The sequence below is a fragment of the Pectinophora gossypiella genome, chromosome 25, assembly GCF_024362695.1.
Source record: "Pectinophora gossypiella chromosome 25, ilPecGoss1.1, whole genome shotgun sequence".
Classification (NCBI taxonomy): Eukaryota; Metazoa; Arthropoda; class Insecta; order Lepidoptera; family Gelechiidae; genus Pectinophora; species Pectinophora gossypiella.
The window spans coordinates 2,991,764-3,130,240 of NC_065428.1; the positions used below are offsets into that span (position 1 = coordinate 2,991,764).

Genomic DNA, 138,477 nt, shown 5'->3' on the forward strand with positions numbered 1-138,477 from the left:
TTCTGCCAGTGTTTTTTTCAAGGTGACCTTTCTGTCGGCTTTATGATTTTCTGTTGAGCCGTACCGGGTTCTATGGTTAATAATATTGGAATTTATAATTGTGTGAGTTATTAATAAGGTCTGTGAACTCTAGTAATGGGTCAGGCGGGACGAGCGAGGTTTAAGGGCGCAAGTTAAATATGGTACTTATAGGTTTATATGTCCCATGAGTGAGCCGAGGGCTTTCTTCCGGAGTGAACGTAAGTAGATACCTATTTTCGTGCAAAATGGTAGGTATAAATGTTAAAAGTAAATACATACAGTCATGAGTAATATCATGTACCCACTTTAGAACCCTGTCGCACTATCAATTTGATATTTAATGAGACTTATGGTTTAATTTTTCAAAAAGTTAATGTGACATGGTTTCAAAGTGTAAACATATTAGTACTCGTGATCGTATGTATGCAGTCTCCTTGATGTATATTGACCTAGAGTAGTAGAGAATAAGCATACTATAGTTATATTATTATGTAGGGACCACCGAGTATGAGACGTTAAGTTAAGAAACATCTTGGACAGGATGCGTAGATAATGTACAATTGATTTTATATTTAAATGATCAAATAAGTCTAAATTTAACTATATTTCTAATAAATGTATATTATTATTATTATTATTATTTGAATGTCGTTACCATATCTCGGGCCTACGGAGTCCCGGACTTTTGGAAGGCGTGCCGTGGGGCCGAAGCCAACACGTAGAGGCCCCTTAAGACAGTTTAACCACCAATCAGGCCATATCAGGCGTCAAAAAGCCCTCCGGAAAGCGAGCCCCGCCCGAACGTACCCATTATGCTTGCAGCGTTGCCTCTCTGGACCGCAAGTGAAATACGCTGCGCGAGGAAAAGCCAGCCCGAGGATCTCCGCCTCCAACCCTTATACGGCGACCAACATCACGCACCAAAGCTTACAATAATTAGGCAAACTCAAACTCAACATAACATAACATAAACAGCCTATAAACGTCCCACTGCTGGGCACAGTCCTCCCCAACTAACCGGAGGGGGTATGGAGCATACTCCACCAAGCTGCTCCAGTGCGGGTTGGCGGAGGTGTTTTACGGCTAATAGCCGAGACTGTATTACCAACCCCATCAACCCTGGTGTCAGGGTTACGATTGTGCCGCCAAAGGCCCCTGACATGGCTCATGTAACGACTAGGTTACCTACATCAGTAAGTCGTAACCGAGATCAATGGCTTAACGTGCCTTCCGAAGCACGGATCGTCTTACTTTCGGACAATCAGGTGATCAGCCTGTAATGTCCTAACCAAACTAGAGATCACCACCCCACCGGGATTCGAACCCAGGACCTCCGGATCGTGAGCCCATCGCTCAACCACTGGACCACCGAGGCCGTAAGAAATATAATAAAAACTAAATATCCTTCGTACCTCTTGGTAAAAGGCATAAAATCCGGCGAGTGCTGCCGGTATAAGAAGCACCCGACAAAAATATCATAAATTTACCCTCCTACCTCCTCGCCGCACTGAAAAGTAAAAAAATCCCGTATTTAACATATATCTCACTTTTGTGTCGCGCCGCCCGCGTCGGTAGATTAGTGTGGATGCGACCGATGCCCCGGCCAAGTGACTCGGCCAAGTGAACCATCTGAGGCAAATAATAATTACTGACTTTATACTTCTCTGGAGGTGTTTTTACGACTAATAGCCGGGACCAACGGCTTAACGTGCCCTCCGAAGCACGGAATCAACTTACTTTTTCGGACAATCAGGTGATTCAAGCCTCAAAAGTCCTTAGCAAACAAAGGACAGTCTCACAAAGTGATTTTAGAGTGACCCGCAGTGGAGCAGTGGTGGAGTATGCTCCATACCCTCTCCGGTTGATTGAGAGGAGGCCTGTGCCCAGCAGTGGGACGTATATAGGCTTAACATTAATTAAAAAGGTTTAAGATTTTACCTAAATAAACTTTTTTATTATTATTATTATTATGAGGGTAAAGGTTAAAAGTGATGTAAGTTATAGTAATCTTTACATGAGCCATGTCAGGGGTCTTTGACGGCTGAATAGTAACCCTGACACCAAGGTTGATGGGGGTTGGTAATCCACCTCACAACCCACACGATAGAAGAAGAAAAGGTTATAACATAACATAAACAGCCTATATACATCCCACTACTGGGCACAGACCTCCCCTCAATCAACCGGAGCGGGTATGGAGCATACTCTACCACGCTGCTCCGCTGCGGGTTGGTGGAGGTAAAAAAGGGCAGCAATTGAGTTGCCTCAGTGCCTTCATTGCACGCGTTCTTGCCTTCATGTAAAAAAAAGGAAAATTTGGCAATTTGAATTCTGCGCATATAGTAAATAAATAAATAATAAATTTATTTCACACAACAAGAACAATTTACATATTTTTAAACATTACATTAACAATAAAATATCATTTTGTTGATGGCTATTTAAAAGCAGAAGGTAACCCTGTCTCTCAAACTAGGAGACCTGTATCTTGAGAGGCAGTGTTCAGTTTTTATAGTTTTTTAAAAATAGCATTGAGTGGAACTATATAATTTATATCCGAAATAGTCCAAGTGCTCGAACAACAAAAATATGCATATACCTAAACTAATTTACGTGAATGATGTATGTGTGTAGGTGTGTATGATGTTATATGTGTGAGAGTGCGTGTACGCGTGTGAAAACCGGCTGCGTTGGTATGGGCATGTTAAAAGAAGACCGCCTGAGTACATTGGCAACGTGGCACTCGACTTCAATATTACTGGTCAGCGACGTAGAGGAAGACCTAAGCTGAGATGGTTGAGTGTCGTGGAGAAAGACATGGAGAGTTGCGGGTTATCCGAAGATGATGTCCAGGATAGGGCAAAGTGGAGGAAGAACAGTAGGAAAGCGGACCCCGGCGCAAGACGGCGGGATTCACGCTAGGAAGAAGAAGTTGTTGATTGATTATGATTAAAGATAATTGATGTATTTCATTTACGTTTGTATACGAATAATATCCTCCGTTTTGTCGTAATTAAGTCTTAATAACCAGGTTGTTAGTTTTTTCTTAATATCATATCATATAGTAAGTGCGCAATGTCAACAAAATAGCATTAGGTATATTGCTTTTTAGGTGAATTGTTTCAATGTGACCTTTTAAAGCCCCCTGGGTTTGGTCTAGTTCCTTCTGTAAAAAAACGGACCTGTCGTATTTCCAGGTTAGGTATAAAGTAAGATTATCCGTACTTCGGAGGGCACGTTAAGCAGTCACGTATGTTCCCACTTGGAGAATGTTCCTGGCAGTAGAAGGCGTAAATTTTATGCAAAAAGTGCTTTATTACCTAACCTTTAGGCAGATAAAATCAGAGTACAAGAAAGAACAATTTGAAAAAGGAAAGCAGCCAGCGTCCTTACTCATCCTTATCATCATCAGCCCATTAACGTCCCCACTGCTGGGGCACGGGCCTTCCCTATGGATGGATAGGGAGATCGGGCCTTAAACCATCACGCGGGCCCAGTGCGGATTGATGGTTATTAACGACTGCTAATGCAGCCGGGACCAACGGCTTAACGTGCCTTCCGAAGCACGGAGGAGCTCGAGATGAAAACTTTCTTTTTTGTGGTTACCCATCCTATGACCGGCGTTTGCGAAAGTTGCTTAACTTCAACAAAGCGAACGCGTTTACCGCTGCGCCACCGAGCTCCTCAGTGTCCTTACTATTGAAGAGTTTTTTACAACGGCAACATTCCCACTTTGGGAACATTCTCGGGAACGGCACTTTTTTTTTTTTGACGTGACTTATTGTAGATTTGCCGCAGATGGCATTAACTACTTGGCCGGACAAAAGGGAACGGCACTGGTCATAAGGCCTATCCACCATATTCTCTCGCCGCCATACAGCACCTACTTCATTAGCCGAACAAAACCAACGACATTTACCATGTCCCGACGCGAGCCAAAACGACGTAACTCAAAAATTGATCACTTTACAACACACTTTACACCACCCCGTTCCAAAGTGCACTTTGAAATTTTTTATTTTTTCCCAATAATGCCCTTTCCGTAGGTGTCAAACGGGTGACATTCATAAAAGTACCTACGCGGGTTCAATTTCTTTTCCATACGGTTTTTTTAAATGGTCTTTGTATGGTACCATCGTTAGGTGTCATTGATTGTGGTCTAAAACTTTATTATTTAGGATTTAGTTCAAGACTGAGTATTTAAAACATAACATAAGCTTATGACTATATCCCAATGGGGTAGACAGAGGTACATCCATTGTAACATGATCTTAGTACCTTCACCTCACCGAGTTTTCTGTTAGACCAATGTAAGAGGTGGCGAGCCGTATCTCCGTCTATAATTATCGAGCCAATTTTGTTAGTGAGAACTGCATCATCATCATCATCAGCCCATTAACGTCCCCACAGCTGGGGCACGGGCCTTCCCTATGGATGGATAGGGAGATCGGGCCTTAAACCATCACGCGGGCCCAGTGCGGATTGATGGTTATTAACGACTGCTAATGCAGCCGGTACCACCAGCTTAACGTGCCTTCCGAAGCACGGAGGAGCTCGAGATGAAAACTTTTTTTTTGTGGTCACCCATCCTATGACCGGCCTTTGCGAAAGTTGCTTAACTTCAACAATCGCAGACCGAGCGCGTTTACCGCTGCGCCACCGAGCTCCTCCGAACTGCATACACTTACATAAACTCACGCCTATTTCCCACCGGGGTAAGCAGAGACTATGGAATTTGGGGTTGGTCCCGGTTACTACTTACTGATGTAAGTAAATAGTCGTTACGTGAGCCATGTCAGGGGCCTTTGGCGGCTCAATAGTAACCCTGACACCAGGGTTCATGAGGTTGATACTCTACCTCACAACCCACATGATAGAAGAAGAAGAAGTAATAATTTATATGTCCTCCTATTTTGACGGTTAAAGAGGCCACATCCGAAGCAATTCATCTAAAAATGCAATATTGCAGTTTGACATTTGCGCATATAAAAGTAAGTGCGCAATGCAAACAAATGTCAAATAGCAATGTTTTAGATGTATTGGTTTGATGTGGCCTTCTCTCCTATCATACCATCAATTGTTTACTGTTTACTCCAGTCGAAAATACAGGCAAAATTAAAAAAAATACGTAAAACCTTAATACGACTCGACTAATTTATGATAGTTATTCAGAAAATGAATTAAAATAAAGTAGTAGTGAAGTATTTATTGTTTTATAATCTGTGCAGTATTGTTCGATGGAGTCCGGTAGCGGGTAATGGCGGCAGTATCAATTAGTTATCTGTGGTTGGAGCCACTAAGATGGCGGGCAACGATGTTGAGTAAATATGCTATATTCCTAAAAGAACATTGCTTTTTTTCATTATTGTTCCTAGACAGCGAAAAATATAAATATATTGGTATATATTGTATATTGGTTTAGATATATTATTGTTTTATGTGTGAGAGGATAGTTAGAAATTTAACTATTACCGATTATTTTACTGCCACTGTCAGTTTATTTATTCTATTTGACCCGAATAGTCCTAAATATGAGACAGCTGGTAAACGAAAGGGAAACGACTGGGAGCCAAAAGCAAATAAATAATACAAGTATGCTATGGCATACTAAAGTCTCTGCCCAGCCTGTCCAGACACCATTTTTTTTGGCCTGACTTATTGTAGATTTGCTGCAGATGGCATTAACTACTTGGCAGGACAAATGGGGAGCGCTGAAGGCTCTCACCCGGTACAACGTTTAAGACAACAGGCCTGAAGGCGCCCAGTTGGGCTCGAACCTCGGCTCAGGGCGTCGTCTGGGAGGAAAAATGTTTGAAGGAATTAATCGACCCTAGTGGGTCGATAGCAATAAGAGTCCAAACAGCACAGACAAACAGGTTGCATCTGTCTATCTGGTTAGCTTGCGCAGTGAGATGTTATGCTAGCTTATCGCCTGCGAACAATATTGCACGCTGATCTGGCAGGTTGTCGTGAAACTTATTTATTCATTCGTACACTAACTGAATGTAATAATTACCTATGATGCCTGTGACTAATGCAATAAGTGATTTGATTGATTGATTGATCGTGCCATCTCGTTAGATATAACGTAACCCGCTGTTTTCGGGGCTCCAAAAGCTTTACAACGGCTGCAACCGTTTCTAACGCGGACCGTTCGGTATTTTACAATAATGTTTATTGTAAATGCTACTGCTACCAGATACCGGTGCTTCGGTGGGGTAAGGCCGATTAGCATAAGTCAAAAAAGAAATTTAAAATAGTTTACCTTCCTTCAAAGTATAGTAAATGGGTTTTAAGAGAATACTTTTTGATTCTATTTTAGTTGTATTGCTTGCGTTGTGTTGCGTGCTTCTATGCTGTTCTGGGAGCAAATAAAAAACATAGAACACGTTCAGCTGCTTGTCTTCCCGGGCATGTCGTAAAAACCGACAGAGGGATTGTGTCCTCTAACATGATGGACTAATGTTATGGGCGATAGGCTGATCCCTTATCACCATAAGGTTTATCATATCCAGCTTACGACATCATATCAACAGTGGCTGCAAGTTGTCTTTGATTTCTTGTGGCTCTGCCCACCCCATTAGGGATTACGGGCGTGAGTTTATGTATGTATGTATGTATGTATGTTTAGTTGTATTCTTCGCTACACTTTGAACACTTCATACGAATATCTTACCCAAATCTTACTTCACTATCATTCAATTTCAATTTCAAAGCCTTTTATTTAACTAAACATAAGATAGGTTTACAATGATAAAATAAATAAATATAACTTAAGTACTAACAGTCCCCTGTGTAGTGCGTCTTTTCGACACAAAGCCCTCCTCTTGCGATTTTTATGTATCTCTATTTCTTCCTCTTCTTAGGTTCAAAGATTCTTTATTCTCATTAAGACATGAAATAAGTCACTTACATGAGAACAGATTACAATAAAATAAACACTAATGTTCGCTCGTACAGAAAATAGCCATAGTGGGCCCGTTATTTTATTCACACTATCATAATATCACCTCACTATCATAATATCACTTAAATGTGAACGAGACAGACAACCTGCGCGCGCTCTCCCTTACTCCTTAGCCGGCTTACAGCAATTGGGACTAAAAGAATACCCAACAGGGGAGGGGTAAATCTAACTCGGCGGCCGATACCAATTGGTGCGGGGCGAAGTTCTACCGTTCTATATGTAGTACATAAACATAAACTGTACCTATATACGTCCCACTGCTGGGCACTGGCCTTCCCTCAATCAATCGGAGGGGGTATGGAGCATACTCCACCACGCTGCTCCAATGCGGGTTCGTGGAGGTGCTTTTACGGCTAATAGCCGGGACCAACGGCTTAACGTGCCCTCCGAAGCACGGAATCATCTTACTTTTTCGGAGAATCAGGTGATTCAAGCCTGAAAAGTCTTTACCAAACAAAGGACAGTCTCACAAAGTGATTTCGACAATGTCCCCATCGGGAATTGAACCCGGACCTCCAGATCGTGAGCCTTAGCTCAGAAAAAAAAAAGATAACAGTAATGTCACGTCCCACTGACGGCGAATATAGTTGACACCAGAGTTGATGATGGTGGTCATCGACCTCTTAAGCTATTCGATAGAAGAAGACTGATAAACTTTAATCGATAAAGGTAAATCTCATTAGTTCATCCTAGATAAATAAGTTTTTTTAAAGTATAATGTCTGAAGACAAGTGACAAAAAACTTTACACCATTTATGAATAGAAAGTAGTTTTAAATGATACCAGCTACCAATACTACGTATACTCAATACACTTTAATCTTTTTAAAACACGCCATTTTGTTTATGGTAGCAAAACTATTTAAAAAGTGCAATAATCCGATACCCAGACAAGAAAAAATTAAGTCAATTTCACAAGAAATTGCAAACAAGTCTTTTATTAAAATAATACTTTTTTAATCGTTCAAAAGCTTTGGATGAATAGAAAGATTATAGCTATTGACTATTATAACATTTTTAAAGGTTTTCTAGTATTCCAGTTTTGCCCTTTGTTAAGAAAACAATAGAAAAATGGCAATCATGATTAACAATTGTCACTTTGAATACTGTTTTAAAGGTTTTTTTATTTTACCTGATCTGTCTGGGAAAGTAATTAAAAAAATAAACTTTTGCGTTGTTTTTGAGCCTCCGTGGTCTAGTGGTTAGAGCGTTAGGCTCACGATCTGAAGGTGCGGGTTCGATTCCCGATGGGGACATTGTCGAAATAACTTTGTGAGACTGTCCTTTGTTTGGTAAGGACTTTTCAGGCTTGAATCACCTGATTGTCCGGAAAAGTAAGTTGATTCCGTGCTTCGGAGGGTACGTTAAGCCGTTGTTCCGGGCTATTAGCCGTAAAAACACCTCCATCAACCCGCATTGGAGCTGCGTGGTGGAGTATGCTCCATACCCCCTCCGGTTGAATGAGGAGAGGCCTGTGCCCAGCAGTGGGACGTATATAGGCTGTTTATGTTGTTTTTGAGAGTGTTTTCTACTTATAATAATAGGTTGAACAGGGGTCGTTTAGTATCGCTATGAATGAGAAACTGTGTAGGTATCTAAGGAAAATATGTATTCCGTAGGTAAAATTATTCATGAGCTGTTTTTAAATATACATAAAATATAAAATATTTCTTTTTCATAGCTGGTAAGGAGTGGGTCTACTATACACACCGGGTGAGAGCCTTCAGCGCTCCCCATTTGTCCGGCCAAGTAGTTAATGCCATCTGCGGCAAATCTACAATAAGTCACGTCAAAAAAAAAAAAGTCTACTATACACCTCTGCCTATCCCTTCGGGGATACAGGCGTGAAGCTATGATTTATTAAAATTACTTTTTAAAATAAAATTTGTTATATTGTGACGTAATCAATCTTTCTTGTGTATGTTTTAAAGTAAAGTAAGTACTTACCTAGATTATAATTTTATTTGATTTATTATTATAATAATAAAAATAATGCATTTTTATTTTATTAACTCTTTAGAAATCATCATAAAGTTAAAGAACATAGGTGTACCTAAATACTTAAAAGTGAAACACATGTGCCTTCGAGCCGGACCGCACGTGCTTGATGGCTCAACGCAACAAACCCCTGAAACAAAGGCCCACTAAATCCCTTTTAATACCGTAGACCACCTATAATCACTCCTTTGTCACACAACTACTGATTTCCCTCGAACATTACTATGAATCGACATAATGACGTTCGAAAACTGTCGCCAAATAGATTGTAAATAGATAATAAACACTGACTGTTTTTTTTCTTTTTACTTACCTGAAAAATGGCGCGCGGTGGGGCGCGGGGGAGGGGACGCGGCGCGCGGCAGTCGGGTCTCGACACGCGACCGCTCGCGTACACCGCATCGCGCTAGGACACTCGAATTTCGAACCCCAATTTCAAACAGTGCTGTGTTACAATCCAAAACGAGGCCTAAACACAACGAATTGTCAAAAATAAAACTTTATTTTTTAATTTTTATTTCTTTTAAAGACTTTCAAGGACGTGCAATTAGGATATTGGGCGCTGATTAAATAGTGTTTTTTTTTTGTATAGATAAGATAGTAACGTCGTAGTCTTTTCGTGCCAAGTGATTGATCGACGCGAGCAATTAACGTTTTAACGTTTTTTAAGTGAAATTTCTAAGTTCTAGTGTTGAGTTCATTAACACGCGAAAGTTTGGATTTTGACGTTGAACGGTAAGTCTTCTTTTTTTGAACAAAACATTCATCACGCATTTATTAAGTCATTAAATTCATAAAGGACCATTCCATACATGTTTTTGAATATATACAAATGATGCAACTTTGTCTTCATCAAGAAATGTCAAAAATTACATAATCATAGTTATAAGTGTCATTGACCCTATGTTTATTAAAAAATACCTACATATACAAACTTTTTGAGTTACTTATTTTTTACTGACCGACAAATAACTTAAAAACTAAACAATGTTTCCATTATTTTTAAGGAAACAATCGTGAAAAAGTGAGATAACTTAAAAAATATAATAAAGGAGTGAATTTGAACAAAAACAATATTTTTAATATAAGTTATGTAAAGTTTAAGTTACAATTGATGAGAAAAACGGCACTCACTTTAGGCCTAACTTAACTAGGTACCTACATACTTAAGTAGCTTACACTTACAAACCGGTATTAATAGATATCAAAACTTGAATTAATGATTAATGTGACCCATTAAATTATTAAAAAATACACGAGAATCGTTGTTCTCTCATAAATTATTATTACCGACTACAAAAATAAACAGAATAGTAAATAAATTAAATATTTATTTTAATAGTAGGCTTTTAAGTTTGTAATGTTATAATGTTAAATTAAATAAAAATAGGTAGTGTTTGCTTTCTTTTGATATTAAAAGATACGCTGTAGTAAAAATTATTTATTTATTATATTATTAAATATAATGCTTATACCTACTGATTTTGAAAAAGTTTTTGGTATTTATTCTTTTTGGAAATTGCTAAATGTTACCAAGTGAATCAACCTAGCTTTATTATTTGGTCAGAAAAAATTACTTCGTAAACCATAAAACTGATAAATTCAAAACTTGCGTTACTTTATCAATGCTGTCATATAATTTGATAGATAGTTTGTTAGATTCCACGTCCTGATTAAGCAAAGATAAGTATTTTTATTAATTACACAGATTATCTGATTTTGTGTCAATAGCAAGTTTTATTTATGAATTTAGCAATAGAGGATAAGGCCTGATATACCTATTTTACATGAAAAAAATATTCAGCATAATCATAAAGTTACCTTAATTACATAAGCAGAGTCAGACATCTTATTAAATATCATAAATATTTAAACCATAGATTACAATCGTTATACTATTATATTCCTTCGAAATTGCTTTTGTATTTAACAAAATACAGAGTACAATGATTATTGTGACATTCACCGGGAAGAGAGAGCACAGATAAAATTATGTAAAATGGCGCAAATTTACCATAGACTAATATAACAATGTTTTAATAACAATGACCGGGCTTTTTTCCGAGATCGAATCTATAGTCCATTGATCCCGTAATTGAAAATGACCGGGATAAAAGCAGCATGGATTTTGTGAATTTTCTGGGCGTGCAAAAAACCATTGCATTCTGTTTTTCTTCTTGGAGTCGATGACACATTATTTGTAATCGCAATTAAAATTGGTACATGCCTGAATAGATTGAAACCTTGAGATGGATATAGGGTACTTTCCAAGAATGGACTTAAAGTACGTTCCAGTGACGGAGTGCTTTAAACGCGGACGAAACCGACGGAAAGCTAATAGCTGATATACAGACAGACAGACACACCAAATTAATTAAAACCACTTGCATGCTAGTTATCTTCTATTATTTTACTTTTTAATTAAGGCACTTATAAACTTTTAGTCGACTTTTGACAAATTTTACGTTTGACAGATCCTATTTTTAGCAAATTTAGGAAAGAGTTTGATGTGTCGGATGAAAATAAAGCTGTTATATTTAATCATAAATAAACACTTGAATAGAACAGTCAATGTAATAATACTATTTAATATATACGAAATACGCGAAAAGGCAGACCTCTAAAAATATCAAACAACAAATTGGCAGAATACATAGCATACAGCAACAATAGTAATAGTCACCAACAGCATCCACCCCTCGCAATTCAATAATAATTTATTTTCCTGCGGCAACACTGGGGTTGGAACGCCCAATGTATCCGCGCAGCACAATGATATCATAATTCGGGGGGTGTATTTCTATGATATGTACCTATTGTAAAAATATTTTATTGCTTTTTATACAGATAAAGAAGATTAGCAACTATGATAACTTTTTTCTGCGCCATTTTGTTTTATTTACGGCCATGAAAAAAAAATATACGATATTATATTATATATTATTATATTAAGTATATATAATTCATAGTTACTTTTAAATTAAAATTATTTTAGCACAAACCTAATTTATTACACGAAAATGTTAAACAGATAATATTTTGTTTCAAACGGGCTAGTAATAATACATATTATAATTTATAACTTAAATTAAAATACTCTTTCTCTCTCTTTATTTTTAAAATACCCTTTAGCGGCTCAATAATAACCCTGATACCAGGGTTGATGAGGTTGGTACTCCACCTTACAACCCACACGATAGAATATTATATTATAATGTTACCCTATTGTACGCTAGTTTCATATTCATCGCTAAATATCTAAATTACATACTCAATTATACATTAACATAACCAATCTCAAAAATTCATAGTAGTTAATTTACTTACCTATTTTATACTTACTTATCTATTATGACTTTAGAGCCAGAAGACTTCTCTTACAATACGGATACACAAGGAACTAGGTACCAAAAAAATACCGAAATAATCGTCAGATTATTCGCTTATCCTTAACAGTAAATAATGCATTGGTATAAGACATCAATGAGTACTACACTAAACGGCCTCCGTGGTGCAGTGGTTTGAGCGTTCGCCTCACGATCCGGAGGTCCCGGATTCAAATCCCCGGTGGGGACATATCACAAAACCACTACGTAATCCCTAGTTTGGTTACGACATTACAGGCTGATCACCTGATTGTCCGAAACTAAGATCATCCGTGCTTCGGAAGGCAAGTTAAGTCGTTAATCCCGGTTACTACTTACTGATGCAAGTTAGTAGTCGTTACACGAGTCATGTCACCTCACAACCCACACGATAGAAGAAGAAGTACTACACTAAAAAACTTGGAATAAAAAACAATTGGCCAACAATTGGTAACAGAATCTCTATAATACCTCAAGCGATAAAAAACCTAGTGCATCTACCAGTATCATTATTAAATAAAATATATTTTTATTCTTCAGAAAATACAGTAATCAATTTTTTTCTTTTTTAATAATAGTGTTTTAATTTTTTTCTGAAAAGCTACATTGATTATACTATGAGTCTAACTGTATAACAGAGTAGAGTCGCGACCAACCCCTGGGCGTGACGCTCCGCCCCACAACCCATAATTTACGCATTTTTTGGGTTACGACATTTTACCTCACCCCTGTTGGTTTTTCGGAAATTGCGTTCGGTCGTTTTGATTTAATTTTTTTGGGTATTTTTATGTGCAGAGATCTTTTTTGTTATGTTTATGTAGAATTATTTTTAGTATATTATTTACGAACTAAAATTTTATTTATCCTATTCGGACTCCGTACAAACAATAATATATCTGAACAGTGCCATTTTTTTTTTTGGGAATGCAGCCTGTGACATCCCTTTTTAAAGTATCAGTGTAGTGTGCATCTCTCTTTATTTAATAGCTACGCTCTTGTCGGTAGAGTAATCGCCATTCCTCTCTTCTTCCCGCCAAATCCTTCACCTCCTGATACGACACGACCTGCACCTTCTCTTTTATTTGTTTCATAAATGTTATCCTAGGTCTACCCCTTCCTCTCTTCCCTTCAAGTTTTCCTTCTATGATGTTTTTTATAAACAAATCGTGTCGTATCAGGTGGCCAATGATATGTCCTCTCTGGTTTTCTATAGTCTTTATTATGCGAGGTTTTCACTAAGCGACGGAATGCCCCTTTCAAAAGACAGGGTATTCTAGGACCATCAATTGCCCAGAGATCTCATCACCCATAAAGTACCTATTTACTCCTCATTTCCTCTATCTATTTTTTTGACGTGACTTATTGTAGATTTGCCGCAGGCATTACTTACTTGGCCGGATCATTTCCTCTATCGAACGATCTAGAATCTTATCTTAAATAAAAATCAACTGCCAATTACATATTTTGTTTGTCTGTTCTAAAGGATGTCTTTGAAATCCATTTAAGTAGTAAAAAGGTGTTTAATGGTACTGATTCCTGCAGACACCATCTAATTTTATTTTAAGTTAAGAAATGGAAACAGACGGATGCTTGACAGCTGTCAATATTAAAACGAATGAGGGAAGGAATGAATAACGCGGGCCAATCAAATAGGTCTCGCTGTTATGCAAACCGGTTGTCGTGTACTGTCAACTTAATTCTGACGGGTTATTGGCCATTGTAATTTTTTTAGATTTGTGCCTAAAATTGACGTGTGTTCCATAAATTTTATCCCTGTCGATTACCTGTCCCTTTCCTTTTCAGCGGATAAGAAAATGACGGGTATAACTTAAAATAAAATTTAGAAGTAGCACCAATGGTGCTGATTCCTGTAAATACCAACTTAATTTTAATTTAGTTTGATAGTTCTATAACTTACTTTATCTCTGTCTTGTTCACGTCGTAAGTGAAGGACGTCGCTATTGTTAGAGGTGTCAGTCTAAAATGAAATAAAGTTTTGGCTGTCAGAATCGCCACTAATAAGTATTTTAATTGACGATTGATTATCGATTGTAATTTTTTTTTTGAAGCTTCTGCGGGTTTATTATGTATGATTTGAATATGCTTTCCCTTATTATCTTTTTTTTAATATGAATGTTGGTACTGACGAAGCCTGTGGTGGATTTACATTCTGTTTATTATTATTATTATTATTATTATTTCTGAATAAATTATAATAAAAAACAATCGAAATATTCCCTATTATAAAAGTTTGAGGTTAACCAGGTTTCTGTAGCATTACAGAAATTAATTAATCTGCATAGATTATTGAAAAGTTATTTTATTTTGTATTTAAATTAAAAAATAAACAACTCACAGAAAGCTCGAATATTGAGTACTATATTACTTACCGATAAGTCTACAATTATACATGTAGATTTTAACTAATGGTAAAAATAACACTTTAGCAATTTTTAAATCATTCCGGCTTCGCAACAGAAACGTTACTAGGGGTTTACGGGTTCAAGTCCCATCCGAGTCAGGAATATTATTCGATTTTTAATTTTCTTTTTGTGAGTTTCCTAAGGGGTGTGAAAAAAAAATCAGTAATGACATAACCAAACTAGGGATCACAAAGTGATTTTTGAGCCCTACCGGAATTCGAAGTCGTACCTTACCTCCGGACTGCGCTCAACCACTGGACTTCTGAAGCCCTATATTTGTTTATAAAGAGGGACTTTAAACAATATAGATGGCGCTGTACAGATTTTCCTTCGTGTAACCTTCTTATATCATGGATAACAGACATGTGCATCTTTCATCTTTGTTTTTGGGTATAAATGATGCCCCTTTTTAGAAAGAAAGAAAGAAAGAAACATTCATTATGTAGGACACCACAGACACGGATTACATATATATACATTATATTATAATGACATCACATCAGAAGTCAACGCACACACGAAATATTTTCTATATAGAAACATGGATAACGAACACAGAAACTTATACCTAAATTAAAATGTGACGTCATGTCGGCTTACCCATGTGTAGTGGGTGGTGTCCCGTATAAAAGGTCCTCACTCAGCTTATGCCGCGGCGTGAGCCGCGACGCTGGTATTCTGTGAGACCTGAGTAATGAGTGAAGTACGGACATCGCGCCACCATATGTACATATACTTACTTACTATTATAGGTTACTTAGATATTATCATAATATAATTACTACATTATATAATTACAAATAAAATAAAATATAGATGTAAATAAGTATAATATATATTAATTATATATTGTGCAAACTCATAAAGAAAAACAAGTAAATACAATCGTGAGCAGGTTTACACAAAGGCACAATTACATCTTCCACCCATTATTATTCTGATTAAAATAAAGAGAAGCAATATAGGTAGCAACATAATTGTGATGTAAATATCTGCTTCTGCCATTATATTGTACGTATATTTTGGAATAATTATGTGTTATGAGAAAATAGGTAATTATCACGTTAAAGCTATAGCTTTGTGTAATAAAAAGGGACATCATTTATACCCAAAAACAAAGATAAAAGATGCATATGTCCGTTATCCGTGATACTAGAAGGTTAAACGAAGGAAAGTCTGTACAACGCCATCTATATTGTTTTGGTGAACGTAGCCTGGAAAGTCCTCGCTGGCTTTTTTAATTGCTATTAGTTAGGAAGACCCTACGTTAAACGCGTGTCCCTAATTAGCATGGATAAATCAGTTATCTGCACTGTGCACGTTATTTGTGCAATGAATTAATTAATATAAAGGGGTTAGATAAACTGCATGTCGAGGGCTCGAATTGAGATGTAAACTTATATGGATTCCTAATGGGGTGGGCAGAGCCAGGAGTAATCAGAAGACCACTGAAACAGACTTAAAGTAATGTAAAAGCGAATGGTCAACTGACAGACTCATTCATTATATTAGGCTTAAAGTACAGGGGTTCCTTTTAGGACTAAGTGTTCACTAAGACGGGCTGTTTGAAAATTCATTCCCTAAGGGGAAAAATGGGGCTGAAAGATTGTTTAAAACTTAGTCATTTTTGAAATTAAAAGCATCCGCACTTACGTACCGTAAGTGATAGTAAAGTTAGTAAGTAAACACTAAGGTGTATTTTTAATAATTCAAAAAAAAAATCAAAATATTTATTTCGGAAACTAGTCCATATTTAGTTAGAAACAAAAGGCTTAACCTAGTATTAGTAACAGATTCGAAAGACGAACAACATAAAAATAAAACACAAGAGACCGGCCCGAATCACCGAAGCCGCGGACAGCTATGTAACAGCGTGCAATCGCACCCAGCGGTTCAGCAGCGGCGAGTCGTACCGGTCCACCAATGCGCTCATGATGGTGTTGGGGCTGGCACGCACACGGCGCAACAGAGACGCACAGCGCTTACGCATGATCGCGTGGAAGTCGTCTACGCGCGCCTCGCAGAACATACCGGAGGCGCTACAGCGTCGCGACAGCCCCAGCAGCGCTCTGAACGCATTGTTGTATTGCACTCTCAGGTCACTGTATATACGCTTCGTAAAGCTGGTCCACAAACCGCACCTAAAACCGCAATAGGTACCTGGTACATCTTTTAAAGAGTTAAAAGAAGGCTTGAAAGTTTGTCATCATAATCATAAACAGCCTATATACGTTCCACTGCTGGGCACAGGCCTCCGCTCAATCAACCGGAGGGGGGAGCATACTCCACCACGCTGCTCCACTGCGGATTGGTGTAGGTGATTTTACGGCTAATAGCCGGGACCAACGGCTTAACGTGCCCTCCGAGCCCGGCCTTTTCTTGAATCACCTGATTGTCTGTAAAGTAATATGAAAGTTTGTATGAAACATTTTTTAAGTTTTAGAAGCATGTTTGGTACAAACGTTTCCTATGTTACGTGAGTCAGCAGTAAGAGGTTTTTGCAAATTAAACCCCTAAAGGGTTAAAAAATGGATGACAGTTTTTATGGAACTTTGTGATTTTGAATCCTAAAAGCAAAAGCATAAAACTCCCATGCGGGCGGACAGCTGGTAAAAAAATAAATGTAAACATTTAGGAATCAGTCAGATAATCTGCATTATACTTTCTACAAGCTTGTTAATATAAACCAAAAATGCATATAATAATCTAAAGTCTTCAAAATTACTATTAATCTGACAATTGTAGTGTATTAAGCTTGTACATTCTGTTAAAACGCGAATCTGTTCACAATATCGGAGCATTAACGGAAAAAATATCGATAAAGAATTGATAATTGTACGATAATTTGTTGATAATTTTACAGTAACATTATTGATAAATTCCGGTTGTCAGGATATACCATTATTATCTCGATTGATGAGTTTTTTCAGTGTAATCTAATTTCGAAATCTTGGTAAATAGCCGTGCTATCTTTAGAGTTCATTTTATCGAGTTACCATCGAAAAATACCATAGTATTCCGTGTCAAATGATTTGATTTATAATTAATCGATTCACGACTTGCTTAATCGGTAATCTACATAGGTTAGGTACTTTGCCAGTGATATATATATAAAAAAAAGAAAAAAACATTTAACAACAGCAATTTCATTTCTTTTGAGTTATAATGTCGTTTACTTTATTTTATCTTTTGTATCGATTCAGTACGATCTACTCTGAACCGGCGTGCGTGTATGAAACGATTGATGAATGTGGAGGAAGCAAGATAAGTATGTCAGGATCGAAGCAAATGGAATTCCATAGTCTCTGCTTACCCCGATGGGAAATAGACGTGAGTTAGGAAATAGAAGTATGTCATCAACCCCCTTGCATTACCCCGTTTTTCACAGTACTTACCTAACCTGAAGATTATGAGTTATGTATGTATGTATTGTAATGTATTTCTTTTTGTGTAGGTATGTTAAAAATGATTTATATGCGATAACTAATATATGATTTGATTAAGAAATAGATTTATAATCTTCTTCTTCTATCGTGTGGGTTGTGAGGTGGATTACCAACCTCAACAATCCTGGTGTCAGGGTATATTGAGCCGCCAAAGGCCCCTGACATGGCTCAAGTAACGATTACTCACTTAAATCAGTAAGTGGTCAGTAACCGGGACCAACGGCTTAACGTGCCTTCCGAAGCACGGACCATCTTACTAATCAAACTAGGGACCACAAAGTATTTTTTGTGATATGTCCCCACCGGGAATCGAACCCGGGACCTCCGGATCGTGAGCCCAACGCTAATAATTATTATTATTAGTACCTATAACTAACAGGTTAGTCCACGCTTCATGCGGCAGCGTATTTCGGTAGCTGTATACTGGTGCTACAACAAAGGTAGTGCCTCGTCAGCCCGCGTCTGCGCAGTCATGTCCAATTAGAGCCGCGTGAGCTGTGGCTTACCTGTACTCACGCGCACACAAGTTGTCAAGTTGTGATATGATTATTTCTATAGTAGAACTTGACAACAGTAATTTAGGCTGTGGTCTACTGTGGCCTCTAGGATTTGTGCCTGGTTTATTTATTTATTTAAAAAAGTACAACCACATCACACATATTGAGCTTATTCCATAACTTAACTAGGTATTCTGACTGATATGTGTAACAATAACGGTGTACATAGCACTCACAATGCATTTAAACTAATTTACAAATTTAACAGTAGCAGAAAGGTAATTAAACTTAATGAAACTAAACTAAATCAAAACATACAAATAAACTTTGGTGGTAGACTTAAAATATTAACTCAAAAAGTGTCGAATAATTTTAGACCTGAAACTGTGTAACTTGTCATGAAATATGTCCACATCAATTCCAGCATTCTTCTTCTTCTATCGTGTGGGTTGTGTGGGGTGTGGGTGGATTCCAGCATTAATATTATTATACTCCTTAAGCATCCTGACAGTTGGTGACTGTTGGCTCAAATTTGGTTAATGGCAATAGGCATCCCCCCCCCCATGTAATCATAGAAGTAAGTAGTAAAATATTTATTTCCTCTACAAATAACATTGTTCTTATACTAGTTTACAATCATTTTATAACATGAATATTAATAATATTTGTAGAGGCTGGAGCCTAAACTAGGGTACCCTGTGTTATAGGTCTCCAGGCCTCCACCTCCAGGAATACGGTCATTAATAATGTTATCAATAGAGCAGTACAAAGAGAGAAAATAAAAATAAATATGTAAGAAATATGAGAAAAGTAACTTTTTTTTTATTTTATTTATCATAGATACAATTTAATGCTACATTTTAAATAGTTAACATCGGAAAAAACTGTTCTCCTCAGCCACAACACCTTGCGAAATGACGTAGATTCAAAAATGTTAAATAGGTTAGTTTCCAACTAACTTAAAAATACTGTTACAAAAAGGTAGTGTGTGTGTGTGTGTGTGTTCGTATTACTGTGTGTTCCACTATTCGCATGGAATAAGGAAAATACTACGTATAGAACGGCCACTCTCCGCTCGCCTCGATCGGTTTACCTCACCCCCCCTCGGTCTTACTTTAGTCTTCAATCGTATTGGACGTCAGAAACCACACACACAGATGCGCATGTACAATAACCTCAATGTAGTGTCTGTGTGTGTTTTTTGTATCTTCTACTCTTCTTCTATCAAAAATATGCTATATTATGCCATATAAAAAAAAAAAAATATGCCATACTACGTATGCTTTATTATTATTATTTTTTATGCTTTTTTTGACCACCAACCCGCAGTGGAGCAGCGTGGTGGAGTATGCTCCATACCCCCTCCGGTTGATTGAGAGGAGGCCTGTGCCCAGCAGTGGGACGTATATAAGCAGTTTATGTATGCTTTTTTTGCATCTTCTTTTTTTTGTATGAAGTGTCCGGGGTGTGATTACACCTAACGAGCGAGTAATGGTAGTATAGATATACTATACCTGTCATTTTCTCATCCGCTGAAAAAGAAAGGGACAGGCAATCGACAGGCATAATATTTATGGAACACACAAGAGTTTTAGGTAGAAATTTAAAAAACCCTCCCAAAGTTTTATATTGGTCAATAACCCGACAGAATTAAGTTGTCAGCATACGTTACGTGGTCTAACAGTAAGCTCGGTGAGGTGTGGGTACTTAGTTCATCTTGCGATAGATGTATCTCTGTCCACCTCATTGGGAACATAATCGTGAACTTATGTTATGTTAACCCTGACACCAGGGTTGATGAGGTTAGTAGTCCACCTCATAACCCACATTAGAAGAAGTCATGTTACTGATTTTTGATACCAACTGTACTTTCTCAGAAATATTCATAGTTAGTTTTGATATTCGTCTGTTTCATGCAAGTTGTATGTCAGCAGAGAGAAACTAATTTTACATACATACATAAACTCACGCCTATTTCCCACCGGGGTAAGCAGAGACTATGGAATTCCATTTGCGTCGGTCCTGACACTTCTCTTGCTTCCTCTACATAACCTAATATTAAAACGATTTACTTATAACATAACTCAACAACTACACAGCATCACGCTCACATCCCGGAAGGGGTAGGCAGAGGTGTATTGGTGCACCCACCCACTGCTCACCAGTTATGTTTTGTCATTTGTTCTCCTCAGCCACAACACCTTGCGAAATGACGTAGATACAAAAATGTTAAATAGGCTAGTTTCCAACTAGTCAAATCAGTTACTTTTTACTAAACGTCAAAACACGAAATTACTATGGAATTTGTATGAAAAAGCACACTGTGACGTCACAGAAAAACGTGATAAAATGTCGGACTTATTATTACGATTTTCTTGATTAAAATTCATAAATAGGTTAAATAGAAAAAAGAAAATGTTTTTCGTTAGTTTTAGATCTGTCTTTATTTAGTAATCTGAATTTCATGATTTATCTGGAACCTAGTTCACGACTCAATTGACCTTCAACAAGTTGAAATCCATTTACTGGGTCAAAGATAAATTTTAAATGCTAATCTAGAAATAGAAGCCAGTCTAAGATGACCAAAATCCAATTTCATTTTACTTCATCATCAGCCCATTAACGTCCCCACTGCTGGGGCACGGGCCTTCCCTATGGATGGATAGGGATAACGGGCCTTAAACCATCACGCGGGCCCAGTGCGGATTGATGGTTATTAACGACTGCTAATGCAGCCGGGACCAACAGCTTAACGTTCCGAAGCACGGAGGAGCTCGAGATGAAAAGTAATTTTCTTTTTTTTTTATGGTCACCCATCCTATGACCGGCCTTTGCGAACGTTGCTTAACTTCAACAATCGCAGACCGAGCGCGTTTACCGCTGCGCCACCGAGCTCCTCAACCTCATTTTACTTACCTATTGCCTTATTTTCGAATTTTATTTATGGATTAAGTAACAACGAGTATGACATTTGACAGCTTTCATTGATGACGTCACAGGACAGTATTTCCCTCAGAACAATAACTAAAGCATAGAAGGAAGGCTAAAATAAGAATTCAGAAACTATAAACCGGCTCTCTTCTAGCTTACGACACAAACTATGAGTGAGAAAAGGACAAATGATTCGCTCTTTGCTTCATTTTTTCCGAGGTTGTCACAACATGAAATGTCATTTGGACCTATTGGACTCATTTTAACTCGGCCAAATACATAGTAACATACATAAGAAGATTTTACTTATATTTACCGAACTATTTGACACGGTCGCGTCAACTTTGTTTACGAGTGTCTTGTGTTCAGATTGTTTTAAGTGATAATTTAACAATATTTTTCCAAATAAATGGAAAGAAACTTTTATTTATATCAAATAATTGAGTGTCTCGACTCTGTGACATTATGTCTTGTGTGGTATGGGGCTGCAGCTCACATTCAGGAAGAAAAGAAAATAGCCAACAACTTCCGTCGTTTCATCGGTAAGTTTTTTGTAATTTTCTAGTGAAATGTGAACTGCTGAACAATTTTAGGAAAGTAATATGTTTTGCTGAATAGATTTGTAGCATAAAATATTTGAGATATCCATTATATTATACGTTTCATCGATGAATACGGAATTGATTTGAGGTTATGTTGATTGTCCATAGTGATGTACTAAAATTATCGATACTTTTAATTTTTAGATTTCCTGTAGACGATAACAAAGAGAAAGAATGGATAATTCGCATTAATAGACGAAATTGGATTCCAAATAAGTACAGCCGTATTTGCTCGAAACATTTTACTGCGGATTCATTTATGTGTGTTCCTAATTCGAAGTGGAGACGTCTTCGAGACGATGCTATTCCTACATTGAACATTATAGATCAGACAGATGAAATGGTAATTACGGCCGAGCACCACACACCCGAAGTCTCGACGGCAAAAGGGACAAAATTGTGGGTCCGCGTTAAATTCCCATATTTCGCCAGTTTTTGGCTAGCGGCCCACTCGGCAGCCGGCCCTGCGGTTCGAGTAGTACGGGGCAGGTGCGTTGCTGCAAACCTGCAAGCGCAGGTCGCGTCCCACAATAAAGCACGCCCCCTCTCCTAGGGTATGAGCGTGAGCCCATCGGGCCTCTTACCGTCTGTGCGGCTTAGACCCGGCGGTTCCAATTTGCACGGCACGTCGATCAACACCAGTGCACGGCGGATGACATCATAAATAAAATCGAATATTACAAAATACTTACCGATGAAACGATAACAGTTGGCTATTTTCTTTCCTTCCTGAATGTGAGCTGCAGCTCCAAACTAATATAAACCAGACAATATAATCCAAAAATGGTTAGATACTTACCTATCAGAGACAGAGTCTCCTTTCATCAAGAAGAAGATTATTGCGTCCTACAAAAAGAAATCTTGTAAAAAAAATGATCGAGATTAATTGTAAGTAAATTTAATTTTATCGACATATTACTAAAGTGAAACCCAACACTAGGCAATGAAAAACTTGTGACAACCTACGAAATTACGAAACAATTTTTGTATATGCGTCTTTGTCTAACATTACGCCGGTTCCGTAAGATAAAGTAGAGCAGAATTATAGAGTTCTGTTGCTATTTTAGCCTTCCTTCTATGCTTTAGTTATTGTTCTGAGGTATTTCCATACGAACTCCGAAGAAAACTTTCGTTTTGACGTTTCGTAATAAGTATCTCATTAGACTAGGATGTCGAGTAGCCTATTACGATGTTGAATAAATGATTTTGATTTCTAATTTCGTGTAATAAGCGACACTATTGCCATTAACCGGGCAAAAATCCTTGAAACCAATTATCATATCATATAGTGATATCAATTATCTACGATCATTTTTTTTTTCATTTTGACGTGACTTATTGTAGATTTGCCGCAGATGGCATTACCTGATCCTATCTATTATTTATCCTGAAGACATTAGCTGATCGATACACATCGCCGCTTTGGAGATGTTTTGTGCGTAGGGTGACGATCACGGGAACTTACCCGTTCACGTGATGGTCATGAATGCGTGCAAAATATAATTTTCATTACTAACAATAGTTTTCATAAGTCACTTCTTACTAACATAATATGGATGTAATTTTTTGATCCGAAATAAACAATTTTATTTATTTATTTATTACCTACTTGGCCGGACAAATGGGGAGCGCTGAAGGCTCTCACCCGGTAATATCTATGATCCAAACATGATTTCAAACTAATAAAGTCGAATTCAGTGGTTTAGAGCCCGAATCGGACTTCGAACTCGCGATACTATGATGTAGTCACGCGTTCCCCGAACTGGGCCATCACGGATTTTCAACAACAATTTATCTTCTACTTCTTCTATCGTGTGGGTTGTGAGGTGAATCACCAACCTCATCAACCCTGGTGTCAGGGTTATTATTGAGCCGCCTAAGGCCCCTGGCGTGACTCAAGTAACGACTACATACTTACATCTGTAAGTATCTGTAAACTTTATAATTATGACAACTAATGGTACATAATTTCAGCACTGTTTACAAATAATTCGCTGGGCTCAGTGACTGAACTTTTGCTCTTTGATTGTACCTCTGACTACCAATTGGGACATGGTCGTGATCTTGTATCATTATAATAATAACAGACTTAATACGGCCTTTGTCGTCCAGAGGCTGAGCGAAGGGCTCATCATCCGGAGGTCTTGGGTTCCATCTTCTTCTTAACGTGTCGATGGCAAACTAAATAGTATCGGCCCAAAACTTGGCAACAAATATGGCGCTATCTTCAGCGCTCATCAGATCCTCCTGCGTGCAGGTGTTCGGGCACGCAGGACACGATGTAAGATGTTCCATCGTTTGGGGAACAGTGTCGCACTTGCACTTTAAGTCTGAGCCATCCGAGAAACCCCACCTGAACAAATTGTCCTTACTTCGGCCCACCTGAGTCCGAAGTCTATTTAGAGACTTCCAGGTAAGCCAAGGCAAATCAAGACCTGGCGGAGGTCTCTCGGACGGCGAAGCAAAAGGTTTTGGGAGGTGTACCCGTTCCTGCCAGATCCTGCATCTTTCCTTAGAGCGGTCATCATCATGTAGAGGCGACACACACTTGGGTTCCATAAACCTTTGACTGATCAGCTAAGCTCGTCATAGAGTATAAATACTCTACATACAAATTGGAGTTTAATCACAATATCTCGCATAATAAAATATTTACCATTACGGTATAGAGGTTGTTAGGAGATGACGAAGCGAATCACAGAGTGTGTGCTATGGGAAAATAACTTGTTTTATGTAGCTTGTAAGCAAAACGCACTTATATATACTACTTTACTATTCTATCGCATTAGGTCCTACCTGTAATGATAGTGTATTGAAGTTGAAATAAATAAAATAAATAATAAATAAATGTGTGTCGTAGATTTTACCTGAATAAACATTTTTATTATTACGTATATTATTATAACTTAATGACCTGACCCCGCCGGTGTGGTCGACGATTTCCCTCAATCAGCGCTTATCGCTATCGACCCACTAGAGTCGATTAATTCTTTCAAATATTTTTCCTCTCAGACGACACCCTGAGTCGAGGTTCGCGCCCAACTGGGCACCCTCAGGCCTGTTGTCTTAAACGTTTTATCGGGTGAGAGCCTTCAGCGCTTCCCATTTGTCTGGCAAGTAGTTAATGCCATCTGCGGCAAATCTACAATAAGAAGTAGTAGTATAAAAAGCACTTAACGACCAGGGGGATTAAAATGGCCACATCGAAGCAATTCATGCAATTTTGCAATATTGCAATTTGACACTTGCGCATATAAAAGTAAACAATGCAAGCAAATGTCAAATAGCAATATTGCTTTCTTAGATGAAAGCAAAATTGCTTCGATGTGGCCATTTTAACCCTCCCAGCGCTTCATCTGTAAGGTATTTGCACCGATTAAGGGCCGGCTCCTAATAAGGACCATGGGCAAAAACTCACACTTCTCAATTTCAAAACTGCATCAAATTTCCAAGTTATCCACGAAATTAGAAGATTAAACGAAGGCCGCCAACAGCCTCCGTGGTCTAGTGGTTAGAGCGTTAGGCTCACGATCTGGAGGTCCGGGTTCGGTTCCCGATGGGGACATTGTCGAAATCACTTTGTGAGACTGTCCTTTGTTTGGTATGGACTTTTCAGGCTTGAATCACCTAATTATCCGAAAAAGTAAGATGATTCCGTGCTTCGGAGGGCACGTTAAGCCGTTGGGCCCGGCTATTAGTCGTAAAAACACCTCCACCAACCCGCAGTGGAGCAGCGTGGTGGAGTATGCTCCATACCCCCTCCGGTTAATTGAGGGGAGGCCTGTGCCCAGCAGTGGGACGTTTATAGGCTGTTTATGTTTTTATGTTAAACGAAGGCACCTCTATACAGCGCCATCTATTATTTTTGGAACGTAACCTAGAAGGTCGATCATTGACAATTCGTCATCATAGTGATCATAATTTCGGCGTCGATTGTCCAGCACTGGCGCCACACGTTCAAACACAATTCAAATCTACAATTCATATGTTCCATGACCATACCATATTTAATCTTCGTCCGTGACTGCGCTAATCCCTGTTTAACTCGAGATTAACGACTCTTTGATTAGCTAACCGCGGTTCAAAAATAGTTACATTGTGCAACTGGCGTCGTGAGTATACTGGCTGTGGTTTGTTTGTTTATATTTATTAACCGACTTCGAAAAAGGAGGTTACTTTTTCAATTTATTTTGTCTATGGTTGTCGGTCTATTGCGTGATTAGATGAGTTTTTAAACGTGTGAACACTCGCTTGTAATCCAAAATGGGTTGGGAAGGCTACAGGTAATATTGAGTTATTGAGGACAGAAGAGGCAAGATTGGACACTTAATAAGACACGAGGAATTTTATTAAAAATATCATATAAGGAGAGCTCCTAGGAAACGGTTCACGAGTTAATTCCGCCCACTCCATTCCATCTACGGACAACTAGACGTCGGCAGGCATTTCATCCTTATGTTGTGGATATACCACCAATCCGCACTAAACGTTTTGCCTCTTCCTTTTTGATGCGAACAGCGAAGGACTGGAACTGTCTGCCGTCGTCTGCTTTTCCAACTCGTTATAATTTGGGAGTCATCAAAGCTAGAGTGAATAGGCATTTGCTAGGTACGTGTGATTCACCTACCACATTGTCACTTACCATCAGGTGAGTGAGATTGTACTCAAACGCGAGCCTATTTTATTAAAAAAAAGAAAGAAAGGAAGGGGAAGACCAAGAAGAACTTACATGGCATAGATTAGAGAAAGATTAAAAAGGATCATAATTATGTTCATACATACATACATAAACTCACGCCCGTAATCCCAAATGAGGTGGGCAGAGCCACAAGTAATCAAAGACAACTTGCAGCCACTGTAATTATGTTCCTATTACTTTTTTAATTAAACCACCACCGGACTTTGTATTCTTAATCTTTAAGCAAAAATTGTTTTATCATAGGGCTACAGGGGAAACTCTAGTGCAGGGCCCGCTATTAACTTGTGTTAATTTTACTTTATTTGGTAAATAAATCATTTTTACTTTTTTTAATTCAAAAACGTATTTTGTATATAAATAGTATCCATTATTCCGACATGTCAACGCATTCAGAAACCGGTTTGCCGACTATAATTACTTTTATTACGCCAAACAAAGTGAGTGGCGTCGAAACTATTATTTTTTTACGCAAAGGGCGTCATTCAGTAGTCTCTGCCCTACCCCAGGGGGTAGCATACTAATTATTGTTATTGTACACAGATAGGACGTATATACGCGAACATCTGCCTGCGGGAAAAAAAGAATACTTATATTGTCTATGGTTATCAAAATGGCGGCAGTTTTTCCAGCTGTTTTTGGTTTTTGAAGGGGTTATTTTATTTGGTTGTTTTATTCTTTTTTGTGCTATTTTATTACGGATTTACTTGGAATAGGTTCGATAAAGTGATTAAATATGCAATTAGTATTTAGTGTAAACAAGTATTATCATGGGCACGTTAAGCCGTTGGTCCCGGCTATTAGCCGTAAAAACACCTCCACCAACCCGCATTGGATCAGCGTGGTGGAGTATGCTCCATACCCCTCCGGTTGATTGAGGGGGAGGCCTGTGCCCAGCAGTGGGACGTATATAGGCTGATTATGTATGTATGTATGTGTAAGTATTTCTCGTGAGGCCGATATGATAGGAATTATCGGAGTGGATAGCCACAATTACATTACACATTAACACTTGGTATTTCAGTATTTCATTCTTAATAAATAATCCATCTTTAAATAATGGTAGGTAATAAAATAAATATTTTATAAAAAGTAATAAGTACATAAATTAATTTGAATTTAACTTGATCTATTTTTATTATTAAATTTTAAATATGTTCTAAGAGTATTTTTTGTAATTGTATGTTAAGTACTTAGTAATACACAGGTCTATAGTCATCCTGTTTTGTAAACAAAGAGTGGAACCAAAGTTAAGTTATTTTTTTTAATTCTATCTAGCACCTTCCAACTTAGCGACATGCCTAATGCGATAATGCATTATACCTATTTTTACCGGAAAATCATGGAAAACGGTTTCTAGATATAAAAAATCTCTTAGGATGACAAAAAGTAGAGGTATATTTTCATGCCAGTTATACACCCTATTGTAAGTTACGCCTTTAAACCATTATAATATTTAACAACAGAACATAGGTAAGCTCACGACTATATCGATGTGTGCGTGATTGATGAGCTACAGCAAAATATTCAGTCTAGAAATAGCCGCTTAAATTGAGATTAAAAAGAAAAGAATACAAGCAATTTAATAAATTACAACTGTAAATTACTTTCAACAACTACCGGAAGTAGCGAATCACTTTCCCGCCGCACACGAAGCAACTTTTTAAATTGAAAAAAAAATGAAGTCTTTTATAGTGCCACAATCGCGGCGCACGTTTGTCGCTATCACGTACTATGCAGATGCAAAACTTGCACTGTAAAACACCTTTTGTTTGATTCGTTCAAAATGTCACGTATAGGAAACATTAATTTAATTTGTGACATGCATTGATTTTTTTATTTACGTTTTGTATTCAATTAAAATGCCATTTTATGGTACCTAATCATTTAAAGTTTGACAAGAATTATAGTTAATAAGTAAGTAGATACACGCGTATATTTAATTTTACAAATAAAATGCAGGAAAAAAGTACTTAGATAAAAAATAATAAAATTAGCGTTAAGTAGCTAACGTCTATTGACAAGACAACCCATTGAATATATTTTGTTATACTTACGATCAAAAATTTGTAAGTAAGTATTTATTTTTAAACATAGGTACTTATGTTTGAAAGTTCTGTGAAATGTAAGTAGTTTCAAATCCACTAAATTAAAGCGCTTCCATGACACAGCGCAAGGTGCGCTGGATTAATTGACTGCATATTCATTGAGATATCTCGATTAGTAATTACTAATGACCATATCTCGAGACATCTTCATAATCGAATTATTCCATTAATATATCCTCATAATCGCCCAACTCAAGAACGTTAACATCCATATTCTAGGATGTTAACTCGAACCTTCCTGGCGACCTTAAGGAACTCGAACTGAGCTAAAAATTGGTATTCTTAGACGTCGCCTCAACCTTCTCTCGAGTTTACTCCAGTGAGAGGAGCTCGGTGGCGCAGCGGTAAACGCGCACGGTCTGCGATTGTTGAAGTTAAGCAACTTTCGCAAGGGCCGGTCATAGGATGGGTGACCACAAAAAAGTTTTCATCTCGAGCTCCTCCGTGCTTCGGAAGGCACGTTAAGCCGTTGTTCCCGGCTGCATTAGCAGTCGTTAATAACCACTAATCCGCACTGGGCCCGCGTGGTGGTTTAAGGCCCAGTCTCCCTATCCATCCATAGGGAAGGCCCGTGCCCCAGCAGTGGGGACGTTAATGGGCTGGTGATGATGATGATGAACTTCAAATTTTCAAACTATATCTCATACTATTTTCAACGCTGCCTGTACGCTAAGTAGGTACACAGTGGTTCATTTATTGGTCAAAAATATAATTGTCTATGGATCATTTATTTAGTTAGTAGGAATAACTAATTATTACTGTGGAGAATAGTATTTAAATTAAATGTGCAAACATTTTATATGCCTGCAAACCCTGGCGAATGGGTTAGCTACTAACCCAAATGTTTTGACTAATCCGCAATGGACCAGCATGTTGGTGAAATAGATATTTATGTTCCATACTTATTCCTTCCGGTTAATTCAGGGAAGGCAGATGCCCACAGTTCAGAAAATAGCATTCATAAATAAAAACCTCCAATGATACTACCAAACTTTTTAACACACTATTACAAAACATCCCGAAACATAAATCTGTTGAATTATTTACAGATGTCTTACCGGAGTCTAGATTTCGTCCTAACTAGACATACCTATTGAAAACTTAATGGGAGCTATCAAAACTATAGCCGTCTTACTCGCACTTACAGGTTTAAACCGGGTTCAATATCCCCTTCTCTTCCGTCCGCAAGTTTACCAGGCGGGCGTATAAGCCACGCCTTGTAACGTCCCCCGGTAAATCCGTCCTTTTCTTACTTACACAAACTTGTTTTACTGTCCCTCTCGCACTTGAACTATCGATTTTCTTCGTTTGTTTACTCGGCCGAATTCCGACAGTGGCATTTTATATGAGTTGTGGTAATAACGCGAGTTGACTCTAAATGGCTAGGTTATATGTAGCTGAATTTATGTTGGATATTATAGTTACGTTTTACTTACCTCTTCTATATAAATACCTATTTCTTTTGGTTGAAATTTATCGCTAATTGTATAAACATAATCATTTGCGGTAATAAATAATTGTAAATAAAAACGTGCTGACAAATACACGATCATTATAAAGTAGATACATTATTCATAAAGATGGTTACATGAATTATTAAAATAGTAAATTAATTTATTACGCACTCTGACTTTATAATTAATCAATAAATACGCATGAAATGTAAAAATTAAACCTCTTTAATTTTAAATTACTTCTGTTTCCTCATTATTGTATAGGCATCTATCTATTAATTGAGGCTAAAACAATAGGATATCCAACCAATTTGTATTTTTGAATGTTAAATAGTAACCCTATGATTATGTAGCATTAAAAAAAGAGTTCTAAAATAGTAATTATGACAAAATATTTTAATTACTTACCTAAAATATTGTTAATTTCTTTTTTATATTCGACTCGACACATTTCTCAAACCAATTCCCAAAGCACTCCTCACAAAATCGGAAACCATACCGAACAAATTCTCCAACATATCACAAAAGCAATCTCAAATGCGAACTATCAATTTGCAACATTAATTTTGACTAACAATGCTTGCACGTGCCCATTGTGCGGGAGTCGTATCAAATGAAAATATGAAATAAATTGATAACTGTCTCAATGGGAACTCTTACTGGTAATTATTGAGATTGAAATTGAATTGTGGTCTCTAAGTAAATTATGGGTTCGTGTGGGAACGGTGAAAAATCAACATTACGAATAAACCTACATAATAGGTATTTTGCAGAAAGTTTTAGTGCCATCTGAGGCAAGTCTTATTGCAGACTTGCCGGAAATGGTACTAAATGACGATTTCGGCCATGGCGACCACTTCGACTCTATCAGAGTCCAGTAAACGGAAGCGGTTACGCGCGTACGCAGGATATATTAAGATGCGCAGACGTTCGCGCAAAACGCAGGCGCACGCACTCGTCTTACCCCTCCTTGCTTCAGTGGAACGGAAAACTGCTACGACTGAAGGTGACGTCAAATGATGTGCATAATTTACTTGGCCGGACAAATGAGGAGCGCTGTGGTTTCTCACCCAGTACAACATTTAAGCAAATAGGTCTGATCGTGCTCAGTTGGTGGCAAACAATACCTAAGTCACATCGAAATCTAATCAAAAAGTAGGCATTCAGCTACAGACTTGTGAAGAACATTTTCCAAATAAATTATTTGGTTATTGAAAAAATATAGAGTTCCTCCCAACCTTTTAGACAATATGAATAGATACAGTCATGAGCAATATCATGTACTCACTTTCGAACCTTGTCGTACTATTATAATTTAACATTTAATGAGACTTACGGTTTAATTTGTCAAAAAAGTTAATGTGACATGGTTTCAAAGTGTATACATATTAGTACTCGTGACCGTACCTTGATAAGTTAGATTTTACTCTTTCGGAAAATAACCATCAATTTACGGTTTTATGTATAATATATATATATATATATATATAATAATGTTATATTACTTTTAAATGTAGAACTTCTCTGTTTTTCATTTTACACAGATATTTTCTAAAAATCTTTCATTATTAGTATTTGTGATCATAAAATAATGAGTAACTAAAGAGGAAAACGTGTTCATGTGAATATAAATTATATTCACATAAAATTCACGTCGTTTTAAGTTTTAATTAGTCTCGTTTTAATAATACACGCTTTGCATTCGTATTCTATGTAGTCATTAATTATTATACAAATGCACTAAAAGTTTTGCGGTTTTACGCAGAAACCGATTGTTATAATGGTTCATATAATTGAATACATTGTTGACAAAATAGTTTAAGGACATTTCATTATTATTTTACTCCCTCCGGATGATTGAGGCCTGTGACCAGCAGTGGGACTGAAATAGGCTCATTATAAATATTATGTTAGTTATTTCTTGTGCATGATTCTCTATGTAACCTCTAACCTTCTAAAAAAGGTTATTATAAGGTTAGTAATTATTAGGGTTAACTGTCTGGGAACTACTATTAGGCAGCCAAATTGCTAAAATGTATAATATATTTTTTTAATAATATCTACGGCCCTACCCTAGTAGGAGCTATACAGGTTGTGACATGCTGTAGTAGTTGTAGGCGGATGGGACGTTCCTTATATATGACGATTCAAAGTGTAACTGTGCTACCTACTGAATAAAGATAGTTTTGAATTTGAATTTTCCCTTCCCGGATTGGAAGGTCAGAAGCAACTCCCTGCTTCTGAAAAGCCGGACCTGGCACATCTTGAGGTTAGATAAATCCCGTCAAATACAGCATAATGCTAGGAAGATAATGAGTAACAGGTAATCAGCCAATCGCTTCAAATTGTACATTCATTTCCTGGATTGAAACTAGCTTATCTATTACGAATTTCGTGAGTTTGTGTGAGAATCTGCACACCTGCTTTCCGATTGAATACATGCACTGTTTACTTAGAATAACATGTTTAACTTTGTGTTCTTGCAATTATGAAGGCTTATTATGATAATGAAGACGTTATATAATCTTTATTCGCTCTTAGGCCAGCATAGAAGCGTTACCAACCAACATATTATGTTATCAACCAACAAACTTTCAGACTAAAGTTACATCAGCATTACAACGTGTGCATAAAACAAATCATTCACTCCCACGGTCTGTTGACCGCATCTGCACTCATGTTTGGTAAGCACCATTAGCGCCTCCCAGGGGACTCCGCCCCCGGCGCTACGAGGGCGTGAGCGTGGGCCAACCTGGAGACCTATTAGTGGTTCAGTGATCGATCCAAGATATATTAGGTAAGTACACAATATTTCTCGAAAATTTAGAATGAACAGGATGTGAATCCTACACCATGATAGCAGGTCAAATTCTAAAAATATTATGGAAAACATCTGGCCAAAAAATAATGTATACCATCCGAATAAATTTACTAGTAAAATAAGTCAGATAAAGCAAGATGACAAGAAAAATAAATGTATAGGCAGATACTAACAAATATTTTAAAATCTGTTCACTTTTTCCTTCAAGAAAGGGGTAAACGTGAAATTAAACTAACGATGAAAAAACTAATCTTAAGCGAAAAAAAAAATACTGAGAAATTACTCGAACGCATTACTTTTTTTTATTTTATACGCCACCGCTCAATCCCCACGCCCCATCATTTATGCAATCATTGAACCAGTAACGACTGTATCAGGTTACCCGCCGGGAGTCAAATCATTTGCTCCTGTTTGCGAGACGCGGCCCACTGTGCAACCTAATTGTTCTTATTCTTTGGGGACACTCTCATTTTGCGTGATGAATTTTTTATTATACTTAATATTTAATCAATTTTTTGCTTTTATTCGTCGGTTAGGGATTATAATTACATTTAGCACACATCTTAGATTTTGTGATTTGATTTTTGAATGTTAGGTATTTTATATCTATTTTTCTACCAATAGTACAACCACTGGGCAACCTAAGTACCTAATATGTACTTATTTTTTCTAAAATAAAATGGTTCTTTTTTCAATATCGCTTCGAGGCAGCTTATTAGTGTCACTATTTAAAAACCCAGCGTTCGAAATAGAGACATTCCAATTTCGAATTTTAAAAGGATGCCACGGACAATGTTTGTAAAACTGTCATGGAGCACAAAGGCTGTTTCCTGTTACCTGGTATGTTGGCTACATTGGACATGCGTGTCCGATAACAAATCATTATTTTTTGTATGTTTGGGAATCGAATTATAAATATTTTAGACTACCGTTTACATGGTTTCGGGTTGTGTTGATGTTCTTACTGTTCTGACTCCCATAATACAGATTCACTCTAGTTTGGGAGTTCAGAGGTCATTTCCTCGTGTAAATTTGAAACAGCCACACATTGTAAAATTTATTTTTTTAGCTACCTGTGTATTAGGCTATTTGAAATAAATAAATATTATATAAATATTATTATATATATACTGTATCATTAAGTTAGCGTAAGGTTTCTGTTTTAGATTCGCAAGTATTTCGTTATAAATAAATGCCTGTAGTTTTATAGGGGTTTATTAAGTTCATTTCTTTCTATACGTGTGGTAGGTACGTTATTTATTCCTCATTAATTAAAGATGGTTAGTTCTTGCTTGTTGTCTCCTAGCAAGAAGTGTAATTAATATATAAATTAGTAGTATTGTTTTTTGTTTTGGTCAGACAGGCAGTCGCTTCTGTAAAAAGCCGGACCTGTCAAATCTTCAGATCTTCAGAAGCGGACCCTAAATAAGGAAAAACGGGATAATGCTAGGGAGATGATGATGATGATGAATAGTATTGGTTTTTCGAATTAAATCTAAAAATGTACAAAATTAGTTATTGAGGATTTAAATTGTTGATACGCCTCTGTACTGCGTCTGTGCCATTTACCTGATTTTTTTCTGATGTTACATTACTTAATTAAATATATTTTTACTTTATAAATCCCAATTTCAGCCACATCTACTGACGAAAAACATATTACCAATTTCCCCCATAGGCTACCATTCACTCTCCAGCCACAGACCGACAAAAAGTGCCGACAGGCCCTTTGTGGCCACGACAAATGGTTACTAGGAAATTTTACAGAAAAAAAAGTTGCCATTGAAATAGTTAATAGTGTGTTCCGATGCGAGAAATCCTACACAATGCCAACCCAGTGGACAATTATCACGCCCGAAATTAACGTCTTTGTCATAACATCAGCTTTCAGTTTCTATAGAGTGACGTAATAGTAAATGGAAGTAAAGGATTGGAAATATTGCGATGAAGTAAATAGGAGTTTTGGAAAGTTGGGAATTATGTATTTTCATTCAGACAACTTTATAGACGGAAATGAGGATAATAACTGCCTATTTCTCCCATCAGGTACCGCTACTGTTGAGTGTACTTTTTAGACAGTTCCCCATACTACCTATTTGAGTAAACAAACATATTTTTTTGTTATATTTTTACACCATAACCCTTTGCGCAGCGTTTAGCTGCAAAATCATTGTGTTATATTTATCCCCTAAAGATCGGAAAGAAGAAAACTTGGAAAGACTTATTTTCAAACAAAACTCCCTTTTTCCAACTGGCTGCTTTTCTTTTTCGTAACTTATTCTTCAGACGGGATACACTCGACGTTACGCCATATTTAATAGCAATTTATCACGAATTTGAACTGGACAATATGGAGAACTCTCAAAATTTAGGAACACTCAACAGTGCTTCACATACACATGCATGCAGTGCTACATTTGAGCTTCTAGTTTTTATCCTCATTGTTATTACGCTAGTTACATTTTTTATATACACATACAGCATAACAGCACGTTTTTACTCACTGTCGCACACGCATAAGAAAAATCAACTTGTATATTTTTTTTTATTTACTTTCGTTGCATTGCTTTATTTATAACATTATTAATGACCGTATTCCTGGAGGTGGAGGCCTGGAGACCTATAACACAGAGTACCCTAGTTTAGGCTCCAGCATCTACAAAAATTATTAATGTTCATGTTATAAAATCAAATCAAATATACTTTATTGCACACAACATACAAAACAAATAAAAAAAAAAAACAAAAACAAAAAAAATAAAATGATTGTAAACTAGTATAAGGACAATGTTATTTGTAGAGGAAATAAATATATTACTTACTTGCTTACTATAAACGCATGCCAAAAGAAAACCGTCACTAAAAACAAAACACGAACCGATCGTACATGTACTTCGGAAGAGGGGAACGCTTGCGCTTGGCAACTCCTCCGGTGTATAATTTCTGTAAGCTTTTTCAGTCTTAAAAGCTAACCTAGAGTGATGAGGCTACAACTTCTCTTACCATTTGCGGCGTGAAAAACGTCACATTGAAAAAATTCTTCTAAAACAAGCAATATTATAATATATTTTTTTTATTGATAATTTTTGAAAATTTATTTGTTATTATGTTGTCTAAATTGTCTTATATGCAATGATATCGATTTGGGATTGAATCCTGTAATGATACCATTTATTTTATAATGTAAATATTAATAAATAAATATTGCATTTTGATACCTGCGCATATAACAGTAAGTGCGCAATATAAACAAATGTCAAACACCAATACTTATTGCTTGTTTAGATGAATTTTCCTGGTGTGATTGTATTGTAAGTTATCTAAGGCGAACATGTTATTGTTCAAAAACGAATTACCCAGCTCAAGTTTTGTAGAGAAAGGAAGTTGAAAGATAGTTTGTTTTGAGAGTATATTACGGACAGGCTTAGGTATGATTTTAATGAGAAAAGTTAAATTGTACTCTAGGATAGATTGAGTGTTGAAGAAATGTATGTAATACTTATCTATAAACAAGAGAAGTTATATAAAATCGATGACTGTACCTAATGTAAAAGGCCTAAAGTTATTTTAAAATCCAAACCCTATTGTTTAACTATTGTGTCTGGAAATCTGGGCCGCAGGAGGATATAATGGAAAATGGCCGATGCCGCATAGCATGATGCGAATCGCTAATGGTTTATTTACTGAAACGGATAGGTAGCGTTGCAATAGCTAGGTTTTATTAATGTTCAATTAGTTAATAAGGAAAATGATTCATGAGAATCTGAAAAATTATATATTTTAAGCACAATTTCACACCAAAATTCAATCCGTTCCGTAAGTCATTGATTTAAAAAACGGCATTCATCAATCACACTAAAAAGTAAAAAGACATTGAGAAAAAAATACAAAAATCATGATTTTGAATTTGGAACGGTCGCCCCGCGATTTGTCACTGACATCCAGTGCTGCCAACTGATCAAACAGAAGGAATAATTACATCGCGAGGGCGCGAAATCGCGCGAATGTTTGTTTTGCCGCGCTCGGCACAATGTGATGTTTGCTTACCGATATTATTTATGGCGTTGACAAATAGATTTTTGGCGTTATTGACACCAAGGGGACTGCTCTTTTTGAAAGGTCACGCCGCGTCTGAGAGAAATTATGTGTTAAAAGGTCGGGATGAAAAGATATTTTTTTTGTACGCGGTTATGCTACACATAAAAGGCAAAGTAAATGGGCTTGTTTCAGTAATCGGTGATAAACTGTCTGATAGTCTACCTGGTGGTTAAGTGTCTGATAATGGTACCTGCTATTTGCCAGATACATTCTAGACATTAGACGCTTTATCATCTCAGTAAGTCGTGATTCGAAACAGTAAAGCTTAAAGTAAGTATTTGAATATTTTGGTTACGGACGCCACATTTTTTTTTATTTGGTTACGTTGAAAGTACTTACGTGCTTATTGCATGAAATATAACCTACCTAATTACACCCAGATAATTACTAGTCTATTAAGGAGCGTTCAAACAAAATGGCTTTTACAAGTTTCGCAAAATATGAGGTAGGTATCTACGGTTATAAAGATATTCTAATTGTTCACAAAATCATTGACGTGAAAACACTTCAATCCGACCGACTCTACTTTGGTTTCTTTATACAATTGAACACCTTTCGAGACTTTTGCCGCCAAAAACGCAGAATTTCTTTCGAGCATAAATCCTTTCTACTTTTAGTTAAGTTTGAGTTTTAAAATAAGGAGTTCGAACATTGATTTTTGAGTGTAAACTTTTGGGTTCTGTACAAGGGACAGATCTTATCCGTGGGTTTTGGGATAATCTTTTGTTGACAGATTGGAGGTGCGTTAAGGGAACTACAGTGGTTTCCCGGAATGAGGATTATTAGGCGACGCCGAAAGTGACAATGTGTTTTTTAACGCAAAAAAAAACGAGACTTACCCACGACGAAAGTCTTTGTAAGACTTAATATGAATTCTATGAATGTTACTAGGTAGTTACAATTTCTATGTCTAGGGTATGAAAGAGAAAATAGAGCGTAGACATAAAGTTGCATACACGTTAATCCTCATGAGTTCATGCTAGTCACACTCATAAAATGATAAAGAGTCAAACGTTTTTTTAACTCAAGCACAACTATTTTCGGTTCAATAATTCTTTCATTATTATCAACAGAAATACCTCAAAGAGTTCGTTACGTATCATATCTTACAAAACCTTCCATCTCACATGTCATCACTTTGATACAGCTCGTCAATTTTTTTTCCAACACAATAGCCTCACAAGCGCGATCATAGCCCCCTCAATTTGGCAAAGGAACCTCAGGTAACAACCAGAGAAAAAATAAACGTGACAAAATGTCGGTAAACATGTACCTACAACGTACCTTTGCCTAAAAAAACGCCTTAGAATTTTGCAATTCGAATCCTCACATTGTGACGAATGGAACGTTCATTCATTCATACACATTTCAAATTTGGAAGGCGTTCCACGTGTTTGACTTTTGTATTTTTTTCGTAAATTGCAATAGCGCAGAAAATTTTCTATACAGCCAAGTTGATTGTGAATTTAAAAATACTTTATGATTGTTGCAAAAAATGAAATCAACATTGCATTAACAATTGATGTGCGTGTAATTGTATGAGCAATTGAAATGTATATGAAAATATGAGGCGTGTATAATTGCTCTTCAATTTCTTCAATGCGCATTGATTTGCGGGCGGTAGACGAACAATTTTTTATCGCCTCATTATCTGCTTGTTACGAGCGAGTTATTTCAATTTTATACCAGCTTTTATCTAGTTACTTGCATATTTCCATAATAATGAGGCGTCAGCGTCAATGGCTGTCTTAGAAGCCTAATTGGATGTTGGCTTGAAGTGTGATAATTGTATCGTACTTAATACGCTTCATTTGTTTCTCATTCATATTACATAATTATTGGCGATCTATTTTAGAACTGGCCTAGGAGCGACTAGAAAACTTATAACACGTTTAGCTACATCACTAACTCACTATCATGAATAACCTGCCATCACATGGTTCATCGACTTAATACTCCAAAACTAAGTGTGACTGGGAATTATCTTCTAATAACTATTGGTTCTACCCCGATGGGGATTTCAGACGAATAGGGCGTTGAGAATCGGCCATGTTTTAGGAACCGTTTTTTTCGGTTCCAAACGCATGTCAGTACCGGGTACTCGGCTATCTTCCGGTTCTTTTGAAAATCATAACTTAGAATAGAATAGTGTGTATTTGCTCTAACATGGTGAATAAGTTGACAAAATCAGTTATATAACAGGACATTAGGCATATGTTTCGTAATAACAACGTAAGCAAAAATAAACTTAAGTACTATTATTAAAACAATAAAGTAGGTACATGTTTACGACTGTATGGCTGTCTAACCTCAAACCTTTGTTTCAGACTCTCCAAAAATGTCTCATGCACTCGCTCCGACCACGCGCCATAGATTATAAAACGCCCTCAAAATGAGCACCCACACTCGCAAACGGTCGACGCGGTGACTGTCCACTACCATAAGATGGCGCTGTTGACCAACTCGGCCTCTGCCACCGGACCCACGGCCACCGGGCCCGCGGCGCCACAGGTAAAGACAATATTCCATCTTAACACTTTTTTATAACACCTAAAAGTTCTCTTTGGTCCAAAGGTCTCTTTGCGCCTCACACGTCAATTAAAGACAACAAGGATCCTCCGCTGAACATTTTTCTAAACCGGGAGAATCAGTTATAGGAACTTACAATACATCATCATCTCCATAGTGTTATCCCGTTTTGACGGGGTCCACTTACCTAATCTCCACTGCTGAGCACATGATACCTAATCATTTATGATAATTGAATGATCCAAATACGAATACGGAAATAATTGGGACCGGTGCTGCATTCGAACCTGCGACCTCACAGTGAGAGTCAAGCATTCTTGCAATTGGGCTACCATGGCTCTAGGATTTATAATACAAGCCTCTTTTTTACTGACAATTTAAGCAAGTTTGAGCCCTCCAGATACTTTGCCAATGATGGAACTTACACCACACACATACCGGGTAAGTCTAGGTGATAGTATTATACTCCACACTTGTCCAATCCCTGAAATGATAAACTCAGATTCCAGTTCCTAACTAAGAAAATTGATTTTCTAAAATTCAGATGACCCAGTTCCTCTGCTTTGGAGACCGAAGTGCATAGGCACAATTCACACACCCCTCACACACGCGCTTACACACAATCGCTCTTATTTTTGGCGACAGCGCCTTTGCACCACAAGAAACTGTTAAGTAAACAATTGCTTGTTCTCAGGCCCACTCCGCCACGCCGCTGCATCACTACTTCCACTACCTGAAGCAGCCGTCCCCACTGGCCCAAAACCCGTACGCGCACCACTCGAGCGCCCACCACATGGGCATGGGCCCAGGCCCACTGGGCGGGCTGGGCCCGTTTGGGCTCACACACCACGGACTCGAAGCTGTTGGGTTCCCGCAAGGTTAGTTGGCTTCGTTTTTGGTGTCGTTGTGTTTTTCGGCCAAAGAACTAGTTTTGGATAAATTTTGATAAATTTAAAAATCCATCCAGAAGTTACAAATGGAATATAGCATCGAAAGACCGTGGCTCAAGTTGAAGAGAGATCCGAAAAAGATTTCAGATTTGATATTTTCTACTATCACGTAGAGGGTAGTATGCTTTTTATCTCAGAATTCAGTTATTTGAGGATGCGCAGTATTTACTTGATCTGTCGCATTTTCTTTACAATGTATTATGAAACTAGAGTCTTGAAAATACAAGATCTTGTTTTAAATATGGTATTTGCGATAATCCGAGACAAAATACTAAAATGTTACAGGTAGGGTCTTTTTCAAATTGATCCCGGAGATCAAAAAACAAATCAACATCGCGAATGTTCCTTTTTCTTAAAATATGAACGTATCATCCTACCAACATAACATAACTACTAAACAATACTGCCAACCTGCCAGCCCAAATCGCCGACATCAAAACAACGAGCGCCGAAAAGCATTGCATAATTTACGTACCAAGAAGACATCCTTGGAAATAATCAAAACAGCCCGTACCCCCGTTAAGCGGCTTATAGACCCCCTAGCCCCCCGGGACCCAGTATGCCAGTGTTGCCACGCTACCCCAAAATGTGGAAACGGAAGTCCCGCTTGTTAGTTGCTTTAATTAGTACTAAACTTGAGTTTTGATGTTTTGTTATGTTGGTAGCGTGTGGTTTTTGAACGGAAACGATTTAAGAATGGGTTAGGTGAATTTGACCTGGATTTCGAATTTAGACACGCGTAAAATCCTTCTTGTTTTGCGTAGGTACATTGCGTAATTCTTATGCTTTATCACTAATTTTATTTACTTACCTACTTATGTGCAGGAAGTAATTATTCATAATATTGTAGGAATAATATTAAGTATACCCCGTACCTACTTTGGACAATATCAGTTACTCTACTCTCGTCGGCTTTGAAATCACTCAATTCTTATATTTATTTTTCAAGCCACCGTAAGAATTGTATATTTAGTATCGATCACATGGTATTTAGATCAAAGTTAGGTACTTGTTTTAATAAATATTTTTAGAGAATGAACGGGAATAAAATATCGTTTTCAAAATTGTCAACCGACGCACGGATTACTTTCATATTCCGAACGCTTAAAAAATAAAAAAACAAAGCGGCCAGTGTATTCAATTGTTTATTTTTTATCCGCTCTTTATGTTAGGATTTGAATTTTCAAAACGGAGTTCGATGACGTTCGCAATTCAAACGCTCCGAGAAGGACGGATTAGCCCCCTCCCTTCCCGGAACGGAGTGCGTTCGGAAACCACGGTGCGTCTATTTAAGTTTGAATGAGCATCATAGGCAAACTTTTTCGATTTTCATTTCAAGCGTAAAGCTTGCCTGATAATGTACCTTGTTGCTTCTGTGAGGTATTCGATACAACATGCTATAAAAATTACAAAAATATTTCTTTATCATACTGTCCTCTAGAAATTCAAATTAATGTGAAATAATAAATATCTAATTAAAGATTTAAGTACTGTGATAAAAAATACTGTGGAGACTGATATCCATGCTGATTGGTCATGTCCTTAAAAAACCTGTGGAACACCCGTCCCGACGAGCACTGACCTGGTGTGCGCCTGGAAAAGCAAAAGGCAAAAGGCGGTGGCCCAAAGAGACCTGGCGATGCTCGGTTGACAAAGAGCTCTTCTATCGTGTGGGTTGTGAGGTGCATGACCAACCTCATCAGGTGGTAGAGTGAGAGCTGAAAACAGACTGTCGGGTTGTCATCAAGCTACAGAGGCTGCAAAAGATCGCGAGGCATGTCTGTTTAGCTAGGGGATGTAGGCATACCAAAAGGGGTTAAGGATTAGACGAAGAAGAAGAATTATAATAGAATTGAAGACCTTATGAATATCTTCGTTAGTTGATTCTTCTTCTTCTATCGTATGGATTGTGAGGTGATTACCAACCCCATCAACCCTAGTGTCAGGGTTATTATTGAGCCGCCATAGGCCCCTGACATGACTCGTGTAACGACTACGTACTTACATCAGTAAGAAGTAACCGGGACCAACGGCTTAACGTGCCTTCCGAAGCACGGATCATCTTACTTAATTTTTGGACAATCAGGTGATCAGCTTGTAATGTCCTAACCAAACTAGGGATCACAAAGTGATTTTTGTGATTTGTCCCCACCGGGAATCGTACCCGAGCCCTCCGGGATCGTGAGCACATCGCTCAACCACCAGACCACAGAGGCCGTCCGTTAGTTGATAAAGATGTATGAAAACAATAATCATGTTTTGACAGATTTCTTCCAGTATATAGATAGCTACTCAAATGAAGAAGGTGTGAAATAAGGCCTCAGTACTACCTCCCTTCCCTACCTCTCTTCTCTGTGTATACTATACCATAGAATAAACTATACACCTCTTCTTACCCCTCTATGTACAGTAATGAGCAATATCATGTACCCACATTAGAACCCTGTCGCACTATCATATTTGTCATTTAATGAGACTTACGGTTTAATTTGTCAAAAAAGTTACTGTGACATGGTATCAAAGTGTACAGGTACATATTAGTACTCGTACCGTACTGTAGTATGAAATATTTTTTTTTAAAACCTTATCTGTCAGACAACTAACTTTTGTAAAAATAAAACCTTTTTTACTTATTTTATGTTTGCGTCAGATGGCATTAACTACTTGGCCGGACAAATGGGAAGCTTGCAAACCATCAATCGTTAGTTATATACACTTATACCAAGATTTATTGCACTTAAACTTTAAAAAGTCCGAAAAAAGGATTTTAATCCTAAAAAGGGTTGCCATAAGAAAAAACAGATTATGTCTAAAAAAAATTGCAATTTTTAGCTTCTTTTTGTGTGACATTTATTGTTTCGTTAAAATTTGAAACGGTAGAGAAAATCAAGATAATCTGTCATTTTTTTTGACTTGTGCCTAATGTTGGAATTTTATGAAATTCAGCTACTTATAGAGTAAGTACTTTAAATATAACATACCTAAGGTCACGATTATATTTCCAATTGGGGTAGGCAGAAGTACATTCATCGCATAATGAACTTAACCCACGCTTACTGTTAGACCAACGTCATAGGTGGTGAGCCGTGTCACCACCTACAATGATCGAGCTAAATAAGTTAGTAAAAATTGCACCTAAGATAAATTAACTCATTCGTTCAACTCCGACACCGAGAATCGAATCGGCGCACTCCCCAAATGAAAACTAAGCCGGTGGCACACAAGACTATAGTGACGTACCTATTTTTAAAGTTAAACATAAGTCCTCAGGAGATATTTTGTAGCCAATCTTGGATTTAATTGACGTCCTATACCCACACAAACGTAACAAGATTAGAGTCACATATCTCTCGTAACGTAGAGAATAATACCTCAGAACGCAACTAATACGAAAGAAAATACGACTTTACTTTACTAACTCATATCATAAGACTACTGTAAATCTATAAACAAAATTAACGACTTGCGACCTATTAGATTTAAAACCCAATACACCATTTAATACGAAAATAAAATTAATCCCGCCGAGACCGTTTTAATCCGTATATCTTTCCCGTTCTCCCTCACACAATGACGTATAATTCCATCTCCCTCGCACACTAGACGGTCCTTCGCGTAACGATGGCAGCTGTCCGTTCCTTTTTTGAAATTATTTTTTTTCGTTTGTATATTTTTCCTTTTTTCTGGCATCCCTTAGAATTTTATGCGGCCAGTTTTTTAATCTTTCGTCGCTATAATTTCATTGACTTTTTCTAGCTCTATTTAGAATTTTATCAGGCTTGGAATACGGTGGTGGACCAAATTGAAATTTTAACGAAATAAAAGTTTATTGGTGGAAATGTGCCTGATTACGAACCATCAGATTTATTTCAAACTGAATTAAGAAATTAGAATTACCTACTTCATTGCTATAAAAATAACAACAGCACAAATATTAGATTTGAACAACAACATAGCTCAGGAATAAATTCCCGATGGGAGTGATCAGGGATACATCCAAAATAAAACAACAAATCAAGTACCTACTACAAAAATAACACCACTAACTACTAAACTACTATAAAAATATCATGTGGCGTTCTTCTAGTTTGGAATGGCTACGATTACCTCAATGACGATTTATCGCTCTGCCCACCCTCGTAAGGATTGCAAGCATGTCTTTATGTAAGTACCTACGTAAAAAACAGGCTACCTAAAACTATCATTATATTATACCACACGTAAACTTAAGCAGTTTATACTTAAACAACATTGCCTAAGCTTAAATTCTTAAACATGTTTAAGTACCTAATTATAAAATGTCGTTTACTTAATCTTTTTACGTAATGCACTAAAATTAACTATGAATACTTGCGCGTGAAAGCACGACAATCTCCTTATAGTTAGTATGGCTTCTAAGCTGTGCCCTCCTTATCGATTTTGGGTTCGATTCCCAACTACGTAACGTACAGATGGTTGGTTATACAGTGTACCTATTGTATGGTAGCTCAGTTCGGAATAGGTACACTGGTGTAGAAAGCTGAAGGTAGTGAGTTCTAATCTCCGATAATTTGAATATTACTGAGGGGGGAGGGTTTATATCGCAAAAAAGTATAGTTAGGCCACTGAACTCTCAATGTGTGGTCGCAAGTTCGAACCAATAAATAAACCAATGGTTATGGTTTATCACATACTCAGCAGTGAAGGAAAACATCGTAATGAAACCCATCTGAGAAATGTATTTCCGGTATGTGACCTAACCTGTATTGGGCTAGTTTTCCCTTCGGGGGTTGGAAGGTCAGGCAGGCAGCTTCTGTTAAAAATTTCGGACCTATCAAATCTTCAGGTTAGGTTAACAGACCCTGTGAAAACCGGGATAATGCTAGAGAGATGATGATCCTTGAGGGTAGATCTATCTGCATTCGCATTCCTCGGGAATGTGGGTTTCCTCACGACGTTTTCCTTCACCGCTGAGCACGTGATATTAATTTATTATCCAAACATGAATTCGTAAACAAATTAGCTTAGGCTTGTGCTGGATTCGAACCTGCGACCTCAAAGTGAGAGGCAAGCGTTCTACCAACTGGGCCACCACGGCTCCTCACCACGGCCACGGCTATCTACCCTCAAGGATAGTTAAAGGACAGTGTAGAAGCAAGTGACCAAAGAACACCAGTCCACTAGGGAAGGTATCGATTAACGAAGCCCGCGCGGTGACCCTCGAGTGACGTCGGTGTCTGCTTTCTGTGCGTCTCTAGCGACTATCCGACCGTTTATTCTGTTTGTCTATTATTTTTTCTATACATTATAAGCTCTTTCTCTTATTTTATTTTACTTTTTTGCGCGCTACACTGCAGCTGTACAAGTGTACTATATCCTCTGCCGAAGGTTGTCTGGAAGAGATCGCTCTTAGCGATAAGGCCGCCTTTGCCCACCTTAGAATAAGTTTATCCTGTAAATGTTTTGTGAATTTGTGTGCAATAAAGTGTTTATTATTATTATTATTATAAGCTCATATAATCACATATTATAAGTCTCGATAAATATCGTCTGGGTATTAATAATAATAATAAAAACACTTTATTGCACACAAATTCACAAAACATTTACAGGATAAACTTATTCTAAGGTGGGCAAAGGCGGCCTTATCGCTAAGAGCGATCTCTTCCAGACAACCTTCGGCAAAGGATATGGTACATTTGTACAGCTGCAGTGTAGCGCGCAGATACGTAAAATAAAACAATAGACACATTTTATATATACATACACAATCTTATATACTAAATATATATATTATACACATACTATAGATATATACATACAATGATACATATAAGTAAAAATAAAATATTAGTTACAAGACGATGATTTAGCCAAGAAAAAATGGTGAAGTTGAGTTGAGTTGAAGAATGATGAGTTGGGTATTATTGGTGTCCTTAGCTCAGTTTTCGAACTTTTAAAGCTGACTCATAATTCAGCTCACAACAGCAACTACATACTTGTTTCTTCAGTAGGTAAATAAGTAAATAAAGATAAGAAGTAAGAAACATTATAGACGGCGATACGGCTCACCACCTATCATGTCGGTCTAACAGAAAGCTCAGGTGGTGGCGTGAGTACTCAGTTCATCTTGCAATGGATAAAAATAAATCTATATATAGTCACTTACCATGAGAACTAAATATATTAACAAAGGATAGTACCTCTGATTATTAGACAGCCAAATTACTAAAAATGTATTTAGCACATTCTTAAGAGCGTCTAGAGCTCTGTGCTGATATCGAAATAATAAAACATGTGTATTTTAAAAAAATAATAAAAATTGCTTTATTTCGGATTACAATGATCCGTAATTAACATAATAAAACATTTAATTTAATTAAAATAATAAATAATTAAAATCATAATCATAAAATAATAATACATATAAAACAATGATGGAAAAATTGGTTAGTAAGTACTTAATTTATTTTATATATTCTTAAAATATATTTTAGCACATCTACTTACTTGTCTTACAAGTTGAATCAAAACAGAATCACTTTCTATGTTTCTTTCAAGTGATTGTGGCATCGAAGTGATACTCTACTGGAAGAAATGTAAACGACCACTCACAGCGCAATAGCACTAAAGAACTTGACATTCAAGTTATGCTTAAATACTCACCTGAACACTAAAATAATGTACCTAAATCGGCCTTAATACCTAATTTAGTTTATCTTAAAGTGCAATTTTCACTACCTCATTAGCGCCTTCTCGAAAAATCATATTATTATAAGAATGTGTTTACATAGTTACTTGTCACTTACATAAACAGCCTATATACGTCCCACTGCTGAGCACAGGCCTCCCCTCAATCAACCGGTGGGGGTATGGAGCATATTCCACCACGCTGCTCCACTGCGGGTTGGTGGAGGTGTTTTACAGCTAATAGCCGGGACCAACGGCTTAACGTGCCCTCCGAAGCACGAAATCATGTTACTTTTTCGGACAATCAGGTGATTCAAGCCTGAAAAGTCCTTACCAAACAAAGAACAGTCTCACAAAGTGATTTCGATAATGTCCCGATCGGAAATCGAACCCGGACCTCCAAATCGTGGGCCTAACGCTCTAACCACTAGACCACGGAGGCTGTCACACACACTTGTCACTTACGTGGTCCTTAGTCACTATAAAACATAAATATTCCGCTTCTTGTGGCTATTTTGATGTTGCCACAGTAAAAATCTTATTTTGAACCTCAACCTACATCGGTAGTTCAACAACCTTAAACAAAAAGGGGTCATTTTTCGAAATCCCATAAAAAATAAGACACATTTAATATAAATAAGGGACCGAACGCGTGAAATCGGTACCAATGTCGTGGTAATTTAAATTAACCATCATATTTTATCGTGCAGTAGCTTTTGGATCTATCTAGAGATGTTAATACCGCACCGGACCGGCGCGCTTATATGTTGAATCTCCTCCTTCTAATCGCTCTCACTCTCTTTCCCTTTATGTTGAATGTCAAAGATATATTAAGGTAAGAAAGCCAGGTTTTTATACCGGTACCGATTTTACGGACCGAGAGGAAATTGGTATCGTAATTTCATACCGGTATGATAACGGAAGCGTTGCTTAACCGCTTTAAACCGCCTGATCGAAGCAATGCAACTACAGTTTCTGTTTACCCCGCCAGGAAATAGGCAGCTGGTTATGTGTATGTGTGATAATACTGCGCTTTCACAATAAAGTTTACAGCTAGCTGTTAGCTTTTTATAGAGGGCTGTGTCGTTTACGTGGGTCGTAAACCCCAGAGTTGAGTTTGAGAGAAAATTGTTTAATAGACCATTTTGTTTTATAGTAAATATTAATACTCATTTGGAAATATTACTTTTGGGAAATAAGTTTGGTTTTCATTTTTGTTTTAATCTTTTATTATGTTTTGTCGTTTATATATTGTTGATTTCGGTTAGCTCGACGAATGGATTCGTGAATATGTTGGTTAAAACTGTAGCTAGATTAAGTTGAAATATTTTTTAGTTTAGTTAGCTTAGTAAAAAGCCTTTTTACATAATATCACAGTCGTTTACCTATTTCGTTTTTAGTTAATCGAGTATAGTTATAATTTACAATACAAAAACGCTTTATTGCACATATAAACACAACACTAAAAACAATTACAAATGTGACAAGAGAAGTACAATAGGCGGCCTTATTGCTAAATAGCAATTTTTTCCAGGCAACCTTAGGGTGAATGAACTACCGCAATTTACTACCGCATAACTATTCCATTGCGCTCCATTAGGCCAACCTTTCAAACCGACTGATCCGATCCAATTGCCATTATCATTAATTAATATTACAAAGGCTACCGAACTTTAAATCCGGGCGACAGTCACAATAAATTAAAATCAAAAATTTTTGACACACCAAAATGATACTTAATCTCAGTAAAGCAACTCTTATTGAGTACTGATCGTCATAAATAATATTAAAATTTATCATTTATGAATCCAACAGAATGCCGCTACCGTCGGCCGCCTTTGACGTGCCGCCATCTTGTGGCAGCCATGTTTGTTTTATTTTTTTAAGAAACTTTAATGCAATGCCCGTGTCTCGATCATCCGTTATCGGTATACGTCAGCTGATATGGAATTTTAGTTTTGCTACTGATAAACAGTCTTCGGTCACTAATAGATAACGCCCTTTCAATATGAGTACTTTTTGTAAAATGTAGAATCCATTTTCTGTAATCATGATCCAATCTGATACACTTTAATATGAAGATTACAATAAAATTACTGTTGAACTGTTTTTATCAGGTATTAAGTATATTGCGAAAAGCTTAATTATAATGAGGTTTAATACTTTAATTTGGAGTTGTACGCTAATGGAGAATAAGCGATGTCAGTTTTTAAACGATAACATTTATTTTCGTGTTAGTTTTTTGGCTTTGACAATGGAAATATGTATAATAACGATTATTTTTTTAAATAATAATCCTTTCGACAATATTATTATGATTCAAAATAATATATTATTTTATATACTTAACAGATATATTAACATAACAGATTTTCTGTCAGAAATACAAAGAAGTTCTTATTGAAAAGGAATATGTTTCGCTTCTTGTCAATGTTTAATAGGCTGTATGACTATGTTCTTTTGCCCGCCCCTCGGGGTAAAAACCAAAAAGAAATGTCAATGTTTAACATGATATTAAGTGGTAAGCCGTATTATAAAATAGTTGGAATCTAAACCAATCATAGATGATCAAAGATATCATAGAAATATATCATGCTAGGTTCATTTAAAAAAAATAGACGAAAAGATTACATCCCTTCTAAGTTAATGGAGTATCTAGGTTTATTTATTAGTCTGGCAAACTATCACAACTGTCATCATTACGGATTACCGTACACTGTGGTCCTGTTTTGAGTTTTTAATTTATCTTTAAGTGCAATTTTCATTAACACAGTTGGCTCGACCATTTTATACGGCGATACGGTTTACCACCTATCACGTCTAACAGAAAGCTCGGTGAGGTGTGGGCTAACTTAAGAAAGAAAGAAAGAAAAAACATTTATCTCCATAATGGACGCCACATTAACAAACTTAAATTTACTTAATAATAAGACAATTAAAAATATACATTGTTTTTGTTACAAAAAGCAATAAAACAAACTGTTTTATAGAAATAAATAATCTAGAAGTATAATTGAAGTTTCTATAGCTTCTAATGTCGCCGTTTCCCTAAAAACAATATAGACCGAGTAGGAAAAAGCGCTTCGCTAACTATTTCAACGCGTTCAACTAATTCTCACATGTGATTGAAATCATAATTGTGTTCATTGACATGTGAATTTTATTAAAAAAGTAGTCAAGCGTGAAGTTGATAGAATAGGAATTGTTCCGTACATATTTATTGTAAAAAAAAAATCAAAGTTAAAGTATTTATTGCACACCTCAAAAAAGTAAGAAGCTTTCGCATTTTTCTTTATTAAAATTCACAAATAAGTTTAATAGAGAAAATGAAACGTTTTTTTGTCACCTTTAAATCTATCTTTATTTAGTAATTAATATATCATAATTTATCTTTGACCTAGGAAACTACCCAATTCTTTAAGTGTTTCACAGGTATTAACAAAAAAAGAAGTACCTAACAGAAGGAGAGGTTTATACAATACAAAACAAATATACTTAATTGCACCAAAATAAAAATAAATTACAAAAAGACTTAACAAGAATAAATAGTTCATTTTCGTATTATTTATTCATAAATAATAAAAAAACAGAATGTAAATCCACCACAGGCTTCGTCAGTACCAACATTCATATTAAAAAAAAAATAAAAAATAAAAAAAAAATAAGGGAAAGCATATTCAATTCATACATAATAAAATCCGCACAAGCTTCGTCAAAATACAAAAACAAAACCACAATTGGCTTCGTCCAAAACTGCCTACTCCAGTAGCCCACCCCGGACCGCTTCCGGCTCAAAGCTACCCATTAAACTGGCCGCATTTCCACGTTGAAAGACTTAACTAAAAAAAAACGAAAGGAGATCAATGTTCTCGTAGAAAATCGAAACCGGACCTTCAGATCGTGAACCGAACGCTATAACTACTAAACCATGTTACGTTACGTCCTATAAGTACAGGAAGTCTACAATTGACAGTTACGGAAAGACAAACCAGTTAACTGTCAACTAGAATAACCACGGGACCCTAATGCAATAACAGTTACTTGTCAGGTATCAGATATCACAGATATCGTATTAATTGCTAATTACGTTACTTTGTATCGCTAATACCCTATTACTGTTACTCACACAGTCTCATTCGGTTTTTGTATGGATATAATGAGTGAGTTTGGTTCATTCACTCCTGAACTAAAGCTATTGTTTTAATTATTAGTGGAAAATGTTTTTTGTTGACAATGATTTTAATTTACAGCTAAAATTTTAAATATTATTCGAATAAACGCGTTGATGTCTTTTCTAAGAAGACATCTAACTCTGAATAAGTCGTTTATTTGTACTTATAAACGAAGAACTAGACTTAAAAATATTAAAATTAAAAAAGAAAAATAATTTGAATTTAGAATTAAGTAAGTACTTACTTTATTATTGTTTTGTTCACGCGGGAATGTAACAAGCAAGGCAACAATAAAGTACAGAGTTCTGAATTCAAATTGTGATACACGATAAATCTAATAATTCAGGAACATGGAATTGGGTCGTGTACTAGGTTCAAGATAAATTATAAAATTTTGATTACTAAATAAAGACAGATCTAAAATCTAAGATCTTATTTATAAATTTGAATAAAGAATAACGTAAGAATAAGTCCGACATTTTATCACGTTTTTCTATGACGTCACCGTGTGCTTTTTCATACAAATTCCATAGTAATTTCGTTTTTGACGTTTAATAAAAAGTAACTGATTTGACTAGTTGGAAACTAGCCTATTATAAATTCTATAATAAATAAAGGTACCTACTTAATACGATTTATATCAATTAATTTTAATCTGGGTAAAATTGAAACTATATTTTTTTACTTAGATTGAAATTAGCGTGTCTATGTCGAGGTTTTGTTAACAAAAATCACATCCGAAAGCGAATTTTCAAAATGGCGCGTGGTTGTATATATACAGTTTCATTTGTTGTCGTTTCGTCACCATCAAACAACCCCTGTGAACACAATCACAGCTCAAATGTAGACGTGGAGAGACGTGTGAACTAACACGTGTCCAGCCGCTGAGAGGCGACGCAAGACGGATTGTGTACGGTACATTTAAAGTTACACTTGTTTCAGATAACGAGAAAAGTGTTTAAAATGTGGCACTTTCCAGGTTACGTTCGCCAAAAATAATACAGATGGCGCTATCGAGATTTAACGTGATAATTACCTATTTTCTCATTACTCGGGTACATATCCTCCTAAGACCGAATGTTCTTTATAAATCCAAACCCCATTGTTTAACTATTGTGTCTAGAAATCTCGGTCTTAAGATGATAATTATTCAAAAAAATACAATGTACTTAATGGTCATCATCATCAGCCGTATGACGCCCACTGCTGGGCATAGGCCTCCCCCAAGGATCTCCACGACGATCGGTCCTGCGCTGCCCGCATCCAGCGGCTTCCCGCGACCTTCACCAGATCGTCGCGCGTCGGTCCACCTTGTAGCGGGCCTACCCACTGAGCGTCGTCCGACACGTGGTCACCATTCTAGAACCTTTCCGCCCCAAGTACTTAATGGTAGAAGCAGATATTTAGATCATATTATGTATATATGTGTGTGTATGTTGCTACCCATATTGCTTCTCTTTATTTTGATCAGAATAATAATGGGTGTAATAAAGAGGGTCATCATTTATACTCAAAAACAAAGATAAAAGATGCATATGTCTGTTATCCATGAAATTAGAAGGAAATCTTAACGCGCAATTTATATTGTGTCTAAGGAACGTAGCCAGGAAAGTCTATCATTTGATTAGTAAACAGAAACTGAACAAAAATGTTGATAAAAATCTTGTCATACGCTACAATATTTTTGAATCTACGTCATTTCTCAAGCTGTTATGGCTGAGGAGAAGAAATAACAAGAAACTGCATCCAGCGTTACTTTTTATCGTGTGGATTGTGAGGTGGATTACCAACCTCAGCAACCCTGGTGTCAGGGTTATTATTGCGCCGTCATAGGCCCCTGACATGGCTCATGTAACGACTACTTACTTATAACAGACCAATGGCTTAACGTGCCTTCCGAAGCACGGATCTTCTACTGTGATTGTTAGACGTTTGATTACGATAACCTGATTGAGAGATTCCAATGATGTTATGACTTAATATCGGACAAGATTAAAAAAACTAAGGCTCAAACGAAGGTCATTTACGCCATGAAGTCGTAAATGTGAACTTAAAATACCAAAATGCTTTAATGTGTAATATATAGGGTGTTAGTGACAAGGAATACTGAGGGGGATGTATTCTTGGAAAATTCCACTTGATATCAACTCAAAATCATGATCTGAATCATCCTTCAAAGTTTTCGTTAGGATATCACTAACAACCTGTATAATATGACAAAATACTCAGTAAATTTAGTTTACAGACAGCCTCTGTGGTTAGACGTCCAAGTTCGGTTACCGATGGAGACATTGTCGAAATCGCTTTGTAAGACTGTCCTTTATTTCAGGACATTCCAGGCTGATCACCTGATTGTCCGAAAAGTAAGATGTTCCGTGATTCGGAAGGCACGTTAAGCCGTCGGTCCCGGTTACTACTTACCGATGTAAGTATGTAGTTACATGAGCCATGTCAGGGGCCTTTGGCAGCTCAATAGTAACCCTGACACCAAAGTTGATGAAGCTGGTATTCCACCTCACAATCCACACGATGAGAAGTAACGCTGGATGCGGGTAGCAGAGTATCGGTCATTGTGGCGTGCCGTGGGAGAGGCCTACGTCCAGCAGTGGACGATTTCTGGCTGATGATGATGACTACAGTTCAAAGATACACCTTCTAAATTGGCATAGGAAATCTAATAGTATGGAACATTAACTGCAACCCACTTGAAACATTTTCCCTCTAAAAAAACAATGGCCGACACCCGAGGCGAGCCATAAAACACAAGCAGTCTCAACAATCCGTATAAACAAACAGATAAATGTTTGTTTTACAATTAGTCCTGCTTGGAGGGTTGATGCAAGTTGGTTTTTTATAGCATGTAGGTTAAAATATATGTTTTTTTTATATGAGGACAGCGACATAACAATTACCTATCTATGATCTGTAACGTAAAGTCAAACTCGAAGCACCCACCGGACACAACATACAAAAAACTTCTGTGCCTCTGTGTCACAGTGTGCTTTTTCATACAAATTCCGTAGTAATTTGGGTTGTAGGGTTAGGTTTATGCCATAGAGGCAGCCAATCAGCTCGCGACACCAAATACTTCAGGACCCCGATACCGACCCCGCCGGCGTGATCGACAATTTCCCTCAATCAGCGCTTATCGCTATCGACCCACTTGGGTCGATTAATCCTTTCAAATATTTTTCCTCTCAGACGACGCCCTGAGCCGAGGTTCGCACCCAACTGGGCACCCTCAGGCCTGTTGTCTTAAACGTTGTACCGGATGAGAGCCTTCAGCGCTCCCCATTTGTCCGGCCAAGTAGTTAATGCCATCTGCCGCAAATCTACAATAAGTCACGTTAAAAATAAGGTTGGGTTTATATTTTGTTTTATATTAGTATAAGTAATTTCTAAATAATTTGTACGCGTATGTATGACTATCTATTTTTCTTGTGTCTGTTTTATTGTGTACAAATAATAATAATAATTATTATTAGCCTGTATGATCCCACTGCTGAGCAAAGGCCTCCCCATATCTTTCCAAGTATCCCGGTTCTGTGCGAGCTCTATCCAGTCTTTTCGATAACTGTCGAGATCATCGCGCCATCGTTTCCGGGGTCTATCACGTCTACGGTGTCCATCCTGTGGTACAAATAAATAATAAATAATTTCGTGTTTTGACGTTTAGTAAAAATAAACGCTAATAATTATTTATTAAATAAAAATACATAAACAAGTACATTCCATCCAACTACAATTGTAACAGCACACATATTATTAAAAACAAAACATAAAAAATTGAATAAAAAGCTAAAAAAACAACAACAAAAAGAACTGATTAAAAAAAAACAAAAAAAAGTAACTGATTTGACTAGTTGGAAACTTTCCTATTCCACTTTGGGAACATTTTCGGGCGCGGCACGTAACTGGTACAAATACCTGTTCAAACAAAACCTATCATAAAACTACCATCTTCAAACCGTTCAAACTACACAAGTGCAATCTTAAGTTAAGTGTTTCCACTAGACCGTAATTGATGGTAGTCGAGCACATTATACAGTCACTAGCCGGCACGTGCCTCCCACGGCAATAAACGGGGAATCGAACCCGCACGCTGTTGAGTGTTGTTTTAACCAATGGAGGCGCGTTTGGGTTCGTACCTTTAGGGTGGTTTGACGTATGATGGACTTTTCAGGCTCTCTCTCTCTCTTTATTTAAGAGCTGCGCTCTTGTCGGTGGAGTAATCGCCTTCATTACTCCATAGATAGGGCGTGTAGAACGGTGGTTGCCCCAATCGCCTTCCGTTCCGCAGTACACCGACCAATTTCTCAATCGGTGATGTTCTAGCTAGAGCCCTACCAGAATCCATTTCCTCGGCCTCCAACCAGTACTGATACCGCTACGCTACCGCGTTTCAGGCTACGTTTCCAAAAAGAAACATAGATGGCTCTGTCCATATTTAACGTGATAACTACCTATTTTCTCATTGCTCGGGTATATGATTATTCAAAAATATATTGTAATGGCAGAGGCATAATTATATAAAAATATTTTGTGCTCGATATTTGGTAAGAGTAAGGGAAAAGAGGCAAATATTGAGAGTTATTGAGGACAGGAGAGTCAAAAGAAAGAAAGAAAGAAAGAAACATTTATTATTTAGGACACCACAGACACGGATTACATATATATACATTATAATGACATCACATCAGAAGTCAACGCACACACGAAATATATTCTATATCATGGAAAACGAACACAGAAACTTATACCTAAATTAAAATGTGACGTCATGTCGGCTTACCCATGTGTAGTGGATGGTGTCCCGTATAAAAGGTAAAGGTTAAGATGATTGGACACTTAATAAGACACGACGAATTTATTAAACACATCATTTAGAAGGGAAGCTACAAGGAAAGAGAGGAAGGGGAAGACCAAGAAGAGCTTACATGGAACAGATTAAAGAGAAGGCGAACGTCGTGTCTTATAGGGAAGTGAAGGAATTGGTCTTTGATAGACCAGAATTGAGAATGCTACACCGAAAAGAGCGTGGCTCTTAAATTAGTGATGTGATTTGGATCATATATTATTATTGTATTTCCATACAATAATAATATATGATCCAAATCACATCAGTTTATGTTGCTACTTTTATTGATTCTCTTTATTTTGATCAGAATAATAATGGGTGGAAGATGTGTTGTGTCTGAGTTATGTCCACATGACATGCTTTAGATACAATAACGCCTGTAAGTATTTTATGCGCAATAATGACTATCAAAACCGCTTTAGACACTTACAATTTTCGATAATACTTATCATCACGCCCCTCCCTCTGCAGGGTAGGCAGCAGTGAGCAATAAAGTCATCAGTTATCATAGCACGTGTCGCGTGCGCGCCGCGTGGCTTCATATCTGTTTGCTCACAAATTCACACCCAAAGTGTTTGAGCGTGAATAAATATTAGCTAGAGGGTGTTAACTACTTTATATGTTATGGTGTTTTTGTTCTGTGATCATTGATAGCCCGGAGCGTGACTTTCATCTGAATGTCGCAGGTTCAAATTCGCTCGAGCCTAAACCTTAACCACCTTACAAATAAAAAATAAGCCAGGGATGAACGTGGGTTTAAGTATTTGACAGCTAAACAAAGTTCATTAGAATTGTATGATAATTGGATTCAATTTTGCTTGACTGTCAGTCTATAGCCTAGGATGTAGTTTTCGAATCGATCATAAATCGGAGGAGCTCGGTGGCGCAGCGGTAAACGCGCTCGGTCTGCGATTGTTGAAGTTAAGCAACTTTCGCAAAGGCCGGTCATAGGATGGGTGACCACAAAAAAAAAGTTTTCACCTCGAGCTCCTCCGTGCTTCGGAAGGCACGTTAAGCCGTTGGTCCCGGCTGCATTAGCAGTCGTTAATAACCATCAATCCGCACTGGGCCCGCGTGATGGTTTAAGGCCCGGTCTCCCCATCCATAGGGAAGGGCCGTGCCCCAGCAGTGAGGACGTTAATGGTCTGGTGATGATGATCATAAATCGTCGTCACATTGTAATTTTCCTCAACAAAACCTCGTTTTCATTCAATGAGGGACCTGGCTACGTTCCTCAAACATAATAATAGATGCCTTTGTATATATTTAACCTGATCGTTACCTATAGACGTAGGGCTATACCTGGGGCCTGTTTAATAAAACTTACAATTGTAAATTACAACAATTTGTTGTTCATTACGTAGCTAATATGAAACTGCAAAATACTCGTGATCACACACTCCGCAATGTACATCAAATTGTCATTGTAATTTACAATTGTAAGTTTTATTAAACAGGCCCCTGGTGGTTTTTATTCTCTCACACTTGCACAGGCACACACTCTCAAGTACGCACGCTCACACACACACACACACACAGCCTCTACAAATATTATTAATGTTCATACATACATAACATAAACTCACGCCTATTTCCCACCGGGGTAAGCAGAGAATATAGAATTCCATTAGCTTCGATCCTGACACACTTCTCTTGCTTCCTCCACATTCATCAATCGCTTCTACGCACGCCGGTTCAGAGTAGATCGTATTAAACCTTTTCTAAGGACATCTCCAATTTGGTCAATGTAAGTCCTTCTCGGTCTTCCTCTGCCAGCCCTACTATCAACTTTCGCTTTATATACCGCTTATTAATGTTCATGTTATAAAATAATTGTAAATTAGTATAAGAACAATGTTATTTGTAGAGGAAATAAATATTTTACTTACTTACTTACCTATTTTCTCTTTATTCAAAAATATAATGTTAATGCAGAATTATATATAAAAATAATTTATGCTTGATATTTGGATCTGAAACGTAACCTGGAAAAAAACCCTCATTGAAGTAAATAATGTAGTTATAATATATAGTTATGTTTAGTTATATGTGTTGTAGTTGTAATATTGTAGTTATTAATAATGAAGTTAATTTAAGTATTTCCAACGCGCAGGCCCTAATATGATTGAAAAAAATGTCCCATATTTAACCGACTTCAAAAAAGAAGGAACAATATCTAACTGTTACGTTGTAAGTTATTTCTCAGAAACAAATCGTCACCCCCCCAATTTTCAACCACTTACTTCAAAAAAAAACTGTAACAATCTCCCCAAGCGTCGAACCCCAGACCCTTTATCTGCGCCACTCAGCCCGCAAGTTTACGCTACTGCACTCTGATAAGTTAATCCTGGAAAGAGACGGAGATATTCAACTTCTCTGTTGCGCTTTTTAAAGGGCTTTTGAGTAAAAAGTTTAATTGAGAATTTGAAACTATAAGGTGTTGATAGAAAAGTGAATGCTGAAGTCACTTGTAACAGAACATCGCGCATTCGCCGTTTTTATATTTGTCGAACTGAACAACGATTGTTGTTGTTGTTTAAATTCGCCTTATATAAGGCAGGCAAAAATCTGAGGACCATACAGCCTTGACTTTAGTAATTTCATATTCGAAAATCACGATCAAAATAGGCCTAAGCCTTATCTTCAGTTTTCAATATCCAATTTAGGCCAGTGCCTTGTCTTCAGTTTTCAATCGCTCTCATTTAATATTCTTATTAGGCCAATTGTCGAGACAAGCATAGTGTGGTGTCCGGGAGTAATAAATGTTTCTTTCTTTCTTTCTTTCATAGAGCCAAACATTGCTATGAACGTTATTACGAGCAAGAACACTCGATAGAATGCTCGCTAAAATGTTCTCGTATTGTAACATTCGCACAAATGCTCTTATTATTACATTTTACTTTATTAAAATTCATAAATAAGTTAAAAAGAAAAATAAAACGTTGTTTGTCACCTTTAGATCTGCCTTTGTTTAGTAATTAGAATTTCATAATTTATCTTCAACCTAGGAAACTACCCAATTATAGAACCCATCACATAAGCCCATCGCGTCGTGAAGGACATTTCAGCCATACTTATCTTAATTCATAATTCATTTATGCGCCTTAAAATGGTAGGTACAGTTTGCAGATGGTCAGCATTTAGCATTAAGTCAACATTTTTAGTTATGAAAATTATAACATGCAAATAATAATGACAAGAAGATATTAAATTATTATTATTATTATTAAAAAAAAATATTAAACTAAAATAAATTAACGAAAATAACAATTATTCTTTCCAAATCAAAAAGTCATTCATTACAAAACAATACAGAAAAACAATGTTATAGAATAAAATCCATAAAATAATAATAATTGAGCCTATTTTTTATTGAGCCTTATTTAGCCTATTCGATCCCACTGCTGGGCAAAGGCCTCCCCTTTATTTTTTTTCCACTCCTCTCGATTTTGCGCAATCTCCGGCCGATCCCTCCGATAAGCATTGAGGTCTTCACACCATCTTTTACGCGGTCTTCTAACAAAATATTGATTTACTTACCTAAATAAAGATTTTATCTATCTATCTATCTGTTTTATAAGACTAACGCCCGCCCGCGACAGTCTAGTGATATAAACCACCTCAGTTTAATCCGACATTAAGCCGTAACATGGTGAAAGTATCTTCAAATCCATCCAGTGACTTTTTATTTTAAACTAGTTACAACATTTTTTTTGTTGTTGTGTTTAGATAATATCAGTGCAATGTTTAATTTTGAAGTAACATTGTTGTAATTGAATTGTTTTCGAATTCGTGTTTTGTTAAATGATTATCCGTGTTCACGGGTAAAGGAAAATGTCGAGAGAAAACTAATATCCCTGAGAAATAAATTAATACTTTGACTTTCTGAATATGCGATGCGACCTAACCATCAAACTTGAATTGGGCTATGTTCCCTTCGCGGGTTGGAAAGTCAAACAGGTAGTATGGTCACGAGCATTAATAGGTATAGGTACACTTTGGTACCATTTCACATTAACTTTTTTGACAAATTGAACTGTAAGTCGCACTAAATGTCAAATAAGTTAGTGCGACAGAGTCCTACAGTGGGAACATTATATTGCTCATGACTGTACATACCTACGCTTCACGCCTATTTCCCATTTGGGTACGCAGAGGCCACGAAATTCCACTTACTACGATCCTACAGGTACAGATTACAGGTAGTGGCTTCTGTAAAAAGCCGGTCAAATCATCAGGTTAGTTAAGTGGACCCTGAAAAAGAAGAAGTGAAATCCGATAAAGAAATGTTTATTGTAGCAGATAGACAAAAGTACAACTCACTCGCAAAGGTTATAGGTTAAAAAGGGTTAAAGGTTAAAAATTGTATATCGCACGACATGTGACTAATATTACAGACGTCAAATACAGTCGAACGCGACATTTATCTAAAACATTCGACTTTATTTTCGTCGAAATCCGCGGTATCTATCGCGCTGCGCATTATAACACAACCCGTGCAGTAACCGTAGTATGCACGTATATCGCGCATGTTAGTATATTAAATTTTAACCAATAGAATTGTTTATTTATCGTATCCAATATTATCAGCATTCGTTCATATCTAGAATGTTACGCGCGATAGGCTGGCTCCATGCTATGACTACTGAACTCGCAGCAAGCATATTCGTACCCCCGCCCCTATAGTTTTCACAGTGACAAATAAACCATAATTTATCAGATAACTTTCAATTTGCGACAATTTCTCGACCCCCATTCAACTAGGGTTGGACATTATACTAATATAAGGGATAGAGTATATTATGGCCGACCCTATGGTGTGGATTTATTTTAATAGAATAACTGAATAGCCAGGAGCTTCGTCTGAAGGGGTAACGTGTAAACGCGTGAGTTGGAACGTTTGAAAAAAGAATCTGTAAAATGTGAAAAAGACATTTTTTTTCTGCGAATCGATGCGTCAGGCCAAAAACAAAAATAAATTCTATCTTTCTTGAATGGCTTCGCCTTAGCCAGTCATCAACAATAAATAAAAATACTTATATAAAATCTATGCATACTTATTTATTTTTTAAATAATAACCAATAAATTCAGCCAGACATTTCTCCCCAACGTTAGAACCCTACAATAGACGTTGGCAACACCGCCTAGCGGTGATCTGTCATAACTTGTCGTACGAAGTTACAATTTATGTGTTAACTTGATTTACGACTCTCCTAGGGTACATAATAATTTGGGTAATACATTGTGAAATCACGCAATATATTGTGTTAGGTGGCAACTGAGTTATTGCGTCGCTTCTACCTATTTAGTTTAGGTATTTGCTGGGGAAAGGAATTGCTTTAGGGTTTTGTATCTAAATTAATAATTTTGTTGAATAGATAGACTTATTACTATTACTACGTTTTTTTATAGAATTTACGACGTCTAATAATGAGGTTCTTTCTCTAACTTCCTGACAGGTAAAGAAGCACCATGAACAAGACAAACAAACGACTCTACGTTATTTCAGCCTCCATCTCAATATCATCCAAACATCTCTTCGCAAAATCTAGCAAATAGCGACCATCTGCAAACCCAAAAGAACCCCTTGTGAAAACCTAAAACCACGGTAGAACAACAACTAGGTTTAAAATCCGAACGCGCCCATTACCGCTCCCTCGCGAATTGTCAACTTGACAGTTGACGCGCCGCCATTTTCTACCGCCATCTTAAATTTCGCCTCTAGCAGCAGTACCATAGAGTTTTTATTCCGCTTTTTCCTTTTATTTTAATGGTTGCGTGCGTTGCAGCTGTAGGGAGCCCCAAACAGTATTTTACACATCATTAACAGAGTACACCGTAGGGACGGAGGGTCAAACACCGTGAAAAACGGGAAAATAATAAGTTTGTTCCCGTGTTGTGGTTCGTCGATGATTTTGGCGCGTGCTGTTTATTTTTATAGCTAATTTGTTACGTATCTCTTCGTTTCTTTGAACTGGTTTTATGTTAGGGATTATAACTTTTTATTTTATGCATGGAATCGGGCTTAATAATCCGTAACGATATTTTTAGACATTCATTATTTGTATACTTATGGCACAGATGTAAAAAAATGCCAGATGTTTCTTATAATAAAATTATAAGTTGCCCAATAAAGTTTTGCGCATTTGTTTTTGTATAGAAACCTTACATTTCGACTGCTAATTATTTGAACTTACTAATTAGGTAGGTACCTACTTACTTGCTTGATTTAATGTTTAGGTACACTGGCAAAAAACCTTTTCTTTAGTTAGTTCAAACGCTCTGCATTATATAAACATAAAGAGTATTACTTTCAAGGCGTTGTTTGCCCATTAATACTTGACTACATTAAAACTACCTCCCAACGCTTTCTCCGGCCCATCTTTTCCAATAAAAAAATCGATCACTCATAACAGCTTAACCTTATCAACCGCATCTAAACCGAAGCACATTTTCGGAATTATCGATTCGGCCGTAACGAGATCTCTACACGACTATACCATTAGCACCATAGACAAACCAGACCATAGACAAACCGAACCATAAACATGCAGTAGCCCTATCAGAAATCAGCCGGCGAGATAAAAATCGAAGCTCGAAAAAACGTCGCCATGTCACGAGGATTAGCTCAGGCCCCCATTGTCAGCGATGACAATTGAAATACATCCGTCCCCTTCTAACTTACAACTCTCGAGCACAATAGAGAGAGACAGATGTCTGTTTTATTTTCACTTTTCTATAATGTGACAGTTTTCGTATGAAATGTTTGTTTGTAATAGTTGAATGGACGAGTTTCGAATGGATGTGTCATTATTTTTATTTTTAATCCGTATGCGAGCGATTGAAGGGTCTAATAACGATTTTGATACAGAGCGGATCCGTTTCGGAGTCGCTTTTTCATATGACGTCTGTTTGGAATAAAAGTTATTGTAAGATAAAAATTGGTTGGGTTATGTGACCTTATACGTAGTGGTCATGGAGCGAATTAAAGCGAGAAAGAAATCTTCATTTCACACGACGATGATACTTACATCTTATTATATAAACCTACCTTGAAATCTGACAAAACAATGAAGTACTTATTAGGTAAATAAACAGTTGCAAAAAATATTAAACTTACAAAAACAGAAATGTACGTAAGAACATTTCCTGAGAATTTGGTTTATCTGGTATAAGTAATCCAAACCTGAGTTATGAGTGTTCAAAAAAACGACGAAACGTTTCGAGAAAAGGTAGGTAGTGCCCTGCCTTGCGCTTCGCTTTGCTCGACTTAGCGAGGGCACTCCCGTGTTCCCAGATACATGATAGTTTTATACTTACCTACATATTTCAAAATACAAAAAGGGATGTAACATATCACATGTTACCAAAAGAGCCATTTCCATTTAAAAATTCAATTTTATAGCAATCGAAATTAAAAAAATACAAATATTTCATCAAGGGAAGCCATTGATGTATAAAAAAATTGCTATTATATTACTCAACTTATTATTTGAAAAATTATGTACCTTATGACAACTCATTATCTCATCCATCACGGTCATCCTTTCGCTTTTTGGAGCTACATTTAATTCTATAACAATTTTGACCTGTCCTTACATCAGCAGATAACAAACGAGATGGTACAAAATACAAATATGACATTTACAAACCAAAACCAATTTACTTTCAACATTAGGAGCACGGTCAAAAGCTAAAGCGTAAGTCTCAAGCCACGATTCATTTAAACCATTCACTCTCTTAAACTAAACTAAACAAATACGAGCATTGGACAAACAGCTACCAAATCTTTTCAAAAGATACCTTGTAATCCCGAACAAAAACATAACGCATTCCATAAATGAAAATAAAACTCACTCTTGACTATGTCACGTCTATTGTCTCTGGTAAAGTTTATTGTGTATGCTATATTATTTTAGTCTGTGATTTTGTCTATGGCTGACAAAAGCGCGGGCAGACATGCAGTCTGTCTTGAGTTGGATGTTCTAAATTTGAATGAAGGAGTACGTCGTGTACTATGGGGAGCAAAGGGGTTGGTTCCAAAAAATAAGTAAGTAACAAAATATAAGATTACGCGATACAATCCAATATTTACAAAAGTACTTTTGTCCCCGTTTTCTTATATTTATTTTAGTAATTTTAATCTCGAGAGAAATTCATTTCGACAATTTTAAGACTCATAGTAAACTGAAGCCAGTATGGAAAATCAAACCTTATAACTAGATAAATAGGTAAAGTTAACACGTCAAAAACATGTTTTTTTCGTGAGTTTTACATTAATTTTAAAACGTAGTTAATGTAATACCCACTAAACAAGCATAACTTATATATAGATAAGTAACAATTACTCTTAAAAGAAATACGCTCACATGACGGCTAAACATATATTATAATTACACTTGAAAAATGGCTTCCACTTAATGATTTTTAATTTCTATGAGGATTACAACTCTAAGCCTGCGTTCTGTCTCTTTGTATGCTTCTTTGACTGATGAGTCTTTAAGGTCAAAGATAGGTAAGGTTTGGGTTGAAAGAATTTGTGATGGAAACTGGGTTGTCTAGTTGAAACGAAAAAAAATTATGAGATATATTGCATACATTGTAATCGTCCGCTACCCCGCCGGCGGCGTGGTCGATGTGTTCCCTCTTGCATCGCTTATCGCTATCGACCCACTAAGGTTGATTGATTCTTTCAAATATAATTAATTCCTCTCAGACGATGCCGTGAGCTGGTGGCCACAGATCACATAATACTAACCTGAGGTACATTAGTATTATATGATCTGTGGCCGAGGTTTACACCTAACTGCCTGGGCATTCATGCTTTAAATTTTATACCAGGTGAGAGTCCTCCGCGCTCCCCATTAGTCCAGCCAAGTAGTTAAGGTACACTAGTTACAATCAAACGCCTTGTGTTTTTGTAGTACTTTCCGTTTACTAGCATACAAAACAATTCTATAATTCTACAACAGCCAAAACTTCATCAACGTATTTTTCATATCCTCGAAAACACAGATATCCCGGAAAACAATCTCCCGCCTCCAAACATTTTTTTTTACATACATACATACATAAACTCACGCCCGTAATCCCAAATGGGGTGGGCAGAGCCACAAGTAATCAAAGACAACTTGCAGCCACTGTTGATACGAAGTCCTAAGATTTTACACATTTTTGACATTTTTTTTTCTATCCTATATTCATCACCACTGATTTAAGAGCTACGCTCTTGTCGGTGTAGCATTCTCCATTCTTGTCTATCAAAGACCAATTCTTTCGCTTCCTTATAAGACACGACGTTCGCCTTCTCTGTAATCTGTTCCATGTAAGCTCTTCTTGGTCTTCCCCTTCCTCTCTTTCCTTGTAGCTGCCCTTCTATGATGTTTTTAATAAATTCCCATATTATACACGGTGTTAGTGACAACGTAACGAAAACTTTGAGGGATGATTCCATGCATAAAGATGAAAGTATACAATCGAAAATAATTTTATAAAACTATAAAAAAAAATTGAATTTTACGACGGAAAATTCCACTTGATATTAACTCAGAATCATGGTCCGAATCATCCCCCTCAGTATTCGTTACGATGTCACTAACACCTTGTATAGCCTATAATGATCGAGCCAACTATGTTAGCGAAAACTCTGCTGTGCAAATTTACTCAATTGGTAGTATGTAATATTTACCTTTTCCGTCTTATCAAATTACAAATTCAAGTGACATAATAATTAAACAGTAACATAAAAAACATAACGTTTACAAATCGCTACAGTATAAATTAGCATATAAATTATAGTTCCCACATCTAGGATTCAAACGATTCAAATAATTTAACTTGTCAAGGTTGTTAATAACGTCTGACACGCTACTGGTATGCCATCTAATGTTATTTATAAGTGACGACGAGAAAGTTCCCTGAGCCGAGGTTCGCGCCCAACTGGGCACCCTCAGGTCTGTTGTCTTTTAAGACGACACGTTGTACCGGGTGAGAGCCTTCAGCGCTCCCATTTGTCCGGCCAAGTAGTTAATGCCATCTGCGGCAAATCTACAATAAGTCACGTCAAAAAAAAAAGACGAGTAAGTAGTCGTTATATGAGCCGTGTCAGGGGCCTTTGGCGGTTCAATAGTAACCCTGTCACCAGGGTTGTTGAGGCTGGTATTCCACCTCACAACCCACACGATAACGAGAAGAGTAACGACTTCTGTGGTCCAGTAGTTGAGCGTAAGGCACGTGACGAAGCAAACAGCGCTGTGTCGCAGGTTCTAAGTTGGTTTACAGTCTAGTTATAACAATACAAATATGTACTTAGATACATAAATTGTAAGTTTTTGACACCAATTTTACTAGTGATGTTAAGATTATTTCTCTTAAAGTTATTTGTAAAATATTCAGAGGCTACCCATTTGGGGATACAGGCGTGATGCTTTGTTATGTCTGTTAAAGCTAAAAGTACGTTTATTATGAGGTTATGTCACTGCAATCGGGTTTATGTTCAACTGATCAAGTTAATCGAATCACTTGCCTACCTGGTTGCCGTGTGAATATAAATATTAATATGCTAATCATAGCTACCTGTTATACTAACAGAGGACAGAGGAAACTGTGGAGTCGACATTTAGCTTGCAGATCACCCGATTTTACAAAAGTAAGATGATCCCTGCTTCGGATACGGGAGCTATTTACCTAAGTATAAAAAGTATGTGTGCGTTTGGTGGCTCAATACTAACCCTGAAACCAAGGTGATAGGGACGGTCATTGACCTCAGAACAAGAGAGAAAAAGAGAAGTATAGCATATTTTAGAAATTAACGAATTTTTTTTTTTTATTTGGCTTTCTGTTTTTTCGGAGCTGGCGAGGAGTGGTTGTGCATACTCTATCTGCCTACCCCTTCGGGGATGCAGGCGTAATGCTATATGTGACTTTTTTAATCTCAAAGCTTATCTGAATATTTTTCAAATAAACTTTAATAGAAATAGTCTTAACATCACCAGTAAAATTGGTGTCAAAAACTTACAATTTATGTATCTACATATTTGTATTCTAAAAACTAGTTAGTCATCGCATTCCTACATCTCAAGCTATTTATGATTTCATATTAATATAATGTAATTATGTTAATATGCGAGTCGACTTCTGTGTTACGTTATTCTTTTAATTTAGTTCCAAAACTGGTCTTTTGGTGTCATAAACAGTGATGTGCATTGTTTTTTGTTTTGGTTTTTACCCGAAGGGCAAGGTAAAGGGAACTATGGTCATATACAGCCATGTCTTATGTATTTTTTTTATAGCCATGTCTTAATGATGAAAGGTGATGACGATGAATAATGAAACCTAAGCCCCTACCCTCGGAGCAGACTCCTACTCCGATCCCCAAACGAATTAACTCAAAAGTCCGCATAAACCTTCGAGTTATAAAGCGGCTTGTTGGCACGAAGCGAATATAGATAGGTACACTTTGATTATTGAATATATATATCGCGAATGTTTTCCGACTAACTTAATGCGATAATTAACCACAAAACACCACTTCGTATTAATTATTTAGATTATTCAATGAAGAAAGCAACTGTCCCGTTCCCGTTCCCGCCAAAAAGCCGTGTCCTTACTATTAAAGAGTTATTTTTTTGAATGAAAAAAAAAAGAAAATGCTATATTGCAAGATATAAAAAAATGACAATTACATAATTGTTCTTCCTTGTACCTACTCTGGTTGCTATAAACTCGTTTTACATAAGTTCCCAATGGGAACATTCCCTAGTTATAAAGTATGAATTAACTGCCTATTATCGATCTGTGAATGGTCATCTGCTTATAACTCCGAGTAACGACCTCCGTGGTCCAGTGGTTGAGCGTTGGGTTCCCGGGTTCGAATCCCGATGAGTACATAATCACAATAATCACTTTGTGATCAGTTACGACATTATAGGCTGATCACCCGAGTGTCCGAAAGTAAGATAAGTGCTTCGGAAGGCACGGGGATACAGGTCTGATGCTATCTTATGTCACTGAGGTCTTGTAAGTCACCGGCTTGCTTCTGAAACGGGGGCACCGGTTCAAACCCCAGTACTGGACATGCACCCATGCAGATTGTAAGACGCTGCAGTAGTTTTAGGCGGATGAAACGTTCGTTATTTAAAAAATGACGATTCAAAGTGTAACTATGTTACCTACTGAATATAGATATTTTTTAATTTGGATTTGAATATTATTTCTTACTTTTATTTTAGCGGATTATTAATTCGGTTTAATTTTTTTAAATTACTTTTTTGTTCTATTTTCTTGTCGATCTGTGCGTGTCATAAGAACTAAATATAATTGTTTTTTTGAAGACTATTACTTGTCGCCAGGTGTGAACCCGCGGAAGCAGCGCCGGGAACGAACCACGTTCACGAGGGCCCAGCTGGACGTCCTAGAGGCTCTATTCGGCAAGACTCGGTACCCTGACATCTTCATGCGGGAAGAGGTTGCGCTGAAGATCAATCTACCTGAAAGTCGAGTGCAGGTAAGAATTAGATAAATAATCTGCATATTTGGGCGGAGGGACTGTAGTCTAGTCCCTATCCGTTACCTTTTTTTTTATATACGTTGGGAAATGCGTTACGCATACCACGCCGCCCGGTGGGGGGGACTTGGTTATGTGGGACTCCCCAGGTGTCGCCACCCGGTATAGGTATACCCACTGAAACCCTACGGTGTTCCTCCTTGCCGCCGTGTGGCGGGGATACGGGAACGCAATTGCACACAACCGTGTCCCCGCCGGCGGATGCCCTTTGGGGCCCAGCGCCCATGGGAGCGCGTCAAGCGCCTCCCCCTCTCCCTATCCGTTACCTAGGTCATGGTATAAGAAAACCAGGTATGCTCAAAACTGACAGCTAGCATTTCAAGGTTAGCCCAGCTGACGTCATCCCGCCCTGCGTTGCCATTTCGTAAAAAAATTATTACCCACGTCCAATGCAAGGAAATTTTGAACTTTTAGTAAAAGATTTACTTACAGTTTAAATGATTTTTATTTTTGTGACAAGTAATAGTAATTAAATAGAATTATTACTCCTCGCTGATGACTATCTATCATCTCCCATCAAACAGCACTGACAGATCTCTTCAGATTTAATTGGCATCAGCCCATCAGATATGATCGGTATACTAATTGCTAGGGTGGCGCAAACTGGACGATCTAATGAGTCGCGATCAAGCTTTGATCGTAAACAACGCTTTAGGGTTCCCTCGGGTTATTCATTTATTTAAATAGGTATAGACTCGGATTCCTATAGACAGCACTTAAATTTATTTTAATTTATACAAAATTAAAAGCAAAGTGACGGACGATTGACAACTACTTTTTAATATGATGAGTGAATTAATAAATAACCCGGGTGAATAAAAGAAACATCGCTGGTATGGATACCTTTTGACGTGTGCTGTCAACTTAATTCTGTCGGGTTATTGGCCAATATAAAATTTTGGCAGGTTTTTTTTCTGCCTAAAATTAACGTGTGTTTCGTAAATATTATGCCTGTCGCCGTCCCTTTCCTTTTCGGCGGATAAGAAAATCACAGGTATCTGTAACTTAAATAAAATTATATGATGTATAATGGGGGGTTAAAAAGGCCCCATCGAAGCAATTCACTTAAAAAAGCGATATTGCTGTTTGATATTTGTTTGCCTTGCGCACTTAGTTTTATAGGCGCAAATGTCAAATTGCAATATTGCTTTTTGAGATTAATTGCTTCGTTGAATGCTGAATGTTGATGAATTGCTTTTTTAACCCATCTGGAATCAGCATCATTATAAATGTATAGCAAGATATTAATTATAAGTTTGTATTTATAAAACGATTTTAATTTGGCTGAACAACTGGAAGCTGTCTGGTAGGACGAAATAAGAGTGAGTACCGAACATAGTCATACTCCACCACACTACTCCAATGGACTGGACGGTTTTGGTGCCAATTTTGACACAAAATTAATATACCTAGTAGCCTAGCACACACAAAAATAAAATTATAGTGCTTATATCGTACACTCACAGCCTCCGTGGTCTGGTGGTTAGAGCGTTAGGCTCACGATCTGGAGGTCCGGGTCCGATTCCCGATGGGGACATAGTCGAAATCACTTTGTGAGACTGTCCTTTGTTTGGTAAGGACTTTTTAGCCTTGAATCACCTGATTGTCCGAAAAAGTAAGATGACTCCGTGCTTTGAAGGGCACGCTAAGCCGTTGGTCCCGGCTATTAGCCGTAAAAACACCTCCACCAACTCGCAGTGGACCAGTGTGGTGGAGTATGCTCCATAGCCCCTCCGGTTGATTAAGGGGAGGCCTGTGCCCATCAGTGGGACGTATCTAGGCTGTTTATGTATATCGTACGCCACTATAAAAGAGTTGTCATATTAAAATAAAATGTAACCACTATCTTCTAGAATGCATACGGCATACCCGTCCCAAAAGCATCCTAATAAATATTCCCCCTCGAGTTTAAAATCATACTCAAAGCGAATCTTTTGAGAAGGGCGCCATAACCTTGTTACGTCGTTAATGTACTGTCAAACAATACGATTCGATTTTCAAATCACGTAATTTGATTGGTGCTAATGCTGCAGTCGTGTAAGGAAGTGAGATTTGAACGAATTATGTCATTCAACCGTTAGCGTTCGATGGGAGATGTTTGGTTTTTGGGATTCGTCTTTATTTGAGAAGTAAATAAAAAGGTGATATTTCTTATGTGTTTGTGATGCTGCTTTCTTGGTTTATAAGTAATATTTAAGTACCTATATGTGTCATCAATAGTTGAAAACTTTACAGTCTCATAGCGTCCCTATAACTTAATATCTACTGCAGAAAGTAGCAGGTAGGTACTAGGCTAAGACTCCAGTTCATAAAGTTATTTTATTAGTGAATATTATGAGACATTCGAAATCAAGAGCAACATAGACAATTTACAAGTAAAAAAATTAGTTAAGCTAGTATAAAAAAATAATAAAAACATTAATTTACGGAACCCTTAAAATCTACTAACAACCCTATCTTCACACTCACTTAATTGATACTGGGTGGCTCAGCATTACTAAGGATTATTTTAAACCATATTATCTAACTGTTAACAGGCATTTTTAATCTGTGGATTTCGACTCCATAGTGATAACGTTATCTCAAGATTATGATAATAATCGTCATGCTTAGCGTTGATTTATAATAACTAACTGCTACTTATATTAGTTTTTTTATTATCACTTACTGATAAACCTGCTTGCTGAGCGGTCAAGGAAAACATCGTGAGGAAACCCACATTCCCGAGAAAAACGTTTTAGAGATATGTGATTAGGTTGGTTTTCCCTTCCCGGGTTGGAAGGTCTGCCTAGTCGCTTCTGTAAAAAACCGGACCTGACAAATCTTCGTAAATGAACTATACTAGCTCTCCTTAAATAATTACCTACCTTCCGAAAGTTCATTATGAAAAGCGAATGTTATTTTCCTTGACAACTATTTCGATATTTTTTTACTGAATTAAAAATTTCAATGAGTAACTTTCTAGTCGACGTTCCCCAAACACACGATAGATGGCGTTGTTCACTTTTAACTTAATAATTACCTATTTTCTCATTGCTGGGGTACATAATTATTCAAAAACGTAATGTAATGGCAGAAGCATATTATTATATAAAACAAATTGTTGCTTGATATTTGGATCATATTATGTATAGAATGATGTTGCTGCCTATTATGCTTCTTTTTATTTTGATCGGAATAATAATTGGCCTCTGTGGTCCAGTGGTTGAGCGTTGGACTCACGATCCGGAGGCCCCGGGTTCGAATCCCGGTAGGGGCATATCACAAAAATCACTTTGTGATCCCTAGTTTGGTTAGGACATTACAGGCTGATCACCTGATTGTCCGAAAGTAAGATGATCCGTGCTTCGGTAGGCACGTTAAGCCGTTCGTCCCGGTTACTATTTACTGATGTAAGTGAGTAATCGTTACATGAGCCATGTCAGGGGCCTTTGGCGGCTCAATTATAACCCTGACAACAGGGTTGATGAGGTTGGTATTCTACCTCACGACCCACACGATAAGAAGAAGAAGAAGATAATGGGTGGATGTTGTAATTGTACCTTGGTGTAATAAAAAGGGTCATCATTTATACCCAAAATCAAAGATAAAAGATGCATATGTCTGTTATCCATGAAAGAAGTTTTAACGAAGAAAAAACTTAACAACGCCATCTATCGTGTTTTTGGGGAACGCCGATTGGAAAATCCCTCATTCATTGCAAACAAAGTCGCAAAATAATAGGTCAAAAAGTTGCATTGGTCGTATAACGACAACGTCATTGCAAACACCCCGCGTTGAGAAGGGTCGCTACGTGCCAACTCATACGCACTCCAGATTATACTCAGTGTACCCAGTTGTAGCCGGTTAAATCCAGTTACGGCTAGTTATAGAGTTAGCTAGTGTTACTGGCTGGAAAAATAGCTATGGCTGTGATAGGTAGGTATTCATTATGTTTAGGTGAAAAAAAGGTATATAAGTGAGCTTTTGAAAGTGTCTGGTATATTTAAAAGTACTTACCTACTTAGATAAGAAACGGGTCTATATAATAAAACAAAAAACATGATTTACTTCAAATCAAATGTTTTTAATCTGTGTCAAAATTAAAAACTCGAACTTTTACGTATTTACAGCACTATTTAACCCTCCAATCGAAGGCATCGTTTACTTACAAATAATGCATTCTAAAATCAAAACCGAAATATTTTTTTTTACATGAACAAACACTTAATGCAGCCAAACCATAATTTCGCGCCATCCATCCTCCCTAACTATACCCATTGCATACAAATTCCGAACATTTGTTCCCTATTGTATCAAGCTTATAATGGGTTAATAAGTTTTATAGAAAAGAGCATTCTACCCATGAATACAACATACAATATTACTTGCAACAGATGGGATGTATTAATACGCTACATGTGGTATACCTAGTGATGATGCATGGTAATTAGGATGGAGTTCATTGACTGGTTCAGTATATATTGGTGCTGACTCCAGTACAGTCATAAGCAATATAATGTACCCACTTTAGGACTCTGTCGCACTAACACATTTGACGTTTAGTGAGAATTACAGTTCAATTTGTCAAAAAAGTTAATGTGACATGGTACCAAAGTGTATACATATTAATGCTCGTGACCGTACACACCATCTTATTTTATTTTAAGTTATACCTGTCATTTTCTTATCCGCCGAAAGGAAAAGGGAAGATCGACAGGCATACAATTCATGGAACACACGTCAATTTTAGGCAGAAATTTAAAAAACTCTTCCAAAATTTTATATTGGCTAATAACCCGACAGAATTAAGTTGACACACGTGAAACGGGTTGCGTAATAGCGAGATGCCTTATAATTACCCCAGGCTATTCATTCATTTTAAAAGTAACAGTTGCCAATCTCCCGTCCCTTTCCTTTTCAGTGGGTAACAAAATGTCTTAAAATAAAATTAAGAGGTGTCTGCAGGAATCGGGGCCTATCATTATAATAATGTCTTTATTTCTGAAAAGCCTTAATTATGTACTTTGTATTAATACCACTGGAGGAAGGTCACGATATTATGAAAAGCTGCCCATCCATAATCTATTCTATTTTTTTTTTCAGTTATAACTGGGAAACTAAAAAGGCCACATTGAAGCAATTCATCTAAAACAATATATATATATATATTGCAATTTGACATTGGCGCACATGAATGCGCAGTGTCAACAAATGTAAAATAGCAATATTCCTTTTTTAGATGAATTGTGTTAATTTGGCCTTTTTCGATAGAGGATGTCAACCAATAAGGTTGTTACAATAGAGTTGCAATTTCGATCCTTTTTTCTCATTATAAGGATTTCAGTTTAAACAAGGTACTTATAGTGTCCTTCCTTTCACGCATGATGATTGATTATATGGACGATAGTTTGATCATCTACCGCCCAGTCAAACAGAGACTCTTTGAAAACATTTCCGGGGCAATATTTTTAACACTTTTAATTGCCAATTCTGGCAACCCCAACGAACAATTATGATAACTCACGAAATTCTCGCCTCGCACCACTCGCTTTCCCGCCATAAATCACAAATAAGCCAATAGACAAATAGAGGATGTAATTGAACCGTACTAGTTGCTAGTGTTGCCACTGTAATTTAATTTGTTACATTTAGGGTTGATATACAGTGGGGTGTGAAATGTATTGAGACAATATGGTTACCTAGTAATAATGCAATATGGTTTTATATTTAGCTGGTTTATTTCATACTTATATAAAGTGTTCAGAGTTGCAAGTGAACTTACATATACTATTAATATACGCTTCATTTTTATTATCTATATATTTCTGTAAGTACCTATAGATCATCGTGGCATAACCATCTAGAAAATTCAATTTATTGTCATTGATCAAAATTTGGTAATTGCTAACCCTATTTCGAAAGTTATTAACATAATGCCTATAAGTAGTTTCAAATTAGGTCCAATGAGCAGATTTGTATCACTTTGTTTTGCTAAACATAATTTTAGGACAATAAAGCTATAACAATGAAAGATAATCCTAACGTTGGCCACTGAATGTACTGCCATTCATCTTTGCGAGTAGACGGCGATCGATACTATATGCCATTGATTGATATAATTTCTGTTTGTCCACAGGTTTGGTTCAAGAACCGAAGAGCAAAATGCAGACAGCAGCTGCAGCAGCAGTCCAACACGCAGATCTCTAGCAAGTCCTCGTCAACCTCCAAAACCTCAATTTCCTCCTCTTCCTCCCTCAAAGGCTCCTCCACCACAAACTCCTCCAAAATCTCCACCAGCAAATCCTTAACCACCACCAACTCCAGTTTGTCGACAACGCAGAACTCTTCTAGCATTACTACAACTTCCCCCAACCTGCCTATTACCCCCACGACTTCTGTAAGTCCCCCAATTAATGTTATTTGTAAGAAGGAATCTACCCCTTCTAATTATGACTCGAACAAGAATAATAGTTTAACGTCTTTATCGCATCATTACAACAATGATAGTCTGAGAATCAGTGCGAAGGATTCCTCGCCTTCTGATTCCATTTCCAATGTGCACGGTTACGGGGTGACGCCTAAGCAAGAGTTGTATAGCAGTCCAAAGAGGCTGGACTATTCTAGCAAGATTGACTATTCTGAGAAGTCGTTTGGCAGTAGTTTAGTGAAGGACCAGTACAGCTCTCGTCTGACTGGGAACCTGACGCCTCTAGGGTCGAACTCCTCGATAATGACGACTCCCTCACCCCCGATAACTCCTCAGAGCCTGAATGGGCCGGGGAACGTGTACCACCCCGACAGCTACAACAGCTTCCACTGGCCGGGCAGCTCAGACTACATCCGGAGCTACTCCACGTCCCATCACCATCAGGGCTACGGACAGAGCGCTTATAATTCGCCGTATTATCCAAGCCAGGTGAGTTAGAATTATAATACCCTACTTATTTCACTAATAATTGTATTTTGTATGTTACATTTAATCATAAGATTTGTATCATATTTTGTTACCTAATCTTCACATTTAACAAAGAGGTCCATAGCTGTAATTTTAAAAAGAGATTTTGTATTTTGTTTTGGCACGTCATTGTTTCATTATATTTTTGAACACATTGTTGGAATGTCTCGCTACTCTTGCTATTTTAACTGACTTTAACCTAGCGTCAAGATATTTGAGTACTTACCTAATTTATTTAAACTTATTTTGACCTTCCTTTCTCTTCCAGATGGAATACTTCAACGGTTCCTCCGTCAACCAGAGTCACGGGAGCCACCACAGCCACAACCTGACTACGAACGGCAACCAGCTTTACAACCAGGTTTCCTTCGGCAACCCCTCCCCTCCCGCCGCTTGGCCGTCCCACCACAACATCTTATCCTCAGGCCCTGAATCCCCAGAAAACCAAACCCAGAATTCGCCACACCTGAGCATGCTTCAAGCCTCGCAAATTTCGAACTTCTCAAATTCAGGGAACAGTTACTTTGCGCCAGAAAAGTACGGGATTAACATGGTGTAGTGTCTCTAGTCTTTCTTAGGTTATTTTGTAAATATTGTGTAAAGTTAGGCGATAGTTCGGGAGATCGGGAGTTTATATTGCTACTGCACGATTGATAGGCCATCTTGCGTCCTCACCGTAGTTTGTCATCTGCTAAAATAATTTTCGGAAACTAATATAAAGTGGCAATAAAGGTACAGTATATATTATCCGGTTACTAATACGTTTTTATCAGTGTTGCCATTTTATTGCCGCTTTAAATAACTATGTGTGAATTATAACAAACATTCAGAATTAAAATCAACAGATTTATCACAAAACGCAACTTATTTTATCAATTTATCATCTTTGTCAAGATCATATTTTCGGAAAATTTTCAATAGACCCTTCAATGTTTTGTCACTTGAAACTTACGCTGCACTTTTTCCAAAATGTTGAGGTTAAATTGAAAATTTTCGGAATATATGCCGTGTACATATCAGTTGTATAAAAGTTAACAACATGGTTCTTCGTTGCAAATAAACTCTCGATTTTCCGAACAAACACTTGTTTGTTCATTGAAGATATAAATTGTTGTTCTCACATTTTTACTTATTGTAAATTATTTTTAGGCAAGAATTTGGTGTCATGCTACGGTACAATATTAATTATCTTATATAAGTACTTAAGTATTCTCAGATATTTTATATTTACATTTACTTTTGAATGCCTATGTGTTCATAATTACTAAATCAATATAGTACAACTTATTAGCTATTTTTGACCATTTCTTGCCTAAAACCTAATTTACAAATGTACTTTTGACCTACAACATCAATATTATTTTCAAAATGGCGGACAGTGTCAATAAAAAATATCAACGAAAATATTTTAAAATAATTTGGAGGCCTAAGTATGTATCGAAAAAACCTTTTTTTATGCCATATTTAAAAAAGCCGATTACATTGATTTAGAAGAGTGTATAGAGATTTTCTTTTTTTATATTACTTATTATATATTGGTCCCTGAATCCTCCTTGTAAAATACCCCAGTCATATCAATTTATATTTAAAAAGAAGTTAGGCTATGTTTAGTGACGGAATTCGCTAAATTAATGAGTTAATATAGTTTTTATTATTGTAAATAAATTATACGTAAGAGCTTTATTTTTAAATAAATTTGTAAATGTGTGTGAGGATGTATATGTGACTTATATTGTCTAGTTTGTAAGGTTCCGTGTTTTACTTTGATATATTTCGAAATATAAGGCTGAACGGTAAATATATTTTGCCGATTCAGTGTTGAATAAGAAATCTTTACTGCCAGAGTTCAAAAATAATTACGTTATTTTAATTCTTGACAAGAAATATTATATCAAAATGCTAATAAAATAAACCTGCCAGACTTACAAATCGAGGTTATTTTAATTGTTGACAAAAAAAGTAAAATACAGTAAATTTAAAATATTTAAATTCCAATGTCATAAAACTAACCTAACCTAACCTCAAAATTAAACAATGTAAAAAATATACGTTAAATTCAAAACTCACTTATGAGATTATTAGTTAATTGTATTTTTATTTTTCAAATCAAATTGTAGTACTTATATGTAATGAAATTTGTAATTTATAGTACTTTTTAAGCTTGGACATAGCTAAGTTAGAAGTAAGCAAGTACATTCAATTGTACGACGTTCGAAGAGTCAGTGTATTTTTTTTAATTTAAGTTGTATTAATTATTAACTGATAGTTATTGAAATATTGAATCCGAATATATGCATATAAAATACATTTTTCGTGTTTTATTTACTACTTCAGTCACGCTTTGTGCCTTCTTTGACGTGACTTATTGTAGGTTTGCCACAGATGGCATCAACTACTTAGCCTACTGGTATTGAGGAAAATAATTGTCACCAAAAACTCGCAGCGATCAGTTTTGCGGAGACTGCAGCCTTAACCTCTCATATGCCGAGATACCAGACACAATAGATTTTACATTGTGTCTGGTCGAGATCCGCGTTCCGGCGTTCGAAAGATTAAAGTGGTATATCAAACATGTTACTTACTATACATATCAGTTGATTGCATAAGAACACTAAATCTTTTAAGAACATTAAATTTTCTAAGGCAATGTATACATTTTTACGATTTAAGAATCCCATTGACATTCAGAATTAAAAAATATATAAGTACGTTTAAAAACTAAAACTCGACTACGGAAAAATGACTCTAAAAGTTATGGATTAAGAAAATAGGTATAATTCTCAGAAATTCTACCCAATAGTGATGTTTAGAAGATAGCCGTGGTCGTGTGCTGTGGCAAACAAACTTTTGAGACAGATTGGCACAAAACGAGGTGTTTTGTAAGAAATGTCCGGTGTGTGTTAATACTAACACACTCAATTAATTTAATACCTACTGTCAAAGATATTTAATTTATTAATTATTTATGTTATGTCTTAGAATTTCCGGCCGTGGTAGAATTCACGTTTGGACCATAAATTATTATCACGTGTTCAACGGTGAAGGAAAACCGAAGAAAACTGCTTAATATGACCTCCGAAGTTCCGGCCAAATAGTTAATGCCATTTGCGGCGAATCTACAATAAGTCACGTCAAAAAAGTCCTCCAAAGCACGTATTCACATCTTAATGCGCAAATGTCAAATTTCATTATTGCTATGTCGCCTTTTAGCCGACTACGAAATTTAGCTCCGAAATGGACCTCAAGCATCGATGTCGTTATAATCATAATAAAACAGTTTATTTAGGTAAAACAACAACTGATTATTCTGAGTTAACATCAACACTAATTGAAGACCCACGGTGTGGTTGTCGGTGTAGCATTCTCCATGCTACTTTCAGGAAAAAATAGAGCTGTGGTATCCCTCTTGTCTTCCGCCCCGCAGTCCTCTGTCTGACGCAAGTAGATGGCGCCCAAAGTAGTATAATTATTAATCAATGTTGTAAGTAATTCTAATTGTGAATCAATATATCCGCAAGTTCTATCATTAGATGTTATTTAATATTCTCTAAGTAAACCTACAAAGCAGGTGGATAATAGGTATTATCAGTAAGATACCTACGGGGTGTAAGTGACATCGTATCTAATACTGAGGGGGATGATTCAGCTCATTATTCTGAGTTAACATCAAGTTGAATTTTCCGTCGCCAAAGTATGGAACTGAAAATAATTTAATTAAACACTAAAATTTTCATGATTTTTTTTTGGTCGTCATGTTTTGGTTTTGTTGGATGGTCTGAATCATCCCCCTCAGTATTCGTTGTCACTAACACCCTGTATATCTAACTCCCTAGCGTTATCCCGTTTTTCACAGGGTCCGCTTTCTTAACCTGAAGGTCCGGTTTTTTTTAAAGAAGCGACCTGCCTGCCTGACTTTCCAACCCGAAGGGAAAATCAGCCTAATACTATTAGGTCATATTAGCTCGGGGATGTGGGTTTCCTCACGATATTTTCCTTCACCGCTGACCACTTGATCAGATACATCATCATCAATTTAAGAGCCACGTTTTTGTCGGTGCAGCATTTCCATGCTAGTTTTTTAGGGAAAAATAGGGCAGTGGTTTCTTCCTTCCACCCCGCTGTTCTCTGTCTGACGCAAGTGGAATGGCGCCCAGAGTAGTCTATTACAAAGCCGTACTAGAACTCCTGTCCTCCGCCTCTGAATAGTACTGACAGCTACTGCTGCCCTCTGTCAGGTTCCAGGTTACAGTCCCTGTGACTTGCCCCTTTCGTCGTGCATTGCCGTACCGATGGCTCCCATCTTCGCCTCTGCAACCGTTGAGGTATTCACCCGTATCCCTGGGCAAGGGTTCTACGTTATACCCCGTAGGTCTGGGTCCCTATACATCATAAATACCTCATAAATACATCATTAATACCTATATATTTTGTGTTTGAATTAAGTATTATTGTTTTTACAAAGTCCATTAACACAGTTGGCTCGACCATTGTACCTAGACGGTGATACGGCTCACCACCTACCACGTTGATTTAACAGAAAGCTCGGTGAGGTGTGGGTACTTAGTTCATCTTACGATGGATGTACCTCTCACTACCCCAGTTGGGATATAGCATATAGTCGTGAGCTTATGTTATGTTATGTGTTACAAAGTCCATGCCAATAATATCATCAATATAATAGGCAAAGGCGTTGAACTATTCGGCCGTGCAGTCGACCTCGCCTTACCTCGTCTAGTGTGGCTTCCCCACTATCAGGTTACTGACGTTTCGACACCTGCGTATTCCAATGTAGCTATACTAGTAGACAGTGCTATCTAATTGAATTATCTATTATAATAATGGAATTCCATAGTCTCTGCTTACCCCGGTGGGAAATGGGTGTGAGTTTATGTATGTGTATGTGTGTATACTTACGTACCTATATTTGCACCAACCGGCAGTGGAGCAGCGTGGTGAAGTCTGACGATTCAAAGTGTAACTATGTTACATACTGAATAAAGATATTTTTGAATTTTGATTTTGGAATTATGCTCCATACCCCCTTCGGTTGATTGAGGAGAGGCCTGTGCCCAGCAGTGGGATGTTTATAAACCGTTTAAGTGTTTTTGTACTTATACTTTCTGTGTCTTTTGTTTCGTAAGGACTTTGCAGGCTTCAGTCACCAGATTGTCAGGAAAAGTAAGATGATTTCGTGCTTCGGAGGACATGTTAAGCCGTGGGCGCCATCCCACTCGCGTCAGACAGAGTACTGCGGGGCGGAAGGCAAGAAGGAAACCACTGCCCTATTTAGATTTTTGATATATTGCTATACTCTTTACGCCTAACACCATGTTGAAAGTTTCAGAACTGTTATTGTTCTCTTTCGGTTATATATAACTAAGATAAGAATATGGATTTTTTATTAAGTGACTGAAAACATACATGTCCCGGTCCCGGTTTCGAATCCCGGTGGCGAAAAGTCACAAAAATATCTTTATGATGCATGCAGGCTGATCACTCGATTGTCCGAAAACAACCGAAAGTAAGATGATCCGTGCCTCGGAGGGCACGATTGTCGGTCCCGGCTAGGTAAGTATGTAGTCGTTACATGAGCCACGTCAGGAGCCTTTGACGCAAAAGTACCCATGATACCAGGGCTGATGAGGTCGAATAGACAGAAAAGATTTAAAAAATACGTAAGTAGATGGGTAGTGTTAGAACAGAATCGATTAGTCTAATCTAGACTGATACATCCCTATACTAATGCTTAGCAACTACACTTTGACAGATGTACGTCGTAAAACTCATTGAAGCTATTGTAAAACTTTATTTATATAAACACTAATTGTACTGTTTTAGGAAATTTAGAGCTACCGCGGGCACACAGGAAAAAGATAAATAAAAAAAAATTTAGTTTTAGGGAAAATCGGAAATTCTACTTCAAAAAATGGCGAGAAAGGAATTTGCCCTTTTCTTTTGTTTTTCAGCCAGTGCGCAAAAAACAAATCAAAACAATCTGATACTTAATGTATTTTTTTGTTAACCAGTCCTTTTATTTTAATTTATTCATTACATTATTAGTTTTAAAATTTTACTATTTGTTTGTACTTTTGTATTTCTTCATGAAACAAATAATAAAAAATGATTTTTACACAATAAAAATGTATTAGACGTTCTGTTTAACAGTAGGTAGGTACCTATTACACAATGTTGGATATCATTCCGAGCTCAAACTGAAAATAATTCGATATAACAAATTCATTATTGACCGGAACTTTAAGAAAATAGGAATTGCGTACAAGAACAAAACGTGGACTATTTCCAAAAAATAAAAGGTGAAATCTTCAAAATTCACCGACCAACTCTAACCAAGTTCTTTAAAATTAGCTGTTTAGACTCGGTAGCAAATTGTGGGCCACACACCCATAGCTATACCATCGCAAACTTTACTTGTACCGCCAGATATTCCCTGGAAAATGTATTTTTATTTTCATTTGGCAACACTTGGTGCGTAACGCGCAGATTAAGCGTATTCGACTTTCAACCTTACCATAGAGTAACCTACAATTTTCTCTCGAGCGCGGGAAAACCGTAGTTGTCACTTTTCAACGCGGGAACGCGCAGGGCTGAGAGTATACAGTTGTGTTTGTAGCTGTATATAGGTAAGTATATATGTCTCTGTCTTTCTTGGACGGCTGTGGTATGGCGTTGTCTCGTTTGGGTGCTGAGTTAAGCCGCTTATCGCCCTCCCGCACGCCCCACCGCCCGGCGGCTGCGGCAGAGGCGCGCAGGAATATTCTGCCACATTTCGAGTCTATCGTTATATTTTATTCAGCCACATCTTGTAAGTAAATGTAAAGTTAAGTATGTCATACGTATTGTATATGGCTGCGAGATTCGGTCTGTTGTAGTTTCTGTAGTTTCCGTTATCTTTTCTCATCATCCTCCTGTCGTTATACCACATTAGGTGGGGTTCACCATGTTCGTTCCACTCATAATCAACCGTCATTTTAGTACTCACATCTATACCTATTATGCATTATAATTGTGTTTGACAACTTGGCCGGACAAATGGGGACGGCTAAGGGTTACACCCGACACAAAAAAATAAGACTAAGGTCGAAGAGTGAGCTCAATAAAATTGTAATTTCCATGCATTGAATTATCTACTTACGTCAAACCGTAGTACCTACGTACTGGGGGCTTGAGTCAGACGCCTGTTCAATTAGTAGAATTAACTTATAATTATAGCTTAGTCCCAATCAGTGCATATGGCGTTCCCGGGAATGTCTGAAAAATATCGGTACCCGCAGGACGTACCTAATATACGATCCCGACGACCCGAGGACTACCTCGAACCTTCAGAACCCCGATACCGACCCAGCCAGTGTGGTCGACGATTTCCCTCATTCGGCGCTTATCGCTATCGACCCACTAGAGTCGATTAATTTTTTCGAATATTTTCCTCTCAGACGACGCCCTGAGCACCCAACTGGGCACCCTCAGGCCTGTTGTCTTAAATTTTGTACCGAGTGAGAGCCCTCAGCGCTTCCCATTTGTCCGGCAAATCTACAATAAGTTTGTAAAAACTCATTAATAGTCAGGAGACTCTGATCCTTTCTGCCTAAAGGCCAGGTAAAAAAGTTTTTATTACATAAGCATAATATAATTATAATAATAATAGCATTTTTAGAACATTTGCGGCCTCCGTGGTCCAGTGGTTGAGCGTTAGGCTCACGATCCGGAGGTCCCGGATTAGAATCCCGGCGGGGACATATCACAAAAATGCACTGTGATCCCTAGTTTGGTTAGGACATTTCAGGCTGATCACCTGATTGTCCGAAAGTTAGTTGATCCGTGTTTTGGAGGGCAATTACTGATGTAAGTAGGTAAGTAGTCGTTACATAAGTCATGTCAGGGGTCTCAATAGTAACCCTGGCACCAGGGTTGATGAGGTTGGTAATCCACCGAGAGAAGGAGGGAACATTCCCGGGATCGGAATATCGCTATTCCCGATGCTGAGTGTACTAAACTCTACTCATCGACGGAACTTCGTAACTCTGGCGGTCTCTTCTTCTTTGCGAGTCGATGGCGATCGATACAATACTTTTGCTGACCAATAATTGGCCACGCTTACGGCATTGTAAGTGGCTTCGTAAAGGTCTTTAATAGTGCAGGTGTTAGGGCATTTAGGACAGCAAGAGCTGGCTCTGGTAGGTAGAGTTACTACACATAGAGCACATTATTTTCTATGTTCAAATTGCGTATAAAACCTCAATCATCGAAGCAGAGGCCCCGGGTCGATACAAGGTCGCGAATCGCAAACCCGAAAAAAATATTTAGGGTTTATTTAGAGATTTTAGTTCTGAAGTAAAGAAAAGTGGGTCGGAGGAAGAAGTCCAGGTTGCGTAATATCAGGGAGTGGACCCGGATCACGAGTGCGGTCGAACTGTTTCGCCTCGCGGGAGATAAGGATAAATTTTCAGAGCTGATAGTCAACCTCCACTAGTTGAAGAGGCACCTAAAGAAGACGAAGAGTCGTCATCATCATCATCAGCCCATTAACGTCCCCACTGCTGGAGCACGGGCCTTCCCTATGGATGGATAGGGAGAACGGGCCTTAAACCATCACGCGGGCCCAGTGCGGATTGATGGTTATTAACGACTGCTAATGCAGCCGGGACCAACGGCTTAACGTCCCTTCCGAAACACGGAGGAGCTCGAGATGAAAACTTTTTTTTGTGGTCACCCATCCTATGACTGGCCATTGCGAAAGTTGCTTTACTTCAACACTCGCAGACCGAGCGCGTTTACCGCTGCGCCACCGAGCTCCTCAACGAAGAAGAGTTGTGAAGTATATATTTTTTTATTCCTTCTCCATCCATTACAAAGAATGCCCTTTTATTGCAACACCTACTTTATATAAAAATGTTACTTACTTAAAGTTAGAATAAACAACCACGCTAAAGTCTCACTTAAATTATTTCTAAGAAACCCTCTGACTGTTTCTACGTAGAATAGAGCAACCATAAATTCTGGGAAAGCGGGACATGTCCTGATTCATAGATTAATGACGCGCTCCTTTATTATTTTTCCTGAATTATACAGATATCTATGACATATCTCGGTATTTTTTAGTGAATCAAAAATCCTTATTATTAGCGAGCGAAATTAGAGATGACTAACTCAGAAACAAATCTTCTTCTTATCGTGTGGGTTGTGAGGTGGAATACCAACCTCATCAACTCTGGTGTCAGGGTTATTATTGAGCCAGTACCAAGTCAGTAGTTTTTCTACGTTAGAGCTATTACTATTACCAATGTAGTGATACTAAACGGGACATTTGGTTAAGTACCAGATACCTCCAGAAAAACTTTGTGCTACAGCTTTGACTTTGTTTTACTTTGTTACAAATGGCTAGTGCGCAGTTAGATTTTATTTTATGCCAGTGTCAGCACGTTTTCACAGAGTAAAAAATTAAAAAGTTTTTTTAAGTCAGTATTAATGTATAATAAAGAGTAAAAGTACACAAAATTATAACGACATAAAAATCCTTACTTTACGCTCCCGTTGCTACTCGTATGTGCACCTATAATCAAAAAAACCTAGGTAACGAAGGTTGCCAGGTCTGACGCCAACATTAATCTACGAATTAATATCACAAGAAACGGCCTCCGTGGTCCAGTGGTTGAGCGTTAGGTTGAGGGACACTCACGAGCAATATAATGTTGTTTGTACCCACTTTAGAACTCTGTCGCACTAACATATTTGACATTTAGTGAGACTTCAGTTCAATTTGTCAAAAAAAATTATGTGACATGGTACCAAAGTGTAAGTATACATATTAATGCTCGTGACCGGACATGTCACAAAAATCACTTTGTGATCCCTAGTTTGGTTATGACATTACAGGCTGATCACCTGATTGTCCGAATGTAAGATGATCCGTGTTTCGGAAGGCACGTTAAGCCGTTGGTCCCGGTGTTGATTACTGATGTAAGTATGTAGTCGTTACATGAGCAATGTCACATTTATATGCGCAAATGTCATATTGCAATATTACTTTCTTAGATGAATAGCTTCGATGTGGCCCTCTTAACCCCTCTGGCCGTTCTATTTAATGTTATCTAATGTCTAGTCTCTCACCATAAAGGCCCAGATTTCCAGACACAATGGTTAAAGAATGGGGTTTGGATTTTAAAGGGACTTTGGACCTAAAAACCATGTAGGCATGGTTCAACATATCCATCTTAGGACTTCGCAAAAGTGAGTCAAGTTATCTTCTGACTAGCACAGCCCACACCTTTACCGATTATGAATTTATATAGGTATATATATACAGGGTGTTAGTGACATCGTAACGAAAACTTTGAGGGGTGATTCAGACCATGATTTTGAGTTGAGTCAATTGGAATTTTCCGTCGCAAAAGTATGGAACTCAAAATAATTAAAAAAAACGCAACGCATGAATTTTCCGATAGGAAATTGTAAGTATATGCACGGGGTGTTAGTGATATCGTAATGAATACTCGGATGATTCAGCTCACTATTCTGAGTTAATATCAAATGGAATTTATTTTCCACCGCAAAAGTATAGAGTTAAAAATAATTTAAAAAATACATGAATTTTGCGACGGAAAATTCCAGTTGATATTAACTTAGAATTATCTGAATCATCCCCCTTAGTATTCGTTACGAGTTTTTGTCTCGTCTCGCCACTTGGTACTTAACCAAATGTCCCGTTTAGTATCACTACATTGGTAATAGTAACTCTAACGTAGAAAAACTTTGTGCTACAGCTTTGACTTTGTTTTACTTTGTTACAAATGGCTAGTGCTCAGTTAGATTTTATTTTATGCCAGTGTCAGCACGTTTTCACAGAGTAAAAAATTAAAAAGTTTTTTTACGGCGAATTGTTTGTAAGGCAAAGCAACAATGTTTTTAAGCTGTTGGCTAGGGTTTTTCATTTGTTGGTGGATATTTAATTTTGTATTGAAGAACATTTCCTTTAGTTATTTTATTAATACGAAAGGTTTAGCAAATACGGAGCTCGGTGGCGCAGCGGTTAACGCGCTCGGTCTGCGATTGTTGAAGTTAAACAACTTTCGCAAAGGCCGGTCATAGGATGGGTAACCACAAAGAAAAAGTTTTCATCTCGAGCTCCTCCGTGCTTCGGAAGGCACGTTAAGCCGTTGGTCCCGGCGGCTGCATTAGTAGTCGTTAAAATAACCATCAATCCGCACTGGTTTAAGGCCCGTTCTATCTATCCATAGGTAAGGCCCGTGCCCCAGCAGTGGGGAAGTTAATGGGCTGATGATGATGATGATGAAGTTTTTTAAACTCTATTATTGCTGAATATAATGAATTACTGACTTTAAGATAATTATATATTTTAATGAATAGGAAATAACAAGGTAAGTTAGGTATTACTAATAGATATAAATAATTTTAATTGTAGGTAGCTTAACTACGTACTTATATAATAAGTAGGTCGGTACCTAATCATGGAATTGATTCCTGACCAGCGATATGTCAAAATGGTTAAAAATACATTATTCTTAAACAAGTAAAGACGACAAAAATCTAAGTCCTTGTATGAAAAATGGCAACCCCAGCAATTAAAAAGTTAATAAAAGCAAACCGCAAACAACCGAAGCACCTATCATGGCGGGATATTTAATAAACGTGGCGGCATGTGGCCACTCAACGCGTCGATATTCAAACAAATGTTCTTCCATTGTTCCAAATTCCAAATTGAAATGGAACGCGTCCTCTCCCGCTTTTTTCTCTTTTAGTTTTAATTTTAATAGTTTTCAATAGCCATTTTGACAACCTAGTCAAATGAGATACTTTTTACGAAACGAAAGTTTTCTTTGGAGTTTTAGTGTAAATATAGTCGTGTGACGTCATCAGTAAATCGGTCAAACGTCGTACTCATTATTACTTAATTCATAAATCAATTTCGCAAATAAGTCGAAAAGTAAAATAAAATTGATTTTTGATCATCTTAGAGTGGCTTCTATTTCTAGAAACATTTTATAATTTACATTTGACCCATTCAAATACCCTAGTGAAGTTTTCAGGTCTTTTATAGTACCTAAACGCAGTCATTTATTATTGTAACTATATATTTTATTTTACTAAAAAAAATCGCAATAGAGTAATTACTAGTTAAGTATAAATGTTGTTATACTATCTATCTTTATGTACGACTGAAAAATAAGGTTTCCGTCTAACATTTTCACATTTTCCAACACGATGCGATTTGGGACAATGATTTTCGAATGCATGCTGGAAACGAATTGAACTTGAATTCGAATGTTTTTTTTTTTTAAGAAGGATTTTAACATCGTTAGGAAACCCACATTCTCGAGAAATGCGTTTCGGAGGTATGTGACCTAACCTGTGTTGAGCTGGTTTTCCTTTTGCGAGGTGGAAGGTCAGACAGGCAGTCGTTTCTGTAAAAAACTGGACCTGTCAAATCTTCAGGTTTGGTAAACGGACTTAAGTCTGTCTTCCTTTCCAAATTCCAAATACATTACACCATATTACTCGTAAATAATTACTCACCCTAAACTAAAACAAACCCGACTAAATAGTTAATAGATAATGTGGCGTATCAAATAACAGAAACTTTTCATTGCAGTGGAAAACTCATGAGCGTCAGATGTATTAAGAAAATGAATAATAAATCCGCACACAATAGTGGTATTAGGTGCAGGCTGACAAGGGCGATCACGATTTTACAAGGGGTGAAGAATGGGCCGGAGTTAGGGAATTGGTGGCCTCTAGGACACACACAGACACCTACATTCTCGAGAAATGCGTTTCGGAGGTATGTGACCTAACCTGCATTGGGATTTCCCTTCGCGGGTTCAGGCTGTCGTTTTGTAAAAAACCGGACCTGTCAAATCGTTAGGTTAGGTAAGCGGACCATGTGAAACACGGGATAATGCTAGGGGAATGAGGTCGCACTTTTGTTGCGTCGACGTACGTAGTAGAAAGAGACAGGGGTAAGTGACGTCCGATTCGTCAAACGCATGCGCTTGCTGTCGCTTTTCGTCGGTTGCATAATAGGCTAGTTTCCAACTAGTGTTACTAAACGTCAAAACACGAAATTACTATGGAATTTATACGAAAAGGCAACCTTTGACGTCATAGAAAAACGTGACAAAGTGTCGCACTTATTATTAAGTAAGTACCTACTTAAGTGCATTTTTCTTAAATTCATAAATAAGTTAAATAGGAAAAAGAAACCATTTTTGTCATCTTTTGATCAGTCTTTATTTAGTAATCAGAATTTCATAATTGGGTGAATTTCAACAAGTCTCATTTTTTTATCATTTCGGTGAGATTTTTTATTTTAATACTTTTCTTCACATATTTGACGACAAATAAAACTTTAACCTATTTTGAATTATGTGCGTGAGTGGGCATCAAATACGATCAAAACTTACTGAGATATTTAAAATTGAATTTTTATAAGTCCACTGAAATGATATAAATGTACACCGAAATGATATAAATGTACACTGAAATGATAATGAGTCCACTGAAATGAAATGAACCCACGGAAATGATACAGTCAAGAAAAATTGTGCTGCTTAGCTAGGGTTCCGTACAAAGTGAAGTTCGATTTATACATAAATAGCCTATATACGTCCCACTGCTGGGCACAGGCCTACTCTCAATTAACCGGAGGGGGGGGGGGGAGGGTATGGAGCATACTCCATCACGCTGCTCCACTGCGGGTTGGTGGAGATCGATTTATACATTCTTAGATAAATAGTTCAATACTTACTAAATAAAACATAGTTTAATACTATTTACTAATAGTAATAGATTATTGTTCGTTTCTTTCATCGAGCAATAAAAAATGCATTTAGTTGTTGTCAATATGTGGAGCCGTGGTAGCCTAGTTGGTAGAACGCTTGCCTCTCACTTTGAGGTCGCAGGTTCGAATCCAGCACAGGCCTAAACCAGTGATTGTCGAATTTATTTTCAAATTCATGTTTAGATCAGAAATGATTGTCACATGCTCAGCGGTGAAGAAAAACATCGTGAGGAAACCCACATTCCCGAAAATTCCATTTTCGGAGGTATGTGACCTAATGTGTATTGGGCTGGTTTCCCCTTCGTGGGTTGGAAGGGGAGACAGGCAGTCGCTTCTGTAAAATACTGGACCTGTCAAATCTTCAAGTTAGGTAAGCGGACCCTGTGAAAAATCGGGATAATGCTAGGGGGATGATGCTTATTGTCAATATGTCTTTTTTGTGGCTATTATCATTGCTTCTTTATTACTTACCTACATTTTTTTAAATAACATAGGTTCACGTAGGACCACAATCTCACCTGATGGTAAATGACGATGTGGTCTAGGGTGGATCACACTTACCTAGCAAATGCCTATTCACCCTAGTCTTGAAGTCTCCTAGATTATAACGAGTTGGAAGTTATATCCATACCCAAGAGCTCGAGATGGTTGATAATTCACTCCGGAAAGTCCCAGTCAGGAGGAAAGGACTCCGTTTTGCGGTGAACAGATACGCCTGGGTCATGGAAGCGTTGAGTCCAACCTACTTGTTGTCACCCCAGTCTGAGACGGACTTAAGGGGCAGTTTCACACGATTCACAAGATCCTCTCTGAGGGCACTATCATCTCTAGTGCTTACGCGTGCATTGGACATGTATCTCTCTGTCACTGTGCTATCGTCTGCATGCCTAAAGATACCGGGCATAATCAGCAGATCATTGATAGAAAAAACGTGGCGGAGAGAACAGATCCCTGAGGGAGTCCGGCATTAATAGCATGTAGATCAGACAAGCACCCATCAACTACTACCCGAATCAATCTATCCCTATCTATCCAATTACATAGGCTAGAAGGGATCCTGATATATATCAAGGGACACAACAAGGTCCTCGCCTTGATTCTAGATTGCCTCACTCCATAAGCGTGTAGCATACACAAGAAGAACATCAGTTGACCTATCTCTGAGTAAATTGTTGGCTTCAAGGTACGCCAGGAGGCGGTTGTTCAGGATTAGCGGCGGTTGTACCGAGATGGGGCGGTAGTTAGCAGGGTTGGTACGAGTGCCTTTTTTGGGCATACACTGCACATTGGCAAGGTTCCATGGTTTCGGGAATTGTCCTGAACCCAGAGAGAGCAGGTAGAGGCGTGTCAGTAGGAGACTATTCAGGTGCACAGTTCCGCAGTACTATTGCTGGGATATCATCAGGACTACTGACCTTATTCACGTCTAGAGTGCGAAGCATTTTTATACGGCAGAAGTTTGCTTCGACCGATTTGACTAGCGGCTAAAAGGTTTTACTACCAGCTCAGTCAGTTTGGCATCAATTTGGCCAATATTGTCGAAACGTGCCCTGCGCATTGTCTTCTTGCAAGACTTTGCAGCGGTATTCAGGGAATTTTTCAGAGCCCGCATGTTAGGAGGCATATTAGAGCTTCTGCACTAGCATACTCCGCGATGTACCATGAGCGAGCCTTATCGTCAGATGATATGTCAGAAAATGGGATAGAGTGTCAGGCAATGGAATACCATTGCCTGACAACTAATATGGCATCTCCGCAGCTCGTCGAGTCTTCTGAAGAAAAGCAAACCTCACGTCAAGGATAGGAAGCGAAGAAGTGCCGCATCTCATCCCAATCTGCTAGCGTGTGTCACCATATTTGCCTCGATCCTCTGGGGCTAGAATCAGGTGAGGAATAGACAGACACATATCTCACCAGACAATGGTCGGATGTTCCCAAGGGGGAAGTCACTGATAGAGATTGATATTGGTCCGGATCAGTTATCAGCAAAAGGTCCAAGCAGTTGGCGCTATAGTTAGCAACGTCAGGTATCTTTGTAACGCAATTCACCAGATGTGAGAGATTTTGCCACACATGGCAAAAGCTTGCGCCTCTTTGCCAGCATGGTTGGTCTTCTGGAATGGGAACAACCACTCTTGCGTTGGAGTCCCGGAGAAGAACAAGTTGCGCTGAGAGATACCTCCGCCGTGCCAACTCCACTGTCCTACTGAGGTATTATTTTATTTTATTTTTTATTTTTAGGTAGGTTTTATTTTTAGGTAGGTAGGTTAGGTTTTTAGGTAGGTGAATAACCTGCTTGTCTCAGAGTTACCGCTGTGCGATCGGTAGACACTGGTGTAAACTATTTTATCCAGGCCAGTGTCCACCAGGATCTAAAGAATGGATAAGTCTGGGTATTCAAGGTTACCGAGAAAAGCAGAAAGAGGAGTTTGATAGAAGGTTATATGACGTTTTCCAATCACCCAAAATGGTTTTGGAAAACCATGAGATCATCTCGAGGAAAAATAAAATAGCACAAAAAGGCCCTTAAAACAATACCTAATTCGAAACTAAAATTTAACACACGGATCTCTAAAACTTAACGGTTTTATCATTTCAGTGTTACTTATCATTCCCATGGACTGTTATTGGCATTTCAGTCCACCGAATCCACCGGAATGATAACACAAAAACAGGTTATTTTTGTATAAACTGTGAATTTAAATAACTATCGAAAAATCGACACTTCTCAAACAAAACAGTACTTGCAGCCGATTTAACACATCAATATGAAATAAATTGAACTAATCTAACACTTATAATGGCTACCGAAATGATTTTTTACTGATTTTTTTTTGTCCCCCTATCACCGAAATGATAAATTATTTTTTTTGGCGGGAAACCATTACACGCTGTGACGGGTATGTTCACGTCTAGCGGTCGAGCCGAACCAATGCGAGGTGTTGGCAGGTAAGGAGGTGTCATAGACGCAATGTGGACGGAGTTATTCTACCAAAACTTACTGTCCTCTGAAATGATAACTTTTTTTCGGACAAAATTTAACTGCCTGTCAAATGTATGAGAAGGAAGGTAAACGGACAGAAATAGTTTTTGTTGTTAGATTATTTAATAATTTAACGAAATTCTATCAATTTAAATCCCAATAATAGAAAATAATTGTAGAGCAAGACATTTTATAAGCGATAATGGGTTACGGACAAGCTACCGAAATGATAAAATGACACTTTAAAAAAATTTTTCAGCGTGTTACAGTTGCTGAAACTGAATGATTTTTTTTGCCAAGGTAGAGGACTACTTACTTTACCCAGAAAAAATATTCAAAATCATTTAGCAGAACTTTGCACTACCGTTCTCAGCCAAGACAAGTTTTTTTTTTCGCTTTTGCAATTCACCCAATTTATCTTTGACCTAGGATACTACCCAATTCACGCGATAGTCACGCGTTTTATGTAAACAAATAGTTTTCGCCAAAAAAATATAATTATTATCATGTCATCTTAGGTCGAACGGGCAGTCGCTTCTATAAAAAAAATGGACCTGTCAAATTTTGAGGTTAGATACTTATCGGAATAACGCTGGGGAGATGATGATATAGGCCTTGCCTAACTCCGTCCCTGGCCGTCTGTTGTAACACAATCCGCACGTCAACTCTATTATTTATGGATTCTTTAACATGTAAGGACCATCGTATGGAAGCGGCGAGGGTGCGTACAACGCAAATATATCGGACATTTGGCACTATAGGAAGTGTTTCTTCTGCCTCGATGAGTCAAGAGAGGGATTTCTTTTTTTTTTCAACCCCAGAGGGGCACAGGTTTGTAATAGACAACTAATTTGAACGTGATTGAATTGCGTGGCAGAATAGATGGAGATTTTGTGTAATATTTAAAGGGATGTTGTAACTAGTTATTTGAGGTAGGTTAGGTTGTTATATATATGTATTAAAATAGCCAATTAAAAGGGAATATTTTTTTTAAAGTATAAAAAATATATGTATATGATACGGTTCCTAATTACCTGCTGCGCCTCGCAACGCCGACCACTGCGATGTACCTGTCGCGTCTGCACTACATCACTCGAGTGAAAGACGTCAAGGATTACATCAAGACGAATACCAACCTCCTCTTGAAGGTGCAGCCGCTGGAGTCGCGTCACAACACAAACTTCAATGTTTTCGTGGTGTACGTGCCGACGAGCAAGCTGGGACCTTCACGCGGGAGGACTTCTGGCCGAAGGGCGTGGTGTATCCCCGTTTCCATGGTAGACCGCCACCGTACACCACCGATACAACAGAAAAAGTGCCGACTTTGTGCGATTGTTAATTTTTATAATGTTAAACATGTAGGTATTTTAGGTTAATGTATTTCTATGGGTCTTTGTTATTTGATAAAAATAAATCCTTAAAAAAAACAATAAAAAATATAAGTATCAATCAGGCTATAAATTTTTTCGTCTACTTTAGGAAAACATGAACATGATTAAATTAAATACTTAAGTTTTTTTTAATTATTTTCAAATCATTTAATCGAACTAACTAAAACAGCATTAAATCCACCACAGGCTTCGTCAGAAAGGAACTGAAACAAGAATAATCCATAAATCCACATAAGTTAGTAAATACTTAAGTACTTAAGTAATATAAATCTTTAAAAGACTAATAATTACTTTTTTCTATGAGAACTCGATACATTGTATTACAATAATAAAATACCACAATGGAAAAATAATGAAACAAAACAACATAAACTGCAAAAGAACATCGTAATTTTGTATTACTTACGATGAACTTTATAAACGGTGCGGTGCCAGGGAAGGTACTTTATAAGGTCGAATATTTTATTACGTAATCAGCAAGACAAGATAGATCAAAGACTAAGTCCAAGCGAATTCATGCGCGAATAATGCAATAAATTTACTTTTCGTGAAATCTAACATGGCGGCAAATTGAATCGTACGCTTTGCCGAGCCCAACAGAACTCCTTTTGAAATTTACAAAATTCAATTTCTTATACGCTCAGCATAAATCAAACCTATGTACTATAAAGTACCTATTTAAGAAAATAATACTCCAGTTACCCTACTAAATTAGATGCCGTTCATAAATACTTACACATTGAGATACGAAAATTACAATAAAAACCATTAAAACATTTCTATTCTGATCTGGGATGGAATAAAAAACATAGAACGCGTTGAGCTGTTTTAGTATCATAACATAACATAAACAACTTATATACGTATGTACCACGTATGGAGGATAGATATGGAGTATACTCCACCACGCTGCTCCACTGCGTGTTGGTGTGTTGGTGGAGGTGATTTAAGGGCTAATAGCCTGGACCAACGTCTTAAGGTGCCCTCCGAAGCACGGAATCATCTTATTTTTTGGTCAATCAGATGATTCAAGCCTGCAAAGTCCTTCCCAAACAAAGGACAGTATGGAAGTTTTATTAATTTACTAAGCATATTGTTTGACATGATAGGTCATTATTACTTGATGATCAGATCATCCACCATACGGTCAATCTATAATTATCCACATACTTGTCTAAATAGTGGCTGCGAGTTGTTTTTGATAAACTCAGCCACCTCATTTTATAGGTTGGTAGGTATATTACGAGCGTAAATAATATAAATATCTATGTTCGAAACACAAAACACTTAACGACGCCATTAAAAATAAATATTAAAGCCAATTCTTTTACGCCTGTTGCTATTTTAAAAATGGAAAAGAATTAAAAAGAAAAAGAACAAATAGGCAAATGACATTTCCGTGTAAAGCCGCGAGGTGCCAATTCTGCTTGTTTGGTGATATTCGTGCGATTTATCGAATTAAATTGAAAAATGCTTTGATGTGGGTTATCGAGCGAATCGGGGATATTCGATTATGCGGTACTCGACTTTTCAATTTGTTGGGCCTTTTATCTGTGGAGGAAATTATTGGTGTAAGCATGATTGAAGAAAATTGATGATCCGAGTAGGTTCGGTGTGGTTTCAGCATTTTATTTTTATTTAAAGGTTAAGGGAAGGATTTTTCTAGCAAACAATTTTAGGTAAACTAACATCTTTTTGATTGATGATTGTGGGTCCTCCACATTCAGAAGATCATGAAGAATAAGTAGATACTTTTATATACAAGAGGATCGAAGCAAGTGGATAGTCCTTGTAATCCCGGTATGATAAAGGTGTGAGTTTATATATCTACTTGTAAGTCTACAATTTCACATTACTTACTTAACCGATTTTTTTATTATTAGTTAGTTATTACGATTGAGATAATTGTAATTGTACGGTCACGAGTACTAATATGTACATACACTTTAAAACCATGTCACATTAACTTTTTTGACAAATTAAACCGCAAGTCTCATTAAATGTCAAATATGATAGTGCGACAGCGTTCTAAAGTGGGTACATGATATTGCTCATGACTGTATATTTACATACCTTATTCTAGGATTAGACTACTTATTTTTTTTTGACGTGACTTATTGTACGTATAGATTTGCCGCAGATGGCATTAACTACTTGGCCGGACAAATGGGGAGCGCTGAAGGCTGTCTGTGTCTGTGCCGGTACAACGTTTAAGACAACAGGCCTGAGGGTGCCCAGTTGGGCGCGACCTCGGCTCAGAGCGTCGTCTAAGAGGAAAAATATTTGAAAGAATTAATCGACCCTAGTGGGTCGATAGCGATAAGCGCTGAATGAGGGAAATCGTCGACCACGCCGACGGGGTCGGTATCGGGGTCCTGAAGTGTTTGGTGTCGTTAGCTGATTGGCTGCCTCTATGGCTAGTGACTACTTATACATAGTATAATACAGTATATACCTTACAAATATAAAGGAAGGTTGTCCATAAATGTTAGGATTAAACTCGGAAACCACTTTGGTATGCGGTTTTTTTTAATATTTGCAATGAGATACTTTCCAGGCTACGTTCCTCAAACACAATATAGAAGGCGCTGTACAGATTTTCCTTCGTTTAACCTCCTAATTTCATGGATAACAGACATGTGTCTTTTATCTTTGTTTTTGGGTATAAATGATGACCCTTTTTATTACACCCAGGAACTGTTACACTTTCCACCCATTATTATTCTGATCAAAATAAAGACAAGCAATATAGGTAGCCACATAATTCTATACATAATTTGATCCAAATATCAAGCAACAATTATTTTTATATAATGCTTCTGCCATTACATTGTATTTTGGAATAATTATGTAGGTACTTACCCGAGTAATGAGAAAATGGGTAATTATCTCATAAAAAAAAAACCAACAAAAAAAAAGCTGTACAACGCCATTTATATTGTTTTTGATGAACGTACTCTGGAAAGTCCCTCCTTCGTTGAGATGTACCTATCAAAGTAAATCCGTGTCAAGTTGCTAGTACCTACAGCAGCCCCATTCACGTTAGTATCAAAATCAATTTATTTTCGTCCAATATTATTATTATTTACATTACAAGTCGACCCAAAATCGGTACTGAATGGGTTACAATTCTAATCGGATTCTCGTAACCCTATCTATTTATTTTCGTTTAATTTCCGAACGATATTGTAACACGTGCCTAGGGTAACGTTGGTGAAATGGACTTGCGACTACTGGAGAGGGTATTTTAATAAATTATCATTGTTGAAATTGTTTGTTGGGCTGGTTTTCCCTTCGCGGGTTGGAAGGTCAGACAGGCAGTCGTTTCTGTAAAAAACCGGACCTGTCAAATCTTCAGGTTAGGTAAGCGGACCCTGTGAAATACGGGATAATGCTAGGGAGATGATAATTAATTGTTTAAATTGTATATATAAGTAATTTTAATATTATAAGACAGATTATAAGTTCATTGTTACTAACTCTATAGGCCGCCTGTTGTGCTTTTCTGTATATGCTGTCCTTATATCTGTATTTTGTGTCCATTGTGCTCAATAAAGTATTTTATCTATCTATCTATCTATATAATACCCAGTTATACCCGATTTATATTTTTTTACCGACTTCAAAAAAGGAGGAGGTTCTCAATGCGACCGTATATATATATATATATTTATTTATGTTTGATCGGGGATAAATTCCGATTTTGATAATTCTTTTTTAGAGCAAATTTTCGTCAAAAATTTCAGCTTTGGAACGAACTCTACCGACTTACCACCGACTACCGGTTTTGAACTTTTGCTATAGGTAAGTACTTAGGTATGAATATTAATACAAGTTACATTAAGTATTTTTTGAAAAAATCCAAAACAACAAAGCCTATATAAGGATGTCAACCCATTGTTTATATTTCCGATAATGAATCCCATTCCAGCCACGTCAAAAAGCCACCGTTTAGAAAGGACACAATCTGTCTGATTTTAAGACATACTCAGGGAAGATAAGCAGCTGAACGTGTTCTATGTAAGTGCTTACTTTATTTGCTTTTTTAAACGATCAAATCAAGTGTATTACTTCCTGGCCACTTCCTGAACGTATTTCGCATGTTTTCGCGCCCGGACGATTAGCGCGCAATCCTCTCGGTTTATTTGATTTTCGAATGCCGCCATTTTGGCCACGTGCCGTCTCCAAATAAGAATAACTGGTAGCACTATACAGGAGGATACAGAATGATTAGTACTTTTATAGTTTTTATTTTTTATTTTATTTTATTCGGGGAGCTTACAGCATTATTTACACAATCAAAACCTTAATAATAAATAAAGGCTAATTACAAGCTACCACAGATAGTAATTCTATGTGATAGTCATTCTATTGTAATATTTGTAATGTTAGGCTTATGCCAGGTTATGCCAATGTAATGTTAAAAAAACCAACTGTGGCTATATAATATAACCCTCATTTTTGCTTAGGTATATAAAAATATACCCTATTATTTATACATTTAGGGTTAGGTATGTGTTCCGAAGAGTAATGTTTAGGAGATAGCTGTGGTGGTATGCCAATATGTCCTAAGAATTCACTTACCACGGCCACGGCTATTTCCTAAACATCACACTTCGGAAGAATTACGGAGAAATATTATCTTGTTTCATACTTTTTAGAGCGCGTTTTTTCCTTACGGGTTTTTATTTTATAAACTTACTTACATTTTTATATTTAAATATTTTATATTTTATTATATCCCCTAGCCCAAGAGTGCGCTGAGCCCAAAATAGGTAAGTACCAAAACTAGTAGCCATTTTTGATATTGATGCTATGGCAAATATGAGTAAGTTTGATTTCGATGGTCGGATGACATTGTGAGTTACGCCGGAAAGCAATGGATGAAACTTGGTCAGGACCGGAAAGGATGGCGTGAAAGAAAGGAAGCATGCACCCAGCAGAGGGTGGACACAGCCTGAGTAGATAGACAGAAGTTTGATTTCTATCATCCGTGACATGTCTGGAGTTTATAAATAAAGTTTTTCGTTTTCTCACCGTACGTCCCATACACAATTTGCACATGACGTAGCGTAGGTGTTTAAGCACGGTAATGTATTGTAGGCACATTACGTTATTTCAAAACGAGTTATTGCTGAAGTGTCAAAAATTTAAGTTTCTCAACGTTGTCGGTTTTTAATAAAAATATGATACGAAATCATGTTGCATACATCCTACATGCGTAAACCGAGCGACGCCGACTCCCGTATAAGTAATCCTACTTTTGTAGAATTGTGACTCTTTAAAGTGGATTTCATGCATCGAATTAGGGGATTTTTTTTTGTAAACCCATACTAGCTACGAATAAATTCACGCCTGTGATTCCTAATGGCGCGGGCAGGTCAATTTTGTTACTGAGTCCTAAGATCTATACAGGGTGGCCCAGAAGTTCAGGTTCAAAATGAAAAATTAGAAAGAGGGGCTCATTAGCTACCAGAAACACCCCCATGTATGTTCAGCAATTATTTACGGTTTAGGAGATATGACCCATTTTGTACCTTTTTCTAGATTTTCTACCTTACTTCAGAAATAATCATTTTGTCGCTATCCCTTTCTTAATAATTATTTTATTTTACTTCACAACTATGCCTAAGTCTGTGTACCGCTAAAACAAAGTGAAATCAAAGATAAAAAAAAAGTTATCGGAAGTCAAAGTGAGATTTCGACCAAAATTGTTACAGTTGTTAAAACTTCGCCGAAGAATAATAAACCCATGAGATTGTCATGGACCCTGAAAGTATTTCTAGAAACTGCTCCATTTAATAGGCTTTTAGAAACATTAATAAAAAGTACCCTTAATACGGGCAAAAAACTAAGTAATTAGCCCTCAAAGATTGCAAGACAGACAGATTTGAAGGAAAATTTGACATTCTCATACAATGTAGCTGCTACTTTAACGTTCTTAAAGGTGCTCAAAGACACATTTTCAATTAAAAGTAAATAAAAATCACTCTTATAATCGCTAACAGGGTAGACAATTAGACATAGCAACAATCCGAAGACAAAACTTGCAGTCACTTTTGGTATTCGTATTTTAATAAATAATAATAATATACGATTGTATTGTATTGTGACAGGTGATATAATAAAAAGCGTAGGTTATTCCGACATATCTGAGAAAGTAAACAACTGAACGTATTCTGTTTTTTACTACCAGTGCAACAGAGAAGCAATTCATTTCTTCTTATTTCAAAATTACCATTTTGAAATTATTTAAAAATATAAAAGAAAATATAAATACAAACACAGTTTGGCTATCGACCAGACATACAGGCGATACGCTCCACCGATTCATCATCTATCACATTGTATTCAAGCTCGGTGAAACGCGGATTCTTAGTATATCTATAACCTATCTAGGTTCAGTATGCGATGGCTGTATCACTGACTACCCCAATGAGATACTTTTCAGGCTACATTCCTAAGAAAATATATGATGCCGCTGAACAGATTTAACGTGATATTTACCTATTATCTCATTGTTTGGGTACATAATAATTAGTCACAAATATAATGTAATATATAAAAATAATTGTTGCTTGACATTTGGATCAAATAATACTATAGAATTATGTTGCTTCATATTTTTTCTCTTTATTTTAATCAGATTATTTGTACATTATTTATACCCAAAAGAAAGATAAAAGGTGTAAGGCCTAGAAAGTTCCTCATTGCCAATACAGTTTTAAGTTTTTTTTTATTTAAAAAACACGCTGTAGATACATCAGCTCATAGAACTCAACACCGTAATTGAAGCACTCATTTCGCGCGCCTTTTCACCGCCATACGCGCGACGCGTGGCCGTATCAATTGTCTATGGTACACCACTTATCCCGCCTCTATCGCAACCATAGACAATACGATATCGGAGCTTTACATCGGTATTACAAAAGAGTATTCTAATGGCTTTGTGAAAATTAAAGCACAGATTAAGCTCTACTATTTTAATAATTTACATGATAACCGTGTGAAATTGTGAATACTAAATGAGAACCTAATATCTCATAGCGCAATTAGATTTGCTTTGGATGGCATTCACTACTTGGCCGGACAAATGGGGAGTGCTGAGGGCTCTTATTGGGAACCTATGGATACTATTTGATTTTTTTATATAAGTAGGTACATATATTGTTTTGGGTTTTTATCCATATATTGTTATTTTTTATTTTAAATGAAAAACTAAATGGCTTTAAAGATAAACTCAAAAAAAAAATAAAGAAAAACGATATGTCAACCCCATCTAGTATTTGATTGGAATAATGAAATTGGATAGTTAAGAATGAATCTAACGCGAACAAATTGAGGAAGTCGTGCCTATTATCTATCCTATAGAAATAATTCTTAGAGTATAATTTATGTATGAAGACTTGAATAGACGTATCCAGGTCAAGATGGTAACAAAAATAAATCATAGGTCTATGAGCACTGCCCATCTCTATCTTAAGTCGACCACACAAAAAAATAGACTTGTTATAATTTTGCAAATTTGTAAGTTGACTGCTTCTTCTTATCGTGTGGGTTGTGAGGTGGAATACCAGCCTCGTCAACCCTGGTGTCAGGGTTATGATTGAGCCGCCGAAGGCCTCTGACATGGCTCATGTAACGATTACTCACTTACACCAGTAAATATTAACCGGGATCAACGGCTTAACGTGCCTTCCGAAGCACGGATCATCTTATTTTCGGACAATCAGGTGATCAGCCTGTAATATCGTAACCAAACTAGGGATCACAAAGTGATTTTTGTGATATGTCCCCACCGGGATTCGAACCCGGGGTCTCCGGATCGTGAGTCCAACGCTCAACCACTGGACCACAGAGGCCGTTATGTAAGTTGTAAGACCCGACGATGAAAGAAAAACGTGTTCCCAAATGTATTCTACATGGCTACAGCGACAAAAGTCTCTCAAACAAGCATTTTTTATTTACGCGCCAAAACCTTCGAAGGTCCGTTGACGTAAATCCGCGCGTCCATAAAAAATAAATTTCTCGATTTAAAAAACCCAGTCGATGGATTAAGGAGCACGCTCCATTGCCGATTATAATTTTCGCCCGAAAAGAATTGGCGTCTTTCTTTTTTTATTTATTTTTTACCAACAAGCCAGGTGCGTAGCAAAATACTTTATAATTGGAACATCTTTTTACCGCGTAAATAGAAATTTGGGATTGGAACAAAACTATCGTTGTACTACTTTATCTTACGTCAAATCTTGTGTGAAAGAGTGAGATGAAAATATTCTATGCGGTTTTTTACGTGTTTCTTTTATTTAGTCTACATAGATTGTGCACAACCCTTGTAAAAATCTTTAGGAAGTCATTGTTCAAGGTATTTAACAGTAGGAATCTCGATTGTGTGATCTCTAACATGATAGGTACATAAGAGAGTTACCTACCCCATTGTTACTAATTAATTATCAATTATTTGTGCAGTAGTGGGACGCTGACTACCCTTGAATGGGCATAGCGTGAGGCTACATGGTGCTTTTACATCATTTACATGTTGAAGAATGTAAATATTTTGCTTCATTATTTATATTTAAATACTGCTACAATATAAATATGTATAAGAAAGTACTTACTAATAATGCTATTAAAGGGCTTTATCAGAAAATGGCTTTCTAACACTATTGATTTTGGCATAATAATTAGATCTTCTTCTGTCGTGTGGGTTGTGAGGTGGATTACCAACCTCATCAACCCTGGTGTTAGGGTTATTATTGAACCGCCATAGGCCCCTGACATGGCTCATGTAACGACTACGTACTTACATCAGTAAGTAGTAACCGGGACCAACGACTTAACGTGACTTCCGAAGCACGGATCATTTTACTTTTTGGACAATCAGGTGATCAGCCTGTAATGTCCTAACCAAACTAGAGATCAGAAAGTGACTTTTGTGATTTGTCCCCACCGAGATTCGAACCCGGGACCGGGATCGAGAGCACAACGCAACGCTCAACCACTGGACCACGGAGGCCGTAAAAAATAATAAGATGTTGGTAATAATTAGATGTTAATTCACATTAGTGAAACACCGTGATAGTTACGTAGGTGTTACGGTACACTAAATGTGTAGATAATAAAAAAAATACCAACAAGGAAATAAAATTAAAAAAAACCGGATCAAGTTTCTACTTTTTATCAATTCAGCTCCAAATATCCCCGTAAAACTTTATTTCCTGTCCGAACAAAATTCTATACAAATATCCGTTCTATTGGAATAGAGCACATTAAAATAGTGTTCCACCCAATTACTCCTACTAATTCAACAAAAAAAAAATAAGAAATACAGACTATAAATAATCCAAATCTTTAAAAAAACATAAAGGTGACCTCCGATCGGCCAGGAAGCGACGAAAAAACATATAAAAAATCTATAACCCCATAATTCACAATTAAAAACGGCTACTGGTCATGGTACCCAAACCCGAAAATAATAAATTTCTTCTTTAAAAAGATTTTAGTGAAAAGGGCAGGATATAACACAATGGCCGAAATCGGGGGCCAATTCTACGTATGATTCAATCCGGACCGACATCGTAAATTCGTGTAGTTTCGTTTAGCTTTGCTACTGTAAAAAGTCCAACAAACTTACATTGGTAGGTACATGACACACGCCCTTTATCCCTAATGGGGAGAGCAGAGAGTCACAAGTAATCAGAAGACAAATTGCAGCCACTATTATATTTATACTTGTAGACGTTGTTAAACGTAACATCATTACAGCGACATATCTCTCATCTCTTTCACACTAGGTGTATAGCAGGGTATAAATTAGATTATGTATGGTGACAGGTGATCAGCCTATCGCCCATAGTCTATCGTATTAGATCACAGTATCACACAATCTTTGTCGGTTTATGCGACATGCTCGGTATGATAAGCAGCCGAACGCGTTCTGCTTCCTATTCGCTCCTAGCTAAGAAACAAACATAAATTATAGTTACCTGAAACGATTTGTCTTCGTAAGCAGCATGGTATCTAAAATTGTTCTTTTTGCCTTTCGAGCAAAAAGCAAAAGTTCTAATTTCATGGATAACTGACATATGCATATTTTATCTTTGTTTTTAGGTATAAATGCACACATTACATCACACCACATCACCACACACACATCATCACTTCATCATTAAGTATTACATCTTCCACCAGGCAGACAGATAATACATTATATCTTCCACCCATTATTATTCTGATCAAAATAAAGTGAAGCAATTTAGGTCGCAACATAATTCTATACATAATGTGATCAAAATATCAAGCAATAATTATTTAATTTCTCATTTGAGATTAGTGAACAATAATTTAATAGACAATATTTTTGTACTGGTTCCTTCAGTCTTCTATTGAAATGGAACGTAATCAGTGTTTAGTTCCGATTTTTGTCACTCGTGGCGCTTTTCTTTTCCCTCCGTTTTGTGTGTTAAACCGATGCTGTACAATATTCTGTTAATAAATATAACCAAGTTTATATACTTAAAAAAGTTTATATACTTACCGAATTTGATTCACGTCATCCAAATCACTACAGTTTCGCTCCGCAAACAGTTCGAGCCGCGGTGCAAAACGAATACCTAGGTAAAGACCCTTTATTTCTTAATCGTCGAAAGTTACATCCAAATTACTTATTTTCAACAACTCACTTAAAACCTTTTCACGAGTTTATCTAGCTGTTTCTATAATCTTTCTTATAACAACAATTATAACAAGTAACAGTTCTATTTAGCAACAAACTTACAAGCTTCTTCAAACATAATGATTGATCGACCTATACAAATACACCTGTGTATACGAACAGACGGACGAACCTTTAAAAAAACAAGCCATTCAAGAAATCGGAACTTTTCAAAAAGTCGGATGCAACATTTTATAGTGTAGAAATGTTCTCACGTTTTTTTTAAACTACAGATTGATGACCAAGACTCTGATATTTTGTAGCAAAATATCTACGCAAAGGTTGTAAAAAATGTTTGCACATAGCTGATTAAACTGTTTTAAGGAAAATTGATTAAATATTTTCTTTTTCATTTTCAAGGAAATTGAAAGAGTACTACCTTATATTTCTTGTAGGTTTTTTTAATATTAAGTAGTTGATTATTCTGAATATATATAAATGTCGTTCCAAAATAAATTTATACCTACCGTACTTTATAAAGCATGTAATATTGTCTGTCCCGGGTATATTGACAATACTGTTAGATAGACTTTTAAGCCTTCTGACAGCTTCAAAAATGAGGCAAAATAGGTGGTCTATTACAGCATACACTTTCAGCAACTTGCAGTGTAGCAGCGTGGTGGAGTATGCTCCACACTCCCTCCGGCTTATTGAAGGAACGCCTGCTACATTTAAGACGTTCTGCTATATTGACCTCTTAATAGTTAGTCATTTAGCTACATGGGCGATTCGCTAAATAGACTGCTCATTAGACGTTGTACTCAGTTAGACGTTTTGCTGCTTAGACTTTCTGTCAGAGACCGTATGGAACAGCCTCAACTCTTGAAACTTTTTAATTTGCCTCTGTTTGACACAATAGGCCTGTTCCAAGCTAGTCAAATCAGTTACTTTTTACAAAACACGAAATTACTATGGAATTTGTATGAAAAAGCACTGTGACGTCATAGGTAAAAAATGTCGGACTCATTATACGTTTTTCTTGTTTAAAATTCATAGAGTTACTTAAATAGAAAAAAATAAATGTTTTGCGTTAGTTTTAGATCTGTCATTTTATTTTACCACATACAAAAATAAGGTCGCACTAAAAAATCTTTTAACCATAATTATACGTGTTCTACCGGTCTTAATAAAAATACCTACTTTGAGTCCATTAAAGGACACAATATTATAGACCACCTGAATAGAATAATGATGGACACAAAATTAATAAACCGTAAAACGCTCAACATTCCATCATCCCATATCCTACGCGAGCTGAAAAAAAAGAAAAAAGAATTAAATATAAAAAGTTTCATACCCAAAGGGCAATGTTTAAAAAAATAATTAATAGAAAAAATATAATCCATATCCCAAGGGATTACACGACAAACGCATTTCCAACGGCCACACTGGATTCGACGCTTCCAAATTTAAAATTTAAAAAATAATCGGCGTGTGGTAGTCGAGTTGTTGGGTAGCCGTGTTCCGGATATATTTAATGAAATTAAATTATATTATATTTTTTTACCTTGTGTGGTAAGTATGATGATGTATACATACGATACGCCTACAAGCATGATTTTATTTACTTGTATTTCCTACTTTTCAAGAGATGAAAGTTGGTAGATACGTAATTAATTATTTTTCGTGTGTATGTATGTATGTCTGTTTCTTTGAGGTGTATTAAGTGCTTGGCCAGTGACAAAAAGATTAAGTTCCAATCATTTTATCATATTATATACTTACCGTTTACATCTGCGTCGATGCGATCACTTTAACTTGACAAAGAAAGTAGTGTAGGCTGTGTAGGCAAACAAGTTTCTTGTGTTTACTTGTGGGCCTACCTACGCCTATAGTGAATGGGGGCGTGTATTTATGTACACGAAAAGTATACTCTGCAGAAGGATCTTTCCAAATATTTTTCAAAATAACCTACAATTATCTGGCAGCTTATTTTTAGACCAATTCCTGCTCAGCGTGCACTAGGCATTAATCCTAGGTATAATAGTATTTATACTAATACTTAAGACTCTGAAAGACCTCCGTGGTCCAGTGGTTGAGCGTTGGACTCACGATCCGGAGGCCCCAGGTTCGAATCCCGGTGGGGACATATCACAAAAATTACTTTGTGATCCCTAGTTTGGTTAGGACATTACAGGCTGATCACCTAATTTTCCGAAAATAAGATGATCCGTGCTTCGGAAGGCACGTTAAGCCGTTGATCCCGGTTACTACAAACTGATGTAAGTAAGTATTCGTTACATGAGCCATGTCAGGGGCCTTTGGCGGCTCAGTAATAACCCTGATACCAGGGTTGATGAAGTTGGTATTCCACCTCACAACCCACACGATAAGAAGAAGAATACTTAGACTGAAGCCTTGGCCTTCAGTTTAAAGGGATTACTTTTCCCAGAAAGAGAACCTTAACTACACCTACAACACAATAGGCGATCAGTTTTTTAAAATTGGAACGCGATTCAAAAGATGATTCGATCTATTCACGTCACTGTGACATTACGCGCAAGTGCTGCCACCTGTCGCGATCTACGTGAATGATCTGTAGATCATGGATCTGTATTTATCGTCGATCAATGATTTGGCAATAATCTTGACAATGGACTACTTGGGAAGCCGAGTCGTATGTTTGATACGGGTGGACACAGTGTGAAGAAGAATGACTTGGCGATATGCTCACAATAAATTCAATTGCGTGTGAAAATGTCATATACCTATATGATGGGTGAACATTTTTATACTTCTCATTTTTAGACTTCGTTTCACGTTTTTCCATATTTCCTAAGCATTTAAACCATCTGAACTACGACAAACTCTAAAACCAAAATCATCCGAAACGAGTTTTAGCGAAACTCATCACTAATTTAAGAGCTACGCTCTTGTCGGTGTAGCATTCTCCATGCTACTTTTTTAAGGAATAGGTAATAGGGAAGTGGTATCCCTCTTGCATTCCGCCTCGCAGTACTCTGTCTGACGCAAGTGGGATGGCACCCAAAGTAGTCTATTTCAAAGCCGTACGACGACTCCTATCTTCCGCCTCTGAATAGTACTGATAGTTACGCTGCCCTCTGTCAGCTTCCAGGTTACAGTCCCTGTGACTTGCCTTTTCCGTCCTGCATTACCGTATCGATGGCTCCCATCTCCGCCTCTGCAACCGTTGAGGTCTTCACCCGTATTCCTACGGAAAGGGTTCTACGTTATACCCCGTAGGTCTGGGTCCCTATCGGAACTCAGGCACCGCCTCACTTTGGCCTACTGAAGTAAGAGACGCCCACCCCCGCGGCAAGGTTGCGCCGAACAGGAATTGCCCCAGTGGAGGGCAGCGAAGATGACTCTGTCCTCTCCCCTCTGGGGCCGGGTAAGTAGTTTCATATAAACTACTTTTGTAGATTTGTGTGGCTTATTGTAGATTTGCCGCAGATAGCATTAACTACTTGGCCGGGCTGCCTGCAGCAAACCTGAAGACAAGCCAGTGCCTAGAAGAGCTACGACGTCTGTAGTATGTATTAACATGACAAAGAAGATTAATATTAAACAAACTCAAGAAAAAGCCAAAAGCTGTTTTTAGAAAAGATTCTACTACATCATCATCGGAAGACTACATAACATACCCTAGATAAGTATCTAAAATGCAATTGCCCTAACACCTTTTACATTTTAATTACTTATTTTTAATTAAAAATCCGTCAACTAAAGGTTAATGAAATGTGGTACAACTTAAGAACGTTAACACCTTAATTATGTCACACACAGTAAGCATAAAAAATTAAAGAAATTGACAATTGATTTTTACTTAAAAGAATGTGCCTGCGGCGTCATCTTTAAAGATACCGGGTAATTTTAAGACGTATTTTTTTTTCAGCCTACCTACCTGCTTGATATTAACTAAAAGCTCTCTCCAATTACATTTTTTACTCAAAAACCTAAGCATAGAAATACGACACAGGTTATTTACCACTTCCCGCCCTTTTTGGTCTGAGTTCCCGCGTTTAAAAGGGTTATTTTATTTCTCGGACGCCATGACACTTGACGCTATAAGAAAAACAAAATAATTGTTTGAGGATTAGCTGCCAGTGTCAAAGTGTTAAATATCGAACACACGGGGCGACTAATTTGACAAGCGTTGGCCGAAAAACTGCGTGGGTTACTTTGGATAGTCCTTATGTAGTAACTTGTGTAAAGTACTACTAACAAAACAAATAAATACCTAACAATATAATGTGTTCAAATATGAATCTTATATATTAACATGGAATAAATACAATATTGACTACTTACACACGTTCGTGAGAACTGTAAGTATTAATTAGAAGACAATCTGCAATTTTTTATTTTAACTTTAAGGGTGGCTTGCGTGAGATTCTGTTTAAATTCATTTTAAATGTATTTTTAAATGCGTTAGCCACCCTTAATACGAAGTCTTAAGATGCATAATGAGTTCAGTCCATCGCGTATATTTCGGACACAATTTCTCTCTCGTTCACCTACCTATCAGATTCACGATTATCTTACAAATAGGAATTTATTCAATCGGTATTTATAGCTAGTTCCTCATAACATAGAACCAAGAGATACAATAACAGATTAGTTATAGATAACATAAGCCAAGCGCAGAGTGGCGAGAGGAGGTATTAGGTACGGTCACGAGCATTAATATGTATACACTTTGGTACCATGTCACATTAACTATTTTGACAAATGAAACCGTAAGTCTCATTAAATGTCAAATATGATAGTGCGACAGGGTTCTAAAGTGGGTACATGATATTGCTCATGACTGTACTTACCACACGTTACAATATTGTTATAGATTGTCTATAGTTGAGTATAGACATGAAATTAACATTTTATAATTATATACCTATACAAATATATTTTATTGCACCAAAATAAATAAAAAGGTACAAAAAAGACCTATAATATAGGTACTTGTTATACCTATTTACAAATATAGATAGCCTACAAACCTTCGGTAGGGACTGGTTATCTGAGTACATCTTTGAAGTTCCTTCATATATCAAAAGGAATACAGAATGTCTATGAACTCCACATTGAAGCAATTCATTTAAAAATCAATCATCATATCACTAATTTAAGAGCCACCACGCTCTTGACGGTGTAGCACTCTCCACGCTACTTTTAGGGAAAAATAGGGCAGTGGTTTCCCCCTTGCCTTCCGCCCAAAAAAAACAATAATGTGCCCATAAAAGTTTATGTGTGCCAAATTTATCTTTTTGAGACCTGTGGAACATACTCCACTAGTGTGTAGTTTGGTGAAGAAACACCCATACAAAAAACAGCTCAGAAACGTTCGATTTCTAAATTCACCCAATCGGAAATCGGACCTGGATCTTCGTAGTTTGGTGGTCGCTGATCGTCTTTATATTCTTAAAACCAAAGAGAAGCATTTAAATAAAAACTCATTGCCATAACACAAAATAAAACATGGAAGTGCCACAGTCGTGTCAATAAGCAAAGGCTCTCGATTAAAAAAAAATATCAATTTGACAAGTGTGTCGCATTTCTGTTGGGTTTGACAGTTCGATATTTGAAATAGTGTCGCCGGGAAGACAGGTTGACAAGCTGGCTTTATGTTTGACGTTTTTCAACAAAAATTACGATTAAATTCCTTTATTAATTGCATTCTGATCGGAGATTAGATATAATTGTGTTACCAGCTGAAATACACTTATTTATAGATGAACCACACGTGGAGAAATATTATAAAATAACGTACCTACTTAATTCTACATAGTGACTTTTGATACGAAGAACTAAGTTGGATATGGTCTTCATCTTCATCAGTCTATTACCCATATAATATTTCAACATCTTAGAAAGAATCCCTCTCAGTTTTCGACATGTCTGGGAAGCTGATCGCACTCTTGTTTTCTGTTCTCCCAGTCTAACAGAGAAGTTTTGTTCTACATTATAACGATAAAAATACGTCATTCAAACAAGAGCAAAAAATACGTGAATTATCTTCAGAATATCAAAAATCCCAGTAGGGCAAACAGACCAAAATGTATCACACATAAAAATGCTGATTCATCAAAAAAGCTTTACTTTATGCTTCCAAATTCCACGCGCCTTTATCTTAAACATCAAAATATTCGTCCACAAACACAAACAATGACATTTATTTGAAAAAAGAAGAAAAAAATGGGCTTCCATTCGATTGGAAATTAAAAAAATAAAATTCATAGACAGCGCGACGCTATTGGCGATTGAATCGTATATCTGGAGCACGCATAGGGTTGACGACTGCGGGGTTGCATTTTATTACACTTTGAAACGACTTTGAACAAGCGACAACGAAACTCTATGATGGCAGTTTATTTGTTTTTCCCGCTCATCAAGTTTCATATTATCTAATTTATAACTAAGTACGTTAAAAAAAGTAAATAACAATACTTTATTCTGTTCATCGTGTATTAATTTTTAACTCAACGTATATTGACGGTGCGAATTGCTGTAATCTTTATTACGTCGAAACGATGTCCACAAGCCCGCAATGGAGCAGCGTAGTGGAGTATAAGCCTCCGTTTAGTTTAGAGGAGGCTGTAGACTACTCCAGAGAGAGTAGGAAGGACTTTTTTTACGCCTCTTAGCCGGACAAGAGAGAGGCGCTGAGGACTCTCACCTAGCATAATATTTAAGACAACAGACCTGAAAGTGCCCAGTTGGGTGCAAGCTTCGGGGTAAAGACATCGTCTGATAGAAAGAATTCAAAATATAGGTAGGTATTTGAAAGAATCAAAAGACCTAGTATGACCGCCGGCGCGGTCGTCGATCGATTCGACGAAGAAGAACATTGGTTTGCTCTGGATTTCCGGCCAAGTAGTTAATGCCATCTGCGGCAAATCTACAATAAGTCACGTCATAAAAAAAGCAAATGGCAAGAAATATTTCTCTGCCAGCCCTACAGCGAACAAGAAGTGACGGATCATAGACCGGGTAAAGCTCGCCAGTTATATTGATGTTTGACAACCAGTCGGGATCCGAATGTCTATTATTATAATATATTTATTTTATTGTCACTGTGGACTTATGGTTCACTGGCTTGCGTCTCAAACGAGGAACGCCCGCGCCGGTTCGAACCACGGAATAGAAGAAAGAGTTTGGAAAGGCCCTAACGCGCATTTTGTATGAAAGCTATCGCCAGTTCGACCCCACTCTCTTTTACTACTCCTGCAAACAGATAACTACGATAGCTCTACTGCTTCACAAATTCCATAACCACTTTACTGGCAATGTTTATTTTATGTGTTAGGCTGCAATTTTCTCATTACTTTTCGTAAGATACTGCATACAAAAGTATTTGTTTTTTTATAAATAACCGATCATACTAAGGTTTTTAGCTTTCCTGTGATGAGGAGAGACCTCCTTGCATGATAGTGGATATTTGTTTTTGTGCCCTGCAGGTTATATTACACAAGACGACCTTTTATATACTATCGCGGAGCTCCGTGCGTCGTAAAGTTTGCAGACAAGAAGAGTGCAAAGTTGAATTACTTACGAAATGTTTGCTGACTTGGCTCTTCCAACTTCTTTCCTCTATTTCGTGGTTCGAACCCCAGTACGGGACTTGCACCAATGAGTTACCTATTAATTTATCTTAAGTGTAGTTTCGACTAACACTGTAATGGTCGAGCATTACAGACGGCGATACGACTCACCACCTATCACCTTGGTCTAACAGAAGCTCGGTGAGGTGTGAGTACTTAGATCATCTTGCTACGGACGCTACCTCTGACTACTGATCTAATGTTATGTTGTATTTCTTGCATAGACGCCCATAATCCCCATTGGGGTGGGCAGAGCCACAAGTACCTACTCAGAAAACCTGTTATGTTAGGTAAAATGAACCCTGAAAATGGCAAAAATGCTGATCTTAATGTTTATGTTTAATTTAACACAGAATAAAAATAAATATTTAGTTTTTACAGTTTTATATTGAGCCATTACAGTAAAAACCATTTCGACTGAAACTCGTATTAGACAAATCTTTAATAATAATAATAAAAACACTTTATTGCACACAAATACACAAAACATTTACAGGATAAACTTATTCTAAGGTGGGCAAAGGCGGCCTTATCGCTAAGAGCGATCTCTTCCAGACAACCTTCGGCAAAGGATATGGTACATTTGTACAGCTGCAGTGTAGCGCGCAAATACGTAAAATAAAACAATAGACACATTTTATATATACATACACAATCTTATATACTAAATATATATATTATACACATACTATAGATATATACATACAATGATACATATAAGTAAGTAAAAATAAAATGTTAGTTACAGGACGATGATTTAGCCAAGAAAAAATGGTGAAGTTTAGTTTTGAATATAGCTAATGACTTCGAATGCCTGATATCAGCAGGCAAATCATTCCACAAGTGCGTGGACTTTACGGTAAAGGAATCTTTGTAGTATCCAGACCTTGAGAAAGGAGCCTTCAGCACATTGTCCGTCCGCGAACGAAGTTCACGAGAACAGTCGCTACCCAGGAACTGGAAACGTTCCTGGGTAGCGACTGTTCTCGTGAAAATCTTTTTTATTATTATGTGTGTTGTTTCCATATCTCGGGACTATGGAGTCCCGGACTTTTGGAAGGCGTGCGTGGGGCCGAAGCCAACACGTAGAGGCCCCTTAAGACAATTTAATCTAAATGTGGTGTGATATTATTACTAATGACATAATTTGTAATCTTTTTTGTAACTAACAAGTACCAAGCAACGTAGGCCGTTGCCTAATTATGGTAAATATAAATACTTAAATAAAACGATTTATTATTTTAACTAGAACAATAGCGAAATGCCACATCAATTCAATTCTCAATTATTTATTGCATTCCATGTAGTACAATGGGGTGTTACATAGGCATAGGAACTAAAACATGGACCCTGTAGGGCACAGCAACGTTGAAGGGAAGAGAGGAAGAGAAAAAAAAAAGTACAAAAACAAACAACAAAACACAAAATACAAATAAATGTTCTCGTAAAAATGTTTATTTGTAACCACAATAAAGTAAGTTGGAAACAATGTTCAATGTGAGACGCGACACCGCACCGGTAGTGTGGGGCTTCCCGACCGCGGGCTTCGGCGCACATCGATCTGGGTTCGAGCCCCGACGAGTACATGTCAACTACTTATTCCAAATGTACTAAGTATTTTGGTGCTTCTTTGTATATCGCTATCGACCCACTAGGGTCGAGTAATTCTTTCAAATATTCTTCCTCTCAGACGACGCCCTGAGCCGAGGTTCGCGCCCAACTGGGCACCCTCAGGCCTGTTGTCTTAAATTTTCTATCCAGTGAGAGCCTTCAGCGCTCCCCATTTGTCCGGTCTAGTAGTTACAACAAATCTACAACAAGTCACGTCAAAAAAAACTCTTTTTAATTAGCATTGTTTTTAGATTTTTTATAAATAAATTAGTTTACTATTTTGTAGATATATGTACTGTACTAGGTACTGTATTCATGTGTTATGCTGTATGTACTGTATTCTGCTTGTTGAAATTTAGTTCTGTGCAATAAAGTATATTTGATTTGATTTGATTTGATACACTTACTATATACATAAAAGAGTTGTGATATAAAAAATGTGTGTGTGTGGCCAGAATTATTATTTTTAGAAAGTTGCACCGAATAAATTAATTCTATAAGTGCAGTTTCCAGAGCTATTTTTTTACTATGGAACATTTCCATCTGATGCATAGCATCTCTACTTGGTCTGTGGAAGGTAGGCTAAAGGTGTTTCCACTAGGTGTTTTTGTGTTTGTGCGTGCACTAGGTACATCCGATTATTATACTGACTGACTATTGTAAATGATTTTTGTTTTTATTACCACTTACCTGGGTTTAGGGAAACTTACAAAGGGAAAATTTACATCGAAAAAATCGCTAGTCGCGGCTTAACAGGAACTGCGGGTTCAAGTCCCGACTGAGTCAAAATTTCGATTGAAATTTTCTCTTTGTGACTTATTATAGATTTGCCACAAATGGCTTGGCCGGCACCGAGAATGACGGACAGTAGAAAAATACTTCGAGATTTCGGATTTTCGGCAATACGTAAGCTACCGTAAAACGGGGTAAATAGGAATGGCGGGGTAAATTGGAATAAAAATCTGCTTTTCTAAACCGGTCTGTTACTGCCATACAATTTTTGATAGGTCAATACTTTTTGTATTTTTGAACGAACCTAAATTTTTTGCTAAAGCTATTTATCAGAGTTGCATAGCCTAGGTATGACTTACGGAAGTAGGTCAAAATTCCAATTGAAAGTGAAGATTGGACCAATTTACCCCGTTTTACGGTACCATAAAAATAGGTAGGTAGTTCGATACGAAACACCTTAACAAAACAGATTAATGAAACTGTAATAAATTGTAGAGTCGGGAGAATAGGGTATACCTACCTACTGCATTCAAATTCAGGATGTTTTAAATAACGCTCTATGGCTATAGGGCTCTAGGTTTTATGTAAGTAAAGAGAATTAGAATACGGTTGACACGATCTTTCTTCACACATACTCAAAATACTAGGTACTCAATATTCTTAGATTTTTTGTAATTCAAAAAGTTAGAAAACATGTAGCGACATCTAGCTGTCATAACATGGAAACAATAAACAACAAACAAAACCACTCAACAAAGGTAAACAAACGATACTAACGCTATCTATTATGAATTTTAAAAACCAACGTGAACGAATGTTACCATTAAAAGACTGTCAATCTCACAAACAACTTTATTGGATTATTATTGAGTTGAATATAAAATAAAAAGAAAGTGCAAAGTACATATCAGTTATCTTCCGATATTTTATTTTTAAAAACACTGTTTAAGTTATCTAAGGAAATATACCATATAATCATGCAGCTATTTACAAAATAAGTAGTTTGTGTTTTCGAAAAATGGCAACATCAATTCAAAATCAGACATGGCGTGCGCGTACCGAATTCCAAAATTTTTACAATTTTTCATTATTTTCACTATTATATCATGTAGTTTTAGTAGATTAGTTAGTGCAAACGTTGAGCTAGATGAAGATAATTGGAAACAAATCCTCGATGGGGAGTGGATGGTGGAATTGTGAGTATTTTGCAAGTCGCCGGCTTCGGCAGTTTAAAAACGTGTCAAATTAGTATTTGTAGCTAAATCTGAGTCTGATCATAATAATTATAGAATTTGGGTCATTTGTGCATTGAAATTATCACCTTTCAATGTAGAGCTATGTTATTTCTTGGTAAAAAGTCGTGGTGAAAACACCTCTGCTTACTGCTAGGTAAAGTTCATTAACTTTTGCCAAGGCCAAAGTAGGGTCCCAGGCACCGTTTTGAAACGAACGAGCTGCTATTGTGAACGGTTTTTTTGCAGGATATGTAATAATGAACTCTAAATACGATCGTTTGAACTTCTAATTAATTTACCTTGCAGTGAACTAGTCACAATGGTGAAAGGTACATATTTTTGAACTACAAACACAAATTAGTCATGTAAGATTGTGTCATGCACAATTCGCGCTCGAGTAGGAGTAGTCACTCTTCCATAAATGATACAATGTATTATGAATGGAGCTAAAATTATGTAACTCAAGCTTGTTCCATTAATAATTCATTCTCCATTAAATCAGTTCCATTTCCATTAAATCAAGTTAATTAATCTTATCTATGAAGCTTATATTATTACTTAATTATATGGCAATTTTACGCATATTCTACCTATTGGGTCCAATTTCTGTTAGAGAAACTTCATAAAATCTTTACATGAAAAAAGCAATAAGCAAATACCAGTCTAATAGCCTATTTAGCAATGTAAATAGAAATAACCATTCCAAATTGCTGATAAAAAATGAACAATAGTTCTGATAAAGAAACAATTCATGCATGCTTTGCTTGCAAGATGAGGTGATGTCATTCTATCAATGAGTTCACTATGTACCTATACCTAAGTTATTTATTGACAAAAGCCACTTTAATATAAAACATAACAACAGATAGCATAATATAATATATTATAAACAATCTGTTTTCTTATTCTATACTACTACACCTCTGCCTAAGAAAAAACAAGTACCTAGAGTGTAATTTTGTAAATGTAGCTGTAAGTTCATCATCATAATATTCAGTTTTCACAGGGTCTAGTTACTTAACCACCTTGTCCAGTTTTTTACACTAGCAATTGCCAACCTTACTGCAAGCTCCCCAATCATAAGGCCCGATGCACCTGATGTATCCTGCCCCAGGTTGTATTTTGTTTAAAATATCTATGGCCCTGTGCTCATCTATGCAGATTGTCAGAAGCTGCAGTAGTTTTAGGCGGATGGCCTCATCCACTTACGATATAATGAACAAACATTATGTAAAAATTGATAATTCAAAGTAGGTACAACTGTGTTACATACTGAATAAAGATATTTTTGAATTTTAATTTGTATGTACTATTGGATATTGCAAGTAATTTTGTTTGTTTCTAGCGATATCCCATTTTCACAGGGTCTGGTATGCTAACTTGAAGATTTGACTTGTCCGATTTTTTATTTAACCATCAATATTTGCCCCCAGCTATAAGTTAACAAAAAAGAATGGAGAGAAATGGGGGAGGCCTTTGTCTGAAGGCACACAGATTGGTTATTGTAGATTAAAATAAAATAAAAATATCCTTTATTCTCTGACTTACAATGTTTTCTCTTACTATTAACTTAAATCTAATAATTAGTCGATATCAACACCCTCCTTGTCAGGCTGTCCTAGGACATAGGCCTCTCCAAATCTAGGCTTTTCCAAATGTGGCGATCTTTGGCCGCTCTTCTCCAGCTTTTTGGGAGGTCGTCTTCCCATCTTTTGTTTTGCCTTCCTCGTCAACGTTTCCCATCTCGAGGGTACCAGTCAATTATACAAAGATTGTAGATTAAGGAAAAACTTAATGAAAATAAAATAAATAAATTTGCCCCCAGCTACGCCCCGTGGTGCCCAGCGTGTAATGCCCTCGCGCCAGTGTGGCGGGACCTGTCCACACAGGCGGCTCGCAAGTCGCTGGCGATGCGAGCCGCTGAAGTAGACGTCACCAAATCGCCCGGCCTGAGTGGACGGTTCGTCGTGACAGCGCTGCCTACTATCTTCCAGTGAGTGCAATTCACTTCATTTCTTGATTAATTACTCTGTAAAAGAATTTCAAACAACCCCCATAAGCATTTCCTGACTAACAGAGTAGTAACAGCGTGGAACGGGCTGCCGCAGGACGTGGTCTCCGCTTCTAGCATCAACACCTTCAAAAACAAATTGGACAATTACCATAAAACAGAGAAAGGAAAACACAACTGAATAGTTGAATACAGGCACTTATCAGTGAAAACTGCCTGCCTGAGTTAATAATAATAATAATTCGAGTGCGCTTGTTAATCTGGCAATGTACTACATAAATTACGCTCGTGATCCCTAGCTGCCTCCATGACACACAGCCTCTGTGATTAGAGCGTCAGGCTGAACTGGAGGTCTGGGTACGATTCCCGATGGAGACATTAGCTAAATCATTTTGTGAAACTGTCCTTTGTTTGCCTACGACATTGCAGGCTGCATACATACATACATAAACAGCCTATATACGTCCCACTGCTGGGCACAGGCCTCCCCTCAATCAACCGGAGGGGGTATGGAGCATACTCCACCACGCTGCTCCAATGCGGGTTGGTGGAGGTGTTTTTACGGCTAATAGCCGGGACCAACGGCTTAACGTGCCCTCCGAAGCACGGAATCATCTTACTTTTTCGGACAATCAGGTGATTCAAGCCTGAAAAGTCCTTACCAAACAAAGGACAGTCTCACAAAGTGATTTCGACAATGTCCCCATCGGGAATCGAACCCGGACCTCCAGATCGTGAGCCTAACGCTCTAACCACTAGACCATGGAGGCTGTTATTGCAGGCTCAATCACCAGATTAACAAAAAGAGTCGGATTGTTCCATGCTTCATAAGGCATGTTAAGCCGTTGTTTTGATTTCATGATCAGGATCGTAAATTCAATTCAGTCTCCAACATGTTATCTCAATAATATATATTTTTTCCTGTCCACAGCGTGATTGACGGCGAGTTCCGGCAGTACAAGGGTCCTCGCGACGTGGACTCGATGCTGGGCTTCGTGCAGCAGAAGCGCTGGCAGCAGACGGAGCCGGTGCCGGCGTGGAAAGCGCCGCACAGCCTGCAGATGACCCTCGTCGCTGAGTTCTTCAAGCTCAGCCAGGTGCTCAGGGTGAGTGGATGCGCGTTGGGCTCACAATCTAGAAGTCCTGGGTTCCAATCGCAAAAACTGAATCTCAAAAATCCCTCTGTGATCCCTAGTTTGGTTGGGACATTGCAGGCTGATCACTTGTTTGTCAGAAAGTAAGATGAACTATGCTTCGGAGGGCATGTTAACTAGAGAGAGACGCACACAGAAAGAGAAGACAGAATGTGGTTATTAAGATCAAAGCCTACTTACACGACTCTGCTACCACTCGACTAATAATATATCTGTGGCGGTTTCACAATCCCACATGAAAGGTATGGAATTCCAAATCTGTCCTTTGTCTGGAATAACTGGAATTCTATTATACAGCATGTGTCCTTGCATTTTATATTTGTTTATATAAATTAATATATTAGAATTGTTAAAATAAACATATGTACATATATATTTTACAATGTACAAATAGTAAGAATAAAATATACCTAGTTTTATATAATTAAACTATTATGGTAAAATATCAAAATTATAAAGTAAATGTTAAAATAATAATTTGGCTATGTACAAAATCAATTTACAAAGGGACAAGCGTACCGAGTTTTGTTAGTAGATATTTACGCGCCGCGCGCTAAACTAGTTGGGCAGGTTGCGCGCCGCCCGCGCGCCGCGTACCGCCTCCTTCCACATGGAGCGCGGCGCGCGCGCGCCGGCCGCTGCAGCGAACCAGTCTATGCTACACCGCTGTCGAATGTGCATGACGCTTTGTATGCTACGTAGAACACTCGCGCTTACGCTCGTAACACTTTATGTTTGTCTATACTTCTGTGCTTTACTCTTCTAATTGTTCTCTTACTTTCCTTCTGTGCTTTTGCCTATTGTGCCGTGTCTTGTATCGTGTGCAATAAACTTTTAGTGTGTGATCGTTATAACGGAATTTTATTTCAACCCGCCGTCAACGTCGCAATATATTAGCGAGGAGTACCTACTACTCCTTAACGCTAAATTGGTGACCACCGAACATTCACGCCATGAGTGAACCGAGGAGGAGTGCAGATAACGACGCTGCAGGAGGCAGCGCTGATGGCAGATTTTTTGAGTGTGAGCAGCGGACGTCGGGCGAAGTTAACCGCGTCGGAGTGCGCGTACCGCTCTTCTACCCACAAAAACCTAGCTTATGGTTTGCGCAGCTAGAGAGCCAGTTCGTGCTGGCAAATATCACCACGGAGTCGACCAAATTCCACTACACGTTAGGTAGTCTCGACCCGTTATATGCTGCAGAGGTCGAGGACATAGTGGCTGATCCAGATATGAGCAACAAGTATACCCGTCTTAAGACGGAATTAATTAAGCGTCTTTCGGCATCCCGGGAGAAGAAGGTCATGCAGCTGTTGACCCGCGAGGAGTTAGGAGATAGAAAACCTTCCCAGTTCCTGCGACATCTGAAACAGCTTGCCGGACCAGAAGTTCCCGAGGGATTCATGCGGACCATCTGGGCTAGTCGGCTCCCCACCAGCGTGCAGTCGATTATAGCGTCGCAGGTAAAGAAGCCGTTGGACGAGGTAGCCGAATTAGCGGACACTATCATCGACGTCGTGCAACCTACCCCGCAAGTAGCATCAACATCGCGAGCCAGTACATCGGATGACTCGTCCGCCTCGATGAGCGGCCAGATAGTGGAGCTTACGCGTCTCGTTTGTTCTTTACAGACGAAGGTAGACCGTTTATCGCGTCCCAGTGATAGATCCAGTAGCCGGAGCCGGAATCGCAGGCGTTCGTCATCAACCCGGTCGCAGTCCAACTACAGGAAGCATCCAGTCTGCTTCTATCACAGCAAGTACGGGCCGAAGGCGCACAGGTGCGTGAAACCGTGTGACTACGCGGGAAACGACCGAGGCAGTCGATAATGGCGGCTGACGATTGCCCAGGTACCGGTCGCCTGTTCGTAACGGACCAACGGACAAAAATGCAGTTTTTGGTGGACACTGGCAGTGATTTGTGCGTATTCCCACGTTCCGCGTTGAAGGAACGTCGTCATAAAACGACTTATGAACTATGTGCGGCAAACGGAACAACTATACATACGTACGGATATGCACATTTAGTACTGAATATAGGCTTGCGCCGCGACTTCGCTTGGCGATTTATTGTGGCCGATGTAACTAAGGCGATAATAGGAGTGGACTTTTTATCGCATTATAATCTTATTGTGGATGTTCGCAACCAACGGTTAATCGATAGCAATACTACTGTCGCGACCCCGGCTTTGCTTGCGAAGTTTTCTGATAATGTTTCTTCAGTGAAGGTCATATCGGGAAACACTACATACCACAACATACTTGCTAAGTTCCCCGACATCACTCGCCCATCTGGCATACAACGCACACCCACTCACAGTACACAACACCACATACGCACTACACCTGGTCCCCCGGTATCTTGTACCCCTCGCAGGTTGGCTCCTGACAAGCTGAAGATTGCGAAGGCTGAGTTTGAGGCGATGTTACAAAATGGTACCTGCCGACCATCTGAGTCACCGTGGTCGTCCCCACTACACCTGGCCCCTAAAAAGGACAATGGGTGGCGTCCTTGCGGTGACTATCGCATGCTGAACGCCAGGACGGTGCCAGATAAGTACCCAATTCGCCACATTCACGACTTCTCCCACAGCCTCGCAGGTTGCACCGTGTTCTCCACGATCGACTTGGTCAAGGCGTACAACCAGATCCCCGTGAATCCGAATGACATCCAGAAGACCGCCATCACGACACCGTTCGGCCTTTACGAATTCCCGTTCATGACGTTCGGACTTCGTAATGCCGGACAGACGTTCCAGCGCTTCGTGGATGAGATGCTCCGGGGACTGGACTTTACCTACGCTTACTTGGATGATTTTTTAATATTTTCTAGAGACCAGGAGACGCACGAGCAGCACCTGCGACAGGTCTTCACCAGGCTGCAGGAGTACGGCATGGTGATCAATACGGCGAAATGTGTATTTGGCGTTCCCACTGTAACTTTTCTGGGTTATACTATTTCTGCGGAAGGAACTAAGCCCTTAACAACGAAGGTTGCCGCTATCCAGGACTTCCCTACCCCGAAAACCGTACGGGAGTTACGCAGGTTCCTGGGAATGGTGAATTTTTATCGCAGGTTCATCCCAGATGCTGCTAAACACCAGGCGCCCCTCAACGAGCTGCTGACCGGGTCGGTCAAAGGATCACAACCAGTCAATTTCACCTCATGTGAGCATGAAGCCTTCCAGGCTTGTAAGGATGGCCTAAGTCAGGCTGCCATGCTAGCTCACCCTGAGTGTGACTCCAAGCTTGCACTGGTCACCGATGCTTCGGATAAAGGTATCGGAGCCGTTTTGCAGCAGTTGAGAGGTAAGGATTGGCAGCCCTTGGCATTCTTTTCGCGCAAGCTTGGCCCCTCCCAGCAGAAATATTCAGCTTACGACCGTGAGTTGCTCGCTATTTATGAGAGCGTGAAATATTTCCGCCACATGCTTGAGGCGAGAGACTTCGTGATCTATACGGACCACAAGCCTCTCACCTTCAGCTTCCACACAAGGAAGGACAATTGCTCACCTAGACAGTTTCGTCATTTTGACCTGATCTCGCAGTTCACCACCGATATTAGGCACATTTCGGGTAAGGATAACGTGGTTGCCGACACCCTGTCTCGCGTCGACGAGATAACGCAACCCATTAACCTGGAGAATCTTGCGATATCACAGCGGGAGGACTGCGAGCTGAAGGAACTACTGGAGAGCAATTGTTCCTCCTTACATTTGCAAAAATTAAAGCTGCCAGGTACTCACGTGGAGTTATATTGTGACGTGCAGGAACGCGTACCACGACCTTTCGTCACGAAGGAGTTTAGGCGTCAGGTCTTCGAGAGTCTGCATACCCTGAGCCACCCCGGCTCAAATGCTACTGCCAGACTTGTCGCCGAACGGTACGTATGGCCTGGCGTTAGGAAGGACTGTCGTGAGTGGGTACGTACCTGTCTGGCATGCCAGCGTTCTAAGATCAATAGATACGTCCACTCAAAGCTCGGCAATTTCAAATTACCTCAGGCGCGATTCTCCTTCATCCATATTGACTTGGTCGGTCCCTTGCCATTATCCCAAGGATATCGCTATTGTCTCACCGCCGTCGATCGTTTTACACGATGGCCTGAGGCGATACCATTGGCTGACATGACAGCCGAGACAGTGGCTAAGGCCTTATTGAGTGGGTGGATTTCACGCTTCGGCTGTCCCACAGACATCGTGTCGGATCGCGGGCGTCAATTTGAGTCTTCCCTGTTCAAATACCTGTCACAAATGGTAGGCTTTCAGCACAGGCGAACTACAGCGTATCACCCGGCCTGCAACGGCCTCGTCGAGAGGTTCCACAGGCAACTGAAGGCTGCTATAGTTTGCCACGCTAGCGAGAGTTGGGTTGAGACGCTCCCTTTGGTCCTGTTAGGCATTCGCAGTTCCTTCAAGGAAGACTTGAAGGCCTCATCAGCGGAGTTGCTCTACGGCGAGCCTCTTCGTCTCCCCGGAGAATTTTTCAGCTCACAGCCCATGGACACCATAGATGTGACCGACTACCTGTCTCGCCTACGTCAATTCGTCAGGGAGTTGAAGCCTACACCAGGTTCACGACACGACAACAATCGGTCAACATTTGTGTTTAAAGACTTGTCTACAGCTTCCCATGTCTTCCTGCGGGATGACACTGTAGGCGGATCACTGAAGCCTGCTTACTCAGGACCTCACGAGGTTGTCGAGCGAGGATCAAAAGTTTTAAAAATTATGGTCAAAGGTAATAAGGTGACGGTATCCATAGACCGTATTAAACCGGCCTATATACTGCGTACCACTGATACCGAGACAGATACACCATACATACCTCACACACATTCATACACACACACTGACACACAACCCTCCAACACCGAAGAAAACATTATCAGGACTCGATCAGGCCGTAGGGTAAGATTCCCCGACTATTATCGCCCTTAGGAAGGTCTCTGGAGGGGGGTGATGTGGCGGTTTCACAATCCCACATGAAAGGTATGGAATTCCAAATCTGTCCTTTGTCTGGAATAACTGGAATTCTATTATACAGCATGTGTCCTTGCATTTTATATTTGTTTATATAAATTAATATATTAGAATTGTTAAAATAAACATATGTACATATATATTTTACAATGTACAAATAGTAAGAATAAAATATACCTAGTTTTATATAATTAAACTATTATGGTAAAATATCAAAATTATAAAGTAAATGTTAAAATAATAATTTGGCTATGTACAAAATCAATTTACAAAGGGACAAGCGTACCGAGTTTTGTTAGTAGATATTTACGCGCCGCGCGCTAAACTAGTTGGGCAGGTTGCGCGCCGCCCGCGCGCCGCGTACCGCCTCCTTCCACATGGAGCGCGGCGCGCGCGCGCCGGCCGCTGCAGCGAACCAGTCTATGCTACACCGCTGTCGAATGTGCATGACGCTTTGTATGCTACGTAGAACACTCGCGCTTACGCTCGTAACACTTTATGTTTGTCTATACTTCTGTGCTTTACTCTTCTAATTGTTCTCTTACTTTCCTTCTGTGCTTTTGCCTATTGTGCCGTGTCTTGTATCGTGTGCAATAAACTTTTAGTGTGTGATCGTTATAACGGAATTTTATTTCAACCCGCCGTCAACGTCGCAATATATTAGCGAGGAGTACCTACTACTCCTTAACGCTAAATATCATTCAAATATGTCGAACGAATGTCCTTTTAGAATCCAAACCGCATTGTTATTGTGTTCGGAAATCTCGGCCTTAGGAGGGTCACTTCTCTTCAAAGTCGCAGATGTGACGAAAACAGTAAGGAGACTCGAATGGCGTTGGACAGGACACATGATGAGGTCTAGAATAAAAAAATGGACTAAAGACATCCTAGACAGCCCGCCAGACAGGTGTGGCGTAATAAGGAGGAGGCCTATGTCCTAGGACAGTAAAATATAGAGAATTAATTAATAATTATTATTATAAAGGCATGTGCTAAGACACGAAAGTTACCAGCTGCTGCAACTCATAATGATGGGCAAAGTCGCAGGAAAAAGAAGAGTGGGCCGGAGGAGGAAGTCCTGGTTGCGTAATATCAGGGAGTGGACCAGGATCGCGAGTGCGGTCGAACTGTTCCGCCTCGCGGGAGATAAGGATACATTTTCAGAGCTGATGGCCAACCTCCACTTGTTGGAGAGGCACTTGAAGAAGAAGAGAGAATTCATTAATAAAATATAACTATGTCATAATGTCGGTGAATAAAGGCTATTTTTATTTTATTTATTTGATAACTAATATGTTTTATGTTAATTTTCAGAGTGTCCACACGATGCTAATGGAGCAGTACGGTCTACCGACGTGGGGCTCCTACCTTATATTCGCCATCGGTACCATCTTGATAGGCGCGTTACTCGGACTGGTGAGTTAATATACCACACCTTAGACACATCACACAATAACCTCGTTTTACTGTCTGAGCATGTAAAGAAAAAAAGAAAGAAATCATTTATTTCCATATTGGACCCCACATAAACAAAGTTACATTACTTAAAAAAAAGTAACAAAAAGACATAAATAATAAAAAGGATTTATATTGGCCCTGATTCCTGCAGACACCTCCTAATTTTACTTTTACCTCTTATTTTACCTGTTATTTTCTTATCCGCCGAAAAGGAAATGGACGGATGATTGCTCGTTCAGTGGCCTGTCAATCTCCATTTCTGGGTCTTCATTTTCGTTACAACCACTTACGCACTCGTTATGTCTGTCCACAGCTGCTGGTATGCATTATAGATCTGTTATACCCGCCGCGCCGCTCCGACAAGGTGCTAGTGTCGGCGGCCGAGGCGCGACATCGCGACCTCGACGGTAAGGGGGTGGACGACGAGCAGGAACTAATCAACGATGACATAGTCGACGACAACGAGAAAGACAGCGATGCCGAGAAGAATTCTGCTAGCGATGTGAGTAGTTTTGTATTCATAACATAACACCGCTAATTTAAGAGCCACGCTCTTGTCATTGTCAGTGTATCATTCTCCATGCTATTTTTTTGGGGAAAAATAAGGCAGTGGTTTCCCTCTTGCCTTCCGTCAGTATTCTGTTTGACGCGAATGGGATGGCGCCCAGAGTAGTCTATTTCAAAGCTGTAGGACTCCTGTCCTCCGCCTCTGAATAGTACTGACAGTTACTGCTGCCCTCTGTTAGTTTCTGCCCAACTCATCAACACAACATAACATATCGACACGCTTATATCTCTGAAGGTATTCACGCCTGTGTCAATTTTGTAATTTATCTTCTACCTATAGAATGAACAACTAAGATATATTATTGATAACATTTTTAGTTTCTTAATTTATATTTAAATTATTAATTATTAACTGAAACTAAAAATATTAAAGTGTAATGTTAAATAACCCATTTGCCATATACCTAGCCAAGAGTCTTTTGTAATTATTTCCTTTTATTTTGGTGCAATAAAGTATATTTTTATTGTATTGTACTAAATAACTTTATTGTGCAAGACTTGTACAAGTTTAAATTAGTTAACACTTAGGAAACATCAGTGGGTAAAGATTGTACACAATTGTTATACTCTGTTGATCCAAACTAAGCATAAAGTACATGTACACCATGTTAATTGCTGACAGACTGCAAAAATTGTACAATTTTTAAAGCAAATACCCATTCCTCGCCAGCTATAAGTTCAATGTAGGCGAGCCTATTGCTGTATTTTTCTTATTCATTAATTATAATGTGTTGTATTTTGTTACCTATAGTATGTAAGTTACTTTTGTTTGTTTGTTTACTTATTTTTAGTACCTACAATGTGTTTTCTCGGGAAGAGCGGTGTCACCTGATACAGGCGCTACGCTTAAAAGGAGGCTCCAATCACCTATAATAGTGTATTGGTTTTCTACAAATAAAGTAATTTGTATTTTTTTTTGTGCTGCAGTCGTCGTCGTCGGAGGCGGCGCCGGCGGCGGGCGGCGACGTGGCGGACGACAAGCCCGAGGTCCGCAAGCGACGGCCGAGGAAGGCCGACTAGACTGAACACCACACATGCGCCACACCACACATGTTCAGTCACGAGCAATATAATGTACCCACTTTAGGACTATGTCGCACTAACATATTTGACATTTAGTGAGACTTACAGTTCAATTTGTCAAAACAGTTAATGTGACATGGTACCAAAGTGACATATTAATACTCGTGACCGTACCACCGCTTAGAGGCGACGTTGATATACAAATTCATATCCCCGATCAAATCAATTAGTATGATGCATTGTTTTCTATAACATAACATAAGCTGAAGTAGTGCGAGGTACATCCATCGCAAGAACTGCTTAGTTCATGCGTGGGTACCCGAGCTGTCTGGTAGACCAACATGATAGGTGGTGAGCCATATCGCCGTCTATAATGGTCGAGGCAGCTGTATTAGTGAAACCTGCACTTGAGATAAATAGGGTAGGGTTTATACATACCCGTATACGTCCCACTGCTGGGCACAGGCCTTCCCACAGTCAACTGGAGGAGGAGGGTTGGTGGAGCTGTTTGAGCCGTTTCAAGCCACTTGAAGGCGACTAAATTATTTCTAAATGGAGTTATGTTTTTATAACAATTCTAAGTATCAAATTGACAATGTTTCTGCCCAATATTGCTCAAGTCTTCTGGCTCAATGGAATCATTTTATCCATATTTGAAATTAACAATTGTTTTTTTATTATTTTGAACAATTTAAAAAGTCCACGGAACCTCTAACTTGTGTTATGTTGTACCCCAGATAGTATAATGCCTGATTTAATTGCGGTTTCAAATTGTTCGGTATTATATTCTATTCACACTAGAACAGATTACAATACGAATCCGAATACTTGGACTAGCATCATCTCAATCACAAATCATCTTACATTTATCATATTTAAAGTATAAAAATTATAAGTTTAAAATTGGTAAACTTACAAAAAAAAAAAATTGTATAATTAATACTAAAGCACATAATAACGGGTTCTTACCGCGTTTAAATGGGGATATGAGACTCTCGATATTTCGACACTGTTGCAAGTGCCATGATCACGGGATGACGCGCGGTAAACGCGGTAAGAACCCGTTATTATGTGCTTTAATTATGATAATAACCGCGTAAACTTAGAACAATGTATAAAATAATTAAACTTATTCAATTTCAAGAGTTCGGATTCATAAACATATTTATTACCTACAGACAAATGCAGTTAAAATGCTGACTATAAAACGTTAATTCACCGTATAAATTATAAAACATAAACCTTCCTATAAAAATCGTAACATTCATAAACCAACTGTATTTATCTGTGTAAGAAAATATTTGGTGTGCAATCTTCATCAATGAGGAAGTTTCCAGGCTACGTTCACCAAAAACAATATAGATGGCGCTGTACAGATCTAACGTGATAATTACCTATTTTCTCATTACTCGGGTACATAATTATTCAAAAGTATAATCTAATGGCAGAAGCAAGTCCAAGGACAGGAGACTGACCGAAAATTCCTGATGTGTATTAAATATTGACACCAACATTCTTCAGCAGCTACTTTACAAGGGACTCCAAGATATAGCCTTCTATATAATATCGGCACACGCCATCTTCCGGTTACTGGTGGAAAGTCGCCGACTGCGGAGCCCAACGATAGCAAGTCGATGCTCCCGGATCTTACATTGAACAAGGCGAGATGGCGCTGTGTTCAATACTACACAAAATAGCTATAAAACGGATCCCCTGTAACTGATCCGGAGGCTGAAAGAAACGGCACTACAATATAAAAATATTAAATTACGTACCAACTACCTACCAAGGTAGGTAGGTATACCTACCTACGTACCTACTCTACTAACTAAGAAACTTAATATTATAATAGGTATTTAAGTGGATGTGTCGCAATCAAGCAATAGGTATCATACCTATCTGAAAATCAACTGAGTTCAACAGCTGATGAATTGGGTACTTTTCTTTATTTTGATCAGAATAATAATGGATGGAAGATGTGTTGTGCCTGGGTGTAATAACAAGGGTCATCATTTATACCCATAAACATTTTTTTTTGTTTGTTTTGGTTTTCCCCGAAGGGTAAGGCATATACCCATAAACAAAGATAAAAGATGAATATTATGTCTTTTATCCATGAAATTAGAAGGTTAAACGAAGGCATTTTTTTACAGCGCAATCTATTTTTTTAGAACATAGCCTAGAAAGTCAATTTACAAAATGATAATCCCATAGATATATGAAATTTGTTCATAGAACACTAGATTGTTAATGTTAAAATAACCTGAAGATTTCGCAACAAATCGCTCATTTCTTTAGAAGCTTTTGACCATTGTATTCAAGACTGGGTTGTCATTACGTCTTGTATGGCAATTTTTGCTGATATTGCAAACTGTTTGCTATATTTTGACAATATACCATAGCATTACGCCTGTATCCCGAACGGGGTGCGCATACAAACATAGTCATACGGATATAGTCTTAAGACTGAAGGTCCTTTTAAAATCCAAACCCCACTAGCCTTAACGTGCCTCGGACGTTAATGCTACATGAGCCGTTTCAGTCTGTCTGGAGGCTCATTAGTAACCCTTACACCAGGGTTGATGAGGCTGGTCGTTGACGTCATCTCACAACTCACACGAGAGAAGACAGTCTTTCTTCCAATCGACTATTGACTACCAGTCAATGTAGCGTCCTCGCTGTGGCTCGTCACCTTTTTCAATTGTATCAAACAATATGCAACATCGGCAAGCTTTTTGGAATAAAGTATATGTTAAGTTGGCTCAATCGTTAACAGTATGTGAATTTTCCTTCCCTGCGTTACACGATGCATTTCTCTTAGCCTAAAACCACGAGTGTTTAGTTTTTGCACCAAAATGTAGTTGTACTATTCGTTTAGTTCATAATTTCGGTTTATATAAGAGGTTGAAGAGTATTATCTTAGACGTCGCTATGTAAGCGACATAATGTAACTAACACAATATATTCACATTGGTACTGATTTCTGTAGACTGTTAATTTTATTTTAAGTTATACCTGTCAGCTTCTTATCATTCAAAAAGGAAAGGGACGGGTAATCGACAGGCATAAAATTTATGGAACACACGTCAACTTTAGGCAGGAATTTTTAAAACCCTCCCAAATTTTTATTTTGGCCAATAGCCCAACAGAATTAAGTCAACAGCACACGTCAAACGGGTTGCATACCAGCGAGGTGCCTATTTTATGCGCCCGGGTTATTTATTTTAAAATTAACATTTGTCAATCATCCGTCCTTTTCCTTTTCGAGGAATAAGAAAATGAGAGGTATAACTTAAAATAAAATTAGGTGTCTGCAGGAATCGGGGCAATTATAAATCTAAATAAAATAGGAAATTTTAAATAAAATAAAAATATTAAATGGATTTCCAGAAACATTATTTTAACTCGAAACATACTCTTTAGAAAATAAAATTAAGAAAGTATTGTATTAAAGTATATTCTAGATTTTTCTTTGCATTTTTTATAAGTTTGATTTTAACTTTGCAGAAAAGTTTAAAGCAAAAGGTGGAAGATAGAAACGAAGTCGATCATGTTTGAGATGAAGTTATACAGATTAGTACTTTATTGATGTATATTTTTCCTTTTTAACATTCCTGACTGAATATTAAAAACGCTCAAAATATCACATTGTTTCAAAGTACTTAATTTTATTAATAATAATAATATACCTACGTATCTATTTATAGTATGCAATACTCAATCTTTATATAATTATTATTGTATAATTACATCTAAAAACCTCTTTGAGTTTTAACTTATTTTTTAGTCCACATAATGTAGATTTATAATTCAATAAAATATATTAATTAATGAGAATATGGTCAATGGTGAAGGGAAGGTGAAAAGCAAAAATTAAGAATTCCAGTACACACCATCTAATTTTATTTTAAGTTATACCTGTCATTTTCTTAAGAAAAGGACGCAATCGACATGCAAACACGTCAATTTTAGGCAAATAAAACCCTCCCAAAATTGTATATTGATCAATAACGTGACAGACTTAAGTTGACTGCACACGTCAAACGTGTTGCATATAAGCGAGATGCCTATTTTATTCGCCCGGGTTTAAAATAACAAGCTGTCAATCATCGGTCCCTTTTCGGCAGGTAATAAAATAAGGGGTGTAACTTAAAATAAAATTGGGTGTCTGTAGGCTTCGGGGCCTTTATATTGTGTATAAACAGTATACGTCATTTCTGTTCCGTACGATCGCACAAAATCTTGGGAGACTGCTGAAACTTTTTTACTGAAATCACCTAAGTAACGCTATAGAATAAAGAATAATAATAAGACAGAACGTATATAAGGGATGGGGCACTCCGCTCCGCGCAATACGAGCTTGCAGTCAGTGATTTCGTCATCACTAATTTAAGAACCACGCTCTTGTCGGTGTAGCATTCTCCAATGCTACTTTTTAGGGAAAAATAGGGCAGTGGTTTCTCTCTTGCCTTTCGCCCAATTATCTTGATGGAGCTCGATTTATCCCCTTCATAAACCTAGGTACGCTCCCAAGAAAGTAACATGACGTCATGATTGAGAAGAGCTGTTAAACGAATTTTTGATACAATGCATGGATTTATGAAGTTGTTAATTTTTGCTTTTCGCTTGTAGGATTATTCCACTACTGCGAATAATCCCACTCGTAGAGGTATAGTTAACACAAAATTGCCTTGTACAAAGACTTAAGATTGTTTAAGTGTTGCATTTATAATTGACTATTGACCTAGTAACTCACTAAATAAAATTGTATTTATAAAACTGGGGTTTTATTTATATAGTAAGTCCCGGGAACCGGGATTTCGTATGAAACTGGATTGGTTTGTATCACATTCTAATGGAGGTGAATAAAAACTCAAAACTTCATTCAAATGTCTCTTTATTTAGGTATTTACATAAAATAATATTAAGTATTGAGATAATTCGCGTAATTGAAATTTATTATTATTTAATAATTTAGATTTACATACAAATTATAATAGTATGTATATCGTTAGATACAAGGAAGATTATTTGATAGGCTCTGGCTGTATGTTGATCGAACATTCGCCAAATATTATCCTTTTTATTTTGAATAGAAAACATTTGGCAAATGTGCTAACAAATGCAAGCCAGTATAAATAACTTTGCTGGGTTTGCTCATTATAATAAACTATGAAGTTATACGGTTGCAAATGTTGAAATTAGTATACCGGCGGACATTGTAACTACTAATAGCGGCTGTAACTCTCATTTAACACATTTGGTAGAAGTTTTACACAGCTAATGGTGCTGATTCCAGTATACACCACCTAATTTTAAGTTATTATACCTGTCATTTTCTTATCCGCCAAAAAGGAATCGGACGGATAACCGACAAGCACAAAATTTATGGAACACGTCAATTTCAGGAAGAAATTTAAACAACCCTCATATTTTTTAGTCAAAATCCGACAGAATAGTTTACTACAACACACGTCAAACGGGTTACATGCCAGCGAGATGCCTATTTGATTCTCCCGGGTTATATAATTCAGTATAAAACCAATAGCTGCCAATAATCCGTCTCTTTCCTTTTCGGCGAATAAGAAAATGACAGGCACAACTTAAAATAAAATTAAGTGTCTGCCGCAATCAGCGACATAGTTCATAGTAGTTAATTTGTGATAATCTCAACATTTGCGTGGCTAATTCAAATAACTGTCTACTCGCTTGTATTGAGATGGCACCTAGTAACAAGAAGCGTTATAATATTGCTTTTAAATAAACAAGCTTGTTGGGTGAATTTGAAATTAAGTACTTCGAGATATTCAATTAGGGTTAACGTATGGCTTGCGTGGTGAAGTATACCCCATACACGCTCCAGTTGAGGGAGTCCTGTGCCCAACAGTTATATTTATAGAATAAAGAATTGATTGAGATTGTTCCGCCTCACCCCCTCTGGGTCTTACTTCAGTCTTAAATGGCCGTAAGCCGCTAAGGAGTTAGATCGAGCGCGCGGACTGTCTGTCTCTCTCGCACTTACGCGTTAGCCGGCACACGATAAGAATGAGATTTATGTATGGCGTGTCCCGGGTCTTGAACACTATCAAATCCACCCAGCTCTATATAAATGTCTCTCTTGCCAATCATAGTACGGTCACGAGCATTAATATGTACACTTTGGTAAAATGTCACATTAACTTTTTTGACAAATTGAACTGTAAGTCTCACTAAATGTCAAATATGTTAGTGCGACAGAGTCCTAAAGTGGGTACATTATATTGCTCATGACTGTACATCAGACGTCTTCCTTTCCAATAATTATTATTAAAAATTGCAAAAGTCGTACATGTATTCAAATTTAGCAAAATCTACTACTAGCCCGATACTTGTTATAACGATACGGCCTTACCTAGGATATTTGTCAACAATTTTATTATTAGATTACAATTTGTTGCATTTCTTTATATTTTTTTTATAGTATTTTTGTTCTATATATTCCTATGATATCCAATTGACGATATAATAAATGCGTTTTCGAATTTTCCAACTGATATTTTAATGTGATAAGGGCGTGTTTTTCTTGCGTTACAAGTTATAATTTTGAGTTTAGATTTGTGTGTGTACGTTGCTTACAACTATTAAAACAAAATAACATGGCTTTACGAAAAAAATCTTACTATTCCTTCCTTATTCCAAGGTTATACTAGGTTAATAAAACAATAGGGGATTTCCAACTAGGTAGGATTACTTTTAGCGATAAGGTAACCGATTGCATTCTAGAGAATATTCTACAAGGCCTGGAGGTTAAAAAAGGCCACATCAAAGTTATTCATCTAAAAAGCAATATTGCTGTTTGACATTTGTGTCACTACAATTTTATATGCGCAAATGTCAAATTGCAATATTGCTTTGTTAGATGAAATGCTTCGATGTGGCCTTTTTAAAATCCTACTGATTTTTGACATATACTTCCGATATATTTTACGGAGGAATGAATTACTGTTTTCATAAACTATTCTTGTAAGTAATATAGACACACAAATCCAACTTTATATCCAAAATACTACATAACGGATTGTCTGAACAGTTCATATATAGGGATATTGTCAAATTTAGTGCTTCCAAGCCAATTTCACCATACACAATACATAATAAGGTATACGACAGTTATATAAAAAGCAATAATATACAGTAATATCAGTTCTTTAGGGTACACAACTTCAACAATTTAAAAAACTAAGTTCCACTAATTTCATACAAAATTGTTATTTCTTAAATGTCACAAAAAGGGGTATTCTCCTACAATTATATCGTTTTTATTTTTAAGTAGCAACATTGGTCTTTTGACAGGTTTTTTTTGGACGTAATGATCAATGTTGCCAGTTGAAAATAAAACTTGTAGGCTTGATAAAAGACCTAAATAAATGATTTTTAGCGAGGATGTCCTCTGTGCCCTTATTGGGACGTACATAGGTTACATTTTGCATTTAAATATAATTTCCAAATAATATCTTTGTTGTGACATTCCACGCGGTACTAAAGTTACAACCTACACGGGGTAATATAACAATTTGTTAGAATTTCGCCGTAACGCGTTCAGATCTTTGGGAAATTCTTTTGTTCAGCAACTGCATAAAATAATTCTAACAATGATGCTGATTCCTATACACACCATCTAATTTTATTTTAAGTTATACCTGACATTTTCTTATCCGTCGAAAAGGAAAGGGATGGATAATCGACAAGCATAAAATATATGGAACATACGTCAATTTTAGCAAGAAATCTAAAACAACCATCTGGCCAATAACCCGGCAGAATTAAGTTGACAGTACACGTCATTCGGGTTGCATATCAGCGAGATGCCTATTTTATTCGCTCTTTTAGGTTATTCTTTCATTCACTGCTTCATATTAAAATTAACAGCTGTCAATCACCCGTCCCTTTCCATTTCGACGGATAAGAAAATGACAGGTATAATTTAAAATTAAATTAGGAAGTGTCTGCAGGAATCGGGGCCATTGATCACTCACCAGTTGGCAACTTAACACAAGACTTGGTTTTATAAACTTTATGACATGTATAAATCAGCATCAAAAGAAAAGAAAAAGAAGTGCTGAGAAGAAGTGAGAGAAGAGTCGAATTCGTATTTGGACCATAGATAATGAACATCACGTGATTTCAAGGAATTGTGTCCGGTTGGTTGGTTCCTTCGGGAATACAGAGGCGATGCTACGTTTTACAAATAATAAAATGCCTGATTGATTTTAAAGCAGTTTCTTTTCGCTAATGACTTTAATCAAGCGAGACAACAGGCAAACCTACTTACAGTATAAAAGAGAGCCCTGTGCCGAGGTCTTTCTTGCTGCTTCTTTTCCCCGGCTATACAGGTTGTGAGAAGCTGCAGTAGTTTTAGGCGGATGAGACGTTCGTTATGTAAAAAAGACGATTCAAAGTGTAACTATGTTACTTACAGAATATGAATTTGAATTGAAAGAGACACATACAAAAGTCTTTGTTAAGTTGCCAACGAAAAAGCATCCTTGTCATTTGATTCCAGCCAAACATGATCCATTCCAATGAATATACTAATAAAATAACCGTACAATAATACTCATTAAGCTAAAATCTCATTTCGCTAAACAAAAAACTAACTTTTACACTTAAAAATAAAAAAATGAAAAGATCGATAATACATTACGGTCGTAAACGAAGACTAGAATGTTAAAAAATAATATTTATTACAATAATTCTGCTTAACGTTAATAATAATCACAAACAGTGGGATTTGATTACAGAGATTATTTTATGTGATAGTGCTTTTTATATCATTTTTTTTTTCTATTTATAATGCATAGAAAACCTCATAAGACTAAAAATAATACACATTGTTTTTAAAAACGCCGAATTTGTTAAGAAACCTACAAAATTAAATAAAAGCAACGTACACAAAGTTTTTAGTCTTATGACGAAAATTATTTTGGAAATTACACTATTATGAAGCAATTTTATTTAAATAATAAAATTAATAATAAAAAAACTAGCTCTTAAAATTATAGTGTGACACTTATTTTGGTAAAAGAAAATCTAGGATGTGTTTGGCTTGTTTTACAGTTACTACTGGAAGACATTGGCCTTAATCGGGCGCACACAAAATAATTTTAGCTTGCCAACTCTTTAAACTAGCGTCGTCCTTCATTTACAATAAATGCAAGAAAGGGATAGAGTAGAGATGGACTGCTGTCAAATTAAGTTGGTAATTGCCCGTATCAGCATCGTATCAGTTTTGAAGAAAACAGAAATTAAATATAACTTTCTTTTACTTGTCAATACCTACCGTATTCATTTTGCTTTTTTTATTAAGTCAATAGATTTCATTAAGTATACTAAATCATAGTCCTGCTTCTGTATTATTTTCACATAACTTTTTGCCTTCATGTAAAACAAGCCAAAATTTCCGTAAAATTCATAATAGTAATTAGTTATTATTAAACATTTGTTTATTTTGCTCTAGCGATATAACGGGTATAGTCACATATGGCAGTGTTTTTTTTTTCATTTGGATATTGCACTGCTACAGATAAAATATTTAAAAATACAAGACGCCATTAAAATAAAGTTTAAGTCGATGGTAATATGGCGCCTCGTTATAATGACTTAATTATTTTTAGTTTATAATTATGATTTGGTTAATATAATCTAATCTGTCACGGAGAATATAGATGGCGCAAATAATATACTAAGCCCGTTACTATTTTTAAGCAATCAATTACACATTTATTTACTTACTATTGTCTGATATTTTTAATTTAGTTACATTTCCAAATGCGTTAGTAAATTTATAAAAATGTATTAATCGTTTTTATATTTATTTTCTTTCCAAATCGACGCCATCTTTACTCTAATTGCATATTTTAAATTGATATTCATTTACTTGGAAAAGATCCACTTTGTAAAAGGCACCCTAACCCTTTCAACGTCAAAGTCTAATATACTACATAGTTCATTCCCGTGTCCAATACGCCTGGCGGTTAGATAAAAAAAAAGTTATGCACATTTATTTCAACTTCCGTATACAAACTAATTCGTAGGCCTATTTTTTTTTTAAATAATGTTTGACCACAATGTTCGTGCGTCACCCAACAGGGTCCACATAATACCAGCGACGTGGTTCACGCCGTGACTTGTGCTGAGTGAGGCCCTATCTCAGGACGTCCACCACCGCCTTATGATCATTTCGACAAACATCCGTCTTGCTTTTTTGTAATTGTTTTAGTGGAAATTTGATATGATGTTGTCTTTTTTTTTTTGTGTGTGGCGTCCTTTTATAATCAACTTTTTCTATTCTATTCTATTCAATCTCCCCCTGAGGGTAAGTGACGATGTGTGATGGATCACGCTTACCTAGCAAATGCCTATTCACTCTAGCCTTGAAGGCTCTCAGATTACAACGAGGTTTTCCAAAGACAAAGATATTACGAATTACATAAATGTAAACTAAAGAAGTGTTTCTTTAACCATTTCGATGCGCCGTTTTCGTATCAAAAATGGTATCTACATACTGAACTAGCGAAACAAATACTCGCTTTCCTTAGAAACGAATATAGACGTAGTAATTAGTCCATCTTGTGATGAATGTACCTTGACTACCCCAATTGGGATATTGTCGTGAGCTTGTGTTATTTATGCAGTAGTTTCAGGCGGAGAAGACGTTCGTTATGTAAAAAATTAACGATTCAAAGTGTAACTATGATACCTACTGAATAGAGATATTATAGAATTTGAGTTATGTAATAGACATCCTAGCATGGAAAGGATTAAGTGCCTTCTACAACGCAGCTCTTTCCCTCGTAAAGTGAACCACGTTAGGAACTTTCCAGGCTACGGAAACCAAAAACAATATAGATGGCGTTGTACAGCTTCGACGTGATAATTGCCTATTTCCTCATTACTCGGGTACATCTCTCTCTCTCTTGGTCGGTCCCTCATATCTGAGGATCGTGGTCAGCATCAGGGTTGCACCTGGAGCGTATGATCTGCCTCCACCGGGTCCTGTCCAGCGCTTCCCTTACTACTGTGTAGAACTTGGATGACGACGAGTATTTCACTTGATCAGTCCATCTAGTCGGTGAACGACCACGCGATCTTTTGCC

At 37.5% G+C, this 138,477-nt stretch overlaps 2 protein-coding genes and 1 non-coding gene across 4 annotated transcripts; all 3 read left to right on the forward strand.

The window, feature by feature from the left end:
• The first annotated feature begins 9,364 nt into the window (after positions 1-9,364).
• On the forward strand, positions 9,365-78,414 carry LOC126378106 (homeobox protein OTX1). 2 transcript variants are annotated; one of them, XM_050026276.1, is made up of 6 exons: positions 9,365-9,720; positions 39,754-39,937; positions 40,650-40,833; positions 68,938-69,110; positions 75,289-76,068; positions 76,376-78,414. In XM_050026276.1, exons 2-6 carry the CDS (start codon positions 39,872-39,874, stop codon positions 76,664-76,666), a joined length of 1,494 nt encoding a protein of 497 aa, XP_049882233.1. In that variant the 5' UTR covers positions 9,365-9,720; positions 39,754-39,871; the 3' UTR covers positions 76,667-78,414. The 2 variants fall into 2 exon arrangements, with proteins under 2 accessions (XP_049882233.1, XP_049882234.1); XM_050026277.1 differs by having other exon boundaries at positions 68,956-69,110.
• Trnav-cac (transfer RNA valine (anticodon CAC)) lies at positions 72,358-72,429 on the forward strand. Its single transcript has one exon. It is a non-coding gene; the product is annotated as a tRNA-Val (tRNA).
• A 37,542-nt stretch (positions 78,415-115,956) lies between the features above and the next one.
• Positions 115,957-127,362, forward strand: LOC126378173 (thioredoxin-related transmembrane protein 1-like). Its single transcript, XM_050026373.1, has 6 exons — positions 115,957-116,109; positions 117,974-118,141; positions 119,091-119,265; positions 125,609-125,710; positions 126,066-126,254; positions 127,247-127,362. Exons 1-6 carry the CDS (start codon positions 115,958-115,960, stop codon positions 127,337-127,339), a joined length of 879 nt encoding a protein of 292 aa, XP_049882330.1. The 5' UTR covers position 115,957; the 3' UTR covers positions 127,340-127,362.
• Positions 127,363-138,477: the final 11,115 nt, after the last annotated feature.

What these genes read in the sequence shown, in the direction of transcription:
- LOC126378106 (XM_050026276.1), top strand. Translation starts at nt 39,872, where the DNA reads ATGGCGCTGTTGACCAACTCGGCCTCTGCCACCGGACCCACGGCCACC. An exon ending in CCGGGCCCGCGGCGCCACAG is followed by an intron (nt 39,938 to 40,649) that starts GTAAAGACAATA and finishes GCTTGTTCTCAG; the next exon opens with GCCCACTCCGCCACGCCGCT. An exon ending in CGCCGTATTATCCAAGCCAG is followed by an intron (nt 76,069 to 76,375) that starts GTGAGTTAGAAT and finishes TTTCTCTTCCAG; the next exon opens with ATGGAATACTTCAACGGTTC.
- LOC126378173 (XM_050026373.1), top strand. Translation starts at nt 115,958, where the DNA reads ATGGCGTGCGCGTACCGAATTCCAAAATTTTTACAATTTTTCATTATT. An exon ending in GGGGAGTGGATGGTGGAATT is followed by an intron (nt 116,110 to 117,973) that starts GTGAGTATTTTG and finishes ATTTGCCCCCAG; the next exon opens with CTACGCCCCGTGGTGCCCAG. An exon ending in AGAAGAATTCTGCTAGCGAT is followed by an intron (nt 126,255 to 127,246) that starts GTGAGTAGTTTT and finishes TTTGTGCTGCAG; the next exon opens with TCGTCGTCGTCGGAGGCGGC.